Source organism: Pipistrellus kuhlii, unplaced genomic scaffold (assembly GCF_014108245.1).
Source record: "Pipistrellus kuhlii isolate mPipKuh1 unplaced genomic scaffold, mPipKuh1.p scaffold_m20_p_53, whole genome shotgun sequence".
NCBI classification, from domain to species: Eukaryota; Metazoa; Chordata; class Mammalia; order Chiroptera; family Vespertilionidae; genus Pipistrellus; species Pipistrellus kuhlii.
In genome coordinates, this window is record NW_023425555.1 from 138969 (window position 1) to 279296 (window position 140328).

The 140328-nt window shown below is 54.0% G+C and overlaps 4 protein-coding genes across 9 annotated transcripts in view; all 4 read right to left on the reverse strand.

Annotated features, from left to right (window-relative positions):
* The window catches only part of ABL1 (ABL proto-oncogene 1, non-receptor tyrosine kinase), an 85985-nt gene extending 81255 nt beyond the window's left edge, over positions 1-4730 (reverse strand). For both annotated transcript variants that reach the window (XM_036416068.2, XM_036416071.2), the window contains exon 1: positions 3195-4730. In XM_036416068.2, coding sequence (XP_036271961.1) covers positions 3195-3330 — 136 coding nt within the window. In that variant the 5' untranslated portion in view covers positions 3331-4730. The remainder of the gene's footprint in view (positions 1-3194) is intronic.
* A 1812-nt stretch (positions 4731-6542) lies between these two features.
* Positions 6543-15627, reverse strand: EXOSC2 (exosome component 2). Of its 4 annotated transcripts, none has more exons than XR_004984081.2 (9): positions 15473-15627; positions 14790-14891; positions 13813-13858; positions 13502-13591; positions 12270-12335; positions 11749-11817; positions 10497-10673; positions 7943-8069; positions 6543-7708 (listed from the first exon to the last, which is right to left on the reverse strand). XR_004984081.2 is itself a non-coding variant. In XM_036416073.2 (9 exons), the coding sequence occupies exons 1-9, from the start codon at positions 15592-15594 to the stop codon at positions 9062-9064; spliced, it is 882 nt and encodes a 293-aa protein (XP_036271966.1). In that variant the 5' UTR covers positions 15595-15627; the 3' UTR covers positions 8203-9061. The 4 variants fall into 4 exon arrangements, 2 of the variants coding, with proteins under 2 accessions (XP_036271966.1, XP_036271967.1); XR_004984080.2 differs by having other exon boundaries at positions 6543-7705; positions 7940-8069; XM_036416073.2 differs by lacking the exons at positions 6543-7708; positions 7943-8069 and adding exons at positions 8203-9142; positions 9805-9933.
* A 3722-nt stretch (positions 15628-19349) lies between these two features.
* PRDM12 (PR/SET domain 12) lies at positions 19350-32851 on the reverse strand. The gene is made up of 5 exons (XM_036416072.2): positions 32567-32851; positions 30647-30837; positions 29601-29756; positions 21798-21909; positions 19350-19820 (listed from the first exon to the last, which is right to left on the reverse strand). Exons 1-5 carry the CDS (start codon positions 32787-32789, stop codon positions 19405-19407), a joined length of 1098 nt encoding a protein of 365 aa, XP_036271965.1. The 5' UTR covers positions 32790-32851; the 3' UTR covers positions 19350-19404.
* Positions 32852-51691: 18840 nt separating this feature from the next.
* On the reverse strand, positions 51692-103114 carry FUBP3 (far upstream element binding protein 3). 2 transcript variants are annotated; one of them, XM_036416098.2, is made up of 19 exons: positions 102946-103114; positions 89084-89189; positions 79516-79549; positions 77274-77323; positions 76854-76925; positions 74199-74256; positions 72093-72255; positions 70808-70906; positions 67650-67754; positions 65945-66047; positions 64861-64961; positions 62489-62630; positions 59054-59214; positions 58275-58348; positions 57938-58018; positions 57674-57750; positions 55093-55164; positions 53836-53963; positions 51692-53007 (listed from the first exon to the last, which is right to left on the reverse strand). In XM_036416098.2, exons 1-19 carry the CDS (start codon positions 103027-103029, stop codon positions 52999-53001), a joined length of 1719 nt encoding a protein of 572 aa, XP_036271991.1. In that variant the 5' UTR covers positions 103030-103114; the 3' UTR covers positions 51692-52998. The 2 variants fall into 2 exon arrangements, with proteins under 2 accessions (XP_036271991.1, XP_036271992.1); XM_036416099.2 differs by lacking the exon at positions 55093-55164.
* Positions 103115-140328: the final 37214 nt, after the last annotated feature.

The following is a 140328-nucleotide window of genomic DNA, read 5'->3' on the forward strand; positions in this document are numbered from 1 at the left end:
TCTCATCATTATTTATCATTCTAGAAGTTTAAACTGAAAATTTTTAATTATTCATTTAAAAATAAATGTTCTTATTATAACTGAAAAATAAATGTTTCAACCTATTTTTAGATAACTATAGATATTCTTTGAAGCTACACCAAAACTTGGTAACTGGTAGTTTCCTAAGGTTAGCTGTAATGTAGAATCTAAAACTGTAACAATGAACTTTGGTATTGTTACATAAAAATTCATTGGTCCATCTTATATCTTGAATGAATCTTTTACCTGTATGTGATTTTATAATATCATGTGTAAATCATTTAGAAAAGAGTGATTCACTGAATTATGTAGATCTTCCAAATAATACATTTGATTATAAGACTAGAGGCCCAGTGCATGAATTTGTGCACCAGTGGGGTCCCGCAGCGTGGCCTGCAGGATTGGGTCGAAACTGGCTTTCCAACATGCCCCGAGGGGTTCCAGATTGCGAGAGGGTGCAGGCCAGGCCAAGGGACCCCACCAATGCACAATCAGGCCCGGGGAGGGATGCAGGAGGTTAGCCAGCCAGGGAGGGACCGAGGCAGGGCTCCAGGGTATGTCCAGCCCGGCTCACTCAGTCCTAATTGGCTGAACACCAGCAGTAAGCTAACCTACTGGTCAGAGCATCTGCCCCCTGGTGGTCAGTGCATGTCATAGCAACTGGTCAACCGGTCAACTGTCTGCCCCCCTGGTGGTTATTGCACATCATAGAGATTGACTGACCCGTCAACTGTCTGCCCCCTGGTGGTCATTGCACATCATAGTAAGCAGTTGAGCGGCCTTAGCATATAATTAGCATATTACTCTTTGGTTGAACAGCCAACAGGTTGACTGGACACTTAGAATATTAAGTTATTATACAGAAGGATATCAAAATACCACATTTATAAATAGTATCACCAATCTCTATAAGATATGATTATTTCCACAATCTATTTTTTGCTGGAAAGCTAAAATTTTTATCTTTGGCAACAGATACTACCAGTTGTTTTCTTTGAAAGACTCTTTTATATGTTAACTCTGAATAACCATCATTTGTCAGTCGTCGTTTTTCATCATAGTTTCAAGTAAAAATGATAGTCCATGATATAAGCACTAGTTCAGACTGCAACTCAAACAACTGCCCCAATGCTCTGCCTAGAGATAATCAATACACAACAGAAAAGCACTGTGAATTCCCATTTCATCCCACAGGATATTAAATACATATACACAAGGATCAAATTAACAGTTTTTGCTACTTCACCAAGGACATTCTTAAGTGAAAGTCTTTTTTTAAAAAACTATGGGTGCACAGCATGCATACATGCCTACCAGTAAACTAGCAGTTAGGTACCACAGCCTTGATTCACACATTACTTTTGCACCATTCATGCAGAGTACAGTAACATCTTGGTATTGCATTAATATGTAAACTGTTTTAACCCTGGGCCCCCAAAGGGGTATATTAGGAACATCTAGGGACTATACTGTTCTGTACTGGGATAGTTTCCCAAGAGTGAGATTTTACTGGCTCATTGCTATATACACTTTAAATCCTGAGTTTGGTCAAAGCTCTCCTGAAAGTCTGAACCAATTTTCCTATTTCACCAGCATTTTAAAATGCAAAGAATTCACTTTACAAATGCTGAATTGGGGAAGCACCAGAACATAACACATTACCATATTTGCCTGTCTAAAACCAATGCTAAAATATAACCAAATGTTTTAAGCAAAGTAAAACCCAAGTACCCGGAACAATTAGATAAGGTCAATATTTTTCTGTAAGAAAGTCAAAACCTCAACTGTCAAGTGCAAATTCAATGAACAGAGACCTTTGTTTATTGTAGTCATCCATGGTTAAGAGGTATTTATGGTTGAATTTTAAAGTATATGCCACTTGCACACACCTTTGCTTATAGAATCAGTGGACTCAACCAATATCTATAATAATAAAAGCATAATATGCTAATCAGACCGGACGTCCTTCCAGATGTCCTTCCGGATGAAGCCGGGGCTGTGAGGAAAGCCTGGGTCTCAGGTGCCTGCAGGTGGCCAGAGGGAAGCCCTGGTCCGGGGTACCAGAGAGAAGGCCTACTCTTGCACAAATGTCATGCAATGAGTCTCTAGTTTTAATATAAAGTACCAATCTGGAAAATGTCAGGCTGCAAGTGTATCTATAAAGAGGACCCTAATTAATCCCACCCATTACAGTCATCTTCTAAGCTGACCCTTACTTAAAACTTCACACAGAGCTGAAACCTGTTTGGCTCAGTGGATAGAGCGTCGGCCTGCGGACTGAAAGGTCCCGGGTTCAATTCCTGTCTGGGGCATGTGCCTTGGTTGAGGGCACATCCCCGCTCTCTATCCCTCTCCCTTCCTCTCTGTAAAAAATCAATAAAATATATTTTAAAAAAACAAAACACTTCACGGGGGGAGGGGGAGGGGAGGGGGAGGTAAGGTATGTACACAGATAATAATTTTAAAAAGGAAAAAATAAAAACAACTTCACACAGAATTACTAGAAGTGAAGAGTAACATGCACTGCCAGAACTCAAATGCCAACTATGTCCCAAAAAATGTCAGAGACACCTTTTTTGCCCCAAATGCCATCTGAAACAGGGTCAGTGGAGGAGGAACTTTCACTCCATCCCTGGGAAAGGACGACCCCTGCACAAGGTAAATAACTGGAGGCTGGACACCAGTCCCATGGAATGCTGCTCCCCGCTTGACTTTTCCCAGACCCCAAAGGGAGTGCTTATGACGGAGAAGGGCACGGCCGTCAGGGCCAACCAGGGCCCGCGATTCTTAAGCTTTTGGCCAAAGCTCCCTGCAGCTGAAGGGGAAAAGGACCTGTGCACCTGAGGGGAAGAGCCCGCGCCTCGGGCTGGAGCACAATGGTGGACTGTGGATCCTGGGAAAGCAGGAGCCCAGCCTCCTCAGGAAGCTGGCAGAGTAAAATGGCTTGTCCAAGGTCAACCGACAGCCGGCGAGAGCCAGACAAGAAACAAGTAACAAAAAAAATACTGAATGAGGACGTCCCCTCCCCACCCAAGCAACCTTTTCTCCTCCAAAGAAACCGAGAGAGCTACAGTAGCAGAGTCCTAAGGAGCCCAGGAAGGAGCCAGCGCGAGTGCCGCCGTTCACCGCCCCCTGCGCTCCCCGAGCTGGTCCCGCGGCGGCCGAGCACTCACCATGTTCCACGAACACATTGCAGGGCGGCCCGCCGTGCCGGGGTGACTCCTTCTTGCCTGCTACCTTGATGAAGTGCAGGGCAGGCAAGCTCGGCCTCCTCTGGTCCCCAAGGACTTTTCCAGGCTGCTGCCCCATAAAGTAAGGATAGGTGCCCCTTTCCAGAAGAGGGTCCGCGGTCTCAGAATGGCCCGTGAGCTCAGGACAACGGCCCACGTTCCACGTGGGGTTTCACACCCCCCGATGCCCGCGAGTCAGGGCGGAGGGCAGTCACTGAACACCTCCCAGCCCAGGCGGCCTGTGCAAACAGGGGTCCGCTATGCTCGCAGTCTGTCAATCCGCAGTCACTGCAACGCCCCCCAAAAGTTGCTTGGTTGTAAGTGTCCTTTTTACTGGCTGAACGACAGGTTTCTTTCCAGGAGGAACGCCTCACCGGAGAGATTCACAGGAGATGCTGCTGCACCAGGGCGACTGCCCAGGTCATCGCGCTGGTTCCCACACGCAAAGGAGCCGTGGGTCGTCCTCGGAGGCTGCTCCAGAACCTTCCCTGCGGAGGTCAGCCGCCCCCGGCCGCTTCTCCATCCGCGGACAGGCCTCCCGCCGCCCCGCGTCCGGAGGGCTCAGCGGGCGCGGGCCCCGGGCTCCGCCGAGGAGGAGTGCACGGCCGGCAACTCGTAGGGCCGCTTTTTAAAAGGCCTGTGAAACGAGTCCAGACTCTTCCTCCGCATGGAAGTTTTGGGCAGGGCTGAGGCGAGGGGCGCCGTCGGTGACATTGGGAGAAGTCAGGGCATGGAGGCTCCCGGAGCAGCCTGGGGAGAAGGGGTGGAGGGGCCTGGACAGCAGGGAGGGGGTTTGAATGGAAGGGGGGTGGGGAGTTCGAGGCCAAACGAGGGGCCGGGAGTCGGACGAAGGGGCGGCTGGAGGGGGAGGGGGAGGCGGCCGGGCGCGGCGCGGGCGGTGACTCCGGGGCGACGCTCCCCGTCGCCTCAGGAAGCCGGGCGCCCCGGGTCCGGGGGCGGGAGACCACCCCCAGGGTCCCAGAGCCGGCGCAGGGCTCTGAGGGCCCAGAGGCTCGCGGGGCTTCGCAGGGGGCAGGCGGCGAAGCGGGGAGGAGGCCCGGCCGCCTCAGCTGCCCCGAGCCCGGGGGTCTCTGCCCGAGACACCCCCTCCCCCGGCCCCGGACGTCGCCGCAGCCGCCAGGCAGTCACATCCCCCGGGCTCCGCCGCGGGGCCCGGCCGCGCCCCGCAGGTAGGGGCCGTGGACAGCGGCGCTGCTCCTCAGCTGCAGGACCCGGGACCGGCTCCGGCTCCGGCGCGGCTCAGGAACGGACACTGACCCCCGCGGCCGCCATGATGGATTACGAGCCGCTCCACAACGAGGCCAGGCCCCGCCTCCGGCCCCGCCCCCAGCGGCGTCCCGCGCGCGCCGCACGGGGACCGGGACCCTCCAGGCGCCGTTTTCGCGGCGCCGCCACACCTTCCCGCTCAGCCCCCGGTGCCCGCCAGAGCCCGCCCCGGCCCAACCACGGCAATGGGATTTTTCCGAGGGCACGGTGAATAGTAAGGAAGCGCCCGCCTCCCCTGCCTCACCATTGGTCCCCGAGAATCCGGGTCATGTCTCCCCCCTGCGTCCTATTGGCTGACAGGAGCAGTAAAGCTAGAGCTCCCAGCCAACCGTTTTCGGCGCAGCCCGCAGGGCATGTCGGGAACTGTGGTCCCATAGCCCTCCTTCCCCGCCTCTCCTCCCCGCCCCCCCCCCACCTGTCCTCGCGCACCCTCGACTTCTTGCCCTCTGCCCAGGCTCCTGAGTTCCGGTCCCACCCTCCTGGGAGCCGGTGGACTCTAGCCGGTCTCGCTCGGGCTGGCCAACTTTCTCCCCTGCGCGAGTTGAAAGACCCGCGAGGAACCAAAGCAAGGAGAAAACCATGGTTTGGATTTTCCCAGAACCGGAGTTGGATTACTTCCTTGAGGCTCTTTGAGAAAATTTGGCTCCCTCCTGGAAACCAAGGTTTTTGGTGCCCACTCCCCGACCCTAAATTTCCACCGTTTCCCCAAGAAGTATAAATATTAGAACTAGCGGGGAAAAAAATGACTGGAAAGCATCCGACATATTGCTAGAGAATTCATTGTTTCTTTGTAGTTTGGAGCATCAGGAGCCGCTCAGAGGCTAAGCCAGGCGCAATCACAGATGCTTAAGAGGAACCTTTACCATAAAACCTCATTTCACAGGTGTACATGTATTCACATGAAAACAGCCACCGTGTAAGCCCAGAAATTGCGCGGCCTGTTGGCACCAGGCCTGCAGAACTGCCCAATGACCCAGACACAAGCCCACACCTGTCAGAACCCATGTTCAGCAACTAAAAGGCACCCTGGTTCCCTACTCTTTACTCTCCATGTCTCCCATGGTGCACCTGACCAAGTCACTGTACACCCATTTCTAAGAGGATCCACTCACCACAGCGCCTACTGTACACCAGGCACTGCTATGCTTTTCATAAACTGTATTATCTCATTTAATCCTCACTAAAGCCCAATAAGGCATGAAATATTCCCATTATACAGCTGGGAAAAACTTCAGAAACGTGACTTACCCAAGGTCACTTGCTTAGCATGTGACAAAGTCACGATTTGAGTCCAGTTGATGTTGCTCCAAAACCCATGGTTTTCAGTATCAAACAAGTGTTGGCCTCATTAGACACTGATTTTTTAATAAGTTGCCACTGATATTAGGGGAAAACCACAGCCAAATTGTAGGTCTTGTATGTATCTTGGGAATATTTCTGCTGGATTGGGAAATTATGTTTTTACATAGACTTCAAGAAATAGCCACCTGGAGGGAATGAATGTGAAGCACATGAGAGAAAATTTGTGCACAGATTCAGAGCTAGAATTTATATTCACGTTATTTGGTTTAATCTTTGCTCTGTCACAAAACAATCTGGCTGACAAACTTGGTCCTGGCTTGCAGATCATTCTTAAAACTTGAAGACCCATATTCCTTTATATACCCATGCAGTGGTTCTCAACCTTTTTAATGTCTCAACCCTTTAATACAGTTCCTCATGTTGTGGTGACCCCCAACCATAAAATTATTGTATTTTCGTTGCTACTTTGTAACTGTAATTTTGCTACTATTAATGAATCATAATGTAAATATCTGTGTTTTCCGATGGTCTTAGGCTACCCTGGATTGCTCTGATACATCTCTAAAGCTTAAAGCTATTTCTCATTAGTTGTTAATGGGCTTAATCCAGTCATTTAACTCCATGAATCACTTTCTTCACTTTTAAATGGAGTCATTTCTGCCAACTTTACAAGGCTATCAGGAGGATCAAATGAGATCTTGATTTTCCACAAAAATTGAAATTGTTTTATGAAAGTCAGTATAGAGGCCAGCTGTACTTAATCTAAACACTTATCCCAAATCTCCATTCTCTACTTTAGCCATTTTCTAATTTTAGGTGAGCCCCAAGCCCAGTCTATATTTTTAGAGATTCAATATACTTTTTTACCCCGTGTAGAACACTGTAGAATATTTTGAGAACTTGAAACAGAGCCCAGGAAATCCTGACAATAGATCCACCAAATTGCTAAAGGGCTTCAGTACCGGTGTAATTCATCTATCCTATTCCGTTCAGTTTATTCCATTTCTTCCGCCCGCTAGAATATACTTAACAAGGGCGCCCTCTAGTGGGCCACAGAAAATAACCACTAAAAGGTGCTTTAGCCCTCTTATTTCTACTCTGAGGTACCACCCTTCAGCAGATACTGAACAGCATAGGTTGGCAGCTCGGGATGGTTCATTGAGAAGAATAACTTTCAATAAGCTCACATATGGCCTTGGTTAAAACCAAACCAAACCAGGGACTCGAGCTCCCATCTTTTATTCCCTTCTCTCAAGAGGCATATGGCCTGGCCTGTGTTCTCAAAAATGACAGGTAAGCAAACCTAAGTTGCAACAGCCTGTAGAATATTCAGTTGTCTGCAAACTCCTCAAAACAACTGATACACTTGGAACAGAAAAAGAATGAGATATTTAAAAATTGTCTATTGAGTATTATAAACAAGAAATATACCCTTTATGCCTGGCTGATGTGGCTCTGTGGTGTCTCGACCTATGAACCAGGAAATCACTTTTCAATTCCCTATCAGGGCACTTGCCTGGATTGTGGGCTCAATCCCCAGTAGGGGGTGTGCAGGAGGCAGCCTATTGTCTCATTATTGATATTTCTCTCTGCCATCCCTTCCTCTCTGAAAATCAATAAAAATATATTGAATATATATATATATCACTTAATGAAAAACAGCCAAACTTTATTCAAAATTGTCAAAAACAGTGTTCCATGTTACCACCATTGAAACTCTCCTAGGTTTAAATTTTTATTAGGTGACCTCAGTAGTTAGAGCCTCTGGCAGAATGTTTATCTGCTATGTCCTCCTTCAACTGTACTCAGTTCTCAAGTATTACAAAGGACACAAGAACAGAAACAGTGCCTTTAAACCATTTTTTAAAATTTTATTTTATTAAATACATTTTATTGATTTTACACAGAGGAATTGAGAGGGACAGAGTTAGAAATGTCGATGAGAAACATCGACCAGCTGCCTCTTGCACATCCCACACCGGAGATGTGCCCACAACCAAGGTACATGTCCTTGACCGGAATCGAACCCAGGACCTTTCAGTCCGCAGGCCGACACTCTATCCACTGAGCCAAACCGGTCCCAGCACCATTTTTTTATTTTACATCAGACAAACCAGTGCACAGGAATTCTGGCATTTCTTAATAACGTCAGCATCTTGCCCTGGCCAGTGCGGCTCAATTAGTGATCTCCAAAGCCGGGAGATCCTCTTGCTCAGTAAGGGAGACAGGCTGCTGGGGGATGCCATACACCAAAAGGGGCAGGTTCCATCCCGTCAGGACACACACCCAGGTAGAGGCAAATGTGGGAGGCAACAGATTAGTATTTCTCTCCCTCTTCCTCCCTAAAAATCAATTAAAAAAAAAAAGAAGTTAATGCATTGCTACTTCAATTATAGGAGGAACACCCAAAACATTCATTCTATCATCAATAATTCAACTTCTTACAAATCACCCTCAATGGCAGGACAGACGGCAGCCTGGTGTGGATGCCCTTGAATCTACCAGTAGGAGGAACATGCGAAGGGAAGATTCCAACCCAGCAAAAGGCTGCTTGGTTAAGTTTATTGACTGCTGGGCTAACTTACCAACTATATTCTTCAAGGTTGTACTTGTACAGCAGAGGAGGTGGGAATGGAAGCCAAAACAGACAATTTGGGGTCAAGTAGCCATTTTTATTGTTGTTGTTTTTGCTTTATTGATTTTAGAGAGAGAGATAGAAACATTGATGAGAGAGGGAGACTTCCATTGGCTGTCTCCTGCATGCCCCCTACTGGAGATCAAACCTGCAACCTGGACATATGCCCTGACCAGGAATCCAACCAGGGACTCCTTGGTTCATGGGTCAATGCCCAACCACTAAGCCATACCAGCCGAGCTATTCAGGCAATTTCTTGAGGCACTGTGCTTTATGGATTGATGGTTAAGTAGAAAAGGAAGGAGTCTTTGTATTATTCCAGGATGGGAGTCCACTTGGAACACTGTGTACTTTTAAAGACCACAAACCACCGAAGTGCTAGGATCTGCAGGCAGCCCAAGGGGCAGGCAGCACAGGTCACCTGTCCCAGGTTTGGCTTTCGAACAGAAGCAAGCAGGTCTGTCCGGAGGCAGCCCAACGTACGTCCAGGATGGGTTTCGGAGCCACACACGGAACTACAGCTCGGATCTTCACTTTCAAGAACTGCTCTGTCAGGTACACAGTCCTGGCCTTCAGATGCTTCTGCTTATCCCTCTTGTTCTAAAAGTCTCTGACGCGTTTCCATCACAATTTCTTCCATTATTTCTGGCTTTAAGATGTCTTTAATCTGAAAAAGAAAGGAAAAAGTATTTATTCAGAAAAGAAACCAACCACAAGCAGGCCATCAAATCAGGCCGAATGCAGAAAGCAGGCATGGTTAACACAAGCCTTCTATCGTTCTTTCTGTTTCATTTATCAGAGGCTAAGTATTACAGGATACGATCTGCTAGAAGGTTCTCTGGGATACAGCTGAGAAGAATAAGATAGGTTTCCAGCACTCACTAAACAGAGAGCTGAAAATGGAATGGGCAAGGTGAAGTCCAGAGGGTTGCTGTCATAACTTTCACGCTCCAAACCAGGCGTCTTCAAACTGCGGCCCGCGGGCCACATGCGGCCCGCAGAGGAGTCTGATCCGGCCCGCCAGGTTTTTTGGGCAGTGAGCGCAGCCGAGGTGTTACAGTAGGAATTAGTAGTTCATATAGTCTGGCCCTCCAGCTCTCTGAGGGACCGTGATCTGGCCCCCACTTTAAAAAGTTTGAGGACCCCTGCCCCAAACCCTTATTGTGACACTAGACACACTGAGACTATTACAGGTATCTTGGGGAGAGCTCCAGACACTCGTTAGGGCTGTCCATCCGATCGGTTCATCCTGATGGACACGGAGTAAATAGATAAATATGCAATACTGCTCCCAGACCAATGAGGAAAAGGGAAGCCTGGGAGGAGTACCTGATGTGGAAGGGATGCCTCGTAGCAATACAGGATGCTGGTATCATAGAGCATCATCCTCTGCGTTACCAGCGAGACGATACAGTTCCGAAGCCGGGAGATCACCTCTCGATCAGTGAGGGAGACCGGCTGCCAGGGGATGCAGAGGGAAAGGGGAGGGGAACAGAAACAGGACCAAAATAAGTGAACGGTCACAGCAAACCACAGAAATCACTTATAACTCCGTTATCCCTCTGGTACGCCAAACCAGTCAAAAGGCTAACTCCAGCAGGATTCACAAAAGTGGCTTCTTGCCTGCCCAGTGTGGCTCAGGGGGTTGGCACATCATCCCATACACCGAAAGGCCGCTGACTCTATTCCTGCTAAGGGTGAGTACAGGCAGAACCCATCGATGTTTCTCTCCTTCTCCCTCCTCCGCCCCCCTCCCCTCCCTAAAATCTTTGTTTTTTTTTTAAGCATATCCCCAGGCAAGGCTTTAAAAAAGGCAGGCTTCTTCAGTGGCTCTTCAGCTACTACCCTACAACTTTGCCATCTGTTGCTGACCTCATCTCTTCAGAGAGGGCAAAGCAATTTCACAAAACACTTCAAGCTAACACACTACAGCAATATAGTTAAAAACAGCAATAATATAGTTAAGAAGCAGAAGGAAGACTGAGTACACTGTCCCGACAGCTACAGAGGTGTTTACGCACCTCCAGGTTTGCAATGAAGCCCCCTGCGTCCTCTTCTTTGTGCTCAGGGGTAGGGTAGATCCAGATGAAGCCGTTGTTACCCAGAATCACTGAGGCACCACAAGGCAGGTCATGGAAGTGAGTCTTCTGCCGCTTCACCAGGGAGGGGGACACCTGGACCAGAACACCCTGACCTAGCTGGAGAGAGACGTCACACGTAAGTCACGTGGGACCAGTAGGTGGAGGAAAAGCAGATTGCAGAATGCATGTCCTAGTTATTGTGGAATCAGTCCTTCTCGTTAGTAACTGCGGGTCACCATCTGCACATGTACAGTAATTATTCAGAGAACACTTCTAGGTGGAACTGTTGACATATCCCAAGAAAGGTGACTTTCAGTATCCTTCTGTGCCATTTTCCTTTGCAATCACAACCAACACATTCTAAGCCAGGGCTGTGCGCTGACTGCTGGAGAAGCTGGGGCCAATGAGGACCTGGCTGGAGCCTCTTGCAGGCCAAGGAGCGCTGTCTGCTGCACCTTGACCCCAACCACCTAGCTTGCCAACAAGATGTGCAGCACTGGGCTGGGGACTGACAAGGGTGCACGCCCAGCCCTGGTTCTGACAGGACAGCCCAAACCCCACATCCGCCAAGGGAGGGTCCGCAGTACCCAGGCCCAAAAGGTCAGCGTGTGCAGGCTAACTTTCACCTCCTGCTTTAAGGACATGAACGTGGTTGGCTGTAGCCACTCCATTAAGAGAAGGAAATGAAAAGCTTCATTCAGATAAAGCCAAGATACTAACAAGTCATAATTTGTTTTGGGAAGCTGTCATTTAAAAAAAAATAGCATCAATAATGTAACCTGATAGAAGAAAAGCAGTAAAACTTCATTTAGAGGCTCACGTGAACAATCGTTCTAAGATAATATCCATTTTATTGATTAGACGTTTGTCTGAGTTACTCTCCTGCTTCATCAGTCCGAGACTTCCCTTTGTTCCAAACTGCCTCCCAGCCCCGGCCCCAGCTCAGCACCCACCGGAGGGAGCAGACAGCAGGGCCGCAGGGTCCTCGGTCCTGGGGCTCCTGCCAGGAAAGCTCATCAGTAAAGTAAGGGTAAAAGTTGTCCACCACAACGCTACGGCCATGACTGTGTGGCATGCCGGTCTGGGGCCCTAACTTCTGGGGTTCTTTGGGTCAGAACTCCAGGGCTCTGAGGATTCAGAAATGAATCTGAAGTCTTGTTCGACAAACAGGAACAGCAAGAGCCCAACTTACTTTTCCGTATTTCAGACTCCTCGTGTGCAGGGAAACAGCTCCGTCAGAGAACACTGCCTGCACCTCAGCCTGGCCAGGGTGATGAAGGAGCGAACGTTTTTCATGCCATCTGCATCCCCTCTGCCCTGGCCCCTCTCCCATCCTTTCCTCCCACCCAACGGTCCCGCTGGGCAGTCCTGGACCGGAAGGGCATGACCATGACCTAACCTCACCCTCTAGCCATGAATATCTTGCTATGAATAACACCTTTCCTACAACCTGGGGTAAAAGTTAATGTCATTAAGAAGATATGAGTCTGGCTTAAAGCACGGCCACATCAGTTACAAGACCCACAGAAGTGACGGAGCAGCCCAGCTGTGACCAGAGCTGGAGCGTCGCCCTGCGTTAAGGACCCGGAGAAGGGCTGCAGGAGAGCCCGACGCTCCATCTGGGACGCGGATGCTTCTCCTGTGGGAGACAGTTTAAGCCCCACTTCCCAGCGCCACACCAGCAGAGAGGCTGGAGCGCACGGTGCAGGATACACTGATGAGGTCTCCTTCCTGCAAGAAGCCTCTCATGGCCAGCTCGTCTTCTGCAGATCTTCTCCTCTGAAACCACAAAGGCACGCGTTACTGAAGTCAGCTCCGACAGAAAGGGCTCCTGCTTCCCTTTTCTCATTCACTGCAAGATCTCTAAATGCAGTCACAGTACCCAAACACTAGTGTAGGTAACCCAGTGGTCGGCAAACTGCGGCTCGCGAGTCACATGCTGTTTGCCGCTCTGTTGACTAATGAGTTTGCCAACCACTGACCTAGACTCTGGATTCCAATAATTACAAGCTGTTGGTGCTCCTTGTGATTAAGCCCCTATCCCAGTGGTCGGCAAACCCAATAGTCAACAGAGCGGCAAACAGCATGTGACTCTTGAGCCGCAGTTTGCCAACCACTGAGGTAACCTATGCCCCTCAAGGAGATGAGAGTGACAACCACTTACAACCTTCCCACAGCTCTTCTCCTTCTCCCTCCTCTGGGAAGTATTAAAGCTCTGGACATGGTGTTCAGAACCCTCCGAAGATAGCCCAGCCTACTTTCCCAGTGACCTTCCCGGGCAGCCCTGCCCACTCCAGCAGGACTGGACAGCCTCCAGCCTGACTGTCTTTGCTCACACATTCCCCTTCCTCTCTGATATCCCCAGTTCATCCTTGAAATTCTATCCATCCTTCAAGGACCAACTCTAGTGCCCACCTTTCCTATGAGTGTTTCACTGAAATTAATCCTCTCTGTACAATCCCACACTCTTCACTGCCGGTTATCTACATCCCTGGTAGTCTGTAAGCTTCAGGAACTCAGTCACGCCTCCTTTGTCCTGCTTCTCCACAGAACCTCGCCCAAGGGAAACCAGGACCTTTTACAAAAGGCCGCAGCTGCCTGGAGTAACCCAATGCCACTCAATTCCTGGAATCAAATCTAAATGCAAAACACACTTTTCAAAGCTGATGAAGCCAGAAGGAAAACTGTAAGCACCGAGCCTCTGAGAGCTTATTTCCAACTCCCTTTTGGGGTTCCTCCCCATGGACGCTCCAGATCTCACTACACCCCAATTGCTGCCTACTTGGGGAGGCGTGGGCCAAGGGAAAAGCCTATGTGACATCGGGCAGCAAACATCCCAGCAGAGAAGCAGGAGTAAGCGGGCAACCCCCATGAAAAACAGAGCTTTCTGGCGGAGCAGAGACCAGAGCTCTCGCAGCAAATCAGTCCCAGCCGCAGCCCCTCACCAGCTCTCCTCCTGGAAGGTTCATGGAAGAAAGCAGCAAGACGGAATCCAGCCTGGAGTTCGTCTCCACCTTCCACCTCTTCTGCTGAACCTAGAAACAAAGAAATTCCACAGCTGGACACATACTCCAGGGCCAAGACTGCGCAACACGAGTGACCAATAACCCCAAATAACAAGCCACTGTTTACACCCCAGGTCACATCGAGCCGAATGCAGTGACTCTTTGTTCACGTAACTGCACAGAATGCTATCCCATTCATTACGGCACCAGCTTGCTTTTACTACGTAAAGACCAAGATGACATGACTTTACCTCTGTGATCCTCCCCACCACGATGTCCCCTACTTCACCATTGTATCTGAAAGACAAAACAAATGGTGACCCATCAGTAAAAGACTAGAGTACAAAACCAAGCGCTATTGAGATTTCAGTTCAACAGGATGAGGGCCCTGATTAGGCACCACATTTGGTGACTTCAAACCACTATGCTGTTGGGACTTATCCTCAGGCACTGATCACTTCAAGCACTCCTGCGAGTACACAGTCTTCGTCAACTATTCCTCAGCGAACATTCCCTACAGCAGTTCATGAAGCCTGAACCTCTCTTTTGTTAACTACAGACAATGATAAACACGGAGTATTTCCTGGTGGCGACAGAGCACAGCCACGAGAGGAGAAAGGAGAGTGAGACCGCACGCCACCCAAACCAGTCTACCCACTGTCTCCCGCACCCACTGGCGGCTCCTGCCAGGCCCTTTGCCAGCTCTTCGCCCCGATCCCAATGACACGCTGAAGGCTCAGGCCTTGGGCCTCTTCTCTGTTCAGCCCACGCTCACCTCTTTGTGAGTTCATCCACCTAAAGGCACGAGGCTGCACCACTCCCCTGAATTCGACTCCAGGCAACTGCTGGCACCAACATCTCTAATAGGCGCGGTTAACAGGCATTTTCAAATGTAACACCCCTACAACAAAGCTCCAGCTCCCCCTCCTCCATCACAAACTGATCCTCTCCCAGAGGTCACCATCTCAGTAAAGGACAACTCCATCCTACAGTTAGTTGCTCAAACCAAAAACCTCAGAATCTTAGTTTTTGGGGTTTTTTTGTTTTTAAGTAATGTGAGGAAATCTTCGAAGCCCACACTTGCCTAGCCACCTATACATGTTCCAAATCGCAGACCCACAGAATGCCAGGGCAGGCAGGTGGGGGTGGGAGGCACGGCGTGGGAGAAAAGGCCTGGTTGTGCAAGGTGGACGCCACAGGAAAGAGAATACACACCTTCTGCTCTCACCTGGTTTTCAAAGCTTTCACACAGACCAACTTGTTTACTCTTTCCACAGAACCGGCCACGGATGCAATAAGTTTCTCTTCCCCCATGTAAGTCCCGTGGCCCCTGTTGCAAGAAGACACAAAGGATAGCAGGTAACACTTGTCAAGAACAATGTATTCCTCCAACTACCAGGGCCTCCTCCCTCGAGCCTGACTTTTGTGCCACTGCTCTCTCCTATTCTAAGAGCTACATGGACATCCCCTCGTCTCACTCAGGTCTGCACCAATGTCCCTTTTTCCATCGGGCCCACGCTGGCTGCCCCATTTAAAACAGTCACCTACCCCTCTGCTCCACCCACACCGTATTCCAAACCACATTCCACTTAGTCTGCCCAACTTTTCATTTCCCCCACTGGATTCATCACCGAACATCCTCAATAGCTTGTTTGTTGTGCTTATTGTTTAGCATCTGTCTCTCCCGGCCAGCGGAGAAGGGCTTCAAGGGTCTGAGACGAACGCACCCGGGGACACACGGATGCAGGGAGCAGACGCCCGAGGCCTTGTAAAGCGGGGACGCTCCGGAGATGTGCCCCGGGTCCCGCGGGCGCTGTATCCGGGGACAGAGGCCCAGGTTCCGGCCCGCGGGCCACGTGCAGAGCCCCGCGGCCGCCCTTCGCGGCCCCGAGTCCCCGGGTCCCCACGCACCGCATGAAGCCCGTGTCCGTGGTGATCGTGTCCCCTGGCACCACCAGGTGTTTCTTAGTCTCGCGGCCCAGACTCTCGCTAAGAGGCTTGCGAGCCACCGGCAGCCTCATCTCCATCGCCATCTTGGCGCCAATGAATTGCGCAGGCGCGGCCCGGCCGAGCGCCGCGAGATCCCGGCCCGCGATTCCCGGCCCACGCTCGGAGGGGCGGGGCCTCGGAGCAGCAGCCAATGGGAACGCGTGGCCTGGCGGCCATGGTCGCTGTGGGCAACAGTTTGGCTCAGATTAAGGGAAGGAGGGAGCAGCGTCGCCATTTTTACTACGGGAAGTCTGTACCTGGGGAACAAAATTTCATGTATGGTGTTGGTGTTTTTTTTTTTTACCAATACTGCCTCGCAGTCATCGTCCAATTGATGGTTTACCAGGGTCAGAGGTCGTTGAGAAATGGCCCCTGGGTTTCCATTGTGTGAATGAGCGCAGGAGGAAAACTCTCTTTTTCAGACTGAAAGAAGAGCCCCCTTTCTTGCTGCTCCTTAGTGCCGCCAGTATTCCGCTCAGCACCCACCGTCATCTGCACCCCCACACGGAGCTCTGGGTGCTGCTTCCGTTCTTTCATAGCGACTTTGGAAGGAGCTGGTTTACTCTAACACTTCTTTTGTGAAAACAAGAAACTGAGAAAACATTCAACCCTTGCAAGGCAGGTACATCTGGTAGGCAAGCGGGCCCAAGATACAAAGCTCTTGGCTTATCTTTCCTCAAACGTGAACGAAGTGCTCTCTGTGTTCTGAGGACTCTGGCGGAGGGACAGATGTGCTGTGACTCTGTCTTCACTTCCTGTTTGACAGGAGCACTTCCACCTCCCTTCTCCCCACCCTTCCCCTCGCCCTGGCCCTGCGTGGTTTATAGCGTTCACAATAAACCCCAGGGAACCGGAGAGGACCGTTCTTCATGCACATGGGCCCTCAAGAGGATTGAATGAAACGAGTTGCATCAGTCCTGTACACTGTGCTCACAAAATCCGGCTTGCTGCCTCCTGAAGACCCATAGACTGATGGTTTGCTAAATCTCCAAAAAGACAGCCTCTCTTTCACCTAAGCAAAGCTCGTGACTGCAAGTGTGAGAAAGGGCCATCTGTTAAGGCCAGTCTCGACCATAAGAGGGCGGTAGTGTCCTTTGAGCCCGCTAGGGAGGTGGGCCTGGGAGTTTCAGTTGACTAAGGAAGAGGTACAGTCTTCACATTATTCAGTTTCATCCTCGATGGGATAGACATAACCTTAATCCCTCCGTTCTCGCAGCACTCACATTTACAGAGCCTGTCACGATAGAATGATGGATTCTGTGTAGTCTGTTTTGGGGCTATTATCAAAATACCCTGGGCCCAGTGGCTTATAAACAACAGAAATTTACTTCTGACAGTTTGGGAGTTTGAGAAGTCCAAGATCAAGACATTGGCAGGTTTGGTGTCCGGTGAGGGTTCGCTTCCTGGTTCACAGAGCTGTCTTTTCACTGTGTCCTCATTGGCTTAAGGAGTGAGGGGTGCTCTGGGGTCTCTCATAGCCGCTGTTTGGATTCATGAACCTTTCCATAAGTTCTCCTCGCTCCTCCGCCTCCTGATTGACCCCACTGCCTCCAGATTCTAGGGAATTGTGAGTGAGTATCGCAAATTTTTCATGATCAGATCCCTGCCCGCTCACCCTTGTACCTCCAGCAGGGGGACATCTCTGCAGCTGACTTAGCAGATGCATTTAGTCTGCAATTACAGCCTCCTGCCACCAGGTGGGTTCTGGAGACTGGGAGGTAGCTCCCTGTGATCTTTAGAGGGACCAGGGGAGTACCGCAGGCTACCTCACCCATCTGCATCCAGGGAATGGGGTTTCGGGACAGAAAGCTTTGGTTAGATGCCTGGGTGGGGGCTGCAGTGGGAGGATGGTAATGCCAGGGGCCACCAGAGACATCAGAAACCTAGTGGTGAGGTATCAAAGCAAAGGCAAGGTTTGTGATGGGAGCTGGAGCAGAAGCACCAAGGGTGCCTTCCCCCACTGGCCCCCCTGGAAGGAAACCCCAGAGGGGATATGCAAATGAGCACCCTAAATGTACATTTCTGCCCATGCCTCCACCTGCTAGGGTGCAGTCCTCCAAAGTGTGGGGGGTTTGGGGAGTACACACCTGCAGCTCCAAAGTGGGGAGTGGCCTGTGTGAGCAAGTGTGCATTCAGCGTCTGCAGGTGTGTGTGTATATGTGCACACGCATATGGCTAAAGGAGGACGCCAGTAGCCTGAGAGGGTGACACCCTCATGGCTGGCAGGTACTGGAACACAGGTGTGAACGCACACTGCCCGGTCACACCTGCCCTGGAGGGAGGAGCCAGGGCCTGGCCCTGCACTGATGGCCCCTGCTCCTGGGTCCTCCTCAAGGAAGTCCGAAGTGGGTATCTGAGCGCTTGGGAACTCTATGCATCGGGAGGGCACATGGTGCCCATCTTACCCCCACCCCCTCTCCTGGCTGCTTGAATTCCTTCAAGTTATCCATGAAAATAGAAAAAAAAAGTAAGTAAAAATTTTGGGGAAGTGATTAAATGGGACCTATATTTGAGTCAACTGGAAAGTAGGAGTCAGCCCAGGTGTCGTGGAATCAATCTGGAGGCGGGTGGCTTTGCACTGTGCCATCTCTTTGCGAGCCGACACCCCATTTGCAGCAGATTTTTCCTTACAGGTGGCACAATGGACAGCTCCTTCCATCCCCTGGCCAGCTTTCAGGCACTTACCATATTCCCTCTTCATGTAGACAAAAGTGCCAGCCCGTTCAGGTGCTAAGTGATAAATGCTCCAAGTAATTTTTATTTTAGAATACAAGAGAGGTACAAATGTATTTACAGTTATACATATACAATCAAATAATATATACCACAGTTTTGTAAATAGCATTTCAGGTAAGTATTTACAACGTTAAAGTGACCATTTTCTGGAAGTAGAACACAGTTTCTTGAAAACTCTATACATTTTATACTTTTCATTAATATTATTATAGTTTCTGTATCTTACAAAACGCCCTACGGAAACACCGGGAAATGCCTGGAGGGTGGGAGAGATGACACCAGAGGGCGCTCAGGGCCGAGCTGGGGGGAAACGGGAAAGAGCAGGGAGTGTGTGGGCGGCAGGGTGGACCCCCCCATACACACACACCCCCATTCCGCATGGCCAGCCAGCCTGCCCTCCTCTCTCTGGAGTGTGGCGAGGACGGACAGGAAAGCTTCCCTTTCCCAACCATGATGCCAGGGCTGAAGGGGAGGGGTGGGGGCCCTCGGTCCAATTCTCTCATTTTATAAATAGAGGAAGGGGAAACTGAGGCCCAGGGGGGCCGAGTCTTTCCCGGGTCCCACAGTGGCTTTCCGCTTGCCTCACTCTCCTCCGGGAGCCGCGTGGGGGCTGGAGGAGGAAGGTGGCCTAAGAGTGACCCCATTCCCCCCCGCCGCTCCCCTCAAGGGCAGTGCGGGCCTCTGCGGGCCTCCTCGGGCGGCCATCCTCTCCGGTGCCTGCGGACCCTGCAGGACAGCAGTCCCCAGAGGCAGGGGGGAGAGGAGGGGCGGACGCCGGGCCAGGCCGGGCGGGGAGGCCGCCCTCCTCCCCTGCCAGCACGCAGCTCTGGGCGCGGAGGTCGGGGTCCCTTCCCCTCTGGGGGCCTCGGGGACTCGCAGTCCCTTCTCCCGCCGCCCACGAGGGGGGGATCAGGCTCGGACGCGCGGCTCGATCGGAGGAGGGAGGCTGGGGAGTTGGACCGGGCTTGGCGGCTGCAGCCCCTGGCTGGTCCCGGGGGAGAAAACCTCACCCCGGCGTCCCCATCCGCACAGCGGGCGACAGGCGAGCCCGGGGCTCCCGGCGGGAGCGCAGCGGCCCCGCGGGCCCGGCGGAGGGGCGGGCGGGGGGCGGGCGGCGCTCACAGCACCATGGCCGGCAGGTGGTGCGCGGCGGCGGCGGCGAGCGCGGGCGGGTGCGGGTGCGGGAGCGGGAGCGCGGGCGCGGGCGCGGGCGCGGGCAGGGCGGGCGCGGGCGCGGCGCCGGGCGGCCGGTGGCGCGCGCTCTTCTGGTGGGCGCGCAGGCCGGCCAGCTGCGAGTAGGCGCTCTGGCACACCTGGCACTTGTAGGGCCGCTCGCCCGTGTGCAGGCGCACGTGGTTGCGCAGCGTGGACGACTGGCTGAAGCGGCGGTTGCAGAAGCGGCACACGAACGGCTTGTCCAGCGTGTGGATGCGCATGTGCGAGCGCAGGTTGCTGCGCGAGTTGAAGCCGCGGTGGCAGATGACGCAGCGCATGCGGCCCGCGGGGCCCGCCGAGTCCGCGGGGTGGAAATCCTCTGGCCGCGGGGAGAGGGGGGAGAGACAGCGGCATAGAGAGAGGCCTCGTTAGAACCCGCGGCCAGCGCCCAGCACCCCCGCTCCCCACGCGCGCGGTGCTCCCGGGATCGCCCACCTCCAATGGGATGGTTCTCGGGCAGCTGATGGGGAGCCCGGGCAGGGGGGCTGGGAAGGGGAGCGAGGGGCCTGGCTTGGGGTCAGGCAGGAGCTGGGCTCCAGGCCACACTGTGAGACTCGGAGACTTAGTGACTCGGCCCCACCAAACCTCAACTTTCCCATCTGTAATCACCAAAAGCTGAAGGCTACTCTGTGCTGAGCACTTACCTGCCTGCCCCCAGGTGTGCAAAGTGCCTGCCCATGGTAGCCTTCCATAAGTGGAAGTAACTATTATAACCCCTAACCTCCCCTAAGAAAAACTCCGTTCATTTATTGTCCCCACAAACGTTTCCTGCCTCCTGTGGGCCAGGAACTGCGCTCACTTTCCCCCTCAGAGCAATACCAGCAGCGCCGCCCTGAGCGCTCTGAGGACTACAGGAGTGACTGTCAGCTGCAGGGGAAGGCTCAGTGAGCAGCGTTCAGGAGCCTCAAATAAGGGGCATCAGAGCTCACAAGGATTTCCTGAGGACCAAGGGGATAAACGTTTAGCCCAAAACAGAATAGCTCAGCGGCCCTCCAACACACGAGGCAACTGCTCACCGCCTTCCCACAGGTTCACCCTGAGCACCACGCAGTGCCAGGCTGGGCATCAGTGGCACAGCAGGGAAAGGCACAGAGCCTCAGGGCCCGGAGGGAGCTTAGCGATCACCTTACCCAACCCCCTTCCTCTAAAGATGGGGAAACTGAGTCACAGAGCCATTCCCAGGATGGCACAGAAGCCTGGCCCCTCGCTCCTCCTGCCAAGCCAGCTGCCTCTGGGGACCCCCCCCCCCCCGCTCTGTTCCGGCCAGAAAGCAGACGCCTCTCACCATGCCTGGGCCAAGGGGGCGGCTCCGGGGGCATCGGCCTCCTCCACCCAGTAGGTCCGCTGTGCTCAGTGGTGCTGGAGGCTGAGCCAGGTGCCTCCCCACCACACCACACACACACACACACACCACACACACACACACCACACACACACACACACCACACACACCACACACACACACACACCACACACATACGCGCGGGCACACACACGCACACACACCACACACACACCACACACACACACCACACACACACACACCACACACACACACCACACACACCACACACACACACACATCACACACACGCGCGGGCACACGCACGCACACACACGCACACACACCACACACACACACACCACACACACCACACACACGCACACACACCACACACACACACACACCACACACACACCACACACACACCACACACACACCACACACACACCACACACACCACACACACCACACACACCACACACACACCACACCACACACACACACACACACCACACACACACCACACACACACCACACACACACCACACACACACCACACACACACCACACACACCACACACACCACACACACCACACACACACACACACCACACACACACACACACACACACACCACACACCACACACACACCACACACACACCACACACCACACACACACACACCACACACACACACACACACACACACACACACCACACACACACCACACACACACCACACACACCACACACACACCACACACACACCACACACACCACACTCACACACACCACACGCACACACACCACACACACACACACACCACACACACACCACACACACACCACACACACCACACACACCACACACCACACACACACCACACACACACCACACACACACACCACACACCACACACACACACACACGCGCGCACACACGCACACACACACACCACACACACACGGCTCCGGGGTCCCGTCATGGCGGCCTGGTGGAGCAGACCTACCGTGCTTGTTCTTTTTCTGCTCCTCCTCCAGCCCGGGCACCCCGGGGATCCCGAGGAAGGTGTTGTGCGAGTTCCCGTACCACACCAGCAGCTCCTGGTCCGGAGGGATCATCTGTGAGGAGGAGGCCAGAGGCGGTCAGGGAGGCGGTGGCGTGTGCGTGTGCGTGTGCATGTGTGAGAGAGAGAGAGGGCTCTGCACACTGCCTCACAGCCAGGAGGCACCTGTCATGGGGATGCGCTCCAGTGGCCCCGCTCCACAAGCCATGCCCACCAGCAGCACCACACAGACCCTGGGTGCTCTGCTCCCTCTTCCTGCCCGGGCGCCCCGCCATCTGCTGGGAACGCGCTGCCTCCCAGACTCCCAGTGCCCCCAAGCGGATGGCAACAGAACAGCAGCAGACGTGACAGGCACCCCAAGTTAGAAGACTCCATTTCTTACGTGGGGGTGAGGGGAACAGTCAGCCAGCCCTCAAGTCTGAGGGCAGAGCTGGATGTTCCCAAGGAGCCTGTGTTGCGGGTACCCCTGCCCGATAACGCTATCCTCTGGAGACAGCTCTCAGCCAAACACCCCAAGGCAGCAGCACACCACAGGCTCCTCCCCCATCACAGGCTCCGTATGGCTCCGGGCACCAGGGCACCAAAGCACCTCCCGGTTCCTGCCTCCGGGGGAGGCACTGGGCCACGCAGCCTTACACGAACTCCCCTGGCCGTGTCCTGGCCTTGGCATTCAGCGCCAGAGAGAGCACAGGCTCTCTGCTCCCGGGGAGCACCTGCCCGGGGAGTGGCCGCCAGGAGGAGGACTCACAGTGCTCATCCAGGGAGCTGTGGGGCAGCCAGCTCCTGAGTGGAGCAGACCATACGCCATGCTCCGGCGCATCTCAAGGGGCCCCCAGCCCCCTGCCAAGCGGGAAGCCGTCGGGCGCAAATGAGAGAGGGGACGGTCCATCACCCTCCTGAGCCTGCACTCACCCCGGGATCCCTCTGATCTCTCCAGAGAAAGATGGACACCCCAGGCAACAGCTGGTTTGTTTTCCTGGTAGGTCATCTTTTTTTAAATTTTAAAAAAAAATGTTTTTATTGAAATTTTTTTATAGCGAAAGGAAAGGAGGAAGAGAAATGATATTGGTTGCCTCCCACATGCTCTCCAGCCAGGGATCAAGCCTGCAACCTGGGCATGTGTCCTGACCGGGAATCGAACCCTTGACCTTCTGGTCACAGTACAACACTCAGCCAACTGAGCCACACCAGCCAGGGCCCTGGCCTTTTAGATCTGATGGATTCCATTTAGGGGTGTCTGATGTCAGCCGTGCAGGCCCTTCCATGCGGTTCTGGTCCGCGGGTCCCCATCATACTGTGAGCCTGCTGTCCCGCACACCTTCCTCTGGTCGGAGGCCGGAAGACTCTCAGGCAGCACAGCCAGCCTGTTCCCGGAAGCAGAGGGACTCGGGGAGCAACAGGTGGGAGAAGGAAGTGCGGGTGCGAGCAGACCCCCCCCTCCAAAGACGCAGCCAGGGGTCATGTGCCCTTCTCAGCCAGCCCCGGGCCCAGAGCACATGGCCTCGGGCCTGGGGGAAAGTGAGCGCTGAGAACAGGCGGGAGGGGGGTGCGGAATATGGAAGAACCAAGTGCAGTCTGAACCCACCGACAAGTAGGTGGGGCCTCACAGAAAGCAGGAACCACAGCGAAAGTTCTGGAGGCCTCTCTGGCCATTCACAGCCGTGGCCACTGTCCAGGAGGCCAGCAGGCCAGACCTAGAGGCCCCGCTGGAAAAGGGGTGGCGAAGAGAGGGGCTTTGTAAGCCCTTGGAAAACCGGAGGAAGGAACTAAAATATTCCAAATAAACTCACTGTGAGGGAAGCCACTCCCCACGAGACTGCGCACATGGGACCTTTGTTTTGAGGGCCCTGGGTGACCTTGCAGAAGCCCCTTTGCCTCAAATGCAGGAACTGGGGTCTCTGAGGCCCCCCAACGTCTGGTCTCTGGTTGTACGTCAGCTGCAATATTGCCCCAACGCCTGGCTGCAACTCTCAGATGGACTGACCTGTATCCAGCGTGGATTTTGTACAGCGACCAGCCCCCGTCAGACAGCCTGGCCTGCCTCTTCCTTCAGGCTCCCAGCTCAGTCATGTTGGGGTCCCCTCGGGCTCCCCCGCTGCTGAGCATGTGACTTTGGGCAAGTCTCTGGGCCTCGGTTTCCTCCGCCATAACTGGGTGCTTGTCGGGGTGCGGAGGAGCCAGGCACACAAAGCTCTTTACGCGATCGATACCCAGGAGAGCTTGCTGTGACCCCCACCCCCACCCCGCACCCCGCACCCCCACTCCCGAGCTCGCCAGCCTCCAGAGAAGCTGGCAGGGATCTCAGGCGCGTGGGAGTCCCGCAGGCGCCGCCGCAGAGCTGGCAGCGGGGCACCGGGCGCCGGTAAAGCCCTGCGTGGCCGTGGCTTTGCCTTCACCGTCTGACAGGACCACAGGCTGGGCCCCCACTGCTTCCTGCAGAGAAGGGGTGAGAGGCTCAGCAACCCCCCCCCCTCCCTCCCCCGGGATGTCACCCTGCAGCTCCACCTCCAGGCTCACTCAGCCGGCCTTTTCCTCTTCATTCACAGTAAGGATTATTAATTAAACCTAACAGCGAAAAGGGGGTGATGACTGCGGAGCCAAGAGCTCTGAGACTGCACAAAACTTGAAAATTATTATTCCAGAGCTTCAATGTTAACTGTTTCAATACAACGGTGAGGCATTTATGTACTAACGTTTTTCACATGGATAAAAATGGGCCCTGCCCTGACCGGTATGGCTCCGTGGATAGAGTGTCGGCCTGAGTACTGAAGGGTCCCGGGTTCGATTCCGGTCAAGGGCATGTACCTTGGTTGCGGGCACATCCCCAGTGCGAGGTGTGCAGGAGGCAGCTGATCAATGTTTCTAACTCTCTTATCTCTCTCCCTTCCTCTCTGTAAAAAATGAATAAAATATATATTTTTTTATTTTTATATTTTTATTATTTTTTAATATATTTTATTGATTTTTTTTTACAGAGAGGGAGAGGGAAAGAGAGCTAGAAACATTGATCAGCCGCCTCCTGCACACCCCCTACTGGGGATGTGCTTGCAACCAAGGTACATGCCCCTGGCCGGAATCGAACCCGAGACCCCTCAGTCTGCAGGCTGACACTCCATCCACTGAGCAAAACCGGCCAGGGCACTATACATATATATTTTTTAAATGGGCCCTGGCTGGTGTGGCTCAGTTGGTTGCAGCTGGATGAGTCTTCCCGTGAGCCATACAGGATCGACGTTTCCCCCTTTCTCTAAAATCAATCTTTACAATGCACTCCAAGTAGTTTTACTGAAATTAATTATAAGGTTAAAACAGTGGTGCGGACCCATGGACAGAACTGTGCAAACACCTAACAGGGCGGAGAAGGAGCAGCCAGCCTCTCCTCCGGATGCCAGTCACTGCGGGTTTCTGGTAGCGAGGGGCCTGTCATTTTGAGACAATTAACAAACGCTGATTTCGGTTCCTGGGGAGCAGCGTGATGGGCAGAGTGATTTCCATTTTCCACATGACGCATCTGATCTTTTAAAAAATGAGCTGCTCTCATTCTATTTTTATACAAAAAAAAAAAATATATATATATATATATATATATATATATATATATATATATATATTTTTTTTTTTTTTAAGAAAGAGAATCTGTTAAGAAGAACCTACTGGAATTGAGAATGACGCACAGCCCCAGACAGCAAGCAGCCACCGGCCCTCTGCGCCCCACAGGGAGGTGAAGGCAGCCTGGCCAGCACAGACCCGGGAACTGAGCCCTGGAAGCCGGCAGCCGCCCTGGTCTGCACGTCTGGTCTCTGCCTGCTCCAGGCAGCCCTCTCCTGAGATCCTGGTCCCATTGTCTGGAGGCCCCGAGCTCCCGCCAGCTGCCGGCCTGAGAGCAAAGACCATCACCCGGACGGGAGGGGAGGGCGGGATATCAGTGCCTGAGACTTCTGTGGACAAATGGCACCATCTCTCAGCTCATGCTTCCTACCCTCCTCCACCAGCCCACAAGGTTTGTCCCGCCCTGTTTCCGTTCTGAATTTTTATAAACTGAAATGACGGGGCTTGGGGTTTGTTTTCCTAGTACAAATTCCTGCCGCACTATTGAACATGCTCCCTGGGGCTCCGCTGCCCTCCCTGCCCCAGGCGGCGCGGAAGCCCGGGTCTAGAAGGATCTCGGTGTCATCTGGGCGGATATCAATTTCCATTGTGCCACAGATGTCCTGACACGCCAATTAATAGAGCTCCAGCAAATAGATAGTGGCCAGGGAGGCCCCGTGGTGGCCGAAGCCTCGGCTCTGGGGTCCGACAGGCCTGGGCTCCAATCACAGCCCAGCAGCCTCCCGCAGTCTCCCGGAACCCCACTTACACCGGCATTAAAAGGGGGAGAGCACCTCACGGGTGGATTCTTTTTCTAAAAAAGCTGCTAAGCCTGAGCGAGGCGCCGGCACGCGGTAAAGGCTCACAGTGTCAATGATGCTGCTCATTAGTACTCAGAGCACCTTACCTGCACCCACCGGTGAACAAGGTCGGAGGGAAACCGAGCGTACCCCCCCCCCGGGGGCCAAAGGAAGGAGAGGGGGGCCATGCACTCCAGGGGGAAAGCTCAGCTGCCTGAGATGAGAAGGAAAGTAGCAAAAGACAAGCCCACGTTTCAGGGCCAGGAACTTGTCAGAAAACGGGCGGGGAAAGACTGGGAATTCTCTCCCTCATTTCCGAATCCAAAACACACACACACACCACCACCACCACCACCACCACCACCACCACCCCCACCCCCACCCCCCGCTGTCTCTTATTCCCACGTCCTCTCCTTGTGCTGTGTTTTGGAGTCAAAGGCCTTGCTTCCTGAGGATGAGGTGGGTGTTTTCCTGGGAAAACTGGGTCCATGTGTGTCCCCTTTCAGCTCAGCCCCCTTCACCTACAGAAAGAAGTATTCATTCAACACTGAGCTCCCACTTGCCATGGGCTGGGAACTTTCTAGAAGTGTCGCTGTAGGCCCTGAGGTTATAGGAAATTCTTCCTGGTTGCCATGTGCAAGGATGACATGCCAGGAGATAGGCCAGATGCCGAAAGGCCTGGGCACTCTCGCTCTCGGCTCTCCATGGGCCGGCTGGCCTGGACACGCCCACCCTGGTGTCCGTGCGGACGGCTGAAAACTGTGGAGCGGCAGCAGTATATCCCACTTATTGGATAAAGACCTTCCTTCTTATTTATTTGTCTTTGGCACGTAATGGGTTACGGTTAGGAAATATAAATAGTCCTGAGTGACAGGAAGATGGAGGAAGCCGATCACGCAGGGGCCTGTCTCCTGGGGTAACTTGCACGCGGGCCCAGAACAAAGAGCCGGCTCCCCCAGGGGCGTCTGGGAGAGGTCTGGGCACACTGTGTCCGGTGAGCTGAGGCCTCGGACCCGCAGCACGATGGCCACACACACCTACATGCTCACATGGTCTGGTGGGTGGAATCGGACATTACAACACAATCTGAGGAGACTGTCCCCACGGAAAAGTGTGCCCAGCTTCACGCAGTCAAGATAAGATGAGGAAGCCCTGGCTGGGGTGCTCCGTTGGAGCGTCTGTCCTGATACGCTAAGGTTTTGGGTTCGATCCCCAGTCAGGGCACACACAAGAATCAACCAATGAATTCATAAGTAAGTGGAACAATAAATTAAGCGCGCTCTCTCTCGCTCTCTCTCTCTCTCTCTCTCTCTCATAAAAAGTCAAACCTAATAAAAATAACATGGGTGATGTTCTCTGTTTCTTTGCCTCTCCTTTAACTAGGTCCGTCTTTGCAGAAGTTAGAGCGTTCCTGGCCAAGCATGCTATCCAGCTACTGATATCATAAATGATGGGACTTCTCCCTGATCTTCTCTTATCAGCTTACACTCCTGATCGAATGTGGGTGGCTTTTTCAAATGCTCATACACCCAGGCCCCTCCTTGCAGAGTTCTGACCCTGAATAAATGTCTATTAACATGTCCTGGCTCCGGGCAGCTTCCGGCCAGCAGGAGGAGATGGGGCACAGCGAGCTGAGACCAGCCCCCACTTCTGCCCTCTGCCAGAGCCACCCCAGGCGCCCCGTCGGCCTCCTGGGTGCCTGTGCGGGCCTATGCGGGGGGGGGGGGGGGGGGAGGATGGTGTGGGTGTGGGTCCCCAGGCGCATCTGAGTCTGGGTGGCTGGGTAGCCGGGTACACATGTGAGGGTGCGTGTGTGAGGGGGAGAGGGGAGAGGATCTGGAAGGGTGCTCTCTATCAGAAGTGGGGTTCGGCCACCCCTGAGGCTGATTCCAGGAGGTCTACTCTCTCAGGGTGTTAGCCCCCTGGATGGTCACAAGAACCTCCTCTGTCCTGGGCCTGGCCACCTGGGTCCTCCGTCACACTGCCTCCCCTGCCCCACCTCCCCGGGCCCGGGTAGGATTGCTCACCTTCCAGTCATCCACCTCCTGTCCTCCCAGGGCTCCCCACACCTCCCAGCTGGGGCCCACTCCCAGCCGCACCGGGCAAATCCATTCTGGTCATTCCCTGAGGCCTGGCTATTCAGGGACAACCAGACCTCAATTCCAGAAGCTTCTAGGCCCCAATGCCCCTTGGGCCTTGGAAGAACTTAGGGATCTGAGTCGTTGGGAGAGGGGGAGAGGAAAGGGAGCATAGGCTAATAAGAAGTCACTCCTGGACTCTGGGGGGCTCAGCCAAGCCCAGCCCCACCCAAGGGGCACTGTCCCTCTCCCCACCTGCAAGCAGAAGCAGGAGGGCCGGAAAAGTGGGGGGCAAACAACCTCATCACCCTTGAACAGCGCTCCCAACAACCTGCCACCTGCGCCGCTGGGAGGCCAGGCACCAGGCTGTCCTGGGCCAGATGCTGAGAGAATTTCCTGCCCAGGGACACAGCCCAGGAAGGTTCCGGCAGGGTGGCCGTCCTTGGCCACCACCACTCAGCTCTCCATCAGCTCCTCCCCGAACAGTCTGCAGCTGCCCAAGCATCTCTTTCTCCCATCTTCTTGAACTCTCATGCCCTGGGCCGGCTTAGCTCCCCACCCCCCCGCCCCCCACAGGACCATGGGAAGTGATAATTATCTGCCTGCTGCTCCCCCTTTCTCTCTCCTCTGAGAGAGAAGCTCCACCACCGCAGGCATGAAGCCCGATGCCCTGTGAGAGCTCCTGCGTCTGCCTGCCGCCCACTGCGATCCAGTCCCCGTGTCTGTAAACTGCAGCAGCCACAGCCTCCCTCGTGTGGGTTAAATCCGTGAGGATTAGGCGGGATAATGCGGCACTGCCACCAGGAGAAGGCTGACACCCGGAGAGACTGGTATGTGACGGCTGAGACTAGATGGTGACCCCCATGTCATCAGAGTCCCACGCACAGCGCAGAATGAGGGGCAACACACCGCTAAGCCGCTGCAGACACAGCCCCTCCTCCGCCCGCATGCACGCTCGCCCTGGCTCTCGGTGCTGTTATGGTTTCTGAACCCCAGGACACCCTCAGCAGCTGCCCGGGGACCTCCCTGCTGAGGTGCTCGTGACATTCCCACCGGCATCACATCCAAAGTCCCGTCCTTCCCGCTCTGTGGCAGAAAGCGTGCCTGGGGGTCATACTCCTGGAGACCGGGGTGCAGAAGCCTCAGCCCTACAGCCTGGGCGGGGCCGCTGGGCTGCTGTCAGCGCCCCTCCACGCCCGAGCAGACTTCAAGCACGGCTGCCCAAGCCCACACCTGCACCCAGCTGCTCCCCGGCTCCCTCCGCGGCAGCATGCGCTCACCTCGATGGCCTTGTAGAAGATGCTGGTGCCGATCTGGACCACCTCCAGGTTCTGCTCCTGCTCGTTCCGTGCGCACTTGATGTAGGTCATCCAGCTGCGGTGGTCCTCCTGGCTGGCGTCGATGAAGTAGCGCACCGTGCCATCCTCATTGAACACCTGGCACAGGGGCGTGGGGACCAGGTGAGGCAGCGCGCTGGCAGGTGTGCCACCTGTGTCCAGCCGGGGCGCCAGGCCAGGCGCTCTCTCTCCCCGCCCCACAGCGGCCCCAGGAAGTGGATGGCTCTTCCCATCTCAGTTTTCCGCTGAGAAAAGAGAGGCTCCGAGGGGCACCGTGACTTGCCTGAGGCCAGCTGGCCAGGAGTGGCCAGTGGGGAGTCCACCTCTAGGGGCCACAGGCGCCTTCTGGCTGCCACGTCCTCCCCATCCCCGTTAGAAAGGGGTCTCCCGGGTCGCGGGTGAAACAAAGAAGCACCCGCGGGGGATGGAGAGGGCTCCTCAAAGCAGCGGAAGGCGCTGGCCACACCCCAGAGGGCACGCGGGAGCCCAGAGCGGGGAGGCTGGCTCACCGGTGGCACCTGGCCTGGGGAGAGCTGCCAGGGACCTCAATCTGGACCCCAACTTCCTGACCCAGCAGCGAGGAGAGAAAGTAAGCCCGGCTTGTGCCTCCAGGGGAGCGAGGAGGGAGGTGAGGAGGGGTGGGGGGAAATGCAGGTGGCAGGAGAAGGCTCCCAGTCTGCATGGGCCCTGGGCAAGCCGGGTCTCAGTGCCTCTTCTGTGAAGTGAGCCCACAGCAGACATGCTCCATAGATGTGGCCAGAGGAAAGAGGGTCGGACTTGGAGGTGGGGGGAGATGGGGAAGCTTACTGGGCGCGTTGGGGGATCCAGCGGCATAGGGTCCTGCCTTGAGGAGCCGCAGGGCTACAGCTCCCAACCAGGGCAGAAGCAGCTGCTGGGCGGCTGAAGATTCCGCCCCCTCCCCTGCCTTCCCCTCCCCCTCACCCCCCACCCGCGCTTCTCCCTTCCCCCCTTACCCACTCCCCCCTTACCTCCCACATGAGGTTGTTGTTCTTGCAGATGTCGACGTGCTCGGGGGCGATGACGCGGCCGGTGAAGGGGCCCATCTCGGTGCCGGCCTTGATCCAGGTCTTGGAGAAGATGCCGAGGCCCTCGCCGGGGATGGAGCTCTGCGCGATGATCACCTCGGCCGGCAGCACCAGGCTGGACAGCTTCTGCACCTCTGTGGCCGCGGGGCGGACAGGGGACAGGGACAGGGTCTCAGCGCCCGGGGCCCTTCCCGCTCGCCCCTGCCCGCCCCGGCCGCCGGGCCACTCCCCGGGTGCGCGGACAGGGATGGGGAGGGAACAGAGCGGTGCGGGGAGGCTCCGCGCGCATGTTGCAAGCCTGGCACCCTCCGCGCCCTTGGAAGCGGTGCTTTGGGCCTTATTTCTAGTTTTGTCTTATTTTTGTGTGTGCGTGTGTTGTTGTTCTATTTAGTCTCTTCGCGAAGTCTCAGAGCACCCATCTTTCCCCCTGCCCGCACCCCAGGAAAGTGTGGTCCCACTCGTGGGCTAACGAAGGCCAGCTCCCCGGAGGAGCCAACCAAGCGGCACTGTTCGCCCAAGTCCGGGTTTGTGTTCTTCCGCCCCGGACACCCCCACCCCCGCCTCGTCACCCCGCGGAGCTCCCTGCGCTGCGAGCTCACTGCGCTTCGGCGCACCGGGGTGCGGTCAGGAGCTCCGACTCCTGCGGGTGCGGGAGGCCCTTCCCCGGGACGGGCTGGCAGCGCTGGGCACAGATCTCGGCCTGCGAGGGGGCCAAGGCGGCTCCAGAGAAACGCTCGGGGCGCATCGCTCCCCGTGTGACCCGGGCAGGGCGCACCCAGCATCCATCCAGAATCCGGGGCGCCGGGGAGGGCGGCTCCCGAACCCGGGCGAGCCCTGAAGTCGTCGCCTGTCCGGGCCTGGAAGAGCTGGGGCACCCCGCCGTCCCTGGGAGAGGAATTGGGGGGGTCCCCCTGCCGGGCCTGGCAGCCGCTGTGGGAATGGGAGGCGCACAGGGCGGCCTCCGTGTCTGACAAGACGCCCCCCTAAGCGACCTGGGAAAATGCCGGAGCCGGTGGCGGGGAGCGGGGAGCGGGGAGCCGGCGGGGAGCGGGGACCGGGCTGGGCGCGGCGGCGGCGATTTGTCACGCCGTTAACGCGGCCGCATTCACCGGGCCCCATCCGCCAGAAATGGCTAATTCCAAATTCATTAGCCCGGGAAGAATGCTGTAGCAGTAAATCGCGGCTCCGCGCGGAGCGGACTTGTTTAAAAGGGGCCGAGGAATCCCCCGGACAAAGCGGGGGGATTAGATGGTTGACGGGGCGTGAATGGAGGGGAATTAGGCTGCACGGCGAGTTAAGGAGGAACGGAGCCGGGGGAGCGGGCGCCAGCGCCGGGAGGGAGGTGGTGCCGGGTGATGAATGAGCCGGGGAACTTGAGACATCCTGAAGAAAAGAACTTTCCTCCTCTCTCTCTGCCCTCCTCCGAGGCGCCCGCCCCCGCCCCCGCCGCCTTTTAATGATAAAAAAAAAAAGCACCCGGTTTAAGTGGGAACTTTCGCGGGTCAAGCCCAAGTTAACCAAATGAATTTAAAACCCCTCTTCTCGAGTCAAGTGCTATTACACGCCTCGTAAGGCTTTCACCGCCGGGAGCCCGCCGGCTCCGAGGGGCGCGGGGTGGGCAGAGGCGCGGGGGGCCGCCGGCTCCGCAGCCCGGGCGCCGCGGTCCGCTCCCGGTCCCTCTCCGAGCGGCGCGGTGGGGAGCCGTCCTCCGCCCCGTCCCGCCCCGCCGGGGCCGGGCTCGGGGTTCGGCTTCTGGGAAACCGAGGCACCCGGACCCGCGCCGCTTCCCCGCCTCCGGGCCCCGCCGGGGAGGGTCCTTCCCCCGGAGGAGGGGCCCGGCCGCCGGCCCGACGGCGCACTCACCGCCCGAGAAGGACTGCGCCAGGACCTCGGCGGTGAAGGCCGTCCTGGGGCCGGCGTGGTGGCTCTTGTCCTCGAAGAGCTGCTCGCCCAGCACGTTGCGCCAGCGGCCGTACAGGAAGCTGTGCAGGATGTCGGAGGTGATGACCTCGGCCAGCGCCAGCCCCGGCGCCTTCAGCCCCGTCTTGAGCACCAGGGCCTCCGCCGGGAGCACGGAGCCCATCATGGGCGGCCCGGGGCGCGCCGGCGCCGGGCACGGACGGATGGGCAGACGGGAAGATGCGCGGGCGAGAGGGGCGCGGAGGGGCGAGGGGAGCTGCCGCGGGGCCGGAGGCGGCGGCAGGGGAGCGGGGAGGGAGGAGGTGCGGGAGGGCGGCGAGGGGACGGCGGGGAGGAAGGGGGACGCGGGGAGCCGGGCGGAGAGGCAGGGAGATGGAGGGAGAGCAGCGGAGATGGAGGGAGAGCAGCGGAGATGGAGGGGGAGCAGCGGAGATGGAGGGGCGGCGTGGAGGGCGGCGGGGACGGGGGTGCGGAGCGGGTGCGGGTGCGGGAGGCGGGCGGCGGCGGAGGACCAGGGCGGCCGGGGCTCTCGGACGTGCGCTCGCCTCCTGCACTCGGCCCGGTCGGTCTTGGTCTTGGCAAACCCTCGGCGCCTTTATAAGACGCCGGTGACCCTCCTAATTGGTTATTAATGACGCCCTGACGTCGGAGGACACTCGCCGTACCCGCCGGCTCAGGAGCCTTCGCCACCGCGGCTCCCCATTCGCTCCTCCCGCCCCTCCCGGCCCTTCCTCCCCCGCCTCCTCTTCCTCCTCCTCCTCTCCCCTCGGGAAGCCGGGCGGGGAGGGAGGCTGCGAGAGGACGGCGAGGAGCCGGGGAGGGGGCTCAGCCAAGTTCAGAGACTCGGACCCCAGAGGCTGCTGGGCAGGAGGGGAGCTGGCCTCGGCCGGCCGGGCTCACCATCGGCCGGGCCCGGACAGGTCCTCAGCTCCTCGGCGGACCTGGGGCTCCGGGCATCCCGTCCTGGGCTGTGCAGTTGCCCCAGAGCCTGCAGGCCCCGCGCTGATGGATCTTCGAGCGCTTCGCCTCAAACGGGCGCTCCGATCGCTCTGCCGCCGCTCACAGTCGGGGTGAACCATCCGGGGAAGAGGCGGCCTGAGCCGCTGTGGTCCTGTCCGGGCCGGGCCGTGATGACATGGATGTGGGGGGGGGGGGGGGGGAGACTCCTTGCCCGGCTGGGTGCGGACGGGCAGACGGACAAGGGGGTTGCTTGCAAAAGGCTTTCCAGCGGGCACAGGGCAGGCGGGTGGAAAGGGTGCCGTGGACCGCACTGGCGGGAGCAGCGGTGCCCCAGAGCCTGTCCTCCGAGCTCGCAGCCCTCCCTGGCCCGGCCCGGCCGTGCACTGGGCTCCATACTCAGGCCTCCTGGCTGCTTCGCTCAGTCCAGATCTTGGGAAACCCGATGCACCCCTGCACTCCTCCCTTCCTGCCTTCCCCCTCTCTTTCTCCTCCATCCTCCATCTTCTCCCCTTCCTCCCTGCTCCTCTGCCCCCGCCCGCCCCGCCACGAGGCTCTCTGCTCCGAGGCTCAAGGCACCTGAGCGCCGGCAGCAGCCTCTCTCTCTCGGCCTCTCCGTGTCGCAGTTGCTGAGCCCACAGCCAAGGCGAGCAGGCCACGGCTTCCCACAGGCGCTGCTGACTCCTGGGGTTCGCTTCTGGCCCCCAACTCAGTGCCAGACCAGGGGGAAGGCATGGAAACGCCTCCCCCAACCTGCAACGCTCCCCCCTTTCCCCGCGGCAGGATTTCAGATTCCGATAACGGGATCGGTTCGCTGGAGGAAGCCGGCTCGGAAGCCTCCTCCGCGGGGCGGAAACGGGTGGGGAGGACAGGCCTTCCCCCGGGAGCGAGCGGTTGTCCTCAGGCCCCTTAGCAAGGAGCCCCTCCACCACGGCCTGTACTGAGCCATCCTCACACCCCCCGCGGCCCGGACCCCCGGCCTCTGCACGCTGGGCTCTGGCCAGGGACCTCCGACACCCCGGGGCCATCGGGCGGAGGCTAGGACGTGGGCAGCCTCCGGCTTTTAGACCCGGGCCCAGAGCCACGGAGGCTGGTCCTGGGAGGGAGCACCGGGCGGAAGGCGCGGCCTCCGGGCCTGCCCAGCAGAGGGCAGCGCTGCGGAGAGAGCGCGGCCCGTTAGGGTCCCTTCGAGCCGCCTCCGGCGAGTCCCCGCGGCTCCGGCTCAGCCAAGGGGCTGGCACGGGAGTCTCCCCGGCGCCCAGGACTTGGCTTCTGCGGAGACGCGGCGGCGGAGGAGCTGCGCCCGCGGCAGAGGAGCCCGCTGCGGGGAGCGCTGCTGGGGCCGCGCCAGCCTCCGCCCCCGGAGGCCCAGACGGTGAGGCTGCGGGCCCCGGTGCGGGCCGCACTGTGTGGATGAGGCTCCTCTCGCCCGGGCTGCCTTGGGGTCAGGTGACCTCCTCCCGAAAGCCCTGAGGATGCGGCCAACCCAGACCGCACCCCACTGAGAAAAGCCCTCTGGGTCCTAACCCACGAGGGGTCAGAAAGGATTGAGGGCTCCGAGAGCCAGGGAGCCCTGTTCCTCCTCCGGAGACCCACAAGCCCAGGGGGACCCACAAGCCCAGGGGGACCCACAACCCCAGGGAAGCCCAGGGGGCGGTGTTGGGGGCCGGGTGGACGCAGAGCCCAGAATAGCCTCCGCCGGGAGCTCAGCTCTGCCCAGGCCGCCTGGATGCGCCCCGGAGGGAGCCTTACAGGGAGTGCCCCGTCTCAGGGCGCCTGGAAACTGGAAGCCAAGGACCTTGCGTTTTCCTCTCCCCTGGCCGAGACGGCGGCCTTCGGGGTTCTCCGCGCACGAGCCCGATCGCTCTCCCCGAGGCCGGTGTGCGGCCGGAGCTCCAGGCCGCCCGCCCCGCCCGCCGCCCCGGCTCCTCAATATTCATGGCGTTAATAGAGAGGCCCCAGTACATCGGCCTTTGTGGCCGCTCGTAGGGCTGAATAGGCCCCGGCCCCTTTCTTCGGGCCGTTTCCCGAGGGGCCGGGCCGAGTGAATGGCCGCCCCCCGCCCGGCCCCCTCGCCGCCGAGAACATCTTTATCCCGCGGCCCGTTCGCGGCCCGGGCTCCGGCAGAACCAATCGATCGGCCGCGGCCCTCGAGGTCACCCCGCGGCCTGTCCCTCCCGCCGCCGCGCCCCCGGAGCGGAGGGAGCCGAGGGAGGTGACCGGCCTGCGGATTGGGGGTGCGGGGTGGGGCGCAGGCAGCCTGGGGGGTGCGCCCCGGCAGGTGAGGAGGAGCTCAGGACCCGCAGCCGCCGGGGGATAGCTACCTGTTGCCCCGCGCGGGGCGGAGCGCGGGGAGGACGCGGGCCGCTGAGCCCCGGAGCCCTCCTGCTCCCCCAGGACGGAGGGCCGCACCCCGAGGCCGGGCGCGCAGCGTGAGGGGCTCCAGGCCGAGCGGCTGGACCCGAGGGCGCTGACCATCCCGCCTGTGCGCCCCGGTCTGGGGAGCGCCTCCGCGGGGGGTTGGGGGCACCCTGGCGGAGGGGGGTGTTGGGGGGCACCCTGGCGGAGGGGGTGTTGGGGGGCACTCCAGTGGAGGGGGGTGTTGGGGGGCACCCAGGCGGGAGGGGGGTTTTGGGGGGCACTTCAGTGGAGGGGGGTGTTGAGGGGCACCCTGGCGGGAGGGGGGTGTCTGGGGGGCACCCTGGTGGGAGGAGGGTGTTGGGGGGCACCCTGGCGGAGGGGGTGTTGGGGGGCACTCCAGTGGAGGGGGGTGTTGGGGGGCACCCTGGCGGGAGGGGGGTGTTGGGGGCATCCTGGCGGAGGGGGTGTTGGGGGGCACCCTGGCGGAGGGGGTGTTGGGGGGCACCCTGGCGGAGGGGGTGTTGGGGGGCACCCTGGCGGAGGGGGGGGTCTGGGGGGCATCCTGGCGGAGGGGGTGTTGGGGGGCACCCTGGCGGAGGGGGTGTTGGGGGGCACCCTGGCGGAGGGCGGTGTTGGGGGGCACCCTGGCGGAGGGGGTGTTGGGGGGCACCCTGGCGGAGGGCGGTGTTGGGGGGCACCCTGGCGGAGGGGGTGTTGGGGGGCACCCTGGCGGAGGGCGTGTTGGGGGGCACCCTGGCGGAGGGCGTGTTGGGGGGCACCCTGGCGGAGGGGGTTGGGGGGCTCTCCGGCGGAGGGGCGCGGGGCGGGCGGGGCCCAGGCTCGCACCTCCCCGCTCCCCGCCCGCCGGCCCGGGAGGCGCAGACAGGAGCCCATTGTCCGCGGGGAAATACATTTTTGGGGCCGTGAAAGCCCGTCTTTCTTTCACACGTTGGAGGATCCCTGCCCTCGCCCTGGAGGAGAGATTTGTCCCCCCCGCGCCGCCCGCCGCCCCAAACATCTGCCGGGAATCCGCCCCGGGGCGGCCCGCGCCCTAAGCCCCGCGAACTCATTAAAACCATATTAGCGGGGGGGGGGGGGGGGGGGGGGGGGGGGAGGAGAGACGGGGGGGGAGGAGGGACGGGGGGACCCGGAGAGGGGCGAGGGGGACCGGAGGGGGGGCGGCCCTCGGGGCATCGATCGGCGGTGAGCGGAGGGAGGAAGGGAAGAATGTGGATCCCCGGACCCCACCGCCCCGTGCGCCCGGCCTGGCGGCAGGAGGGGCCCTGCATCCCCGGTCCGTCTGCCTGGGGCTCCCCACCCCGGCCCCGGCCTCCCCGCCGCCTGCGGGACCCGCTCCCGCTCCCGCTCCTCCCGCCCGCGGGCCGCCCCGGCGCGCTCCCCACGCGGCATCGCACTTGTTTTTCCTCTCGCCGCCCGCACCGGCCCCCGCGCCCCCCGCACCGGCCCCCCGCACCCTCCTCCCCGCGCCCCCCGCACCGGCCCCCGCGCCCCCCGCTCCGGCCCCCGCGCCCCCCGCACCGGCCCCCGCGCACCCCGCACCGGCCCCCGCGCCCTCCTCCCCGGGGCCCCCCGCCCCCCGCACCGGCCCCCCGCGCCCCCGCGCCCTTCCTCCCTCGGGGCGGTCCCCGTCCTCCCGCCGGGCCCGGGGTGTCTCCCGCCCCGTCCTCGCAGGCCGGTCTGGGCTTCGGGCGCACAGGCTGGACGGCTGAGGAGGAGGCGGGGTGCGGCCGCCAGGGCGGCTTCAAGGATGCAACCGCGAGCCCGGGACAGCGCCCCCCGCCGGCCCTCCGCTCCGGGGACAGCGCCCCCCGCCGGCCCTCCGCTCCGGGGACAGCGCCCCCCGCCGGCCCTCCGCTCCGCCGCAGACAAAGGCCCGGGCGCCCGTCGGGCGGGTGGCGCGGGGTCTGCGCGGGGCGGCGGGCGGCGGGCGCGCCTCCCTCGGGGCTGAGCCTCCCGGAACCCCCTCCCCCGCCCCAGGCCCACGCGCGGCCGGGCTCCGGGATGCCCACGCCACGCCCGGCGGATCAATGCGGCGGGACGGAGGGGAGACGCCGCGGAGGCCCAGCGGCCGGGGAGAAGGGGCGCAGGCTGCTGGGGGCAGAGGGCCGGGGCGGGGGAGACTGAGGCAGAGAGAGGGGGAAGGGTCCAGGTGGAAGTCTTAGTCTGAGGCGAAGGAGTCAGAGATAGGGGTTATCCCATCATATCCACCGGTAAGGATTTAAAAATAAAACTAATAATAATAATAATAATAATAATAATAATAATAATAATGGCCAAAACCGGTTTGGCTCAGTGGTAGAGCGTCGGTCTGCGGACTGAAAGGTCCCGGGTTCGATTCCGGTTAAGGGCATGTACCTTGGTTGCGGGCACATCCCCAGTTGAGGGTGTGCAAGAGGCAGCTGATGGATGATTCTCTCATCGACGTTTCTAGCTCTCTCTCTCTCTCTCCCTTCTTCTCTGTAAAAAATCAATAAAATATATATTTTAAAAATAATACTAATAATGATGATGATGATAAATTTTAAGAAATGAGTCCAAACCTGGCTCCAGTAGGTACTGCTGGGAGGGAGCCAAGGTATGCGTGTCAGAGACAGGGGTTCCTAGAGAGACCCGAGGAGAATTCTGAGAGTTAGGAATTGGCCAAGAGGCAGGAGGGAGAGGGAGGATGGGGGCGCTTCAGGCACAGAGATTGGGGGGCAGAAGGAGAATGGAGAAAGCATGCAGGAGGGTGAAGAGGGAGAGAGTTTGGGGGAGGAGGGGAGTGATGGGAGGCCCTCCCTGCCCCCTATTCTTCGGACCCTCTGGCCTCGGCCCTTCCTGTCTCCTGCGAGTCTGGGCGGCCAGAAGGAAGCTCCAGCACTCAGCCCCCTCCTCCTCCAGAGGCCCTGCCCACCCCACTCAGCCCCCGCCTCCGCCACCATCTCCACTGCCCGCACTTCCTGCCGCCAGCCCTGTTCCTGCCCATCCTTCCACCTGCTTTGCCCCGCAGCAGAGAGGAGGTGGCACAGGAGTAACAGCCTCATTCTGGACTCACCTCCTGTTGCCACCCACGCGATCGCCGCTTCTCGGGGATCCTGGAGGCTCTGACTATATTCCTTTACTGAGCACCCACCGTGTGCCAGTGCCAGGCCCTGCCCCAGGCCCCGGGCACCGGGCCAGTCCCTGCCCCCAGACCAGCTCCCAGACGTGCAGGTCTGCAGCCTGGTGGGCGAGAGGGGACGGCAGCCCCTCCGAGGCCGGCTCTCTGAGGTTCTGTCCGGGTGGCTTTCCTTCCCCGCGAAGTGGAAGCAGGATCCTCGACTGCCTCATCCCGCCGCCGGCCGTGAGCGCTCCCACGGAGGGGACAACCGAGGCTCTCATTCCTGTGTCGCCTCCTCTGCAAAGAGCGCCTGGCCGCATGGAAAGTCCCTGGTCCCAGCAGGAGACACCCGGCCAGGAGGCCTTAAGATGAGGCCAAGCCTGCCCTAGCCAGTTTTGCTCAGTGGATAGAGGGTCGGCCTGCAGACCAAAGAGTCCCGGGTTCGATTCCCGTCATCATCATTGCAGTCCTGTTGCCAAAGTCGCCAACAGCACCAAGGATAAAGGGGGTGGGGGGTGGCTCCCACTCTCTGAGCCCCTTTTTGCTCCCACGCTGAGCACAGGGTCACACACATGTACATATGTCAATGCACAGCAAGTCTGGGAGATGTGTTCCAACCTTCACCCCGTCTTACAGCCAAGGACACGGAGGCCCAGGGAGAGCAATGGAAGCCGCTAAGCCCGTGCCTTCCCCTCTTGCCTTCCGTGGCTCCCTAAGCCGGAGAGAACCCTCGGACACTATCTTCACATCCACGTGCCCCTGCACAAGCCCAGCTCTGAGCAGGTGTCAGGCAATGGGTGAAACTGGGCTGGATAAAGACTTAATTTTAGACTCGTTTACCCCTCCCACCTTTACCTGTGCCTGCCCCTGCCCTCCGCTGTCCAGAGGCAGACTTTGGGCAATCAGGGAAGACAGACTCGCTGGAAGACCACTTACATGAGCTGTAGTTACAATGAAGGGGGCGTTTGCTGCTCTAAATGTCTAATAAGTCTCAAGTTGCATTTATTCTGGAGCCTTCTGGACACCCCAGACTCTCAGATCATCATGCATTTATTTTAATTATGCAAATATTGACTGCAAACCCGCAATGTGCCAGACTGGACCTGGAGCGCGGGGGCAAGGGGCAAAGGCAAGGCGTGCCTTGAAACCTCAGCCCAGCCCCGGCAGTTCCTGGTCCCTGGGAACAGCGGTTCAAGGTGTATTAGCTCAGGCGGCATCTACTGAGAGCTCACAGTGTGTCAGCCTTGTCTGAGCACTGGGGAGACGCCGAGGAGGTGGCCAGCAGGTCTCTCTGAGACACCGCTGTTCCCTGGGCATGTCCACCATACCCAGGCCACCCCGAAGGACGTTAGCCAGACTCACCGGTTTCTCCTCTGTGGGATTTCAAGGAGAAAAGGCTCGCATCCTTGTTCTATAGCTGGGCTGGAGGTTCTCTTGTTCCCCCCAGCTCTGGTGTGTGGACACAGAGAGGGCAGTTGGGAGGGACCAGGCCTGCAAGGGAGGGCAGTGGTGGGTGATCAGGCCAGGAGGGGAGGGCAGTTGAGAGTGACCAGGCCTACAAGGGAGGGCAGTTGGGGATGACCAAGACTGCAGGAGAGGGCAGTTTGGAGCAATCAGGCTGGCAGGGGAGCAGTTGGGCATCAATCAGACTGGCAGGGGAATAGTTAAGGGGTGATCAGGCTGGCAGGCAGAAGTGGTTAGGGGCAATCAGAAAGGCAAGCAGGTGAGCAGTTGGAAGCCAGCAATCCTGGATTGTGAGAGGGGTCCCAGATTGGAGAGGGTGCAGGCTGGGCTGAGGGACACACACACCCGTGCACGAATTTTGTGCCCTGGGCCTCTAGTTTTTAACATAAAAAAGGAGGTACATCATGTGATGATCTCTGTAAGATGCAGAAAAAGCACCCGAAAACTACAACAACCACTTATGATAAAACTTGTGGCAAACTAGAAACAGAGGGGAACTCCCTTATCTGATACTAGGTATGTACAACAATTGTAGAACAAACATCATTAATGGTGAATTATTGAAAATGTTCCCTCTGATAAGACCAGGATGCCCTCTCACTACTCTCAGTCAACAGCGTGGTGGTAGTCTAAGCCAGTGCAATAAAAGGAAACAAATGGCGTAAGGATTAGGAAGGGAAAAATTATATCGTCATTATTCATAAATTATATGATTCTTAATATTAGAAATCCACATGAATCTACAAGCTATTACAACTAAAAAGGAATTGAAGTAAGGCCATTGGAATCAGGTCACTAAACAAAAATAAGGTGTATTTCTACAACCAGTAACAAAAAAATGAGAAATAATATTTTCAATATAGCATTTTCAATAACATAAAAAACCCAAGAATGAATGCAAAGAAAGCTGTGCAACCTCTATACTGAAAACTACTAAAATGATAGAAAGAAGTCAAAGAACTCCGGTTTGGCTCAGTGGATAGAGCGTCGGCCTGCAGACTGAAAGGTCCCGGGTTCGATTCCGGTCAAGGGCATGTACATTGGTTGCGGGCACATACCCAGTAGGGGGTGTGCAAGAGGCAGCTGATCGATGATTCTCTCTCATCAATGTTTCTAACTCTCTATATATCTCTCTCTTCCTCTCTGTGAAAAACCAATAAAAATATATTAAAAAAAAGAAAAAAAAAGAAAAAAGAAAGAAAGAAGTCAAAGAACTAAACCAAAGAAGGGATTAGAAGATTCGTGTTGGGTTGTCAATTCTTACCAAAACCCAGCAGATTCCATGTAATCCTATTAAAAATCCCAAGTTGAAAACACTTTTGTGAGGAAATTGATAAACTGATTCTAAAATTTATATGGAAATGCAAAGGGCTGAGCAGAGCCAAGGTAATGCTGAAGAACAGAGTTGAAAGACTTACCGTGAATGTACAGTAATTAAGGTAGTGTCCTCTTTAAAAATAGATATTTTATTGATTTTTACAGAGAGGAAGGGAGAGGGAGAGAGAGAGTTAGAAACATCAATGAGAGAGAATCATCGATCAGCTGCCTTTTGCACACCCCCGACTGTTTTTGCACACCCCCGACTGGGGATGTGCCCGCAACCCAGGTACATGCCCTTGACCGGAATTGAACCTGGGACCTTTCAGTCCACAGGCTGATGCTCTATCCACTGAGCCAAACTGGTTTCAGCTGTATTTTTTTTTTTTTAAGTATATTTTTTTTTACAGAGAGGAAGGGAGAGGGATAGAGAATTAGAAACATCGATGAGAGAGAAACATCAACCAGCTCCTCCTGCACACCTCCCACTGGGGATGTGCCTGCAACCAAGGTACGTGCCCTTGACTGGAATCGAACCTGGGACCTTTCAGTCCACAAACCAACACTCTCCACTGAGCCAAACCAGTTAGGGCAGGTAGCATTGTATTGGCACAAAGACGAGCAGATTGAAAAACGGAAAGGTGCATACAGCCCCTTTGGTGTGGCTTATCAACTTGGGAGGTCACAGTTCAGTTCCTGGTCAGGGCACAGGCCAAGGTTGTGGGCTCAATCCCCAGGGGTGGGTGTGCAGGAGACAGCCTATCAATGATTGTCATCATTGACGTTTCTATCTCTCCCTCTCCCTTCCTCTCTGTAATCAATAAAAACAATTTTTTTAAAGGCAGCATTTGGAATCCTTGAGTGCATGGCATTTAAAAAAAAAAATTAAGACTGTCAGACAGGGGAATGGGTTCCTGCTCCATGTGTGGACTGTCTGTGTAAGGAGGTGTGAAAAGTCTGACGTCACAGAATTGAAAAAACGCATTTATGTTGCAATGTTGGCTGGTGGATGAGTGAGACAGGAGGCCTTTCTGGCAGGAACCTGGCGGCAAAGCCTGGCAGTGAGTTGGGCACGGAGCAGCCACCAAGCAAATGCTCTGGCCTGCAGGGTCCTGGAACACGGAGTCACGGAGGCAGAACACGGAGGCGCGGAGGCATGTTAGGGAGACACGGATGCAGCCGCCTCCCTTTCAGGGGCGAACAGATGGAAGACCTGCCTCATCGCCACCCGGCCAGCCTGGCAGCGACAGGCCCATCAGGGCTGGGAATTGCATTTACACTCACACCTGTGTGCGTGATGTCACAGAATTGAGTGCGGGTGTCACTGTTTTAAATGCGCCCCGAGAGCTCACCGCACCTCGCCCCCTCCCCCTCCCGATCCCCCCCTCCGTCCCCGCAGGGAGCCGCTGGTGGCTCATGGTCAGAGGTCTCATTCCTGGTCCGCCAGGGGCTGCAGGCTTGACTCCCCCATTGGGGTGGGGGCGCGGCAACCAATTGATCTCTCTCTCTCTCCACCCCCTCCCCTCGGTCTCTCTCCCTTCCACTCTTTCTAAAAATCAATGGGAAAAATATCCTCGGGTGAGGATTAAATTAAATAATAGTAACAGTGAGTTAGTAACAAAAACAAAAAACAAAAAAAAATTAAAAGGTTTTAAAAACATTTACTGTTTTCTATTGGGATTTGAATCAAACAGCTGTGGAACCCTGGACCCCAGCCTAGCACGACTGGGAAAGCACGGCTGCGGTCCAGTTCTCAGGGAGGGGAACTGACAGGGAGAGCCGTGACCTGTTCGTCACAGAGGGAGTTAGCCGTCCGAATAGGGAACAAAAGCCAGGCCTCTACTCCCCAGGTGCCTGTCCTCTCCCCGTGACTCAAGGAGAGACAGGTCCCTCCGATGACCTAGGGGTGGCATCGATCCGAAGAACAACACCATTACCCCAGTCCTGTCACCACCCAGTCTTTGTCATCATCTGAAACTCGGAGCTGCAGCAGAGAGCACCGGGACGGAAGGGATGTGGGTGTGTCACTGGCAGAGGGGCTGCAGGGAGGAGGGCAGGGGCCCTGCGCAGGGCAGGAAAGCACTTGAGAGAATCTGATGTAAGAAGGAGAGGTCACAGGACCAGAGACTCCTCGGCGATGTGCTTGAAACGGGATTTCCTTATGTGTTATCACGTGCCTGGAACTGAGCAGCCTTCACCCACCCAATGGCGGGCCAGTCATCGCCCGCACACCCGTGTGTGTGCTGGCTCTCCCATAGCTGCCTCACCTGCCCCTCAGGGCTGGGCTGTTCTTACTAATGGCCCAGCCGCCTTGGCCTTGGGGGACAAACGAGGTGGACCTGGGGCCAGTGTATGGGGGGGGGGGGAGGACGAAGAGCCAGGAGAAGCCAGAGGGTCAGTGGTGAGGCTGACATTTTTTGCAGACCACGCAGTCTGTCCTCATGCTCACAGTGACCCCAGAGCAGCCAGCAGCCCTGCGCTCAATCATTACTACTCGCTGTCATTTTCTTTTTCTTTTTAATGTATTTTATTGATTTTTTACAGAGAGGAAGAGAGAGGGATAGAGAGAAACATCGATGAGAGAGAATCATCAGCTGCCTCCTGCACACCCCCTACTGGGGATGTGCCCGCAAATAAGGTACATGCCCTTGACTGGAATCAAACCCAGGACCTTTCAGTCCACAGGCCGACGCTCTATCCACTGAGCCAAACCGGTTTCAGCTAGCTGCTATTTTCTAAGTGCTCATGGTGAGCCAGGCGTCAAGTCCGTTACATGCATGTCGCTGACCTATCTCAGACCTCTGGCCAGGAAGGCAGTTACTATGCCCATTCTGCAGATAAGGAAATGGAGGCCAGAACGGTAAACAACCTGCCTCAGGGCGCAGAGCTGCTGAGGAGTGAAGACAGGGCTCAAACCCAAGCCTGAGAGTCCAAACGTCCATTCCTCCCACTCTGCTGCCCAGGCGGGCTGGACCTGCGAGGTCCCTCTAGACGCAGGCGTCCTCAAACTTTTTAAAGTGGGGGCCAGGAGATCCAAGATGGCTGCGCCCAGGTGAACACCTAGCCGCAGCCGCACACAACAATTTCAATAAAATACAACTAAAATATAAAACGGACATTGCCCAGAACTACAGGAAGGTTGACTGACTGGAAATTCTACAGCGAGAAGCAAGGAGAAAACCAGAAGGAGGCGCGGAGGAGCTGGAAAAGCCAAGGTACGGAGACGCGGCGCGCGGAGAGGACGGAGCCGGAGAGGAGGGAGGCCGAGTGCCTGGCGGGCGTTCCCTAGCGGAAAGGAGATAAAACTCCGACTGTGCTGGGCCCCCGACTGCTCTGAACCCCAGTTTTAAGCCAGACCCCGGGGACTCAGGCTCTGCCATAGGGAGCCGGGCTGTAAGGCGGAACCCGGGGAGAGGAGAAAGGAGGTCCCGGAGGCGCGCACACTGCGCGCAGAGAAGGGACGGTCGGCTGTGCCGCGGGATTGCCCTGACGGGAAGGAGACTGGGGCTCCAGACTGCTCTGAACGCCACCTCCAACTCCACTTCCAACTGAACTGAACCCCAATACCGGGCTCATTGGGGGAGAGCATAGACTGTTTGGCAGCAGGCGAAAATCGAGGGCACCTTTCTCTCAGAGGCGCCGGCAGCAGCGAGCACTGAAGGACCCGCATAGGGCGGGGCTGACAGAAGCCAAGGCTGTAGGCTCCACCCTGAAACCCCGTCCCATCTGTAACTGCGAAATGCGACAACAAAATAGATCACAAACGAAAGAAATGGAGGACAAAAAGCGTCTGGATATAGAGTTCAAATCTACGCTTACAAGGTTTTTCAAGAATTTCCTAGAAAAGATGGATAAGGCCTACGAGGATATGAAAAGAGATCAACTAGAATTAATAAGGAGTCAACAAGAAATAAAGAATACATTGTCTGAAATAAAAAATATTTTACAGAGTCCTAAAAACAGAAGGGAAGATCGCAAGAATCAAGTCAAAGATTTGGAACATAAAGAGCCAGAAGACACTCCTCCACAGAAGCTAGAAGGCAAGAGAATCCAGAAAATTGAAGATAATGTAAGAAACCTCTGGGACAACTTCAAGCGAACCAACATCAGAATTATGGGGGTCCCAGATGATGAGAGAGAGCAAGATATCGAAAACATACTGAAAGAAATAGTGATAGAAAACTTCCCCCATCTGGTGAAAGAATTAGACTTACAAGTCCAGGAAGCACACAGAACTCCAAACAAAAGGAATCCAAAGAGGACCACACCGAGACACATCATTATTAAAATTCCAAGAGCAAAAGACAAAGAGAGAATATTAAAAGAAGCAAGAGCAAAGAAGGTAGTAACCTATAAAGGAGCACCTATACGATTGTCAGCTGACTTCTCAACAGAAACCATGCAGGCCAGAAGGGAATGGCAAGAAATATTCAAGGTGATGAATAGCGAGAACCTACAGCCAAAAATAATCTACCCAGCAAAGCTATCACTCAGAATCGAAGGCCAGATAAAGAGCTTCACTAATAAAAAAAAGCTAATGGAGTTCATCACCACCAAACCAGAATTATATGAATTGCTGAAGGGGGTTCTTTCAGAAGAGAAGGTAAACAAAGATAAAAATTATGAACAACAAATACGTAACTATCAACAAGTGAATCTAAAAACCAAGGAAATTAAAAAAAAATCTGATGAACAATATTAACTGTTGAATATAATAGAATCAGAGATATGGAAGGGGAGTGAACTGACGATTCTTGGGGAAAAGGGGAGAGGGGGGCGTGGGAAGAGACTGAACATAAACTGTGCACCTATGGATGAGGACAATGGGGAGAGGGGAAAGGGCAGAGGGTGGGGTGGGAACCTGGTGGAGGAGAGCAATGGTGGGGGGGGGGGGGGGAAAAGGAACATTTGTAATAATATGAACAATAAAAACTTATTAAAAAAAAAAATAAATAAAATAAAATAAAATAAAATAAAGTGGGGGCCAGATCACGGTCCCTCAGAGAGCTGGAGGGCCGGACTATATGAACTACTAATTCCTACTGTAACACCTCGGCTGCGCTCACTGCCCAAAAAACCTGGCGGGCTGGATCAGACTCCTCTGCGGGCCGCATGTGGCCTGCCGGCCGTAGTTTGAAGACGCCTGCCTAGAGTAAGGTGAACAGATCGTCCGGGTGTTGGTGGGACAGTCCTGATTTCTAACAATTTTTCCCGAGTCCCGCGGTGTTTTTAAAAAGTCCCGATTTTTGGAAAGATTGGAAAGATTGGAAAGATTCTTTCCAAAAATTGGGACTTTTTTAAAAATGCCACGGGACGCGGGAAAAATTGTTAGAAATCAGGACTGTCCCGCCAACACCTGGACGATCTGGTCACCTTGCTCTAGAACAAGCTAGGTGTCCCTCCCACGGGAGAAGTGGGCAGACTAAGGTCTGAGCCCTGGCTACAGAGGCCTGGTACGATGCTGGCAAACCTAAAATGGGGCTCAAGAGTCGTGGGCACTCAGAGGAATGCAGAACACGGCGGCTCCTCTTGATTGTGGTAGCTGTGTTCCACCAGGTCCGGTGAACCCCAGTCAGCACATGCTGGGCCATCACCGCTCCGAGGGACACACAGGGGCGCTCCTTCCAGCCACGGCCACGTTTCCATCAGCCAATCGGTACATATTGTACATCGCTCCTGTGCGCTCCTACTCAAAGACACCTTGTGTAATGCTTGTTGTCCATTCATCAACACTGAATTCCCGGCAAGGGCTTCCTTCGGGACAGCAGACGGCACTATGCTGGGCCATTTTCCACAGCAAAGTCAGCAGCAGGAAGCGGGAAAATGCCTAAGCCAGCCTCTGGACAACGAGGTCACCTGTGTACAGCGTGAGCGCTGAGACCAGGAGGCAGGCGTCCTGCTCACCTTTGAGGAACACGCACACGTGCTCTGAATGACTGTAAAGGTGTGGTGAGTATTGGCTGTTGGGTGATACATACCTTTCAGGGTGATTTGCATATGTGCGAGGTAATGACTGGCTGAGGCCTGATCAAGTCTTCACCTGCAGGTGATATCCTCTCACCATGCTCCCAGGAGACCTCCCATCTGCCCTCCAGAGGCTTCCATCTCCTCCACCTGCCCCACAGCCCCTCCACCTCCTCCACCTGCCCCCACAGCCCCCCCACCTCCTCCACCTGCCCCCACAGCCCCTCCACCTCCTCCACCTGCCCCCACAGCCCCTCCACCTGCCCCCACAGCCCCTCCACCTCCTCCACCTGCCCTCATAGCCTGTGGGCCTTCTTCCAGGAGGAAAACTCCGCCCAGAGAAGCGGTGCTGCTCCATCACACCCTCCCAGGCTCGCAGCTGCCACCAGAGCCAATATGGCGGCAGAACACGTGACCCGGGGCAGCCGGATTTCCGGTCCTGAGGGCCACGTGGTGGAAGCGAAGGGAGTCGGAAGCTTTGTTAGCGTTAGTCACTGCCTTCGCTGCTAATGGTTCCCCACAGAGGAAAACGTCAGAAGAGAATGGGTGTTAGCAGTGAGGAGACTTATGTGAATGCCAGGAGCTGGGAGCCTGCAGGAGAGGTGCTGAGCCCTTTAGGAAGAAGGTTTCGGTAGACATGCCGTCCATTAAACAGAAACCTGGGGTTGCACTTTCCTGATGCCCCATCTCACATCTGCTTATGAGCCACAGTTCACCGCGTACTCACTGTTACCACTGAGGACCCTTCACCGCACTGCTAGCATCCCCATGGTTTGCTCATCACTGGGAGCCCGTTTGAAATGTGTAAGCTGGTGCTTCAGCCTTTGTAACGTGTGACAGGAGTGTTTAGTCAGCAGGCACTCAGAAATATTTGTACAGTACTGAGGGTTAGTGAAGTGGGCTTGGCCTGAGGTGTTGGCATAACTCAAGGCTTATATTTAAAAACTGGAGGGAATAAAATAAAAATAAAAATTGGAGGAACTTAAGAGAGCTGAACGGAAGTTCCAAGTTGGCAGCCCTCCTCACGTTAGTCTAAGTCAGTGGTCAGCAAACTCATGAATCAACAGAGCCAAATAACAACAGTACAACGATTGAAATTTCTTTGGAGAGCCAAATTTTTAAACTTAAACTTCTTCTAACGCCACTTTAAAATAGACTCGCCCAGGCTGTGGTATTTTGTGGAAGAGTCACACTCAAGGGGCCAAAGAGCCGAATGTGGCTCTCGAGCCGCAGTTTGCCGATCACTGACCTAAGTCAGGAACGTGTGACACTAACCTTTTAGAGCCGCTTCTCCGTCCGGTCAACGACTTCCCTTGGTGGTGACCGTAGCAGCCGTATTTGGCCGTGAGCTCCTGTGGGCAGCCGTTCTGCTCTCCATGGAAGCCCCAACGTCCAGCACAGAACGTGGCACAAAACTGGCCCCCACCACTTAGCTTCTGACTCGGAACCCTCGTTCGTAAGACCAGAACAGTCCCGTCCACCTCCCGCGGTGTGGAGACCCCCACCGAAGGAGCTGCCTGTGGCGGGCAGATCCTCCTCAGAGGCCAGAGGATTCCCATCGCTTCCAGGGCTCATTTTCGCTTCCCTTTCCACCCACCCGAGTCGCAGACCCAGGCCGGCGCTCTCTGCGGAATTGAGTGTCACTTTCTGGCCATTAATCTCTCTGAGTCTATCAGGACCACTTGCATTAGCCCCTCTCACAAGACCCCAGCTGGGCCCTAGTGGGCCAGGAGTGGGGCTCAGGAAGCTGCCTGCTGGAGCCAGCTGGAAGCCGAGCCCACGGTGTCCCAAAGCCCTCTTGGACAGGCCCTGCCATGTGCCATCTGTGCCCCAGCCAACCCCACCGTGGGGCTGTAGGACGTCATGGACGGCCACCGCTGGAGAGGGACATTGGGAAGGCAGTGCCTCCTGGCTCAGGAGAGGCCAGGGGTATTGACGGAGGCACGCTGGCTGGAAAACTCCCTACCCCGGCCCACACTCGTACGTGGGTTTGAAACAACAGCTGGTCCTTGACCAGTGAACCTGGGCAGCTGGCGGAGACCGATGTGCATGCGCGGTGGAGAGCGGGGGGGTGGGGCAAGGACCGGCAGCTGCCCTCCCCCGCCCCCCAAACACACAGACTGTCCTTTCCGTGATGACCATGCAGCTTTCCTAATGGAACACAACCGCTGAACTTGGTACATTTCGAGCACTTTAGCCTTCCAGGACACCAGACTGCTGATGAGAACCATCTTCCGTGGGCGCCATGTTAATGAGAGGCCGAATTTCATACGCTTGCAAACTTTCCCCCCCTCCGCCTCCTGCTGTATTACACCCCGCCTTCCCCCTCAATAAAAGGTTGCATCAGAGAGAGAGAGATTTCCATAATTTATAGTATGGGCATTTCACTGGGGACAAGCGCTAATCTGTACTTACCGATACATTTAAAAAATGCATCCTCTCGCAAGCCTGCCCCATTTATGACTCTTGGCACAAACCGCAATGCTCAGTCTTCAATTAAGGGACACCTTAGGGTTCATTATCACACAATCGCTCCCTGTGAACCATGCCAAATGCTGTTTTGGCACAGAGCTTGGAAGATGAATTAGAAGGAAGTCTTCTCTGCAATGCCCTCTCCCCAATTCCCACCCCCATCATCAGCGTTTATGCCCTCCTTGGGCTCAGCCCCCTCCTCCTTCTCAAGTGGCTTTTACTATTCAATTTCTCAACGTCAAACTCGATTCTCTAGAGGTGCAGTTAAAGATGCCCGTCTCCTTTTTGTTTTCCGGCTCTCACGGGCCTCGGAGCGGCTGCAGATGGGCTGCCCTCCACACCCCTTTTTGGCCTAAAGGAGCCACAGATGCTTTCCCCCCTCCTCTCAGAGCTTGGGGCCGAGAAAAGAAAAAGGACCAGAATTAGAAACGCACACGAGGATGAGCCATAAGGAGGACCCGCACAAGCGCCTCTAAATGAAGGGATGACGCACGCACGCATGCAGCCGGCGGCAGAGGCAGGAGTGTTCAAATATTAAAGCGGAGCCGGGTCCAGAGCCAGTGGCTCCCATCACAAGGAAGGAGGGGAAAGAGCCGAAGGCTGATCTTGTTCCTCAACATCCTAGTCCAGGGCCCGCACTGTCCTAACGTGTCCTGACACCGCAGGACCCTCCCCAGTGTAACCCGTGGGTAAGGACACCGCTCTTGGTTTCCTTATTGACAAACAGAGTGATGGAGGAGCCCCTTTCCAGCTCTCCCAGCACCCAGTGGCCCATAGCGGGCCGGGGCCGAGAGAACCAACGCCACCAGGACACAGCCAGGGGCCGGCGGGTCTCGGGCAGCTGCAGCCGAAGCAGGTACCGGCCGCCGTGGAAGGCAGCAGCCGGCTCCCAGGCCAAGACCAGCCTGGTGCTACTTTACTTCCTGTTTAAACAGAAACGCTGCAGGGGTTTGCAGGACACCCTGGAGCGGGGCCATGCTGGTCTGTTTCTTGTTCCGGTTTAGTGTGAGCTGCCCGAGCAGCAGCCGTTTCTCAGGCGGGTGCTGGGGAAGGAAGCATGCTGAGGGGTGAGGGGCCGGTGCTGACTCAGGTACCAGGAAGTGTGCTCGCCCCGCGGCTGAGCTGATCATGGCCTTTTCATCCAGCCGCGCCTCTGGGAGGGGCGCTATTGATTTCCCGTGCCACCCCCACGAGGCTCCGACCGACCGACAGGTGAGAGGGAGGGGCTGCCGGTGACCAAGGGCTCAAGGCAACTGTCCAATTCCACCAAACCATTACCAGGAGCTTCACCGGGGAGCTAGGAATCCAGGGGTGCGCCGAGTGGGGCTGCCGCAGAGCAAGGGGGTTGGCCATGAACTCTGGCTTTGATTTCGGGGGCAGCGGGCAGAAGGTGGAGGGAGGGACAAGCGAATGGAAAGCAAACAGACTCAAAATATTTCAACCACAAGATGTCTTGTGGAAATTTTATTACATAGTGTGTAAAATGCGTTGTCAGTCAAATAAAAAGAACACTTTTCTTTTTAAAAACAACATGCATAACATTCTCCAAATATTTATTTTTAATAGTTAGACTTTCAAGCATTATAAAGAAAATAAGGAGAAAAAACCAGAAAAGTAATGTCAGCACATTTCAAACGGAATGTCCCCCAGGTCAATTAAAAATGCGAGAAAAAATAGCTTTAATTCCGTTTTTCTTTCCTTTAAAAATACATGTTATCTGTACAAGACACACTACAGTAAACACTGAAAATCATAGTATCCCTTTTATTAAATCAAAATCATTTAATTCATAGTGTGGTTAATACTAGATTTATTTATTCATCTAGTTAATTTGACAAATATTAAAAAATATTTAAAAGAAAAAAGCAAAAAATGCCTCAGAATTAAAAAATAGGTACTACATTTTTATGCGGTTTAAAGTTCCACAGTGTTTGTTAAAAGTTATATCAACTTCTTCTTAATATTAAAAATAACAGCATTTATATTTCTGAGAGAATAGAGAAAGGTTTTTTGTGTTGTTTTTAAAACAAGCTTGGAGGTCTTAGATACACAATTGCAACTGGTAATGAGACATGAAAAAAAAAAACGTATGTAGACACATGAACACATTTTTATATTACCCTTTAGAACTCTAGAAATTATACAAACCCTAAAAAATGCCCCTCCCGATCCCTTTGGACAGCAATACAATTCTCTGTCTCAATTCAAATTCACATAATTAATTACAATACAGAATAGTTCAGTTTTTTAAAAAATGCAATAAAACAATTGACAGCCAAGATACAAGAAATTAGAAGTAAAACATTTAATGAATTTACACATTTAAATACTGTTTAAAATTTTTAAAAAATAATTTGTTACACACCTCCTAAGACTTCCAAGCCACTTTCTGTTGCAACAGAAACAACTGTAAATAAAAAGACATGAAACAAAACAATACAGAACAAAACACACCAGTTGAAATGTCGCTGCAGTGAGGCACATTCTGGTGCCTGCATTGGCAGATATTGCTCCAAAAAGAATCCCAGAGCTTCCACGTTTGAAATAACAAAAATAATGAAACAAAAATGATCAGCAATCTTTAGTAACTAATTTCCCGATTTTTAGAAAAATTCTGTTAATCTAAATATAGTGTTTCACAGAACAAAGGTTCTTCATCAAAAGGTTTGCAAATCTAAAAACCTGTTACAAATAGGCTTTCGCTCACGATGATTTCAGGGAGGGGTCACAGGTCACTGTCCTACTGCTCCTGTGGAAGGAGGGGAGGGGTCAGCCTGGGGCAGGCTCCCGGGGGCTTGCTGATGGGGGGCAGGGCACCCGCCTCGGCTGCCCCCGGGCAGCAGCAGTGTCTCAGCCTCCCGCCTCCCGCAGGGTAGAAAGAGGTCGGCATCTCTTTCTGAGGGGATACTGGGAGGGGAGAGGGAGTGAGCCCGCGATACTTCCTGGCCACCACCAGCCTGGGACCCGTTCCCACCACGCGCAGGCACACAGGGCCAATGTGGCAGTGAGTGGGCCAGGCAGCTTAGGTCACTTGGCCTTTGCCCTCCGTTAACAAGAAATCCGTTTTGGCCTCTGACGGCAGAGCCCTCAGGCTTCTGCGCAGGACCAAGAGCTGGCACTCCGCCCTGCCCAGCCTTCTGAGGATGTGGGCCCGGGTCCTGGCCCTGCCTGACGGAGGCAAGGGCGACAGCCTGGCCCCAGCAGCCTCAGAACAGCACGGGCGTGAGCTCCAGTCCCTGCTTACCCAGAATCCTCCAAGCCTGGTGCTCTCATTTAGTGGGGGAAACTGAGGCCGCTCAGCGCTGCAGGCTGGGCTTGGTCTGGGAGGGACTGCCCAACCACCTCCTCTCCCACTTGGCCCACAACACTCTCTGGGCAAGGAGGGCCGGCGGCTGCCTTTGGGCTCTGGGCAGATGGCAGCCACGCTGAGCAGCACTGGGCCTGCGCTGCCCCCCCCCCCCCCGCCCCCCCAGCTGGTGTTTCTGCCCCGGGAGCAGGCGCAGGGCCTGGGAGGAAGGGCTGTAGGTAGGGCTGGGCTGGGCTGGGAGGTGTCAGCAGAGCTGGCACAGGTACACACCTGGCTGTGGGCCTGAGCTTGCCCTAACGTCTGCCCGTAGAAAGCCACCTGCTGTCGGTAATACTCGGCCCAGGCCATGGTGTAGTCCGGCGGGGAGCTGGCCTGAGGCGCGGCACCGGCAGCGTGGCCTGAGGGAAGAGGGAACAGCTCAGTCAGGCGGGGATGCGCTAGGGGGCGCTTCCTAAAGACGTGGCATCGGGAACCAGCGCCCCCTGGAGGCCGGTGAGGTGGGGCCCGAGTGCTGGCTGCAAAAAACACCTTTAGCTGCCCAAACCGGTTTGGCCTGCGGATTGAAGGTTCAATTCTGGTCAAAGGCATGTACCCTGGTGGCAGGCACATCCCCAGTGAGGGCTGTGCAGGAGGCAGCTGATCAATGTTTCTCTCTCATCGATGTTTCTAGCTCTCTATCCCTCTCTCTTCCTCTCTGTAAAAAATAAATATATTTAAAAACAAACAATCAAAAACACCGTTAGCTTTTCACTGCTGCTCCTGCTCCATCGCCGGCTGTCTCTTCAGAATCACATTCTCTGCATTGGTCACCTGACTCGTGAGCACCCAGTGAGGAGGGGAGGGGGTGCCTGGGAGTCTGGGTTTGGGAGGTGTGGGGAGACGGGCCCTGGGCTTGCACCAGGTGCCTCCGGTGATGACCTCCTGGCCCAGTGAGGACGCAAACCCCAGGGACTGTGTCTCCGATGGCCTTTGACCTGAGCTCCTCCAACCGGCCAGTAGCATCCTTCAGAGGCAAGTCCGCGACACAGCTCTCCCCCGCGCCCGCCCCCGGCCCCGGAACACCCACGGAGGACGAGTCCTCGTCTGAAGCATTCGCTGGGGTTTGGGTTGCTGTGGTCAGTTTTCCCTCCTTTTTAAAGACTGGTTTAATTTCCTAAGAAAATCAAACATCTCATCACCCACTCCAACTGCAGGCTCCCTTCCCTGAGTCCCAGCACTCTCTCCTCTCCCTTCACTCGCTCGGGAGTAGCCAGAGAGCCAGGTGACGGCAAGAGGGGAGCAAGAGACGGCTGGGCTGCGTCTGGCCTCGCGGCCTAACGGGCCAGGACCGTGGCCTGCTCCCCCGTGGAGGGCACGCCCGTGGAGTTCAGGAAGGGGAGGGAAGGGGGAGGAGGGAAAGCAATGGCTACACCACGTCTCCTCTGAGACACACAGAGGGCCAGACAGGGCCGGGGAGCCACGAGCAGTGACGGCCACAGGCCAGGGGCTGCGGCTGGGGCTGGTGGTTAGGGCGGCCATCGCACTCACTCTGCTTTTTGTAATAGTCCTCCCAGGCCTTGCTGTAGTCAGGCTGGCTGCTCTGCGGCTGGCTCTGCTGGCCTGTGAGAAGGACACAAAAGCAGTCAGGCCCAGCCCGGCGACCCCGCCCTGCCTGCGCGGGCTCAGCCTGTGGCCCGGGAAGAGGTGGCGGCAGAGGGCTGAGGAGGAGACATGGCGGCCCCACGAGGGCCTCTGCTCAGGCCCCCGGTGTGTGCAGCTCAGACCCCGTGAGGCCGGGCGGGCGGGCTGGTGCCCTCCAGGGTGGCATCGGGGACATTCACACCCTTCACACAGGGGCTGTGGGTGAGGGGGCCTGGGCCACACTGCCTGTCGTCTCCGCTTCCCGGAGGGGCTTCAATGGGACCAGAGGCCTGCACCTTTGTTCAGACTGCGGGCTGCCCCTCTGCACAGGCAGAGCCTCAGAGTGACACTGGGACGCTGTGCAGCCCTGAGCTCAGGGTGATGACAGGTGAGGCCCACAGAGCAGGGGCTGTGGCCTCTGCCTCTGGGGCAGGAGGGGGGACGTGGGGCTCGCTCTGCCCTCCTCAGGACCCAGCCGGTGCCTCCTCTGTGGAGCAGGGAGTGAGGACGGCTGGGGTAAGGAGACTGCCCGCCCAGTGCAGAGCGGGAAGTGAACTCAGCAAGCCCGCCCGGCGGCTCAGGTAGCGGGGGGCTCTGCGCCGAGGCCAGGCTGGCTGGTGTCTACCTGAGGCCTCTCGCCGTCTGCAGGGGGAGGAGCCTGCAGCAGCACGGGGGCCGCCCGCAGCCAACTCCCAGCATCCCTCCTGCGCGTGAGCCCACTGAGGACGGGGGCGTGGCGTCTGGGTGTGGGCTGGGGACAGAAAAGAGGGAGAGGGGAAGAGAGGGAGAGGCCTCCTCATCCTCCTCTCCTGCCGGCAGGAGGACAGACCAGGACACGAGGGGTAGAAGGACTGGGTTGGGGGGAAGGCCAGGCATGAGGAATGTGGGCAAGCAGGGTTTTTCTTTCAAACAAGATTTCACTGACCAAAACCAGTTCTCGATTCCTAACTGCCCTCTCCCCCGAGGAGAGCAACAGAGCTCCACACCAGGTGCAGGCTGGGCCCGGCGGCGGGGCTCAGGCTGAGCGTCACCCTGTGGACAGGAGGTCAAGTTCGATGCCCGGTCAGGGCACAGGCCCGGGTGTGGGCTCCATCCCCAGTGGGGGGCGTGCAGGAGGCAGCTGATCAATGACTCTCATCATTGATGTTTCTCTCTCTCCCTCTCCTTCCTCTCTGACATCAATAGAAACATATTTAATAAGAAAAAGATGCAGGCTAGTGAACAGCAGAAGAAACCAGGCATCTGCTGTCTTCCTTCCACGCCGATGCTGCTTCCAGCTCCCTGGGCTGGCCTGGGCGTGGGCAAGCAGCCGGCCGGGCTCTGCGAAGCCACAGCCCCGGGGCCGACATGCCCTCGGGCTTCAGTGTAGACCATCCCCGTCCTGCCCTGGACAACGGGGCTCATGTGAGCCCACCCCAGGCCACCTCACACCCTGGGCCGCCCTCGATGGCCAGAACAGGAGGGCACCAGACAGACAGCTCCCAGGCGGAGTGAGCCAGGGACGGGAGCGGTGGGTCAGGGCGGTGTCAGGTGTCCGTGGTGAAGCTCTAAAACACTCTGCATATTTAACGTTTCCTAAGAAAACCCTGCAGAGGAGGGAAAATACAGCCACGCCACTTCAGAGCTTGTTCCTTTAGAAATCAAATCCAAGCTCTTCCTTTCAGACCACGAAACTGGAGCTCAGAGAACAGCACAGGCCTCCGGACCCCGTGGGTGTCATCAGCTGTGACCTGCCTGGGGACTGGGCAGCGCTGTCAGGGAGGGAAGGGGGGCACACAGGCCCCAGGCTTGGTCCCCGTGAGCACAGCTGTGAAGGCTGGCCTGCAGCCGGTGTGCGGGGCGGACACGCGCAGGCACACCGAAGCCTGGAGACTGCTTCCGGGCACAGCCGGGCCCTTGAGAGGGTCAGAGGAGCCAGGCCCTGTGCTTTGTTTGCAGGCTGAGCAAGATGGGCTCCGCCAGCAATAAGACCAGAATACTCCTAACGAGAGTGGGCCGGGGAGTGGCGAGTCTCATTCCCACAGAACTCCTCTTACAGCAGCTTCTCCCCCCAGGCCGCCGAGCAGGCTCTCCCCGGAGACAGGGCCCCCTCGGCGGGGCTGGAGGAGGGAGAGGGAAGGCACCCAGCCAGCAGGGGCTGCTTAGAACACAGTGAGCAGCAGAGCCGCGGGCAGGAGGAACTGAGGCTCAGCACACCAGGCCCGTGGCCCCCAGGCTTTGTGACCCACGGCGCTGCGGACAGAGTGGGGGGAAGGAAAGGTCTGAGAAGGTGGCCAGACTCCCCTGGCCCTGCCCAGCTGGAAGCCAGTGCCACCTCAGAGAAGCCCCCTCCGCCGGCAGCTCCAGATGCCCCAGGAGGCTCGCTGCCATCCGGGAAGGGGCATCCTGGGCCTGTGGGCAGCGGTGGAACGAGAGCATTTCAGGCCCACCCCCCTCCAGCCTTCCCGGGGGCGGGGGTGCTCTGTGCCACCTCCTCCGAGACACTTACTTGGGACTTGCTGCGTGGGCTGCTGCCAGGCCTGGTAGGTGCTGCCCCAGCCCTGGGTCAGAAAGGCCGGCGGACCGCTGCCGAGAACAGGAGGAGTCACTTTCCAGTGCAGGTCACACCCCTCCGCCCCGGGGCCCGCCTCCCGCAATCCCGCTGGCTGGCTGTCACCCCCCACCCCAGGCAGGCACAATGGTCCCCGCCAGCGGCCAGGTCACCGGACCCCCGGCCTGACGGCACTCCAGGACGAGCGGGAGAGTCACCCACCTCACAGGGGCGCTGTGCGGGTTCCCGTTCACCTTAGCAGCAATGTTTGGGAAGCACCCTGAGCTCCGAGGAGGGAAGGCGCTAGAGAAAGCGAAGACTCGTTAAAGGGCGAACAGAGACTTTGGGGCAAACCTCCCCTCTGTCCCACGATGATGAGCCTCCTCAGGGATGCTGCCCTGGGGGGCCCTCACCCCACGCCAGTGAGCTCTGGATGGGCCGGAGGGACCCCTGGGAAGAGGTGGGAGGAGCCTGCCCAGCCCTGCCCACACGCAGAGCCCAGGCTGCGGCCCCACAGCAGCGGGAAGGAGGTCTCTCCGGGGGCGGGTGTGGGACTCACTTTTGATGAGGTGCAGCAGGTGGCTGGCTGAAGGGGCTCTGTCCAAAGGCTCCCGGTGCTCCCAGACTGGAACCCTGTCATGGCACAGAGGGAGCTCTCACTTCCTGCTGGGCGTTTCTGCCCTCTGCCCAGGCCCCCCAAGGCAGACCCCAGCTTCCGGGGAGACAGAGCCAAGTGAAGGGAAGACATCCTATGGCACTCACACTAGCCTTCCTTCCCCTGGAGGAACCAAGACCACCACACAGCCAATGCTGGCACCACCACATCTGCCCTGGCGTGTCACCCTGGGGGTAGGGACCAACCTGCTTGACTCTCCCGTCAATTTAGGCTGGCCCATGGCTCTTTCTGCCATTCTACGTCCCCTTTGAGGTGAGCAGTGGCCCATCTGTCCTCCATCAACACTCCCTTTCTTTATCTGCTTTGAGGCGCCTGAAACTAAAGCCAGAGTCAATGAGAGCTGCCTGCGGGGCTGGCGGCCAGGCAGTCCCGGGGCAGGACTGGGGGACGGCTGCTGCCCCAGCTGCTCCGCTAAGCCTGTGGGGGACACGGCCCTAGGGCCTGAGCTGGTGGCCGTGGTGAGATCTGCCAGAGGCTTCCTTCATCGCCTGGCCCTGGCTGGCATCCCTGGGCCCCGCGTTCCCCCTCGGCAGTGGGAGGAGGGCTCACGCAGTGTGAGGATGGAAGGTTCAGGAAGTACAAGGTGCTGGGAGGACAGGTACCTTGGACATCACCAGAAAGTCAGCTATTAGTAAGCCCAGGGGGAAAGGCCCTGTACGTACGCCAACTTTCTCATCTATGAGATGCCTGGCCACCTCGATCTGCTGGGGAACGCCCCGGATGGTGAATATCCGCAGGCTGGGGTCGGTGTTGGGCGGGGGGTTCCGCTGCAGCTCCACGTGCGCGCCGGACTGCTGGTTTATGCTTTTGATGTTCTCGCCGCCTGCGGGCAGGAGCACGGGACAGAGGCGTGAGTCGTAGCCCGAACACTGAGCAAGATCCGCTCCAGAAGAGAAGGGCTTTCTGCACCCGCTTCTCAGAAGCCAGGCCGGCACTGCAGACACCACGGCACCTGACCTGCTGCTTCTCCCTACAGAGGCCAGGAAGCGGAGGCCCAGGGATTGGCACACATGGCGCCCAGCTCCCACCGGCCAGAGGCCTCACCGGGAAAAGCACTCCATCCTTCTCAGCACAAGAGCGGCCACCTGATGGCCCCTCCACAGCACAATGGGGTCCTTCAGCCCGTGTGGCCGCGCACTGAGCTCTCCCCCCTCCGCAGGCCAGACAGACGGCCACAGGCCCGACAATGCCCGAAGCCCGCTCGGCCTTTACTATCCCATCTCCTCCTGTCACTCTGCAGTCCCTGCTCCTCCATGGGGGTGCGGGTGCGGGCGGGGGGCAGGTCTAGACAGAGGCCGCCGGAGGATGGGGTCACAGAGGCCTGGGTGGAGCCGGGCTAATGAAAATTTAGTTGGACTCTGAAAAACCGGTGACAGTCCCAGTCTCTTAATGAAATTTGTGTAACAAAAGCGCCACCAGGGCAACAATGGTCCGATTCTTCCTTTGAGATCTCACAGAACTAGACCAGCACGGCTCAGCTGGGGGGAGCAGGATACAAGGAAAACGCCTAGTAGAGCTTGGAAAATTGGAAAAAGACGATCCATGGATAATCTGGTGCATGGACCAGGGAGCCCCAAATGACCAAAAGCAACAACTGAAGGCCAGCCTGTGACTCTCCTCCCTGGCCGGAGTCAAACTAACCTCACAGGACATGTGTCCCTGCCGTGGAACAGGCCACACTCCCCCTGCCTCCCGGAGGGAGCGACAGCGGCAGCCGTCCCCCGGAGGGACCACAGGGGCCAGAAGCGGGGCGGGGGCCGGGGCCGGGCCCGGCGTCCTCGCTGGAGCGCTCACACGCGGAAAGAAACGGAGGCCTCGGATGAAGTTTGTTCACATCGGCCTGGGTAGTATGGGGAGGCTTTACATGTAAAAGCAAATTAAAAAAGGACTCGGCAGCCACCTGCTGTGCACAGGATCTTTGTGCAGTTGTGACAGTTTAGGAAAGTGTCCTTACACACCCTTGTCTGGGGACAGCAGCGCCGATGCGAAGTCCCAGGCCCGCCCGCAGAGGGTGACTCTGACCTGGCACCTGAGGAGCGAGCAGCTCTGCTCGGCAATGGCGTTCTGGGGCGCAACGAAGAGCCAGGCCGCGGCGGAGACTTCCCACGCAATCGCAGCGCCCTGGGCTGTGGGCAGGAGCACAAAGGGCTCACGTCTGTCCGAGACAGACCCTGCAGCCACTCCGTCCGGGCACTCGGCCGGCAGACCACAGCCCCTCTCCCGAGGCCTCAGGAGCATGCTAATAGGGTGAGGCCCCACAAAACGGCATGGGGCCGGAAGGAGTTAATTTAAGTTTATCTTCCTTCAAAATGAGGTCACCAGCCTGGCACATGGTGGCTGTCTATAGACTCATTCAGCAGCCCGCTCCATTCTTCCACCTGATGGGGGCAGAAGCCACCCCAGCGGCCCCCTGGCTGCTGTGAAATCGTAAAGCAATTAATCAAACGGCTAAAAGGCCTGCTGACAAGAGCAGGGCGGCCACGCTATCTGTCACCACTGCTGTGTTTATCATGGAAATCCAGCAGGGGCCGGGAGGCGCAGCGTCTGCCCAGGGGCTGGCGCAGGGGGAGCAGGCCCGACTGAGTGGGGCTCCCTCTGTTGCCCCTCCTCCCCGCATGTTCCCAAGGAGGAGGCGCACCTCACACCCAGCCCTTGTGGGTGCAGAAAGCCCCCCGACCCCCAACAAAACTCCCCGGGCTTGTCCAGCTGCAGCCGGAGCACGGCCACAGCACCCACGCCGGCGGCCTCTGCTCCCGCTTTCCTGTGGGGGCACTAGGGGGACTGGCGGGTGAGCGAGCAGAGGCTGTCCTGTGAGCACCGAGGCCCCGAGTGTGAGGACTGTCCCAGCGAAGGCCGCCGGCTCTAGAGGAGACGCTCACAGGAAAACCTGTTGATAAAAACGGATTTCACAAGGCACAGAGACCCAGAGCTGACTCTCAACCTGCGCATCCACAGAGTTACGCTCAGGCAGGCAGGTGTAGGGCTGGTGCTGGTGTGTGTGTGTGTGTGTGTCTGGTTATCACAGCATTTGGGCAGCTAACAGTATCTGTCAAACACTCCTCAGCATGGCACCCACCGAAGATGAAAACAAGCCCACATTGTTCCTACCACTCCCGAGAATCTCCGAATGACAGACACAGGCGATAAACGTGTGAAAAGAGCGTAAAGCGCAGGGCCAGGGCAGGGCCAGGGGAGGGCCAAAGCAGACTGGGAGGCGGGGGGCAGCACAGGAGGAATGCCACACCACGCCAGCTCGTGAGGACGTCCCACTTTGGTCCCAACTTCTGTTGGTGGAGACATTCCCAAATCACACTCCGTGGAGCACCAGCACCCCTCCTCCAGCGAGCACAGGCCTGCGGTCCCAGAAACGGGAGGAACTCTGGAGAAGCCTGCTATTTCCTCAGACACAACCCCCACTGAACCGAGTCTCCTGTTGGCATGGAGACTGTGGAGCGCAGAGAGCAGCTGAGCCGGTGGCGGAGGAAGGGCCCGGGAGCAGACCTGCTCTCAGCCGCCTTTCTGGGTTCCGGCAAGGCCAGCCCGTCACCAAGACATCGCCTGCTCCCTCTTCCCTCTCGCCTGCAGCCAGTGATGATGGCTTCACTTCCTGCCCCCTCAGTGCCCAGAAACAACTAACAAATCTATCTTCATTCTCCGCGGGGTGTGGCAGTAAAAGTGCTGGAAGGATTAAAAACACTTCCACATGTCGTGTAAATGAGGCCAATGCCCAAACCCAGAGTGACACTTCAGAAAGCATCTTCCCGAGAGGAGACCATCTTAACTGGTCCTAAGTTCCTTGGAGGCGCATTCAGTACTGACCAGTCAATCCACAAACATCCGAAGGCAAACATTCACCCTTTTCAGCAACTAAGCTGCCTCCCCGGACAGCAGGCCCTGTGGATCATCTGCTGCTCGCCCTGCCCCGTTCACGAGAAGGCCGTGCCCAGCAGGGCCCCGCAGAAGGCAGCTGATGCCGCAGACCGGTGCCGCAGGCAAGCGCAGCAACCAGCCTCCACGCATGCGCTGGAGGTATGTGACCCATGTGCTGGCCCGTTAGACAGCGGAGAGGGAACATACAACCCAGCAGTGCCCCTTACCTTTGCCGATGACGAGGCCGCACTTATCTGCGGGCACCGTGTACGTGATCTCCTGGATGCCGCCAGGGGCGCCCATGCTCCAGTCGCCACGGCCTCGGCCTCGTCCTCGGGCCACTGCGAGGCCTCCAAAGCCGTCCCTTTCCTGGGAAGGAGCAGAGCTCAGGTGAAGCTTCCTGCCACTGCCCCCAGCACCGCTTCCATCCCCAGGAGGAGCCGTGACAGGATGTAATCAGTGCCATGGATCGGACCAGAGCATCATTCCGCATTTCAAATGCTGAAGGCTCTTTAGAAGCAGAATTAGCGCAAATCACAGGTGTTCAAGGAGCACACGTGAGGATAAATGCACGTGTTACATAACCGCACAGACCCGACGAAACAGGGCAGATATGAACTCCTAGGTCCGAAGCCCAGTGCCCCTCTCCCTGGGGTTTGCATTACCGGGCCCTCATCTAGCTCAGAGGTGAGCTTCTTTTCAATGAAGCTGCCCTTTCCCAGGGGCTAACACACGGTGGGCCGACCAGAAACCAGATACTATATGCTGCAGAGCCCGGCCATTTGCAGTGACACATGCGTGACAATGAATGACTTCTGACCTCCCCTGGCTAGACTGCGGTAAGGAACCATCAGACACTGCTACATGAGTCAGAACACCGGGCAACCCAGCCAGCAAAAAGGATGAAAGGATTTTAAAGAAAAACTGGCCCTAGCTGGTCTGGCTCAGTGGATAGAGCATCAGCCTGTGGACTGGAGAGTCTGGGGTTCGATTCCAGTCAAGGGCACATGCCTGGGTTGTGGGCTTGATCCCCAGTAAGGGGCGTACAGGAGGCTGCTGATCAATTATTCTCTCTCATCATTGATGTTTCTATCTCTTTCTTCCTCTCCCTTTCTGAAATCAATAAAAAAAAAATACTTAAAAGAAAAAAAAGAAAAACCGGTTGTCCCACTCCCCAGAGGGAGGGACCAAGCCAGGCTGGTGCACGGCTGGGGCTGGAGAAGTATCTGCCTATTCTCAAATCCCCCTCCCCAGAGCCAAGCCCACACCGGGCCCCTAACAGAAAGCTTCCTTTCATCTGAGAGCGACAAGTCTCATCTGGGTCCCTCTGGAGCGGGAACATTTAAATCTTTTAAACTCAGAGGAAAAGCCCAGCTCCTTTCATGGCAGAGAGAAGCTGAACAGAGGTCCAACATGGTGAAGAAATGTTTTGGCAAAACCTGGCTATATCAATTACAAGAAAACTGAATGTTTAACGGAATCTAAACCGGCTGAAAGCAGGGGTCACTGGAGCGCTTTCTTCCTGCACTCTGCTTTTCTGAGGCCGAGGACACACACACAAGGTAACCTAGCGATGTATGTTCACACACACACACACACACACACACACACACACACACACCCATTTGCTGGGTGTGCCACAGGGCCCTCCTCCTCTCCAGCCTCTCAGTTCTGGGCCGGTGCCTCTGCTAGTAAAAAGGACGGAGGTCCTGCAGTGACGCCTTTCGAACATGTCAATCCTAACAATTGCCTGGGACCTGGCTACAGCGGAGACCCGAGCCCCTGACCCGCAGATTCTGACTCAGTGGATCTGGGCAGGGTTCTATGGATTGGCTCCATCGGCCTGCACTCTCAGGTGACTTAGGGGACCATCTGGTGCAAAACCGTTTGCTGCTGAAAACACTTGGCCTAGACAGGTTCAAAGGCTCACCCAAGGTCACGTGGCTAACAGCAGAGCTGACCACAATTTCTATTGCTTTCCTCAGCTCCAATCGTTCTCCAGGTTCCTCAGCCCTGCACCCCTGGGCACCGTCACTTACAGCCGTTCCCAGAGCTACAGCAGGGGGGGCAGTGGAGATGAGAGTACAGCACACAAGGCCACTCCCTCTCCAGAGGAGGACCCGGAATCCAGTGCATGAAAGCAGCATTAAGACTCTGTGGGTCCTGCCGAAACCGGTTTGGCTCAGTGGATAGAGCGTCGGCCTGCGGACTGAAGGGTCCCAGGTTCGATTCTGGTCAGGGGCATGTGCCTTGGTTGTGGGCATATCATCGATGTTTCTCTCTCATCGATGTTTCTAGCTCTCTATCCCTCTCTCTTCCTCTCTGTAAAAAATTGATTAAAAAAAAAAAAAAAGACTCTGGGTCCCGAGGTGCTTTCCAAAGCCAGGGTGATATTCCACTGATAGTCTTCAATTAAGTCCTCAGCTGTTTGAAACCTGGGGTCTGCACTGTATTTCCCCCATTAACTAGTCAGAAACCTAACTTCTGGGACAACGAAGGCAGCAGATGACAAACCAGAGGAAAGAGCAGCTGAGGACAGGCCAGAGCCCGTGCGGCACCTGCCCCCATGGCCGCTGAGGGGAGCCCCAGCCACACCCACCTGGGCTGTGAGAATGAGCTCGTTGATGACATGCGCAGCGTGCTGACATCGGTCGGGGGGCCCCATGACCTGTGCGGCTCTCTCTGGACTAACTCCATCATCTGTGGAGCACGGAGAGGTGGGTTAGCACAGCAGCTTCAGGGACGAAGCCAATCAACACCCCTCCCAGTGTCAGGGCTGGCCCTTCCCCAGGCTCAGGGCCTCTGTCGCTGGGGAAAGGTGTATGAATGCGCCTTTTTGCATGGCCAGTACTTATGCAATTCCAGACATTTAAAGGAGATATCATTAAAGAAAAGAACCAAAACAAAAACAAACATAAAAATTCCAAGGAAAATAGAGTTGGGCTATGGCAATATTTTCCCAAAATTAGCCCATCACCATGTTTTTCCATCTTTAGAGAAATAAAGACACTGCAGATAAGTTTGCTTATAAAGATACTTACAAAATTTAAAGAACTGTCCTTTATTCCAAAAGGTTTGTCCCCCTCCCCTTTTTTTGTATGATTTTAAGTTATCTTTAATTTTATAAAATTACAATAATAGATTTTTAAAAAGTTTTTAATTAGCAAAATTGAAACTGGAAATGCTATGTTGATTTTCCCCAATTTCATTAGTTGGTGTGTGTGTGTGTGTGTGTGTGTGTGCAGTGAAGCCCAGGAAAACCGGGGCCAGGTGTTCAGGCACAAGGGTAGCCACACCAACACACGCAAAGGAAGAAACGAGCCTGGAGGAGAACCTAGGATCGGGCATTTGGTAACAGGATGTTGCAAAAGACAGAGAACAAGAAACGGAGAGAAAAGACCACAAAGGGGGTGGTACAAAGTGCTGTTTTGTGAGGTGTTTTCTAATTAAAGGGTTTCTTAAACGTTTATCTTTATTGTTGAAAGTATTACAGATGTCCCCTTTGATCCCCCATTGGCCACCCCCCGCCCTTCCCCTCACTATTGCCTGTGTCCATGGGTTATGCACCTATCATGTAAGTTCTTTGGTTAATTTCTTCTTGCAACCCCCCCACCCCCCACCCCCACTCCCCTGTGCCCCACCCCCGGCTAATTAAAGGATTTTTGAGAACTATCAAAACCAACCTGGTTTGAACTGAATCCTCACACCAGCATCATTCTGGATCTTTTTGATCATTTCCCCATTTCTTCCTATTACAATCCCAACAGCAAACCGAGGCACAGACACCTGGGCAATGAGAAACAGCCTCATCAGCGCTTCTGGCAAACCTGTCTTCTCAATGGGTGGGTGTGTGTGTGTGTGTGTGTGTGTGTGTGTGTGTAACTTGACTTGTATTACAGTGCATTCCTGGAAATGATATAATAAAGCATATTTTTCCTCTTTTAAGAACAATTTTGTGGTTAATGATTGCATTTCTGTCTGCTAAATGCATCTAGTAAGTCTAAGATTTGATCAAAATAATAGTTATAAAAATGAAAAGCAAGAATAAACTGTATACATAGATAAAAGATTAAAAATGACAAATTTATCTTCTAAACTCTATGAAATAAGCATAAGTATGTCATAAACATTTATAGTGGTCCTTCAAAATACGTTTTTCAGCCCTAGCCTCTTTGGCTCAGTGGATAGTGTTGGCCTCTGCAGACTGAAGGGTCCCCGAGTTCAATTCCAGTCAAGGGCACATACCTTGGTTGCAAGATTGTTCGGGGCATGTGCAGGAGGCAACCAATTGATGTGCCACTCTCACATAGATGTTTCCCTCTGTGTCCCCCCCCAACCCCAGCTCTCCCCTCTCTTAAAAACCAATGGAAAAATATCCTCGGGTAAGGATTAACAAAAAAGATATCTATCTATCTATCTATATATTATCATCTTTGCCATTCATAATTACATAATTAAGTGGTATTAAATACACTGAGTGGCCAGATTATTATGATCTCTCAACGCATAATAATCTGGCCACTCAGTGCATATATTCATGCACCAGTGCATATATATATTAGAGGCCCAGTGCATGAATTCGTACATGGGTGGGTTTTGGCCAGCCTGGCCCGGGGGGGGGGGGGGGGGGGAGGGGGGAGAGACATGGGTGGTTGGCTGGCCTGTCTGCTGGTCAAACTCCTGGCAGAGGGGACAATTTGCATATTAGCCTTTTATTCTATAGGATATACACAGAGTAGCCAGATTATTATGTATTCAGAGATAATAATCTGGCTACTCAGTGTATATTCAAAATATTGTGAAACCATCCCAGATATCTATAGCCTAGACCTTTTCATCATCCCCAATAAAAATTCTACATTACTAGCTCCTGCTTTCCCCAGCCTCTGGTAACCTCCATTCTATTTGGTGGACTCTACAGATATGCATACTCTAGGTATAAGTGGAATCACATAATATTGTATTTATCCTTCTGAATCTGGCTTATTTTATAAGCATAATGATGGCCAGGTCCATCCATATTGTAGCATATTATCAAAATTTCATTCTGAAGGGTAGATTCTGATCCCATTCCATCTCGCCAATAAATATGGTTCCCTTGTTTGATACAATCAACACAGATCACTGAGAAAACATGGGCAGTGGGATAAGCTTTGAAGCAAAACTTTAAAACCAGGGGATGACCCTAAGCCCCAAGAGCATGCAGTTGCTCCCTCACTACGCCTGACTGTCTGTCTCACACCCACCCTGAGAAGTCAGCTTCTGGGTAGGATTTCACAGATGAGACAAAAATGAAATAACTTGCTCAAGGTTAAAGAGCCAACAGACATGTGACCTACGACCTTAATCCTAACCTCATTTGCCTACTAACCTGTGATTCAAGCATACCTCTAAACTGCCTCCTCCCATTCGGGAGGTGAAGTCACCGCGTACACCTCGAAAGTCAGCTTGATCTTTTTCTCGGATGATCTCTAATACCATTTCTCTTGCTTGCTGTGTAAACACAGATAAAAGATGTTATGGAACACAAAATCCTAAAAAAAAAACATGACACCAGGTAAAACTTCAAGATCAGACCCTTGGGCTTAAAGACTCAGAAGGTGCTCAGCAATGGGAGAACTCTCTTATTCTATTATTATTATTATTATACTAGAGGCCCAGTGCACGAAATTCATGCAAGGGGTGGTGGTGTCCCCTCAGCCCAGCCTGCACCTTTTCCAATCTGGGACCCCTCAGACATCCCTCTCACAATCCAGGACCACTGGCTCCTAACTGCTCACCTGCCTGCCTGCCTGATCGCCCCTAACTGCTCCCCCTGCTGGCCTGGTCGCCCCCAACTGTCCCCTGTAGACTGGTACCCACACAGCCTGCTGCTCAGTCGTTTGGTCGCCCCTCACTAACCCTTCCCGTCTGGTTGCCCACTCAGCCTGTTCGGTGTCCATTTGATTGAGATGGTCGCTTGGGCTTTTATGTATATAGATGGGGCGTGGGCAGGCTGCTTAGGGATGCGTAAATCAAATCCTCAATGACATGGATTTTTTTATGCTGCCCAAAATGCTCAGATAAGGGTCCATTGTCTTGAAAGCCATAGTAGGACCAGCATTTCTGTGCTGGGTTTGAACTTGCTTCCTGTCCCCCGAGGTGTTTCCAGCAGCCGTTTCTTAGTGAGGGGAGGGTTTTCTGTGGGCAGGCTCCAGGAGAAAGACATTACCAAGGCATCTATCACAATGGAGCTCCAGGAAGGTCAAGGGAAAAGGCCAGTCCTGGAGCCCCAGAGTACCTCCCAGCATTCAGAGATCCGATATCCGATTTCTGCCTGACAAGACGCCCCCCAGACCTGACTGTCTCCAAGGCACACTCCATGTCCTCTCCCCAAAGGACGCCTTGTTAGTCTATCCTGTCCACGCCAGCCTCAGCCCCACAGGAATCTGCACTAAGGATCAACTGTAACCAGCAACTCAAAGTAATGTGGGAAATCAGACTGAGTCTTGGTTCTGGAAAAACCAAACCGAACCAAAACAACCGTCTCCCCTGCCCAACCTCCAAACAGCAATTAGTCTCAGGATACTTAAGAGAACTTTGAATATGGACTGGCTTAAGAGACATTATGGGGTTACTGTTATTTTCTCTGGCTTGGTTATATAGCAAAAAGTTCTCATTCTTAGCAGACACGTGCTGTAGGATTTAGTGGTGGAGAGTCACAATACCTGCCACTCACATATAAATGGTAAAAAAATAAACAAAAAAAAATGCATGCATATGAACGGCAAAACGACAGGTAGGATGAGGTTATACGAGTATTTGCTATACTAGCTTTTTGAATTTTCTAGAAGTTTGAAGTTTCTCATAATAAAAAGTTGGAGAAAGAAAAAGCACCCCAAACAACAATCTACCTAACTACAATAGCTGCCCCCCCCCCCCCCCATGCAGAGTGAATTATAAAAACACCAGCACTAAAACCGTGTTACAACGATTTTCCTGCAAATTCACGAAGCATCAATGAGATGAGCTCCTTGCTCGGGCATTTGTTCTATCGCAGATAAAGCCGAAGGTTCCAGAAGAGAGGGCAGTAGAGCTGCTGGGAGACGACAGGCTCTGCTGCCCGCATTCCAGGGAATGCCCGCCCCCCAGTCCCTCCCACACTTCCCAGCATGCATGGAGCCCGCCAGCGGGACTAAATAAGCCAACTGAAGAAAGGTTAGGTGCCATCTGACTTTTTTTTTTTTTTTTTTTTTTTTTTTTAAATATATTTTATTGATTTTGTACAGAGAGGAAGGGAGAGAGATAGAGAGTTAGAAACATCGATGAGAGAGAGTCATCGATCAGTTGCCTCTTGCACACCCCCTACTGGGGATATGCCCGCAACCAAGGTACATGCCCTTGACCGGAATCGAACCCGGGTCCCTTCAGTCCCCAAGCCGACGCTCTATCCATTGAGCTAAACCGGTCCCGGCCCATCTGACTTTTTAAAAGCCCACCTGTTCCCATTCAAAGAGGTCAGGGACCCTGGGGGAGGAAGGCCAGGGGGTCGGGCCTGCAGGAGGGGGTGAAGGCCTGAGCCTAAGGGAAGAAGCCATTGCAATCACTGCCTTCACCCTGTTTTGAAACCACTGTTTTATATAGTACCTTGAAAAGGCAACAATGGTATCAACTGCAGTTTGACTGACAGTGTTAAGAAGCATGTTCCTGCTCTGGTAACCTCCACGTCCTCCAAGCCCCCGAGCTCCTGCAGAGGAGCAGCTGCTGACAGACGGCTCACCCGGGAGCGTCACCCTGGAGCTACGCTAACGCTACGTGCAGCAAAAACAAGGAAGGTCGCAGAGGCAGAAAAAGTGTTTCTATTTCACAGGCACAACACACTACACCACACTCGTTCCTGCTAACAGCAAGGGTGAAACCACCCAGGTGATGTAAAACCAGGCCCCTCACTGCTTTTAGCAACTGGGACTGTCCTCTGTGCCAGGAGCTCAGACACAGGATGCTTGCTAGGAGGGCACAATGCTGGGGGGGCGGGGTGCTGGCACCTTTGCTTACTTCCCACACCAGCTGGAGCTCTTGTGAAAATGGGCTGAGCATGAACCCATGAACTAAGGTGGTTCCATTCCGTCAGGGCACACGCCGGGGATGTGGGCTCGATCCCTGGGCGGGGCGTGCAGGAGGCAGCCCATCGATGTTTCTCTCTTAGAGATGCTCTATCTTTCTATACCACTCCCTTCTTCTCTAAAATCAATTAAAAATTTTTTCTAAGAGTCGAGAGAACAAGCAAGTAAAAGCCAAATGGAGCCTGCATCTGAGCTGATAGGGAACAAGACAAAAATTGCATCTGAGCAGTGCTACGCCATCCAATAAAACTGCCTTTATGGAAATGCTCCGAATATACACGGCCCATGACAGTAGCCACCGAGGACTTGAAATACAGCCAGTGTAAACGAAGAACTCAATCGCTACTTATTTTAATTGTAGCCACACATGGCTGGCGCTGGCATTGAGCAACCAACCCCGGGTCCTTCCATCACAGCAGGACCCGCCGCTCGCTTCCCTCCTACCTGCACTTTAAACGGGTCTCCAGTGATGCGAAGAGGCTTGTCTGCTCCCGTGGGCAGCGGGCCATCCTGGATCATGACCATTTTCACACCCGTCCGCTCCTGTGGACACACAGGCACACCCGCACTCCATGGGTGAACATGCAGGAGGGCCGGATCACGTCCACAGAGACATGTCCCTCCCACCACAGGGCACTGCCCTCTGACCCGGCCATGAGGCTGGCCTGAGACTGCGGACACAGACCGTGCAAAGCTTCCAGCGTGACACAGAAACCCTTCCCACCCTCCTGTCCAGCCTCTGGAACATCTAGACACAAACGAGCCCTTTCTATGAAGGCCAGGCCCTCAGCTGGGCACTCGATCGAAGAGCTTGTCACAGCGCGTGAGGCCAGGGCTGCCATCCCGGATGAGGAGCCTCAGATGGGAAGCTGCCCATGAGCTGTCCGGAGCTGATGAGTAGAAGCCACACTGGATTCTGGGAGTCTGACCCTGAACTCTTTGAGCACACACAAGAGTGTCTTCGCAGTCCGAGGACCGGGCGAGGAGGGAGCACACAGGCGGCCACAACCCCTGCTTTGCAACTTCAAAAGCCCAAGAGCTTGGAAATAAAGTTTGTTCATAACTGATTTGGCAGCAAAACTGACCTGAACTCATGGAAGCGTATTTCTAGTCACTCTCCCCGAGTGTGGCTATTATTCTGTTTGGCTACGGAAATAAGCATTTGGCTACGGGGTGCAGCGCGGAGCTGGCTGGGGTGTTCAATTCTGAGCCGTGTTGGGTCCACGTGACTCAGATGAGGGATTCTACAGCCAACAGCAGCTAATGTTCATGAGCATTTGCTCAGCGAGAGGCCCAGTGCTACGGGTCTCATTTAAATGTAAAATAACAGGTGTTACTTCAGCTTCATTACAAGTGAGGCTGGCACTTCCCTGCGCTCACAGGCGAGGACAGGGCCTCGGGCATGAACACGGTAAAGCTCCCAGGCCTGGCGCAGGCAGTGCTGCTGGCTCTGGCTGCCGCCTCTCCATCTGAGATGCTGTCACGTGACGGTACCAGAGCCTCACCGCCATGAAGCCCAGCACCGACATCATCCCGGCACCAGGCCCAGCGACAGTGAGTGTCCAGAACACAGCAGTCGAATGGAGGAAACGCGGGACCACTCAGCAGGGGTGGAGGGAGCTCTGGCCCACGGCAGGCACAGCCAGGGCGACCGGGAAGTGAGCGCGATGACAAGCCCTCCCAAACCAGGAAGCGGGGGAGACGAAGGCCCTGCTCAGGGCTCACGTACCTGCAACTGCTTTATGGTCTCCCCGCCTTTGCCGATGACCAGCCCCACCTTGGACGCGGGGATGAGGAGCTCCTGGATCGTGCTGTTGCCGTCTATGTCGTTATGGAAGCCAGGCCCGTTCCGACAGCGGTCCACAATCTGCCCCAGGAGCCGCTTGGCTTGTCTTTGGGGGAGAGAACCACAAGGACAGCGGCGTTAAGTGAATGCTGCGGGCACCCACCAAGGGGAACACACGAAGGAGCAAGGCAGCCCCTGTCCAGCTCCAGCTCCTGCCCTCACAACCCAGGAGGCCTCTGCCATCCGCCACGCTACTGGGCTGGAACCTAAAGACAAGGCCCACGATACCAAGGCTCCGCACGGCCCTTTCAGTGTGCCCTCTGCTTGTGCTGGCTCTGTCTCCCTCCACAAACACGGCTCTTCTCCTGTGAGCATGGCAGCTGCTCTGGGGGCAGAGACCACCTCTGAACGCTCTGCATCTCGCTGGGCCCCAATCCAGAGCGTATACACTCAACAGACATTTGGTAAGTAAGGGCGGGAGAGAAAGAAATGAGAAAGACGGGAAGAAAGAAAGCAAGGGTTAGTAGTCATTGGAATCCCCAAGTGCCAAATTTCTCCATCACCAGCCAGACTGCCCTGATTTCTGAGCCGATTTTAAGGCTGCGCATCGCCAGGCGGGTTTCGCGGTGGAAAAGGAGGGCAGTGCCTGGCGGGTTCACAGCCACACACGCCTGCTTTGCGCGTTTCCTGCCGGAGGCGCAGGCCCGCACTGCACATGCACTGCTGTGTGGGGTTTCTCAGGAGGCGGGGAGAGCTACGATGTTGAGACAGCACATCGCAGCCTGGAGGCCATCTGCCAGGCCCAGTTCCTTTTCTGCACCAGAATCTCCCCTGCCTGCTCCTTGCATTATTTACTCTTCAATCACCAGGCTCAATCTATTTTTTGGTTCCTCTATTAGGAAACAATTCTGCTACTAAACAGGCTGGCTGTACCGCGCACCGGAGAAAGCAAAATTGTTTCTTCCCTAGGTTACAATCCGTGGCCTCCGCCGCCGGGCGGGACAGGAAGCAGGAGTGGAGGAGCGGGAAGAAGAAAAAGGCAGGAGATAGATGGTGCCCTCTGTGGTCCTGAGCCTTTGTGTGCAGAATCAGCCTCGTGTCTTCTCAGTCCCAGCGGCTTCTTAGTATTTCGCTGGTGTACTAGATTAGCCTGCACTGGGAGAGAAGGGCCCGGACACGAAACCACCTCGCCTGCCCTGGAACGCACACCTGCCGGACTTATTTATTCTGGTCCGCTGCTTCAATGTCACAGCAAAACACGGGAGTTTAAACTCATCTAGACTCGCTGAGAAAGGGAAACAATAAGAGCGCCCTACCTACTGAAACAGACAGAACCTCAGCGCTCCCACCCCAAGTGCAGCACTGCTCAGCAGACTGAAAGAGGAAGGGGAGCAGAAGCCAAGTTAGTACATCCTCTCCCCGGAGGCTCTTGGGTTTATGAGGCCTCCGCCTGGCACGAGGCTCCACCACGCAGGAATGCAACGCGAGATTTCAGGCGCTCACGAGGGCCCCAAAGCCCAAACACCCCCTGGCCGGTCCGTGTGGCCCTCCGAGTGGAGCAATGCCAGGAATCAATTCATCGGCTCACAAGCATCAGAAGAGCAATGCAAGGAGATCACACTCAGGCAGAGGACCTGGCACCAGGACTCCCAAAGGTTTGCCAAGTGCGAGGTCACTACTCCACACCTGTTCAGGTAAAGGAGGGATTAATGAGGAAGAAGGGGGCTGATTAGAGCATTCGGGAGGGTGGACGCACACTCTTTAGAACCCGGCGTATGAAGTAGGTGTTATGACAGCCGTGAGGATTCTGCGGGTTTTTAAAAAGGTGATACCGTATGTGTGTGTTGTGTGTGTGTGTGTGTGTGTAACAGAAAAACGCCCCTGGTGTGACAGCCTCCTAGATCCTTCTCTACAGGAGCACCTGCTCTTGTGGCTAGGCTGTATGTAGCACAGATCGAAAGTGTTCAGTAACAGTTTGCCCTTCCATGTCTCCCCGTTTGGGGAAGGAGGAAGAAGAGTGAAAGGAGAAAGTAAATAAAATAAACTTACTCAATACTTTCTGGGGTTCCGGTAAGTACACAGGGCCTCTCTGGAATCCCAGAACTCTCTATAAGAAGAATCGAGAAGACGAGGTGTGTTGGCGGGCATCAGGCAACCATGCCCCTTGCCTCTGTGTAAGGCGGCCTCTGGGCTGGTGCCTACACCGGCCCCACAGAAGCCCAGGCTCCCAGAAAGACAGTTTGCTTCCGCTTGTGGACAGAATGGTAAGTTGGTGGCTGTACCCTAAGATTCTCAAAGTAGGAGCGAGTCCCTGGGGAAGGTGGGAGAATGCAGCAGGTTTGTGAATTGGTCTTAATTCCCAGTTTCAGCTTCACTTCCGACCCACTGTGTGCTAGTAAATGCCTGAGTCACTTGACCAGCTATTTCCCAGTTTCTCTATTTGCAGAGTAGTTTGCTGGTCATTATCTGCAAACCGCTCTGAGGCACACTAGTAAGAAATGTCATGGGTTCGTATCCCACCGATGCCATCAAAGGGGGGGGGGGGGTGTCATGGTATGCACATCGGGACTACTGCCAGTTACTGTGTGAATATCCTGACCAGTGATATCAATGTAGAGTTGGTTTTGGCCCCTTTGACAAGAAAGGGAAGTCTTACTTTCCAACACCACACATGACACTTTACTTTGCTCCTAAAAATACTGCCTCTTAACATTTTTACTCAAAAAAGAAAGAGAAACAGCAGTTACTGCCTTCAAGACATTATACTATTAGGTCTAGTAATAATTAATGTCGTTTTCTAATACTTTTTTAAATTGAATTTATTTAAACAATACAACAAAATTTAATCAACAATATAGTTGCAGTTGTTTTCTACTACTTGTGCCCAATGCTCAGGAAGCATTTTAATCCCTCTGTTGTAGAATTCTTGGGATTTTGATGCAAAAAATTCGGTCAATGCATTTTTGAGGCATTCTTCATTATTAATTTTTTTTCCAAGAAGAAAGTTTTGCAAAGAACGAAACAAATGGTAATCGGAAGGGGCAATATCAGGAGAACATGCAGGTTGAGGGAGAACTTCCCATTCCAACTGGCGCTGTTTTTCAGCAGTGATTCTTGCAGTATGCGGTCGTGCGTTATCGTGGTGAAGAATTACGCCCTTCCGATTATTCAGCGCGGGTTCTTTTTCTCTTAAAGCTTGGGCTAACCTTTCCAATTGGGCACTATACACTGCACTTGTAATGGTTTGGTTAGATGGTAAAAGTTCATAATGAAGAATTCCTTTAAAATTCCACCAAACACACAACATCACTTTTTTTGCATGCAAGTCAGGTTTTGGCGTGGGCTGCGGAGCCTCATTTTTGTCCAACCATTGAGGCCGCCTTTTCAAATTAACATACAGCACCCATTGTTCATTTCCGGTAACAATTTGCTCTAAAAACGGCAAACGGTTTTGACGAGAGAGGAGCGAACTGCAAATTGTGACTCTTTGATTACGGTTGTTGTCGGTCAACTCATGAGGAACCCATTTTCCAAACTTTTGGACTTTGCCAAGTGCACGCAATTGATTGGAAATTGTTTTTTGTGAACAATTTAAAGTTGTCGCAAGCTCTTGTTGGGTAATTTGAGGATTTTGCACCAAAAGAGCTTGAAGAGCTTCTTGATCAAAATTGGACACACGGCCTCGACCACTCTTGTCATCTAACGAAAAATTTCCCTCGCGAAATTTCTCAAACCAACGCTGGCATTTTCTGGCACTAACTGCATCTTGACCAAGAGCACTACAGATGTTTTTTGCAGCCTCACTTGCTTTTCTTCCTAATTGGAACTCGTAAAGCATGCAGTGCCGAATATGCTCTTCATCCGCCATCTTCTTAGCCCTAGTTTTGCAACAAAAACCAAACCAAACACAAACTTTTTCAAGCAAAACTTGTTAATTGCACTTCACACGTTCTGTAGATACCACGTGTTTGAAGGTTATGTCAATACAAGTCAACGCCAAGCAAGATTTTAAACGAATGTTAAAAAACGACATTAATTATTACTAGACCCGATAGTAAGTATTCTTTAAAATGACAAACGTTTCTCTAGTCAAATGTCCTTAAAACGTCCTCCTCCACTATGGAAAGAGATAGAACTCAAATGAGGTAAAACGATAAAATGTAAACTCTTCTTCTCATCTGTCTCTCTCCATATTGCAGCCAAAATGGACCCCCTGGGAAAGGCCTCACTGTGCTCACCATGTGCTAATTCAGCCAGAGCCGCGTGGCCTCTTTCCACAAAGGCAGGGATGGTGCGAGCCCGGGGAGCCGGGAAGCAATCCCCAGGAGTGACCCCAAAACCACAGGCCCCTGCAGGCCCCACTGTGTCTGGCATAACATTCTGGTGCAGAAAACAGGTGCTAGAGTGGTGCGTGTTTGGGGGGCGGGGGGAGGGGCAGGCCAGGCCGCAGAACAGTGGAGGGTCTCCAGCAAGGTCAGAGGGCAGCCTTGCCTCTGAGCCCGCTTCTGCACCATTTCCTCCTGGGAGGCCAGCTCCAGAAGTGCAAGGAAAGCAGCACACACACACACACACACACCCATGTTCCTACACTTCTAGCAACACACAAAGTACTGAATCTGGAAAACTTGGCATAATACTCATTTCTACCAAACTGAGAACTATAAAAACAAAAAACAAACAAACAAACAAAAAAAGCAGCCTTACCTGAAGCAATCTGAATTTTGCAACCAGATTCTGTCTGAATCCGTGAAATCTGCTCACCTCCCCTGCCAATAACTGAAACAAATGGAACAGGGTCAGAATATGCCCCACCCCTATTTAACCACGCATGGGCGACTGAACTCAACCAGCATTCACACATGGCTCACAGCGACACAGATCAGCCTGGCTTCAGCAAGCCCGCAGCAACCACGTGGGAAACACAGCAGACAGGGTGCTCGACTGAGGAAGGGAGCGGGGCGGCGGAGAGTGTGGGGACCTCGGCCGGACAGAGGCCCGCAGCTCGGGAGCTCCGGGAGACGGGAGGAGCGTGTGCCAAGCATTCGCTAAAGGTGGGGCTCGCGCCCAGAGGAAAAGGAAAGGAACAGACAGGAATGAGGGGGAGAGCAGCACGTGGATACTTACTGAATCCAACCATTTTATCAGGCACTTTGAATTCTTCCGTTATTACCGTCCTGCAACAAAGAACGTTTGGGAAAACTATAGAGCAGAATTCCGAAGCCACGGTAGGTTCCCCGAATGTCCCATGCTGACCATGTTGGAAGATAAGGCTAAAGCAATCGTGCCAACTTGGCCAACAGGTCCATAACCACCTACTGGGGCACCCTCTGATGCCCCTCTTGGTCAGTCACTCTTGGGAAAGATCAAGCCTCGCCCTGGCCAGGCAGCTCAGTTGTTAGAGCATTGTCCCGAAATGCCAAGGTTGTGGGTTCGATCCCCAGTCAGGGCGCAGGCAAGTACCAATGAATGCATGAACAAGTAGGACAATAAAACAATAAATCCGTTCTCCTCTCTCTCTCTCTCTCTCTCTCTCTCTCTCTCTCTCTCTCTCTCTCTCTCTCTCTCTCTCTAAAAGGATCCAGGAGTGTGGCTCAGTACTGAAAGATCCGCAGGCCAGAACACTGAAGATCCTTTGGGAAGCAGGGAAAGCTAGACTTCCTCCTGGTGTCCTTTCAGATGGAGAAATACCCAACTTCTCTCCAGCGCCCGTTTCCCTGTCTTTGTGTTGCTTTCTGGCCTCCCTCTAATTTTTCTGTCTTTTAGGGTGAAACGCCCCAAATGGAGCCAGTCTCCAGCGGAGGCCTAATCAGTGTTGACCAGGACAGAATAATGACCTGTTACTCTGCAAGGTACTTCTGTTAAATGCTATCCCATCCATTATGTGCTTGCTTTCTTTTTTTAAAAAAACAACTATCGCGCTGGCTCTTTCAAACAAACCGTCAGATTTGCCATATAGAGTCTTGTGGACAATATCCAATTTGCCCAACACCCCGGGAAGCAATTAAATCTAAACATTTATCTTAGGAGGAAGCTAAATGCAAGTAGTTCAAAAAAAAAAAAAAAAAAAAAAAGGTAGCATTTTTAAACATCTCGCACACAGCTGGGTTTTACCCATCACAGGAAGAATTGGATAAAGTGCATGTTTTTAGGGAAAGTGCAGCACTTAGAAGAAATGCAATAGCATAAATAGCACTTGTCACCGTGTCATTCTGATGAGAGCGAACTGTCCTCTCCGCGGAGTCTACACCCTCAGGTTTCTATGGGCCCAGGATTCTCTCTGCCGCTGGGATCTTCAGTGCGTCCCCAATCAGCCAAGCCTGGGCTTCCTAACGGTCACACTGGATGCTGGGGCTCACATCCTGCAGGCCAGGGTCCCTGCAGCTAAGAGACTGCTGCTCACGTGTGGGCCACACACTATCTAAATCCTCAAAGAACGAGACTGGGGAATTCACTAGGAGAGCTCCAACGCTATCACAGCACAAATGGGACAAACTCAGCCTCGGGAACGTGTTTCGCAGACTCTCGTTGCGGAGGAAACATGAAGACCAACTGCCTCCAGCAAAACAAAGCTCTACTTTAAATGCAAGGCTGGGACTTGTCTAAAGCACGAAGTATTATCACTTTGGAAAGTAAAATCCTGGTTAATTAAAGTCTTATAGGAGGAAAGTTATATTTGATACTAACAACCTTATTTAAATTCCTTTAATTCATTAAAAAACAAAACAAACGAGCATCGTTTCCAGTACATTTTCTCCTCTTTAAAGGGTAACTATGTGACCACTATATCCTATCTTACAGACTGGTCTTTTTAAAGCCCAGATGTCTTTTCATTTTTCTAATCCTCCATGTTTAAGGGAAGGCCGTGAGGGGAAAGTGAGGCAGGGAATCAACTGGGTACTTATCCAAGGTTCTCTGGCAAGTCCCTACCACTATGGGGGGGAGGGGGGTCCAGGTTCCTGGCCTCCCAGGCTCCCGATTCCTTGAGGACCAAAAGCTGTGTCTTCACTTGGGAAAAAGACCCATTTTCTGAAGTGAAGAGGTTAAGGATTCATAAAACACCAGGGAAAATGTGAAAACAAGAGGAACATTTCGTTGTCTCATTTTAAATTAAATGTGTGTGAGCAGAAAGAACAGCTCCAACATTCTAGAAGTCTTTTAAGTTTACAAACACTAACGGCTGATCTTTACTACGTTGTGTTAGTTTATCCTTTGAGCTTAAAAAGGGCTACAAAAACTTAAGTCTTAAAGATTAGCCTATGGTTTTCCACACTCTCAACCTCTGACTTTCAAACTCTCTAGTACAGATGGTGGATCAATAAACAATTAGAAATGATCAATAAATAATAAAACATAACCCACTGCTTACCTTTGATGTACCAAGGCCCCTAACTGGTTACCTACTGTGGCAAAGAGAAAGAGAAAAGAAAAATCAAAGCATTAGCACGGATAAACTAACTTCATCCTTACACAAGTTCTTACCATTTCAAGGGGAAAGAAAGAAAGGCAGAAAGAAAGCAAATAGTAATTTAGGCTCAGTGGCTGAAATGAATGCGTTATGTGATATGAAACAGGAGGGGACGTCTTGATCAGCACAGTCTCTAACTCCGTGTCCAGCTGAACGCAGGATAAGACATTGATCTGTGTGTCCACATGCTGAGCAGCCTGGGAGAAAATCCTGCCTGCCTAAATCCCTCTCACTTCCCACCGCCCTCCTGCTCGGGATCCAAACTCAATGTAAGGATGCCGAGGGTCCTTCTTTCTCTTTCTAAAACAAATGAGAAGATGTGACCCCCTGGCTCAGAGGCATTGTCAGGGACGGCCCCTTGGCAGCTGCAGTCGCTAAGACCATGCACATATGCTCCTGCCTGCCACGGGCGCCCATTCTCCCCTCCCTCCCAGGAGCAGAGACTCGGGGAGAGGATCTGGCTTCCTCCCTCCGAGGGCCTCTGCGCGGACCCATCTACAATCTCTGAGGCGCTCAGAAGGAACAGCTCCTGCCTTTCAAGCCCATTTCACAAGAGACAGCGGTGCCGAACACCTCTGATTGTGCACACCAGCTCTGATCACATTCCCGCAGCCCCCTCAGCTCCACTTTTTCCAGTTCCTCCTCTCCCTGCCACTGTTAGCAAAAGGATCTGTGGTGTTTCTCCTGGCCAATGCAGCCCGGGACACGCAGCCAGCAGACAGCGCAGTAAAAATCCTACACATGTGGCACGAAACTGAATGAGCCTTATGATGTGCTCATGAGAGCATGCAAAAACACGACCGGGGCCGTCCTAAGCAGGACAGATAGGAGATAAGTGCGAAGGATGCATGACAGGAACCTCAGAACAAAGAGTGACATGGCTTAGCATCTGAAATACAGGACTCCAATTGCTCTTCCTTCCGCTTAAACTTGACCGTCTTTCTCTGACTGGCAGGAACTGGCCATAAAAAGAAGCCAGATGCTGCTATTTTAAAAGAAAAACACCTAGAAATGACCCCAGCAAAAATAAGTGGCTACTGAGTCAATCCCATATTTCTTCTGGATCAATAGCAAGATAATGGTCTGCAGCCAAAATATTGATATGATATACCATTAACCTGCTTATCTCGGGGAGAAGAGTTGCTTTCCATTGACTCTTAAGTTTTTCTTTTTGCATTTCCAGTTTCATATGACAAATGTTCTGGCTTGGGGACTCTCACGCCACATGAAAACAGGACAACCAGCAGCTGAGGGAAGAAACCCTGACCACACACTCAACCCCAGGATGTGAGAGAGGAAGGCCATCGCCTAAGGCAGTGGCAATGAAAGAAAGCCCATGCCCTGCAGCTGGGCTAGCGGTCCTGGTGGGGGTCACGCTCAGCTTCCCGGCTTCCCCCCGAATTGTTCTGTTAGGGGCAGAGTCCACTGCAGACTGAGGAACTAAAACGCCTGGAAATGACGAGAACAGAGAGGCGTCTGTTCCCCAAACAGAGCACCTCGCCAGACCGTGGCTCCTGGCCTGCGTGCTGTGCGTTAAGACTTGTCAAAAGGCCCTAACTGGTTTGGCTCAGTGAATAGAGCGTCGGCCTGCAGAATGAAGGGTCCCAGGTTCGATTCCAATCAAGGCCATGTACCTTGGTTGTGGGCACATCCCCAGTAGGGGGTGTGCAGGAGGCAGCTGATCGATGTTTCTCTCTCATCGATGTTTCTAACTCTCTATGCCGCTCCCTTCCTCTCTGTAAAAAACCAAAAGACTTGTCAAAGGCTAATGATGTTCGGCGATTTCAGAAATACACAAAGTAAAGGGCAAGGCTACCGTAAAGGACTCCATGACACCTGGGGAGCATCCGAAGGCTCCTGATCAAATAGCCGTTTGAAATTCTGTGCTCATCACAGAAAAGGGAATTCCTTTTTGGTGACAAAGTATGTGTCACAGGTTCCGCACACGGTGTCATTTCTGATGGCCAACTGCTCTGCTGACAAGTGCAGGTGGTTACAAACCAAACACAAGAGCGCACACACATCAGCACACAGACAGACGGACTGCTGAGAGCCATACCACCCAGGAAGGAAATCCATTCAAATCCAGACCCAACTCTCCCTTAGCGGACTCTTAAGGATAAATGGTCTCCATCCTCCAGGCCGCAGCCGCAGCCAAGGCTGAAACGCCGGATTTAAAGTTGCACTCCCTTCAAGAACATTCCCTTTTGGTGCTTAAAAACGAAAAGCAGCAGCTAGGCAAGGGGCCCTGGGCACTCACTCAGCACACTGATAATGTCCAACGCCGTGAGAGGGGGTGAGGGCCTGGGGGGCTCCTCTCGGTCTTCATGATGAAGGGGGTCAAATGAGGGAGGCATATGGGAACACCTATAAAGCTCCATTTATGGTAACTGCCATCATTTTACTGCCAAAAAGAAAAGTGCTGAAATATCAGTCCTATTTCCCCTAATGGTGCATGCTGGCTGACAACAGCTCTTGCCTCGAAAATTCACCTGCGCGCTCCATCCTAGCGCGCGTGCGTACGCACACAGGTGTCGTTCTCATTCATCTTGCCCGCTATGTAATGGCAGCCCCCTGGGCTATGGGAAAATGAGCTCCCCACGGCAAATATTCACACCACAATATGAGACGTTCTTTCTGAAGAGCAACTCTCTGCCAATTTCAATAATGATTTTTTTTTTGGGGGGGGGAACAGCAGCTGGACACTTATTTACCCATCAGTAAGGAGAAAGTCTTCTTTTCCTTCCCCCCCAAAAAATGCTAACCAGTGTCGCTGGGAACACACCCAATTTTAGAACAGGTATCAGATGTAATCGTTACCCCCCCACCCTCCCGCACAAAAGCCCAAGGAACAAAAGCACCCTCACTCCTCTGCCAGCGCGGACAGCACGCCGGCCTCGCGCACAGCAGGGACCAAAGGCAGGTGAGTGGCGGTCAGCAGAGAAATGTCAGCTGTTTTTGCAGAACTGACAAAAATAATAAATAAGCAGACCTTCCTCCTCAGGTTTTGAAAACAATCCTCCTGTGCTTGGCTTGGATTCCAGAGTCCTCTGTCTCTGAAGCGAGCTGCAGCCATTTCTGCAGTTTTCCAAGCGATTTCAAAAAGCTTTCTCCCGAGGACAATACAAAGGCTTCCTGTGTTCTAAGCAGCAACTCTCGCCCCAGGGCCTCAAAACACTGACATGCTGAGTTCAGCTGCAAGTCCCAAGACAAGTAATCTGTTACTAATTCTGCAAATTGTTATTTTTAAAAGTGAGAATAAATTCAAGTTGATCTCAAGAATGCCCCTCGCTTGCAGTCTAATGTGCTCCTGTGAGTGGCTAAGAGCACCAGCTCTGCTTCCCAAGGTGCTTCCCCAGGTGCCGCAGCGGCACGCACCCCCTCAGTCCTACAGAGCCTGAGAGCAGGCGCTGGTATTAGCAGCACCAGGTACCGTGCCCTCAGCACAGTGCCCACGAGCGCCTATGCCCATCACGCCTTCCAGTGCGGGGAGCTGGGCACTGCGCCAGGTCCCGGGGGAAAATGGTGAGCCAGACCCTCTCTGCCCTCAGGAAGCTTCAGAGTCCAGGCGGGAAAGCAGAACACTCCCTGACGTGGCCTCCAGGGATGGGGAGGAGCTGGGAACCCCACTTCAAGTGCCTACTGAGGGCCTGAGCCAACGGTCTCTGTAGGCAAATTAAGAGGAAAAGTCCGTCTGCACTACTGATTCACAGCATTATGCCTATTTCCATTTAATCCAGGGGTTATGACATTCATTTGGGTCATGACCAACTTTATAATAAAATGAAATAGAAAACAAAGTGTTTATATAGTAATATAAACATATTATATATAGTAACACGGCTTTTACTTCCGTTGTACATGTTTCAACATATGTCTACTAACTAGTTCTGGTGGAAATATGAACACTTGTTACATGGTAAGTAGTAGTTAGAAAGTTTGAAAATAACCTGTTATAATCCGATGATAATCTCATTAAGTAGATATCATCTTAATTTGAGGTAAGAAAACAAAGGCTCAGAGAGGTTAAGCAATGCCCGGAGTCACACAGTTAACTGCAGAGCTAGGACTCACGCCCTCACCCACCAGACGTTGGAGCCCACATTTCAAGCAGACACTCTCATGGCCTTTGAGATAGAGACCCAGGATTTGAAGTCTTCCTTCTGGTTCTTACCAGGAATCAGCGTGGTCCGATCATTTCTCAGCATGTTTCCTTAGCTACACAGTAAGGAATTTAAGCCCCAGCGTCCCTTCCAGTAGCGAAGGAACCTAGTGATGAACCTACTCTTAGTCTACACAGGAGCCCCCAGCAGCCATCTTTAAACCTGGCCATCACTGGGGATCGAGCCCACAACCCAGGCATGTGCTCTTGATGGGAACTGAACCTGGGACCCTTCAGTCCACAGGCTGACACTCTATCCACTGAGCCATACTAGCTAGGGGAAAATGAAATTTTTTAAAAGAAAAAAAGAGGAACCTTTGTAATAATATGAACAATAAAGATTGATTAAGAAAAAAAAAGAAAAAAAATTCTATTCCGATTTTCCTGTCAGTACTTCATTTGATAGTCACCCCACAGAAACACCATGGGGAAAAGGTACCGCACCAGTATGAGAGAGAAGCCTTTGGTGGAGAAGGCAGGCTCGTTCCAAAGCCCCAGCAATGGCAGACATCGCGCTGCACCCACAAAGCTCTGACGGGTGCTGCATTCTAAGAGAGGGCAGGGGGAGCGAGGCTCATTAGATCCACGTAAAAAGCTCCGGAGGCAGTAACTGCCTGGGCCTCTCCCGGGGCAGAAACCTGGAGAAGATGCTCCGGCTGCCCGGGAAGACGGAGGGGAGGATGAGAAGAGCAGCTTTGCCATCTGTCAGCCCGCTCTGGGCTGAGCTCTGGGCAAAACGTAAGAAATCACTCGTTTTCTCGGCGAGGCAGCAGACAGTGGACCCCGAGACCGGGAGACTTGTTTAAGGAAATTGGGGTGGGGGGTAGAAGTGGGGGGAGCTCTGTACGCCTCTGACTGCAGATTGAGAAAGTGTTGGAGTTAATCATTTGACAAGGCTGGTTGGAGATCAGAGGTTGGCAAGCCGAGCCCGAGGGCCAGCTGCCTATTTCTGTAAACAAGGAGGGCCTGGAGCGCAGCCACCGCGTGTTTACGTGCGTCCACGGCTGCTTCCAAGCTTACGGCAGAGCTGAGCAGGTGGGGCAGAGACCAGGACCGGAAAGCCTAAAATATTCGCTATCTGCTCCTTTAAGAAAAAGCTTGCCAAGTCCTGGTTTAGATTAAACTGAAATTCACGGTTTTAAAACACGTGGAGCTTACTTTCCAGACAGTTTTCTAAATGCCAATCACAGGGTACAAAGGAGAACTTAGCATTGAGCATCTATTCCCTCCCGCTGTAAGGCAGGCTGGGAACAGAGAACGCCTCTAGGCTGAGTGAGAGCACGTAGGATTGGCCAGAGAGGGACACCGAGGATCCGCAGAATAAAGCGGAAGTGACGTGTACCTTAAGGGACAAACGAACCTCAGAAGTTCAGAGCAGAATGAGAGCACTGTAGGAAAGGGGGAGGAAGAGAGGGAGAGGAGGAGGGAGGAAGGGGAACAGGAGACAAGAGAAGACAGAGAGGCTGGTGGCACCTGAGCGGGCACGGAAGAAGTCAAAATGAGCATGAGGACAGGCTGCAGGGAGGAAGTCTGACTATCAATTTCGAGACCTACGGGCTGAGGAGGAATCAGCCAGGTGAGAGCTGGGGTGGGGGACATGCTTCCGGGAGAGCAAAGAAAACAGACGATCAGGCTGCTGAAGGGGGGAGACCAGGAGGGCAGGTGGGTGACAGCCAGGTCAGGCTGGACCTCCCTGGTTCCTGGAACCTGCCCCAGGCCTTCCACAAGAGGCAGAAACTGGTCTGACTGGCTCCAGCAGTGGCAAGAAAAGCACTGGGTGGAAAGGGTGCCACACCAGCAGGGAGCTTCCCGAACTGAAGACCCGCACCTCAAAGGCTGTTAGAAAGCGTGGGTGCCAAGACCGAAGAGGCTAACAAAATTAGGGGATCCAGAGCTGGCGGGCAGGCTCAGGAGGCTCAAACTGCAGGATCACTCACGCCCAGCCATCTGCACCAGGACTAAACTGTCCCTGGCTTTCTGGCCCAGCACTGGTTCTAACCCTCCTATGCACACACCTGTCTGTCTATCCCAGTGTTCCGAACAAACCCTGGGTTAAGTTCTTTGTGGTCAACATCAGAGTTGAAATACTTTTAAACAGACCTAAGTAACTCCTCCAAAAACGTCTAGCGGACTGAACTTTAACCTCCTGAAGGTTAAAGAACTCCACTCCACTGGCAAGTTAGAAAGTTCACATTGCTAAACGTGATCTGGCGCCCTTGTGTCAAAAAACCCTACGCCGAACCAAACCAAACCAAACACTGCGAGCCTTTGGAAACCTTTATTGCAAAGAAAAAGCGATGGAATTCCTGTTTGTTGTTTTTCTCTGCTTTTCTAACCTCTCATCTCTCAAACAGCAAGACCGTGCCCCCTAGAAAGCTGTGTGGCACAACAAACACTCTCCGTGGCAGATCTGTTTATTCACGTATCTCTCCAGGAGAACGGAGCTGGCCCAGTGACCCATCCCCACAGAATATGCTGACAGCTGACAGCAGAGGCTGAGGCAGGTCCCACTGACAGGGTTTTCTCTAAGATCAGCAGCAAATCTCAGGCTCTCCATGTGGGACCCCCGCGGAGAAAAACAGTTCCTGTGATTCTGTTATGTAAGTGGTGCTCACAGAAGAGGACTGACTTCATCAAACTCTAATGCAGAATGCCAAAAGCCTGAGCGACACTTCTTGTTCTCCGAATCTATCTGTTGTGTAAGACACGGGCATCCAGCAACGCCAGAGGCCGAACATGGTGCCTGAAGGTTCTCTCTCAGTTCCTTCCTACTACACTGTAAGATGGCTTACTATTGAGAAGAAGGAAAGAGAGAAATTGTGTTCACTTTCTGGTTACCAGGACTTGGTCCCCAAAAGGCAGGCACACAAAAAATCATGGTTCTCATCAGTGAGGTGAGGGAGCTGGGTGGAGGAGGGCTAAGGGGGAAAATGAAGGTAATCTGGAAAAGGTTCAACAACAAAAAATGTGGAAGTAAACAATATGATAATCACTGAACTTCCAAGTGAGATCCTGGACTTCCTGGTGACTTACTAACTACGGCTGCTTGCTTCCTGGGTCTCTTTACCATTAGGTTCAGAACCTTCTGCTAATTTCTTTCAAGTGGGTATCAAAGGATTAACGGAAAAATGCCCGCAAATGCCAACGGTCACATTTGCAAACATGTGGGCGTTCCCAGGCAAAGGACACAGTGAATACGAGACACTGGGCGCAGCGTCCACTGCAACTGACTCCACACGTGGGTGAAGACAAGGCCGGGAGTTGTGAAACGTATTGATCTCAATTTCTGGAAACGGCGGGCCAGAGCGACTCTGTCCATTAACAAGATACGTGTTCAGTGCCAGACAACTTAGTTCTACTTTCCTATCGATGTCTCACAGGAGAGGCAGAAGCATAATTGCCCTAAAAAGGTAAAAAGCTTTTTGCTAAGGCAAAACGCAGAGAATGCCATTAGTCATATTTGGTCTAAGAAATCACTAGCACCAGTCAAATAAAAGCAGCTCATGGCGTATTATCTGCAAGCAGCAGTTTAAATGGCCACCGTAGATCCAATGGCCTGGAGTAGACTTTCTATGTGCGTGATCATAAACATTAACTGTTGTTTTACTAGACAGGCGCTTTGACCAGCTAAGCCACAGGGCCCCCTTAAACTGTTGTTTTAAACAGAGAACTTGTACACCCAAATGTCATCCCCTTAAAATCTCAGTGTGAATCTACACAATTATTCCAAAAAGGTTCCCACATCCTATATAATAAAAGCCCAGTGACCATAACGGCTTAACGACCAGAACCACCACTCGACCAGTCACTATGAGGTGCACTGAACACCTCTCGGTCCCTCCCTCCCCCCAGCCCCGCAGGCTCTAATCACGAGGGTGAATGGGGCACGGGGTGGGAGGGATGGGGACTGGCGGCGAGCGGGTGGAACAGCCAACCTCTTGGTCCCTCCCCTCAGCCCACAGGCTCCGATCACAGGATGGTGAACGGGGAACCAGCGGAAACTAGGATGGATGGCGGCAGGGGCAGAAGATGGCCCTGAAAGCAAGCTAGACTTGGGGACTCTACCCGCAGGAATTCATGTGCTGGGCCTCTATTCTCAAAATGATGGCGATCTCCTCTTTTAGAATCCCAAGGAGACCAGAGAAAAATCAATCAAGCCAAATTACATTTTTCCTATGTATTATAAAAACATGTATTTTTTTAGAAAAAGGGATTACATATATAATACATCTTGTTGCACACCTTGATTTTTTCCCCTTAACCGTTAAGGCTTAACGTATCACAGAAATATGTACACATACACATGGTTGGATATATAGGCAGACTGACAGGACAGAACGAGACACTGGCCCACCACTGTGTGAACGTTCATGTATCATTTAGCATACTGCACAATCCCTGTTATAGTCACACTTAGTGGAAGACCAAATCAGATAAAGAAAGGCCAAGTTCTCTACAGAAGCATGTTTGGCAGATTCTCTGCCAGAGGGCTGGTGATAGGCACTGCTAATTGGTTTCAAATTTTGGGGGGGTGGAATAAAGGTGAATATATATATAAACAAACCAACAAAATAACAAATGAATGAATGAAAGGAAAAGGAATGTTCTAGAAAGAACTTGTCATACAGGGAATGATGAAAAACCAGCAGATAGACCAGAGAAAGGTCATCTCCCTCCCCCTTTCCTTTCTTTAAGGTTAAGATATAGCCACAGCCGAGGCCGGTTTGGCTCAGTGGATAGAGCGTCGGCCTGCAGACTGAAAGGTCCCAGGTTCAATTCCGGTCAAGGGCATGTACCTTGGTTGCGGGCACATCCCCAATAGGGGGTGTGCAAGAGGCAGCTGATCAATGATTCTCATCGATGTTTCTAACTCTCTATCCCTCTCTCTTCCTCTCTGTAAAAAAAATCAATAAAATATATTAATAATAATAATTAAAAAAAAGGTATAGCCACGGCTTCCTCAGAGCTAGGCACCAAAACTTAGCTTTTCTTCTGAGAAAAGTGGAAACTCCAGTTCTTACATGTGTACTGGAAGAACGGAGGGCTAAACCCAGCAAAACTAGCAAATCCACCAAATTATTTCCAAGCTGATGCTCAAAGGCCGAGTCTTTCCCTGAGAGCCCGGCTAAAAAGATTCCTGTATTATCAAGGCAAATAAGAACTCAAACGCTGGGGAATTGCTGAGAAAAATCATCCTGAACACTCCCCGCAGCCGTTCCTCCTCAAGGTGCCGAGGCTGGTGAGGAAATGGCTGGCACGGGCACTGACAGGCTCATGCCGGCTGAGGGGCAGGCACCGCCAGCTTACCTCCGTCATCCAGGGGCCGCTTCTGCACTCCATAGCCGTACACGGAGGGGTCCACTAGGGGAGCGGAGTTATTCAAGTGAGGAATTGAATCAATTTTAGCAGCAATCTGCAGAAGAAGAGATTTAAACATTCAGGAACAAATCACGGCTCTATCAGAGTCCTCTTTGGAGGGCTGTTCCCCACCCCCCAACCCCCCCAACCCGCCCCAACCAGCATTAACGTAAGGCAACGCTGTGGTAGGATAAACACTCTTCACTGTCCACGGAGTCTTTTGGTCTTAATAATAATGTGTCTTTAGAAATAAAAAAGTGGCAAAAATGTGCCTTTTAAAGCAATTAGTGTTTCTAAGCCATCGCTTAAAATACAGGCATACTGCATTTGAAGAAAAACAAAGCAGGCCAACAGTAAGAAAAACTTTGCTCAAAAGGTTTTATCACAGGATTCCTTTAAGAAACAAATTCCCCAACAATATTTAAAAGGCCATGTTTGCTCAACTGACAACCCTTTAGGAATACACCCGTCCCGTTAACGGGAACATCTACAAAGGTGGGGAGGCAATCTACAGCTGTAAGGCGATCCACTGCTCTCCGCTGGAAGTGTCTGAACAGCGGGGCGTGACTGCCTGTCCAGACGACTGTAAGATTCCTGCATTTGAGGAAGTAAGATAATCTGAGGCCTAATTCAACTTTTAATATATTTATTACCAGTTAAAGAACAAAACATAGTTATTAAAAATTTCCCCCAGAAACAAATGCTATATAGACTTATCTACTTGGTTCTCATTAGGAAATTATTGTGATCTTCACAATAAATCAACTCTTTGATTTAATCAATGTCTATAGCAGTTGCTCTTTTTTTTTTTTTTACTTATTAAAAAAATATATTTTATTGATTTTTCACAGAGAGGAAGAGAGAGGGATAGAGAGTTAGAAACATCAATGAGAGAAAAACATTGGATCAACTGCCTCTTGAATACCCCCCACTGGGGATGTGCGTGCAGCCAACGCACATGTCCTTGATTGGAATCGAACCTGGGACCCTTCAGTTCGCAGGCAGACACTCTATCCACTGAGCCAAACCAGTTTTGGCTATAGCAGTTGCTCTGGATATTACTCCCTGAATTAAGCCTAGCACACCTGTCTCAGAGCAAAATCTTCAGTGGAAATTCTGAACATGTCCCAAAGCGCCCAGAAGTCTGAGACCTTCCAGGACCTACGTAAAGATAAATGACCTTGAACAAATAAACAAAGACAATCATGAAAACCCCAGGCAAGACTTAAACGGCCTGGGGTCAGGGCTTGTCCCTTCCATTACTGGGTCTGTGATGTTGGCAAGTCCGTTTCTTCTGTGCTTAAGGCCCTCTGGATATACCATCTGCTTCATCGTTTTTTGAAAAGGTAACAGCATATTCTGAACACAAAAGAGCTTTGTACACTCAAGAGCACTTCACAAATACCAGGGCTGTAAAAGAAGGCAAATCACCCCACAAATGGTGATTGCCTCTGGGTGCTAGGCTGTCCTAGGCACCAGGCTCCTGTGGCGAACAAGAATAACCAAGCCCCAGTTCCCTGGAGTCCGCAGTCGGCGGGGAGTCACGGTACACCACGAACTGAGCGTTTCAGGTGGCATCAGCATGATGCCAGGAAAATACAAAGACTGTTAGAGTGCGTGGGAGAGCTGCTTTATATAGGGCGATCAGGGCAGGACACCGGGAGGGGACATGTAACCTGAGACCTCAATGATGAGCAGCAGCTGGCTGCACGAAGATCTGAAGAGCTGTCCAGGCAGGAGAAACGGCCTGTACGAAGGCCCTGAGGCCGGAGCGAGTTGGTGGGCAGAAGCCGGAGACAGCCGTTAATGTCAGCAGAGCGGAAGGATTAGATGTGCGCTCAGAAGCGGGCAGGAGCCAGCTCACACAGGGCTTTACTGATCACGGGAAGGGGCTGGGTTGTATAGGAAGGGTGATCAGAAGCAACGACAAGGCTTTCTAAGGGAGGCAGCGTGCTAATGCGTTTTTAAAAGACGCTCTCAGACAAGACAATAGACTCTGAGTGGTCAGGAATAGGAACACCTCTAGGTGTTCCAACAGCAGGTATTCTAAGCCAAGGGTGAGCAAACTAAGGTGGTGAACCACCTGCCTTTGTAAGGAACGCTTTATTAGAACAGAGCCACACCCATTTGTTATCGGTAGGGAGTTGCAGAGACCATACAGTGTGCAAAGCCATACCATTTGGACCTTTAAAGAAAAAGCTTGACAATCTCAATACTAAAGATAGCTGGCTGATAGAAACCCCACCTCCTATAGCCAATTAAGTCTAAGGGCAAATGGCCATTTGCTCTTAAACAAAAGGCGTATATATCCTGCCTAACAGCATTCTACCATCTACGTGCAAGCTTGCTCCCTTATTTGTTTTGGATAAGTTTGTAGAGGTTGGCTACTTATTTAAGATGCAAAAGTTACCTGTAAGGACTCAGCTGGTAAAGCAGGTGGGTTAAAAAGGTGAGAACATTGCAAGAGCGTGTCCATAGAGACGCTCTCGTCTGCCATAACAAACTGGCTAATGTAAGGATCTTCAGAATTGGCCTAATTGCCCTACCTGGTTTGGCTCAATGGGCAGAGCGTCGGCCTGCAGACTGCAGAGTCCCAGGTTTGATTCCAGTCAAGGGCACATGTCTGGGTTGCCGGCTCAGTCTCCAGTAGGGGGCATACAGGAGGCAGCCAATCAATGATTCTCTCTCATCATTGATGTTTCTATCTCTCCCACTCCTTTCCTCTCTAAAATCAACTAAAATATATTAAAAAAAAAAAAAAGTTTGACCTAGTTGTTTTCTTTTTTTGTTTTGTTTTTTATTGATTTTTTTACAGAGAGGAACAGAGAAGGATAGAGAATTAGAAACATCGATGAGAGAGAATCACCGATCAGCTGCCTCTTGCACACCCCAACTGGGGATGTGCCCGCAACCAATGTACATGCCCTTGACTGGAATCGAACCTGGGACCTTTCAGTCCGCAGACCGACGTTCTATCCACTGAGCAAACAGGTTTCGGCTGTCTAGTTGTTTTTTTTAAAGACAGACCAAAGCATTCTCAGAAGACATGATTACCCCAAATCACAAAAGAAAAGAGTATGACTATCAGTGGAGTCAGTCCCCCAACAGTGTACATGTGACATCACTCTCAAAGACAGGGCCTCAAAATGTGCCCTCTCCCTGCTCCTTTCTGATACCCCATCTTCCAAATCTTCTTCCTTCCTGCCAACCAATCTAGCTAAATGTTAGTCCTGAGTCCTCGGCCTTCCTATTTTCCTACCAAAGCTAATATGGTAAACATGTTATAATAGTTTCCTGTTCCTAATATTGATTATATCAACAAGTGTCCTTTCAAATTTGGGACTGAGACTTTCAAATGGTTTTTTAATTCACCATTTTATTTTTAATTTTTTAAAATTTAGAGAAGGGGGGAGGAGGAGGAGGAGGAGGAGGGACGGAGGGACAGTGGGACGGAGAGAGGGAGAGACAGACATTGATTTGTTGTTCCTCTTATTTGTGCATTCACTGGTTGATTCTTGCATGTGCCCTGACCAGGGATTGAACCTGCAACCTTCACTTGTTGGTACAACGCTCTAATCTACTGCCTTATCTGGCCAGGGCCAGATTTGTTCTTAAGTCATGTTTGCTTCAGGCATCCATAGCTAGGGAACTTTGTAATAATGGTTCAGAGGTGTAGCCCTGAAGTCAATAGACTACATTTGAACATTGGCTAAACAAATGTGAGATACCAAGTTTAACATTAAACATACAATTGCATCACAATTTACATTGATATTTCATTGTACATTACAATATACCGTAAAATTCAATGTGTTCATTTCTTCATATAAATTTAACTTTATTCTAGGAAATGATATGAAATATCTACTAAAATAACCAGTTGAAATTTAATGAGTGCTCACTATGTGTTGGTACTCTAGGAGCATTTTAAACATGCTATCTCATTTATTCCTTACAATGATTCTCTAGGAAGCTGGTGTTGTTATTTCCATTTTAAAAAATATATATTTTATTGATTTTTTTACAGAGGAAGAGAGAGGGAGAGTTAGAAACATCAATGAGAGAGAATCATTGATCAGCTGCCTCTTGCACATCGTGGGGGATGTGCCCGCAACCAAGGTACATGCCCTTGACCAGAATCGAACCTGGGACCCTTCAGTCCACAAGCTGACGCTCTATCCACTGAGCCAAACCGGTTTCGGCTATTTCCATTTTTAAAAAAATATTTATTGATTGATTGCAGAGAGGAAGAGAGAGAAACATCAATGATAAGAGGGAATCATTGACTGGCTGCCTCCTGCACGTTGGACTGAACCCACAACCCAGGCATGTGCCCCTGACCGGAATCAAACCTGGGACCCTTTGGTCTACAGGCGGACACTAGCCACTGAGCCAAACGATGTAGGGCATCATTTCCATTTTTAAGATAAGGAAAAGTGAGGCTCAGAGAAGCTGAGTAACCTGTCAGTCACACATCTTATAAGTAGCAGAAATAGTATTTAAGCCCAGGCATGCCAGACTCAAGTCTGTAACCACAGCACTAAGCCACCTCTCTTCCCTCCACCTAAGTCTTTCTTAAACACATTTCACTTCTCAAGGACTTAAACCTAGTGGTTCACAGCACACAGACCTCAAGCAAATTCCTCACATTGCAAGGGATCGTTCTGAACAGCAGCTGCTAAGGAAAGTGGGGTCTGTTCTCAGTTAATGGCACAGGCCAGAAAGTAAGAGCCACCGAAGCCAGAATATTCCTACAAAACCAAGGCCACTCCAGTCCTTATCTGAAAGCATGACCTCGGACTTTCTACCACGTCAATCACTTCTGCTTTGGAGGGAAGATGGGGAAGAGAATGGGTTAGCTCACTACATGTGCTATTTTAAGCACAGTCAATAATGAAATATAAATATGATAGACTAAATTTAACCTCCACTGCCAGGAGTCGGCGGAAATACCAAGGAAGGAAGCACCGGACCAGGAGTCAGTCAAGAATTTGGTTTTCCAGCCAGATCTCCCAGTGTATGACCCTGGCAAGACCCTCCATGGCCTTGCTCCTCGGTGCACACACCTGTGACATGCAGGGTGAAAGAAGCCAGTGTTTTCACAGAAGAGTACAGGTGATTTTGAAAGGTGCATGGATGAATATACATACATTACAGTTACCAAAGTTTTTCATTTATGACAGTGATTTCGTTTCCCTTTGAAAAATATTTCGAACAAATCCAAATTTTAAGATGATTTTAAATTAACAGAATATTGAGGGCTCACTGCTATGGCAAACATCACAAAGGTCGGACACAGATCACTGAAGTGCATAAGCATGGCAATTCATTAGTCCCGGCGCACACCTGAGCAACTGAATTTCTGTGTGGACAGGTTTTATAACCAAAGTAGCTCATCCTATCAGTCCAAACAGGAAGCTGTGACTGTGTCCACAGCTTCCCACTGATGAGAACTTCCTACGAATGGACATGGGCAAAGCCACGGAGCACCACCACGTCATTCACCACGACGTCCACGCTGTCAATACAGCTACTGATGCTTTTCACGGACCCTGCAAGCAGAAGTGGAAGCTCACACCACCCTGGACCCCCTGCTCTGAGTTCCCCGGAGCGGCCTGCGGGGCCTGGAGAATACCGGCTGGACTGAGCCGCTGCCCACGGCAGGAATACGGTGGCCAGAGCGGCAGAGGCGGGGCTCAGAGACGTTCCAGAGGGCAGGGGCTGGAGTCGGGGCACAGGGGCAGGTCCCAGTTCTGCACCCCACTACCTTGTGGGTCGCAGTGAAGGCAGCACTGTATCACATTTACAGCACAACCGCTAAAAGCCTGCTGCTGCCCTCGTTTCATCTTCGCGGTGACCTCCTCTTCTCACTGCTGTGGGGCTGGAGCCTGCCTGGAACTGTATCCATGGGGATGACAGGTAACAATGTAGAACAATGCCAGGCACATGGTAAGGAACGAGAGAACCGTTTGCTATTCTAACCTTTAATTGGAGAATAATGCTCCAGAAAAGTACACGGATACGTTTACAGCTCACTGAGTTCTCACTAACGAAAATGCCTGCGCAACTAGCATCCAGGCCAAGAAACAGACCATCCCTGGACCCAGAAGCCTGCCTCAGGACCCTTCAGCCACTACACACCCACCTCCCCCAACTTCCAACATTAGCCTCTAGTTGCCTCCTAACTCCTAATATTAGCTGTTTTTAAAAATGATTATTACCATCAGAGATCTCCATTTTACACATGGAAACGGTGGCTTACAGGAGATAGGTAACTTGCCCAGTGACTAAGCTAGTAAGTGGCATAACCATATCGTGAGCTCACACAGTCTGAAGTCAGGCTCTTAAGAACCACATACTACACTGGGAATTCTATGACTATCAAAGGAGAGGTCATCTATGAAGGTTGTGCCTGGCACCGAGCATAACACAAGCTCAACAAATGGTAGCGTAAGTGTTGGCAGAGACGGGGCCCCGGCTGGCCCTGCCCTATTTACTGGCACTGCCAAAACAAGGAATTCTATGTACCAGTCAAGTAAGATAGCAGCTCTTCTTAGTACCTTTTCCTTACAACTTCGTGCCGCCCACAGTGGGAAGAATCACATACTCCCTTATCTGTGATTGCAAGGCACCTGACCCAGCTCTAACCAGCAGCATCTCACCGGACAGTTATTGGTTCCACTGTCTCCTCCAAGGAGCGCTTCGAAGAGTGGCTCTTCCCAATCGCCTTGGTAACCGTGGGACAAAGATTCCTTAACTGGGAGCTCCAGGGCTCAGCCTGAGAAACTCCAATTTATATACAAAACCAATAAATAGCGAAACCGGTTTGGCTCAGCGGTAGAGCGTCAGTCTGCGGACTGAAAGGGCATGTACGTTGGTTGCGGGCACACCCCCAGTAGGGGGTGTGCAAGAGGCAGCTGGTTGATGTTTCTCTCTCATTGACGTTTCTAGCTCTCTATCTCTCTCCCTTCCTCTCTGTAAAAAAATCAATAAAATATATTTTTTAAAAAACAAACAAAAAAACACACAATAAATATTCTGAGTTCAAAGTTTTCAAGGGTCTTTAAAAGGTGTATGTTCTGCCCAGCCGGTGTGGCTCAGTAGTTGCAACCCATGAACCAAAAGGCCGCTGGTTCGATACCAGGTCAGGGCACATGCCTGGGTTTTGGCCTGGATTCCCAATGAGGGGAGTGCAGGAGGCAGTTGACCAATGTGTCTCTCTCATCAATGTTTCTACCTCTCTCACCCTCTCCTTCTAAAAAAAAAAAAAAGTCAATAAAAATAAATTGCTTGGCACATGGAAGCATTTGCTGTTTGCCCTCACTGGTTTGGCTCAGTGGATAGAGCCTTGGCTTGCGGACCAAAGGGTCCCCGGTTTGATTCCAGTCCAGGGCATACTGTACCTTGGCTGCAGGCTCCTCCTCAGCCTAGGCCCTGGTCAGGGCTCACACAGGAGACAACCAATCAATATGTTTCTCTCACATCGATATTTCTGTCTTTCCCTCTCTCTTCCACTCTCCCTAAAAATCAATGGAAAAATATCCTTGAGTGAGGATTAACAAAAAACAAACAAAACATCTGCTAAATGTAAAGTGCACACGGAGAAACCCGTCTGTAGGCAAACGCTAAGATGACCACCTGAGGCTGTAAGCTGAAATGCTGTTCCAGCTGGGATTCCCCCATCAAAGGCTCTGAAGATGGCATGTCCATTAGCTTCCTCCCCTCCATGCTCTCTAACTCACCAGCATCCTTTCAATGCTTTGTTCAAAGACTCTGCTGATGTCGCAGCGAGAAGAAAACTATGCAACTACCTCTGCAAAGGAACCAAATCCTTCTTAGAACACACACATCCTTCTTAGAACACATGCAAGAACAATGTATATATTATTTGTGTGCCTCTGAGAAAACTGCTTTGTTTCCCTTTGGCTTATTTTCAAATACAAAGTGAGAAATATAACCCTGGCCCTGAATATTGCACCTGGCTGTTGTGAGAATTTAATCCAGTTAAGATAAAACCAGCTGCAAAACTGTCTTATTTATCTCTGCACTGTCCCAGCATCCAGCAAGAAGCCTTGGACTCAGCAGACACTCAAATAATGGCAGGTAGGTAATCTGAATCACATCACTCCTTCCATTAACACGCTCAGTCCTGCCGGTGACTTGTCTTCTGGTTTTAGGGAAAAGTGCCTCCAACAGAAGCAGCGGCTACTCTTTCCCAAGCGTCTTCATACCGAAACTCAAAACGCAATACATTTTCAAGAGAGACAGCTATTAAGAGTAAAAGGATTGCACAGACAAGCAAGGTAAAGTCTGAGCAGACACCCAATACAGTAAGTCCTCACTTAACGTCATCAAAAGGTTGTTGGAACTGCAGGGAAACAACATATAAAGAAACGAATTTTACTATGCTAATCAGCGTAAAGGTAAAATTCCTATGGCCTCTCATCAACATTATAACAAAACAATATTGAATGAAAAAATGTTATTTGAGGACCTACTGTATAATCTCTCTATAAAAGCCTAAGCAACCATTGCAACCAAAACACCCGGACGACTGGAAAGGCTGCGTGGGGCGACCGGCAGGGAGTTAGTGAGGACAACCAAACGACTGGGCGGCAGACAGCCTGTGTGGGGCGACCAGGCCGGCGGGGGGGCCAGTGAGAGGCAACCAAACGACTGAACAGCAGGCTGCGTGGGGTGACCAGGTCGGCGGGGGGAGGGAGAGGCAGTAAGGGGTGACTAGGCCAGAGGGGTGGGGGGCAGTTAGGGGCAACCAGGCTAGTGGGGGAAGGGGGGGCAGTTGGGCGCAATCAGGCCTGCAGGCAGAGGCAGTTAGGGGCGATCAGGCAGGTGAGTGATTAGGAGCCAGAAGTTCAGGATTGTTGGACATCCCCCAGGGGGTCCTGGATTGGAGAAGGTGCAGGCCCTCTCACGCACAAATTTCATGCACCGGGCCTCTAGTGTATTACAAAGCAAAAGAGTGAAAAAAAATATGACCAATTTTCTTTTTCAAATCCAGCTCATGGCCTTGAAGGGACCACTGGAATTATTTAGTTCAACATTTCCTAAGTTTGATCCACAGAATGGAATTTGGTTTTATGAAAAGAGGGTATGAAGTGATGTAACTTCAGGACATTTAGGCCTTAATGCACACAAGCATATTAAAGGCTCCAAGAAGTCTTGTAGTAAAGAAGCCAATTCACCTTATTTAACCCTGTATTCCCCATGGAAGACATAGTAACAGCCTGTAGATCAAATGTTGGGAAAGACCTAGTCCAAGGTCACACTGCTGCTTGCAGGAGCCTTAGATTGCCCAATTCTCCTCCCAGTTTTTTCCATTATAAATTTTAAATAAAGCCTAGAAATGATGGGCTCACAATTGGAAAAGGATAAGAAAAAAAGGCTGTGGACTAGGCATCCCAATGGGCAGTGTAAAACATGAGCAGAGTGGCGGGAAGGAAGGCACTGAGAGCCAACGCCTGTGCAAAGGGACAGACGCCACCAGCTCCTGCCGAATGCTGCCACTGCCAAATGTGGAAGCTAGACATCTCCATTTTATGTGAAATCATTCTGGTTTCTAAGTGCTGGCACTGTGTGAGTCAAACAAAGCATGCCTGCAGGCCCACTGTGAGCCTTCCCCAGCCCGGGGGCCACGGGTTTAAGAACTCTGGTCTAGCCAAACCCGTTTGGCTCAGTGGATAGAACATCGGTTTGTGGACTGAAGGTCCCAGGTTCGATTCCAGTCAAGGGCATGTACATTGGTTGCGGGCACATCCCTGGCAGGGGGCGTGCAGGAGGCGACTGGTCAATGTTTCTGGCTCTCTATCCCTCTCACTTCCTCTCTGTGAAAAATCAATAAAATATATTAAAAAAAAAAGAAAAAAGAAAAAGAACTCTGATCTAGGTAAACTTGTATCTACAAATAATTGGGACTTCAAAGAACCATCCCTTCCCTTCTGAAGTCAATAAAAAATATATTTAAAAAAATTTTTTTAAAGAAAGATAGTCTCAGATGAAAATGAGAAAAGCCTTAGAGGCTCACATACTATTCACCCTAGAGTCTACCTTCAATAGGTTCAGTGCTTGCATAGTGTGGTGACTCAAATGGACTCAATCCAATTGCCAATTCTTTCACAAGGGCTGGCTCTTCGCAGGGTACTCTGCTGGATCCTATCAAAGATACAGAAGCAAAGCAGCCCAAAGATCTCCTGTAGGCACTGGCTTTCTTCAAGTGTCTGAGTAAGCTAAAATGGACATACATGCAGGACTAAGTGAAATGACTTGAGACTGAGCCACTGACCATCTAAGAGATGATCTCAGTGGAGTATAACTTAAATGGACTGAACATTCAGCACCCTGACTTTATGAGTCAGAAGCATCATATATTAAATGAAGGCAGTATCTCTCAGGGAGTACCCAACAGCCAATAAGCAGAGGCTTTTTCTTGTAAGGGCGGATGCACATTCCTTTGAAGGAGATCAGGTGCTTGTGTACAGCACTCCCGCCACATCACCTGCTGCCCAGGCTCCAAGTGTGAAACTGCAGCCTGGGAGGCCGTCTCTGGAGGCCCCTCACTAATCAATATGTGTATTTTTAAAGTGCTGGTAAAGGACGGGTTCTAATGTTACTCTCTATTGATTCTACAATGGCTTGATCAAAACCATTTGGGTGCAGAATGAACATAATGCTCAACCAACTCCCTGAAGCACGGATTACACTGTATTCGTGTGGCTAGAATACTCTAGTTACGCAATGCAGAGGCACTGACTGGGTCTAGATCAAAATAGAGCCTCCACCCGAGAAAACAGTAGCCGTTTGGCCAGATCCTTCCTTCTATTTACTAGTAGTTGATGACCGGCAGACCGTAGGCAGAGCCGATGGAAGGCTACTGGAGTCTAACACACTGTGGATTCGCACTGTGTTAACCTGCAAATGTGCGGACACTTGATGACAGATGCTACTAAACCAGCGGTGGGCTTTCTGGAGATTTTATATGCTTAGAAAACAAGATAAAACAGATTCTTATCTACTCATCCATAATCTCTACGAGGTCCCCTTATAACCTAGACTCGTGGTCGGCAAACTGCGGCTCACGAGCCTTGGTGTGCCGCTCTGTTGACTGAGTTTGCCGACCACTGGGATAGAGGCTTAATCACAAGTAACAACAACTGCCTGTAACTATTGGAACTGAGAGTCTAGGGCAGTGGTGGGCAAACTCATTAGTCAACAGTGAGCCGCAGTTTGCCGACCACTGACCTAGACAGACAGGGTAGAGATGCAGTGTAGCAATAGAACAGGATAATCTATTTTGACTTTGAGTCCATATCCCACCCTTATTAGGATCCTGCCCTCTAAACAAGTTGAAAAAATAGTACTTTATTTCGATAACCTGCCAATGACAGGAGAACTGAACATGATGTTTTTTTTAATACCCAGCAGTTTTCAATATTCATCTTTGGGACTGAATCAGATCACATTTCCACACCTGTGCACTTCCCTACAGAATGGCTGGATTATCCATTTGGGCCAAACACTGAGGAATAACTGACTGAGCATTCAGCACACTGGTCTTGGAGGCAGAAACATCATATATTAAGTAAATAAAGGCACGAGGAGGCTTCTAGATGCTCGCAGGGAAGTTGAATAGATTGTGTGTACTGAACCCTAAATACCCAGACTTAATAGAAACTGCAAGTTCAAATCCCGGCAGGATCAACTCAGATGTTATTATAATTCTCTAGTCTAGATAAACTGAGCGCCATAGACCTTCCTGCTCTGACAAACCTATGAGGCCCTTACAGACTGTTGCTGCTGTTTAGGAGAGGCACATAAGAGAGGGAAAGCTTTGCAATCACTTTAAATAAATACAGTTTTTACTTCCAGTTGCTGCTGGGGGGAAATCACGTCTCTGCAACATGCTGTGTATACGACGGAGTAAAACCACCACCATCCAGACGACCAAATAATAGGAGATCCTTTCAGGCAAGTATCACTGTAAGCATGCAATAGTTTGACTTCCAACATGCCATTCTCGCCCAACGTAAATCTACAAATAAATCTAAAACTACCCACAAACATGTTTTTTTTTTTCTTTAGCTTTTAAAGGCCATCAAATCCTTGGAGACAGTACCAACCTCCAGCAGTTAATATTCAGCCGTAATACACTTACAGCAGGGTCTTCATTGGGCTTAATACCGCTCCAGTCAATGGTGCATCTCAGAGCTGGGAACAGCCCAATGCAGTTCCTCTGCTAGGACCACCACTGCTCCAACAATCCTCATCAACATTAACCGCGGGTCTCCCTCCCTCCTGAGGAGGTTGTCCAAGCATCTGAGTTCAACCACTGGCTCAAGAGAAGCGGCAAGTCTTCTCAATGATCCAACATTCATTGTACGCTCAACCACTCAGGCCTTCTGCAAACTGAGGCCCGGAGCTCTTGAGGGCAGTGACTAACTCTTCCCGGACACAGGAGGCCACCGAGGTGACTGACTGTCACACATCGGCACAGAGGACAGCCATGACCTAAACACACACATCGGCACAGAGGACAGCCATGACCTATCAGCAGCCAGTGAGAAACAAGGCGCAGGATCTTGTGCTGGAGAGGAGAGCGTGTAACACGCGGGCATGCGGAGTGGTGGAGGGGAAACGGGGTGGCACGTTCATCCATGACAGCCCCTGGTTGGCTCTGAGGTCTAAGATGGACACTCACTATCGTACTGGCTGGCGCCCAGGCAGTAAGTGACAGGCCATCGGATAAAATTTTAGGTGGAACCAGAGGTTTGGAAAGTTCTGGGATCCAACACATTGTCTACAGAAGCATCGGTATTAAAACGGAAAGTCAGTATCTGGGGCACAGGGAGGGCTCCCTCCCCTGGAATACCGGAAAGAGATGTAAAGACCACATCTTCGAGCGACTGAGTGGATCTTCGGACACAATGAGTCCTGTGGTTTTCTGTTAGGAATCAAGCAGTCATTAGTGACAGCCCAGCTTTTAAAATGTCACAAAGTATGCCTACAGTTAAAGAGGAAGAGACGATGAACACAGGAGAAGTCGAAGTGGTAAGCTTTACCCACAATACAAGGATGTGTTCCATCCAAGTCCCCTGCCCCAAGCGCCAGGCGGCAGGCCCAATGTCCACTCTCCAGGGAAGCATATAACCTCTTAAAATCAGTTTATTTAACTCTGACAAAATGCGCTACGCTGTCAGGTGGTCAAGTTTCACTGCTGGAATGAGTCCCTATCACATTCTCCCGGAGAGTGGAGAAACGATGGCCCATACGGAATTTCCACCTCTTACGGACCACCCACATCCACTTAACATTCTCCTTCCTTCCCTCTCCGATCAACGTGCTTTGATTCAGTCCCAAAGATGACTTGGAAACTGCTGGGTATTAAAAATAAAAGCCTCCTGAATTACAGAAAGTCCCAAGACGATGTTCCCCAAGTCTTAAGAAGCTGCTGGGGCTGAGACAGCCTCCTTCTGTCTATACCGGGTCCTCACCGCGAGCTCCCCAACTGCGAACCTCAGAACCCCGAGCTGGCTGCCCTGAAGGTCCCGCTCCGGCCCCACGCGATGGGGGAGCCCCCTCCCCGGCGGCGGCCGGCACCTGGGAGAGCCGCCCGGCAGGCTGGGCCTGGGCCTCGCGGAGGCGCCTCCTGCCTGGGCTCCTCGGGCCACAGGGAACCGCCAGCCCCGACGGAGGCGTCAGCCGGGCTGCCTCCCGCCCCAGGCGCCCCCTCCTCCCACCGGACTCGGGCCGGCCGCGCCTCGGGCTCCCCCGCTCCCGCCAGCCGGCCGCGCCCGTACCTGCCGGACCCGGTGCAGCGCGTCCACGAAGCCCTCGGCCTTCATCCCCACCGGAGCGCTCTGCCCCTGCACCAGCTCCGCCATTACCGCCCCCGCCGCCGCTCGGCTCCCGGTCCGGCCTCCCCCTCCGCTCGGGGACCCGTAGCCGGAAAGGGAAAGTCGCCCCACTTCCGGCGGAAGGGAAGACGGGACACTCGACGCGAGAGAAGCCGCGTCGCGTCGGAGGGACCGGTCGGGCCACGTGACCTTGGTCCGGCCGGAAGTAGGGGGCGGGCCCGAGGGGCGGGGGCGGGGCCAACGCGCTGGCCGCCGTCGGGTCTGCAGGGACCGGCCGGGCCCCGCCCCCCGGGCGTGCTGGTCCAGGTTGCCCGGGATGCTAACGGGCTCCGGGGATGGGCCCGCGGCGTCCGGCTGTCCCGCTGGAAAACTGAGAGAGGATGACGTGGCTCTCCCGACAGCGCCCGCAGAGCTGGCTCCCGAAGGGCCTGGCCCTGGCAGCCCTCCCAGGCATGGCCACTGGTTTGGGAATATTGGGAACTGAGCTTTTTGAAATGGCACCGTGAGGACCCAATGGGAGGCTGGAGGACAAAGGACCACAAGTGTCAGTGCCCCATGTTTGCAGGGAGGCCCAGGTCTGAGTTCCTGCACCGTCATCTGTTTGCTCGAGGGTGGGCTAACAGCACACCTGGAGTTGCCTAGCGACACAGCTGGAGTTGCCTAGCGACACAGCTGGAGTTGCCTAGCAACACAGCTGGGCGAGGGGCTGGGGCAGGGTGGGGGGAGAGGGGGACTCTCACAGTGGAAAACCAGCAGGCGTCCTCTTACACATTACTTACTGTGGGACTCTGAGGAAGCTGGAGCTACCACCGCAGGACCATCTTCACTTGCGTGCCTGTCGAGTCAAGACTGACGTTATTGCAAGAGGGCTTCTTGGAATGCTTAGCCTTTTCCCCATGGCAGGAGCTGGGTATGGATTATTCAAGGCAAGGGAAGGAGTCCTACTGCAGGAACACGCGGAGCCTGTGAGGTGGGTCTTAGAAACGAGCAAACAAAACCCCAGAGAAGAAACAAGGCTTAGGGGTTCCTAAACACATCTCGTTGGAGGCGTGTAGGATACCCAGGAGCTGGGTTTTAATGGAGAGTCACGTCAAGCATTTTATGCCGAACTTGGAGTTACGAAGGCAGATAGCCACTGAGAAAGGGAAATAAAGAAGTAAAGTCCGCCTGGCCGGTGTGACTCAGTGGTTGAGCGTCCACCTATGACCCAGGTCACGATTGGATTCCCAGTTAGGGTATATGCCCTGATTGTGGGCTCCATCCTCAATATGGGGTGTGCAGCCGATCAATGATTCTCTCTCATCATTGATGTTTCTATCTCTCTCCACCTCTCCCTTCCTCTCTGAAATCAATATATATATATATATATATATATATATATATATATATATATATTTTTTTTTTTTAAGAAGTGAAATCCATTGTGACTTCTCTTGATCCATTGTGTCAGCATGCTAGACCAATAACTGGCTGATAATAAAGAGCAATTCTTCATTTGTTAATGACTTCATTACCAGACTGTGAATTCCTTAGGAACAGAGTCTGAGTTTTATTTGTTCCTGTATCTCTAGAGTTTGGCACATAGTAGGTTCTTTAGAACGGAGTAACGCCAAGTTAGAATAGTTCCTAGATTGTGGGGAAATAAAAGAATTTGGGGAAATTGCAACGTGGAAGATGATCATTTTCAGACAAAATGTTTCAGTCCGTGTAGGAAAGCAGGCAGTGGGTTCGTTGCTGTCACTGTGCTCTCCTGGGGCAGACCAACACCTGCCAGCACATCTGTCTGTGGCCCAGCCCTGGTGGGTTGATGGTTTTAACTTCGCTCTGCTTGTGGACGTCAAGGATACATTATCAGCCTTCAGCAGCAGGGATGGTTTCACTGACCCAATTCTAGTGACACTTGTGTTTTGAATATTTAAAAACAAAAAACAAAACAAAACTTGTATGTTTATTCATCCAAATTCCAGCTGGTGCTCTCCCTGAGTATAAATAGTGAAATCAGGGTTATTGGCCCACATATAAGGTACATTAAAGTTTGCTCCAAAGACCACAGAATGTCTAGGTGGGAAGACAAAGTTCTGTTTCTCCCTCTTATTGGTTGACCAACTTTGGGCAATTCACTTATTTCTCGGGGCACGGAAGAGGCAGATCAGCCAAACCCCTTTAAGTCTGTGTTATATGTCCTACTGTCACCCTGGACTTCATCATCTTCCTGTTTATCACCACTGCTTTTACGTCACCATGTAATTTTTTGTTGATTAGCTGCCTTTTCCATTATAATAAAACCTCTACTGAGACACCTGTGCTTGCCTTTATCATTGCTCTTCCTACCACCTAGCACAATGCCTAGCATTTTGTTGGCACTAATCCATTTCGTGTTCACTTTCTTTTTTAAAAAGAAAGTATTTTCTTTTTTAATATATTTTATTGATTTTTTACAGAGAGGAAGAGAGAGGGATAGAGAGTTAGAAACATTGATTGATTAGCTGCCTCCTACATCCCCCCTCACCCCCCACTGGGGATGTGCCCGCAACCAAGGTACATGCCCTTGACCGGAATCGAACCTGGGACCTTTCAGTCTACAGGCCGATGCTCTATCCACTGAGCCAAACAGGCTTCGACATTGTGTTCACTTTTGCATAAGGTGTGTAGTATGGGTCAAATGAATTTCCTTTTCATGAGAATATCCTGTTGTCTCTGCACTAATTATAAACGGGATGAGCCTTTCTGTATGGAATTGCCTTTGTAATTTCGTCAAAAATATCAATCTTCTGTGTGCAGGTCTATTTCTGTTCTCTCCATTGACATATATGACTATCTTTTCACTAACACCATACTGTCTTGATTACTGTAGATTTATAGTAAATCTTAAAATTAGGTAGGTTAAGTCCCCCAACTTTATTCTTTACCAAAATTGTTTGGATATTAAAGCTCCCTCATCTTAGCAAAACATTAGCTTGATGATATCTACAAAAATCTTATTGAGATTTTGATTGGAATTGTGTTGAATCTATAGGTCAGTTTGGGGGAAACAAACTTATAGATCAGTTTGCAAGTCATCCAATCAATTGACATTATGTATCTCTATTTTCATTTTCTTTTATTTCATTCACCATTGTTTTGTAGTTGACAGCATAAAGATCCAGAATATATTTTGTTAGCTATAGACCTAAATTTTTATGTTTTTTCTACTATTGTAAATGGAACTCTTAAAGTTTTGATTTTCAATTGTTCATTGCTGATATATAAATATTGATCATTTATATTAAACTTTTATCCTTAAACTTTGTTAAAACTAAAAACAAAAACAAAACTTTGTTAAACTCATTTATTACTACTACTGGCTTTTGGGGGTAGATTTCTTGAGATTTTGCTATGTTGACAATTATGTCACCTACTAATAGAGATAGTTTTAGTTCTTCCTTTCCAATTTGCATGTCTTTTACTACTTATTTCTTGTCTGTTGTGAGAGTGGACATCCTTGAAATGCTCCTGATCTCAAGGGGATGGCATTCATTCTTCAACCATTATGCAAGACATTCCTCGCACATTTTTGTAAACATCCTTTATCAAGTTAAGGAATACCCTTTCTATTCCTAATCAGTTGAGAATTTTTATCAAAATGCTTTTTCCATATTTATTAAGATGATGATAAGCATTTTGATTTTTTTAGTCTGTTCATGTGGTGAATTACATTGATTGATTTTCAAGGGTCGAATCAGTCTTTCTTTCCCATAATAAACCCTACTGAATCATGATGACTATCCCTTTCATTACATTTTATCCTTTTAGCTGGGTTCGATTTGCTAATATTTTGTTGAGCGCTTTGGCATTTATGAGGGATATTGGTCTACAGTTTACTTGTAATTTATTTGTCTGGCTTGGTATCAGGGTAATGCCGGCCTCATAAAACGAGTTAAGAGGTATTGCCTTCTCTTCCATTTACTGGAAGATGCAGCTGATCTTACTCCTTCCCTAAATGTTTTGTAGAATTTGCTAGTGAAGACATATGGGCCTAGAAGACTTTGTTTGTTTGTGTTTTTGTTGTTATTGTTTTAAAGTTTTAACTATGGATTTTTAAAAAAAACAATCTGACAATCTCTGCCTTTTCATTGGTGTGCTAAGATCCATTGCATTTAATGTAATTATTGATTTGGTTTGACTTAGGACTACCCATTTACTGTTTGTTTTCCGTTTGTCCCCATCTGTATTGTCACCTGTTTCCCTTTTATATCTTATTGTAGATGATTTGAAAAAAATATTGGTATTCCAGTTTCATTTACCAATGAGCCTTTTGGATATATTCTCTTGTGCGTTTTTAGTGATTGCTCTTATGTGTATAAAAATCAGGCACTTTTAAACAGTATATAAATGGGACCGAGCTCTTTGCATCCTTCTGTAGTTTGAGACCTTCTTGTTTTGTTTGGAGGTTTATCTAAGTTCACATATGGAGCCATATGTCATTGCTTTTGCTCCATTATTCCACTACCCGAATAAACCAGAAATGATGTATCCTTTCTCCTGTGTATAGCCATTTAGATTGTTTCCATTTTTTCTCCGTTATAAATGTTGTTGCAAACAAGCTATCTTGAACTTGTCGCCTGCGTCCTTGGGGGAGAGATTCTCTAGGATGTGTGCCGGGGGGTGAAGTTGCTGGGAGTGAGAGTGAGTAGGGAATATGTCCTCCCTCTGCTAGAGAAGCTGACTGCTCTCCAGCACAGACAGTATCTCCGAAGGGAGGCACGCATCCCACCAGCTGGAGTGAGCTCTTGCTAAGCCTCCTCCTTGCTGACTGAATTTTTATTTCTTGAGATCTCATGAGTTAAAATATTAAAAATACATTTTGAAATTAAAATGTTATGCTGTGATGAAATATAGACAACATAACAACTACCATTTTAACCACGTTTAAGTGTACAGATCAATGGTGTTAAGTGCATTCATATTGCGGTGCAATCATCACCACCATCCATCTCCAGAACTTCATCTTTCTAGAATGAAACTGTCCCCGTTAAGACTGAACTCTCTGCTTCCCGCACTCTGAGGCCCGGCGACCACCATTCTCCTTTCTGTTTCTGTGAATTTGACTGCTCTCAGGACCTCATATCAATGGGTTCACGCTAGTTATCCTCTCGTAACCAGCTAATTTCACTCAGCAAGGGTCCTCAGGTTCTATCTATATTGCAGCCTGTGTCAGAACTTTCTTTTTCAGAGTGAATAATATTCCATTGGATGAATAGACCATATTTTGTCAATGCATTTGTGTGTTGATGGGCATTTGGGTTGTGAATAATGTTGCTATAAACATGGCTGTGCAAATAGCTCTCTGATATTTCAATAAAAATGAATTTTAATTGGTGCTCTTTTCATAGGATGAGCACGGAGAAGGTAGGTCCCTTGAGATGTACTCAGAAAAGAATGACTGGCACCTGGATAGAAAGGTCCTATTTCACCCTCACCCAGGCATGGTTAGGTGGCTGATGGGCAGGCTTCCCTATAATTATTCACAGGGAGCGTCTGAGATAGATCTCACTGAATGCCATGTCCTCTTAGCAACAGGAATTGTCTTAGTGACCATGCTCCCCAAGCCAGACCTGTCCATTTGGGGTTTTGTTCTTATTCACTGCTAGCAAAATAGTTGCCACTTGAGATAGAAAGAGCTTTGTTCATCAAAGGAAGGTGGTCAAAGTCAACTACTGACCTTGACTTTGGCTGCTCAAGATTTGCAGGTGCTTAGCTGAGAGCCAGGAAGAGTGGAGGGAGTGGATTTCCAAGGAATAGGTGCAGAATGGGGTACTGGTCTCCTCTCTCTATATGTAAGTCTAAGCAACTGTTGCAATCCCAAGACCAGAATGACCAAAACGACTGGCCGACAGGCTCATAGCTTGACGTGCACTGACCCAGACTTGCTGCTGGGACCCTGACAGCCCTGAATCTGGTTCACCTGCACCTCGGACCCACAAAGGAGGGATGAGGGAGCCCAATTACTCATGGAATCGGCCATTGGTTAGCTTGCTGCAGGGCCAACTTCCTGTGGTCCCTCCCCTTGGCTGGCCAGCCCCCCACATCAGCCCGATTGCTAGCCAGGCATGAGGACAACTTGACTGGGATAAAATAAATTGAAAAGGATGTGAGCAGGTGGGAAGGCTATCAGAGGGGAACATCGCATTGGTTACATCCTGCGGAAATCTGGGAGTGGAATTAGAGCTACTCAATGCACTCAGTGGTTCACTCAGCCAATGAGTTTGAAAGTCTTTTTATATGTACATTTCCGAATACAAAAGCAACACCTGGCTTTTATAAATCGTCCCAGGAATGCCTCATGCAGAAAACTAAGGTTCCCTGTGCTCCCACCTCTGGAGATCTCTCCCAGTACATGTTCTCAGAGGCCATGCTGTGAGAAGAAAGCCAAGATCAGACCCAGGTCCAAGCACAAATGAGCCGACAGCTTTGTTTTAAAATAATGCATCATAGGAATAGCACTGGTTATAAGTAACGCTAAGAGGCATCCATCATATTCAGCACCCAGAAGAGGAGGAAGTCACTTCAGCACGGACACACACACACACACACACACACACACGAGAGAGAGAGAGAGAGAGAGAGAGAGAGAGAGAGAGAGAGAGAGAGAGAGAGGGAGAGAGATGAGGAAATTTGCTGAAAAGGGTGGCATCAGATGGGACACATGGACATTCGCAGACGTGGCATCCAGGCATTCCTGGTGAAGGGACCAGCGTGAGCACAGGTGCAAGCAAAGGTGGCATCCCTGTAGTCAGTCGCTTAACTGACCTGGAGCCTGATGCGGGGACTCTGACTGTGTCGCTGAGACCTGCCTTTTCTGTCTCTGGGCTCTGCTCCCTGGCATGATCCATTCTCAGGCAGCTGTGGCGACACTCAGGTGGGCATGCCACACGTAGCGGTGCCCGCACCTTTCTGGCTTTCCCTGCTGATGATCACAGCTGCGGAAGATTCGGGGCTCAAGGCAAGAGTCCTTGACAACAGGCCTTGCAGTCCCTGAGCTGCCCGCCCGCCCATTATCTGTAGAGAAAAAATAAATGCAGCTCCAGGGCCCCCTCCCATTGGCCAGAGCTGATGGATAGCTGGGCTGAGCGGAGAGAGGGATGTTGTTTTAGAATCGGAGGCTGGAGGGTGACTGGGGCAGGGAAGGGCTGTGGTTTGTTTGCAAAGATAACATAGATAAGCCACGGGGTGAGCAGAGGTGAGTGCTCCAAAGTCAAGTGCCCCCGGGGACTAACCAGTAGTGTGTGTTACCGGCTCTCGTCAAGGTCACCTTGGCTGCCCAGCCCCCAGGCGTGGGATCCCGTCCCCCTCCTTCCTTTTGTGTAAAAATAAACCCAGCGCACCACCCAGCCAAACCCCTCAGCCTATTTCAGAGGATTGGTGCACATACGTGTACAGGCATGGAGACAGTGGGCGTGGCGGGGGGGGGCATGGCAGGGAATACTCATTGCCTAGGAGCAGCCACTGTCAAAAGCCCTTTCTCACTGTTATCTAAGTGAAGCCCTCGACCAGACGTCCCGATTTTTAACAATTTGTCCCATGGTGCTTTAAAAAAGTCCCGATTTTTTAAAAAATCGGGACTTTTTTTAAAATGCCTCGGGACTCGAGACAAATTGTTAAAAATCGGGACAGTCTCGCCAAAAGCGGGATGTCTGGTCACCTTACCATAACCTTATGAACCGGGTACCGTTAGTGATTCCCATCTTACATGTTGTGGAGTCGAACCCTGGGTTCAAAATAAGACCACCGGAGGCTGAAGATTGATTAAAAAAAAGCAGGCAAGGATTTATTGAAAAACTGGCCAGGACGGCCGCAAGAGCACCACACAGGTGGACTCCACACTACCGACTGCACGGTTCCTGGTGTAAGCCCTCTTTTTATTAAACTGATAAGAACAGATACTACACTTGATCTTAGCCCTCTTTTTAAAGGTTCAAACCACAGGAATTTCCCTTTGTTCTAAATTCTAAAGGCTCGGAACATTGGAATGTGGCCCTATCTTGCCAATAATACAGAAGCAGAACTCAGAGGTTAATCTCTAAAGGTTATCTATAGTTTCTACCCCTGAAGCTACTGAGTCAGTGAGAATCAATCTCCTGTAACTACCCTATTGTTTAAGCAAATAAGTGAAGGTCAAAGTCAGAATAGTAGGGTTAAAATTCAAATAGCAGTTTTTTACCAAAGTATGGTTGCTACCATATTTCATTACAGACGAGGGACCCGAGATTCAGAGAGTGGAAGGGACTTGCTCATGGTTGGTACGTTGCAGAGCTGGGTTTCAGGCTGGAAGCGCCTATTATTATATTAGGATTGGCATCCCAGCAAGGCTGAGGGCCCCTGGCGACTGAGCCACCAAACTGCGAGTCCTTCCACTCTGGGGCAGGGGGCGAGGAGGGGCTCTCAGTCCCAGTGCCAGGTCCCAGCCAGGCCTGCCTCTCCCCCGAGGGCGCTTGGTGGGCGGAGGTGCCCTGAGGGCAGATCAGCCCTGGCCAGGGCCCAGACCCGGAACACCATCCTTCAACACTGACAGCAGCTTCTGCCAACGCCCGGCCCCACAGCGGGTCCCCATCAATCACCGGAGGGCCGAGGGGCCGAGGGATTCCTTTTGGAAGGCCTGGGTGGAGGCAGTCCAGGTTGCTAAGCCCTTAACAATTTCTTGGCTCTTCCTGAGAAGTCGAGGGGGGTGTCGGATGACCTGGCACGATTTAACCCTTTGGGGGCATAGAGCCAGGCACCGTTGTGGCCGTGCAGCGTGGAGGTGCCCGGCTGGGTGAGCTGGGCCCGGGAAGGTAAGCCTCTGTCGCTTCCGGTAGGCAGCCTGCCTCAGAGAGCAGCGAGCTGAGGGGTGTTACGAAGCGAGTCCCCAAGAGATGGACCACCGGAGCCAATTTGATTAAGCATGCTAGAATTTATTACAGATTCGAATCCGGGCTCAAACCATGGCTGACGCAGCAGCAGGCAAACACCCAGGTGAGAGCCCCGATGGAGGGGCAGTCCCTCCAGAGCGCTCACACAAAAACACAGACAAACACACACCTACCGCGGCCAGTCAGGCTCTCCGGAATGGGGGTCCCTCATGGTCCTGGCTGGGGATTCCAGACGAATTCATGATCCCCAAGGACCACCAGGGAGCCGAGTCCGATGCAATAAACAAAAGAGCCATCTCCATGCTAGCATGGGCTGTCCCACTCACGCAGGCAGCATGGCAGAAGAGAGCGAATTTCGCCCAGTCCAGGGGTTTTACTCAGGTCGGTGATGTCACTGCCTCGGCTAACCCTGATTGGCCCCTCAGGACTAAATTCTAAAGACTGGGGACAGCCCGCAGGGTGGGTTCCTAGTCACACCCTGCTTGACATTGGAATGTGGCCCCATCTTGCCCATAATACAAAAGCAGAACTAAAGGTTATCTACAGTTTCCACCCCCGAAGCCACTGAGTCAGTGGGAGTCCATCTCCTGCAACTACCCTATTGTTCAAGCAAGTAATCGAAGGTCGAAGTCAGATAGCAAGGTTAAAATTCAAACAGCAGTTTTTACCCAAGTATGAGTGCTACCATATTTCAAGGGGAGAGGGTTTTGTTGACCCATGTCCCTGCGGCAGAATGGCGCCCCCATCTCTGTTCTGGTTGCTCTCCCTAAGAAACAAAGGGCCCCAAGTGTCCCCACTTTAAAACAGCCATTTTGCCGAAACTGGTTTGACTCAGTGGATAGAGCGTTGGCCTGGGGACTGAAAGGTCCTGGGTTCAATTCCGGTCAAGGGCATGTACCTTGGTTGCGGGCACATCCCCAGTAGGGGGTGTGCAGGAGGCAGCTGATGGATGATTCTCATTGTTGTTTCTAACTCTCTACCCCTCTCTCTTCCTCTCTGTAAAAAAATCAATAAAATATATAAAATAAGTAAATAAAATAAAACAGCCGTTTTGTTTTGCTCAGTTTGCAGGCCAGGGATCTAGGAGAGGCGCGGCTGATGTTTCTGGTGGGCGTGGGGGTGGGAGAGGGGGAGAGGGGCTTGGGCAGGCAGTGTAGTCAGAGCTGGGACTGCAGGGGCGGGGCAGGAGCCACTGCTGGGGGCGGTGGTTTTGGGGGGGCGGGGGCTCCTGAGCACCCTCCTCTCATCATGAAGTCTTGTCTCCCCCATACGCCCCTCCCCAGGGGCTCGATGGGCCTCCGCACACTGTGGCAGCCTCAGGGCAGCTGGACTGGGCACAGCGGGCTGAGGCTTGGAGAACAGAGAGCCCACGAGGGCAGGCTCTGTTCACTGCTCCGGTCTCACCGGGAAACTCAGCTCTGCCCTCCTCTAGGAGCTGTGCCAGGAACAAAGCCCCACTCAGACCCAAGGCGGGGGACGCACTTCTGGATGAGCGTCCAAGCCACCTTGTCAGGACGCACCGGGGGAGAGACATGGCTGGAAGGAGCAATGGCTGCCATCCCTTACCCCCTCTGGGTTGGCCACCCGCTGTCCTTCTCAAGGGAGTGGCCAGCTAGAGGCAGGTGAGATGGGGGACCCCGAACCCCGTGGAGCATCGGTGATTTCTTTAGAGTGGGGTCGGGGCTGAAAGGCTGGCCCTGGCCAAGCTCATAAAACCATCACCCCCACAGGGGACTGTCTCCACACCGGGCACGCAGCTCCACTCACCTCACACTCACGGTAGCGTCCCAGCCTCATCCGGACTCTAGGAGGAGGGGGGCATGTGTGCCCATTTTACAGATGAGGAAGCTGAGGCTGGGAGAGGTTAATCTCTCAGAGCCCAGTAGCTGAGTTGCCCCAGAAAGCGACCCTGGAACAAGGATCTGGGTTCCAGGGTCGATCTGTTGCCCCAACCCAATGAGAGCCTGGGGGTGGGGGGGTGGGACGGAGCCTTCAGTCCCTGCGGCCCTGGAGCCCGGCACCTGCGGCAGAGCCCAGCGCACAGCAGGTGCTGAGTCGTGGTTTTCAGTGAAGGAAGATGAGTGGGTGCTCAATTATGTTCTCCTGTGAAGCCATAAACACTGAGGAAATAAATGGAGCCTGCTCTGCGCCAGCCCAGTCCGCACCCCCCCTCCCCGCCAGTTCTCAGCATTTCCGCTGACAACAAGGCCAGTCTGTAAGTCTAGTTCTGGTTTATCTCGGTGGCCTTGGCCTTATCTCTGAGCAGCCAGGGGCCTCTAGGGCAGCGCCTGCTTCTGCACGAGATGGACCGTCCTAGAAACTGACAGTTCGCATTTTTAAAAATTGATTTGAGAGAGAGGGAGGGAGGAACACCCCACCCCCACCTCCTGCCTGCCCTCCACTGCAAAGGGAGCCTGCAACCCAGGCATGTGCCCTGACTGGGACTTGAACCAGCAACCTTTTGGTACACAGGACGTCTCCCAACCAACTGAGCCATCTCAGCCAGAGCTTCCTTCCTCTTTAAGGTTGAAGAATACCCCATTGTGCGGCTGGACCCCACTCTATCCATCACCCCTCAGCAGGCCTCTGGGCCGTTTCCCGCCTTCGCCACTGAGAATAACGCTCCTGTGAACACGGAGTGCAGATGTAGCAGCTGCCTGCAAACCCACAACTCCGGCCCCTGGCCCCTGCCGGGGGAATGGGGGTCAGGGGACCCCTGGCTGGCACAGACCTTATCCCGCACCTGGGGAAATGCTCAGAGAGGGGGAGCAGCCTGAGGTCACAGGCCAGGAAGTGGAGGAGGCGAGGTTCGAGCCTGAAGGGCGGCGTGAGGCCCTGCCTCCCAGCCATGGCCTGGGTCCCCCCTCCCCAAACCCTCGGAACCAAGCGACGGGCCTGCCAGGCGGCTCCAGCCGGGAGCAGGCGGGGGGAGGCGGGGCCCGTGCGGCTCATCCAAATGGAAAGCAGATGTGGTTCTAAACGCGGACTCCGCTGCCCGGCCGGCGGACGGGCCCTGAGCAGCCACGGCGAGGAAACCCTGTCATTTCCAAGCGATTGCGAGGCAGACAAGCTGAAAACATTGTGCACGGAAGGCGGCCCTCTCTGCTCTGAGCGTCAAAGCCACTTTCCGCGGCTCCTCCGTGGCTTCACATTCAGGGCCCTTTCCCTCCCAGCAGCGGGGCTCGCGTGTGGGCTGGGCTGGCAGATGCCCCTTCCTGGCCACTGCACTGCCAGCCCTGGCACGGAGCGAACTGCCCCGGGCTGCCCTCGGCTCAGAAGCAGCTCCCGGGCGCTCTCCCCCCTCCTCCCAGTGTCTGCGGCCGCGACAGAGGCGGGCTGAGCCCTCACGTTGTGCACCGTAACCAGCAGGCTGGGCCTCGGAGCTCAGACAGATGATGGCCCAGAGTCTCCCCATTTCCCCGAGGGGCTCCTAAATGCTAGCCAGCCAGGGCAGGCTGGCAGTGCAGCCCCGTGGGCCCTGGCGGCCTTTGCAGAGACATGTACGGGGAGGGGGCAGCTAGCACGGCCCAGGCTATGGCCCAGGACTTGGGGGGCATGGGGGCCCCTGGAGACAAGTCCTAAGAGAGCCCTGTCCCTGCATAAGACCCCGAGCCAGGGCTGCGGCATGGCCGCGCTGGGGGCCCTGAAGCGGGTGCTGGGGGGCCCTGAAGCGGGTGCTGGCCCTTCTGCCTTAGCTGGGGGTGGGCAGGGCTAGGCCTACAGCTCTGGGGAGGAGGGAGGCGGCGGAGGCCATGGCCACCAGCTGGGCGTCCCTCACACACAGAGCCCAGCTCTGAGAGACTGAGTGGGAGGGGAGCATGACCCAGCACCAGACACAGGCTCAGGGGCGTCCGGCGTGGATTCCTGGGCACCAGCCTGTGCGGGGCTCACCCTGCAGCAGGAGGGAGCCTGGTGAGCACTTGAAGAGATTCACTCTTCCCTCCCCACAAGAGCCCGATAGGGAGTGTGTTCAGAGAGCAGCGGCTGTCTTAAGGGATCACCCACAACCAGAGTGCGTTTCCTGCTCACATCACAGCCCCGTGCAGGGGGTCTCCACCACACAGTCACTCCTGGGCCCTGGGCAGCCATGGGGAAAAGGGCGCAGGAAGCCTTGGGAGCCAGGCCTAGGAGTTGTGACATCACTTCCTCCAACATGACAGTGGCCAGAACTCGGTACATGGTACCTGCAGGGGAGCCTGGGAAATGTAGTCTAGCTGGGAGTATCTGGGAGGATGAGGGTAAGGGTTAGGGTGAGGGTTAGGGTTAGTGTTGGGTTAGGGTTAGGTCAATGGTCGGCAAACTCATTAGTCAACAGAGCCAAATATCAACAGTACAACAATTGAAATTTCTTTTGAGAGCCAAATTTTTAAAACGTAAACTTCTCCTAACTCCACTTCTTCAGAATAGACTCACTCAGGCTGTGGTATTTTGTGGAAGGGCCACACTCTAGGGGCCAAAGAGCTGCATGTGGCTTGTGAGCCGCAGTTTACCGACCACGAGGTTAGGGTTAGGATGAGAGAGAGAGAGAGAGAGAGAGAGAGAGAGAGAGAGAGAGAGAGAGAGAGAGAGAGAGAGAGAGAAAGAGGATTTCCTGTTGTGTCTAGCACATGTCCGGGTTGTGGGCTCCATCCCCAGTGCAGGGCATGTAGGAGGCAGCTAATCAATGAGTTTCTCACCACTGATGTTTCTATGTCAGCATCAGGGTCAGCATTAGGGTCAGGGTTAGGGTCAGCGTTAGGGTCAGCGTTAGGCCACACTGTCCTGGCACAGTCACCAGCCAGCACTTCAGATGCTTAGCACCGATCTGTCTGCCTGTGTCTCCATCAGCTCATCATCTCCTCCAAGGCAGTGGCTGTGCCTTCCTGAACTCTGTGTGCTCAGCTCCTGGCAGGACCCGCATAGGAGGGACTCTGGGTCAACACCCATAGAATGAAGGTGTGAACTGAGAAGGAAAGAAAGACGGAGACCCAGGAGTGGGTGGCACACCAATGATGCTTGCCCCATCAGGCCTTTTCCTCTACTGAGGAGACTTACATGGTTCCCCTGGTTCTGATGGAACTGCAAGAATCAGTGCTGCATAGGAAGGAAGGAAGGAAGGAAGGAAGGAAGGAAGGAAGGAAGGAAGGAAGGAAGGAAGGAAGGATTCTCTGTTGTGTCTGGCCAGTGTAGCTCAGTGGTTGAGTGTTGACCTATGAACCAGGAGGTCACAGTTCAATTCCCAGTCAGGGCACATGTCTGGGTTGAGGGCTCCATCCCCAGTGTGGGGCGTGCAGGAGGCAGCTAATCAATGGGTCTCTCGCCATTGATGTTTCCATCTCTCCCTCTCCCTTCCTCTCTGAAATCAATAAAAAATATATATTTTTTTAAAAAGAATTGGTGTTGTGTCTGAGGCCTGGACTTTCCTGGTGAATGGTGGGAGGTGGCAGAGGGGGGGACATGGGTGAGGGGGTGGGGATTGCCGTGGGGGGAGGGACGCCGGACACCCCACTGGGCCAGGCCCCGCCTCCCACAGGAGCAGACCTCAGCCCTTAACCACTCCGCAAACAAATGCATGATATAAATCTGTTTCTGAAATAACAATGATAAATAAAAAGAGCGAGTGGATGCGAGAGCCGAGAGCAGAGGAAGGGGGACGCGGAGGGGAGAGGCACGTGGAAGACTGAAATTAGTTGTGACAGCTGAAATTCTCTGCTCCGCAGACGACGTCTGACAGGGCCTGGAAAATAATGAGAGAAGGGAGAGAGGTGCGGGTCGCCCTCGGGAGGGGGGGCCGGGGGATTTCAAGTGACACAAGACGCATAATTCCAGCTTCTTAGATTGCAAAAGCTCCTCTTACCTAAGGGGCCCGCTGCCTTTATTTTTACCCAAATGGCTCAATTACCGCAAAGCCCCACAGAGAAAATTACGGATGTTTGCCTCTATTTTTCGCCTCTTGTCTCGACAACTGTAGATATTTTGTTTTCCTTCTTTCTCCTGCTCTCTCTCTCTCTCTTGCTCTTTTTTTTTTTTTTCCCCTTGGCTGTTGGGGGTGAGGAGAGAAGGGGGTATTCAGATGGGCTAAGGGCTGGAGGCTTTTGAATTGCTCCTGGAGTCCACATCTCACACACACACACACACACACACACACACACACACACACACACACACCATCTCCGGCCACACCACAGCTCATCCTGTGAGGGCCCACGGTGATGTGTGTCCTTTTGGTCTTGAACTTGCCTCTGCTGCCCCTTGACCTGACTCCCCGCCCGCTCCTGAGACTCCTGCTCGCTGCCTGCCGAAGGCAGCTTCTCTGGGCCTTTTGCCTGTCTGCCCGGCGGCACCCGCTCCGGTGGCTCCCGGTCATCTCAGCCGTTTCCAGCCCCGCAGCGTACCGGGCAGGCACAGGTGCCCACGCCCAGCCTTCTTCGTGGGCCTCCGCCAGTCACTTCCTGCCCTGGTGCTCTGGGAGCGCGGCCTGGAGACAGCTCTGTCCACGCCAGCCTGCCCTGCCAGGCACAGGTCTGAGCCTCAGAACCTGCTGTAGGTTCCAGAAAGTTCTATTTGGGGGGCTCTGAGGCTCCAAGGAAGTGTCTGAGCTTCCAGGCCTAGGACCAGGACAGGTGGGGACAAAAGGAAGGGCCACTTTTCTTTTTTCTTTTTTTTTTTTTAAAGAGAGGAAGGGAGAGGGATAGAGAGCTAGAAACATCGATGAGAGAGAAACATCGACCAGCTGCCTTCTGCACCTCCTGCACCTCCTCCACCCTCCCACCTGGGATGTGCCCCCAACCAAAGTACATGCCCTTGACCAGATTTGAACCCGGGACCCTTTAGTCCACAGGCTGACCTCTATCCACTGAGCCAAACCGGTTTTGGCGGGAGGGGCACTTTTCAATCCATTTTACCCCAACCCACCTGTGGGCTGTGCTTCTCTGCACCCCACTTCCCTGACCTGTGCCCTGGACAAGGCCACAGCCCCCTCTGGCCCCTCCCACCAAGCCAGGCCCCTCCCTTGCCTAGAACCCCTCTGCCTCTGGGATATAAACCTGTTGGGAGCCAGCAGAGTTGAGGCAAGCAACTTAGTCTTAAGGAAATAGAATTAAGTTCCTTCTAGCAGAAGTTATGCGGTGCCCTGAGGGCTTGGCCAGAAGATAAGATTAACCTGGGGCTTAGCATCTCCTGTCTTCCCGCCTCTTCCCCTTCCTGATCCTCCCCCCTAGATAGCCCAGCCTTGGAATGTTGCACCTTGGAATGCTAACATCTTTGCAACTTCCCCTTCCTGATCCTCCCCCATGGACACTGCCAGGGACCCCTCTGCAAGGGGGGCCCTGCCCCCCTTTGTCTCTGCTGTATAAATACAGCCATTTCAGAGAATAAAATTGAGGCTTGATCAGAACCTTGTCTTGCCTCCATTCTTTCACGTTCCTTGTTTGTTTCATTCTCTTAGGTGGTTCCTGCGTGCCCCCGTTGTTGTCCCGCGGGCCGGGATATAAACCAACTCCTGGCCCACGAGGTGTTGCAGGCCCAGTGCCAGCCTCCCCTCCAGCATCCACATCCTTTCTCTCCCTCCTCCCCGCTCCTCCTGCCTGGGCTCTGCAGCTGTGTGCACCCCGCCTGCCTTGCTCTTTGCCGCTCTCTTCACCCACCTACCTCCCACTCAGCCCAGATGGCACTGAAATCAAGGTCCCGCCTCCCTACCCACCAGGCCAGGGGCGCCCCCTTCAGAGCTCTCCGAGCCCCTGCATGGGGGTAGCATGCACAGTATCGAGCCGTCAGACGGGCTGCTGGCGGCGGGCTTTACCCACGTGTTGGTGGGCACAGTGGTGGCAGTGAGGCCTGTGTGGTGGCCCTCGGAGAGGGAAATGGACAAATATTCCAACTATTTAAGATCGTTGCTGCCAAGGACAGTCTGCTCGCCTCTCCCACTATTGTCGATGTAAGGAATGTCTAAACATGTAGAGAATGTGTATGAGTTCACTCAAGCCGAACGCCAGAGAGCAAGACTCCAAAGGCACCAGAGAAAAGCAGATGCGGAGGCGGGGCCTGCCTACCTCTTGCTGGTTAGAAGGCGGGTCTGGAAAGGTGGTTCAGGGTGAGGGAGGGGGTGTGAAGGGAGGCATCTCAATGGTGCATAAACCTAGAGACAGACAGGAGGGCAGAGGTTTCTGAGGCACAGCTAAGTCTCCTACAAAAGAAGTCACGTGCCCAGCTGGGACTCCCGCCTGGACCGCCCAGGACACAGCATCCACAGCCGGGAGGACACACCCGAACATACCACACCCTCCCGGCGGCTGCCTACCGTGGGGCAGGAGCATGGAGGGCGGGGCTCAGCCGAGGCTCCTGGAGAACAAAGCGTCCCGAATAGGTCCTGCCACTCAGGCTGAATCTGCCTCCCTGCAGGGGCAGCTCCGAACACGTTCGCTGCAGAGTCTTCCAGCGAGTCAGACACGAACACCCAACCGTACCAGCAGTGGAGCCCGGCGCCCGGCGCCCGCCCAGGGCCGGGCCAGGGCGGGTGGGGAGCTGGGTGCCGGGCTGTGCTGGGGCCACTCCCCTTGGGGTGAGCTTCCTCCAGGTGCCGGTATGTCTCTGAGGAAGACCCAGCATTCCAGGAGCTCACTTTGTCGTTGTTGTTGTTTTTAAAGATATTTTATTGATTTTTAACAGAGAGGATGAGAGAGGGATAGAGGGTTAGAAACATTGATAAGAAAGAATCATGGATCAGCTGCCTCTTGCACACACACACACACACACACACACACACACACACCCCACTGGGGATGTGCCCGCAACCAAGGCTCATGCCCTTGACTGGAATCGAACCCAGGACCCTTCAGTCTGCAGGCAGACGCTCTATCCACTGAGCCAAACCGGTTTTGGCTGTTTTGTTTTGTTTTTGTTTTTGTTTTAATATATTTTATTGTTTGTTTTTTACAGAGAGGAAGGGAGAGGGATAGAGTTAGAAACATCGATGAGAGAAAAACATTGATCAGCTGCCTCCTGCACACTCCCTACTGGGGATGTGCCCGCAGGTACATGCCCTTGACCAGAATCGAACCCGGGACCCTTCAAACTGGCTCTGGCTCCAGGAGCTCACTTTGAATGGCTGGCCTCAAGCGCAGGTTCAAATGCCTGAAGTTCCAGGTGAGCCCTGCCTGGTGCACCAGCTGCCACCCGGGTCCCCTCACCTCCCAGCTTTCCCCCACTGCACCCAGGTCACTCACAACCGGCTTCTGCTCTCCAGCTCCACTGACTCACACCTCGGGGTCGTTTTACATACGGTTCCTTCCTTTTCCAATGCTTCCCACTAGCTAACGAGCTCCTATGCATCCTTCAGAACTCACAGCTAATGAGCTCCTATGCATCCTTCAGAACTCACCTCCCTCAGGGAGCCTTCCCAGGGCCCCATGCACGGTTTTTAACGGCCCCACCTGCCCTGGGCACGCCTTGCCAAGAGCATTTATCACATGCCTTGTATGACCACTGAGCTGTACAAACAGGCAGACCCTTGTAGGAATTCAGAACTGCAGCCTCCGTCTCAGAGAACTGGGTTCAAACCCTGGGTCTCCGCTCACCGCTGAGGTCCCCTGGGCGAGCTGCCTGGACTCGGTTTCCCCCTCGGGGGCCATCACAATGCCCACCCGCCCATAGTCGACGTGAGACTCAGAGGAGACGGTGTGCAGAGCGTGGCCTGGTACCCAGCATGCGGGGTCCATGCAGTGGCCTCTCCCGCAGGTGCCTGGGAAGGTCCCATTTGGGGACAACAGGTGCTGAGGATGGGGCTTCAGAGGGACAGAAGCCATGGCTCTGCCTGCAAGGGGCTGGCCATCCAGGCCGGGGAGCAGAAGTCTAGACGCAGGGCAATGAAATCTTGCGACACAATTTAAACGTGGGCAGAAGGGGGCAAGTCCATCAGGCTGGACCGTGTGTCTTTGGTCCCAGACAGACAGATGCTCAATAGCTGTTTATTGAGATGAAAAGAATTGGTTGAGCTCCGTGGAAGGCAGGAACAAGGGGTGTGGAGGTCTAGGGAGCATTTGTGGGGAGCAAGAGGCAGAGTTGGGTTTTAGGGGTGGGCAAGAAGTGGGTGGGTGAGGGGAGGCACGGCTGGGGCCGGGGGCAGCCAGAGCCAGAGCCGGGGCGGTGCTGTGGTGGGGGACAGGTGGTTTTACAGGCTCTTTATTCCAACCGGCTGCAAACCACCCCAGCCTGCTTCAGAATCCTCTCATTCTCTCTCTCCCTGCGACCTTTCCGCATTGTCTGCGTGTTTTTCATAACGAGCTTGTGTTCCTTTGAAAATCTGAAAAAGCAATTAAGTCATTTTCATTTGCAAGGTTTCTCCCCCTTTACATCACCTCCACAAAAGACAGTTACAGTGAAGTTTCCAAAGGAAAAACAGGAGGCCCTCGAAGCAACCACGGAGGGGGCGGTAATTGTACCGGGAGCCGGGCAGGCGTGATTATTTTGACCAACGGCTCCCTTTGACTTTGAACGAACTTCCCAAGACGAGGCTGAAGGGAAGCGGGCAGAGGCAGCGGAGGAGGAGGGGATGATAAAAATAGCCCCAGTCTCACAGCAGGGAGGGGCAGAGCTCAGGAGGCAGCGATCACAGGAGCGGCTCCTGCTGCCACTCTCCATGCCCCTCCGGGAGGTGCCACCCCCGGCCTCACTGTGCAGGTGAGCGCACTGAGGCCCCGAGGGTTTGGGCATCGCATCCGAGGTCCAGGAGCAGGGAGCCGCGGACGGGGGCTTCACACCCAGCCGCTCAGACCCCTGACCACGCATGCCAGCTGCACCGTGGCTCCCCAGCTTCCCTTCCCGGTGAGGGGCAGGGGCAGCCTGCATGGTGCCCAGCGGGCAGAGCTGCCCTCACGCCGGAGGGAGGCCCAGGCCTGACAGCTGTGAGCCGCTGCCTGGGCCTCCCTAATGGAGTCCGGACAGTGCTCTGCGCTGACAGCTGAGCCTAGAGATAGCAGGGTGCGTGGCCCGCCGTGTGGCAAACCTGTAATCCTCTGATTTCCGAGTCTCCTCTGTGCTTAACCCCCGCCTTGCCAGGCTGGCAGCGGCCACACCAGCGAGGCCGGCCAGTGAGTGAGGGGTCCGAGAACCAGAGCATCAGAGCAGCCTCTCAGCAGAGGGAGGGCTGGTCACCTCTGCCCCAGGCCAGTGCCTGCGGGGGTGGCGGAGCAGTGGAAGGAGAGCCCCTGCCCTTGACCTCTGCCCCCTGACCCCTTCTCCACCTGGGAGAAGCAAGGGGTCTTTGAAGAAGAGAGAAAAGTGAGAACACCATGCTGCTCCCGTCCTTCCCGACTGCCCTCCGGGGAAAGCCCCATCTGCCGTGTCCCGGAGACGCTCCGGCCCGGCTCCCGCCATTCCTGCCCCCTCTGCCCATGCCCTGCGCTGGCTCGCGCTGAGCCTGGGTCTCAGCTGAGCTCACCCTGATTCCCGAAACCGGGTCAGGTTGCCCCATGATGGGTCCATCCATCCCAGGTTCTGTGTGTGTTTTCTTTTCTTTCACTTTTAGTGTTACCATCTATAAATATGTCTTTATTGATATCAGAGAAACATCAATGATGAGAGAATCATGGATCAGCTGCCTCCTGCATGACCCCACTGGGGATCAAGCCCGGAACCTGGGCATGTGCCTTGACCAGGAATCGAACTGAGACCTCCTGGTTCATAACGTCGATACTCAACCACTGAGCCACACCGGCCAGGCCCATCGAGGTTCTGGATCACTAACTACACCAGGCAGCCTTTGGGAGCTGGAAGAGACCTTACAAGCCACAGTCCGAACAGCTTTTGGGGTGAATGGGGGAACTGAGGACTAGAGATGGGCAGTGAGTGACAACCACCCCCTCCCCACACCCCCCAGCTCCCGTCCCATAGCAAGTTGGTGGAAGGATGGGCCCCCCACCCCCGGTGACGGCTGCCTCTTTTCTCCTGGGGGAGCCCCCTGGTGCAGAGGCAGGGAGGAGGGTGCTCAGCACCCTTCCCCAGGAGCTGGGCTCCGGCTGGGCCCTGAGGGGGTCTCTCGCTGAGGCCCGAGAGCCAGGCTTGAGGCCCCCTCCCCAGGCCTCCCCGGCCCCGCTGGCAGCTGCTTAGCACCATTAGCCAACAAGTGGCTGTTCTGTGGAGTTACTGCTGATGTGTTTGAAGTGGCTTTCCGAGAGGAACACGTTGGGGAGGAGAGTCGGGCAGACAAAGGAGTGAGTGCATTAGGCTTTAACGGTCTGTGTGCCCACATCTGACATCACTCCGCAGCGGGGCCACGAGGCTGGGCGGAGGATAAAGAGATGAGAGGGAGAGTGCCCCCGGCCAGACAGGCGTAATGGCCAGGGACGCGGAGCAGCCGGGCCGCAGATGGGGCCTGCCCCCGCCTGGGGGAGCCTCAGGTGAAACAGAACAAGGGACTCAGCCGAGCATTGTACGGTGAGAGGGTGACGGGTCCGCCTCCGCTAATGGCCTCTCCTGACCCCCAGACAACCCAAGGACACAGCGGACAGCACCAGCGGGAGCGGCTACAGGGAGCTGAGGCCTGGGAAAGGGCCGGCTCCTCGCCATCCTCACCCTCACCCAGGGCTTCTGCTCCAGCGTTGGGACAAGGAGCTGCCCTGGAGGGAGTGCTGGGCGGGGGAGGGTCCTGGGGCAGGAGGGCGTGGCCGGCAGGCACCGTGACATGACACCACCGGGCAGCCCGTGGGACAGGCTCGCTCGCACATCCCACCCCCGTGAGAGGAGAAGTCATGGCCAGAGACGCTGAGCACCTGGGCCGCGGACCGGCCTGCCCTGGCCTGGGCGAGGGTTCCGGGGAACAGAATAACCGGCTCAGCACAGCGTTATAAAGGCCGCCGTCAGAGCAGCTGGCCAGAGCCTCTGTGCGACACGGCCCCAGTGAGCCCCCCGTCCTCGCCAGGCCTGTTTCCGCTTCCGTGAAAGGAGGAGGTTTGATTGAACCCATGGTTCAGCCACCCATTTGTCTGTTCACCCCACATCCCATTACCCACCCGTCCTGACGAACGGCCACCGTTTAAAGGGCTTTTTGAGAAGAGGGTTACGATGGCTTATTCCCTGTACAGCTCTGCGTCCCTGCAGCCCACAGACACTTCCTGCCTCCAGTATTCCCGGCAGCGAGCTCTCCGCTCAGATACCTCCCTCCCATCTCGGCTGCGGGCACTTCCCCTCCTTCCTCACCTGTGGCTGGGCCCGGGCGTGCGTTAGGCTTTCCCAGAGCCCGAGGGCTCGCTCAGGGCATGGCCTTAGTCCCCAGGGGAGACTCTTCGACACCAAAGCTGAGTGCTCCCCATGGGCGAGAGGCCTCTCCTCTCTGGCTGGGCCGGAGCACCAACATCCCCAACCCCATCCCCCCGCCCGCCCCCCCCCCCCCCCCCCCCGGACTCACCGGATCTCGGTTCCCACCGAGACCAAGTACTCTGTCCTGAGCCCAGAGCTGCACAGACACTTGCTTAGAAGCCGGCCCGGTGCAGCGCCCTCTCCCCCAGCCCAGTCCCTGCTCGGCCTCCCGGCTCGGCGGGAGGGAGGACTGCATTCCTCTGGGACTCCAGAGCCCTCACCTGTGGAGGGGAGGTGGCTCAGGCAGAGTGCGGGTGGCTGTGGGCTCACCCCACGGTTTCCCGTTTCTCGGGGAGCACAGTCTTGTGCTGCCTGAAAGCCGCTGCCTCATAGATCTCGTTCCTTTTGACGGACGGTCGTGTGGGTGGGCCAGCGGCGCCCCCTACGCCGCCCTGGCCGGTGGCAGATGTTTGCCCGCAGCTGTAGGGCGTTGCTTCCTCAAGTCAGTTTTCGTTTCGGAACCACTTTATTTATTTATTTGGAATCAGCGTAGGCGACGGGACAGACACAGAGACAGTGCGGAGAGCTCCCCTGTGCCCGCAGCCAGCTTCCCGCAGTCACGTCCGGCAGCCCGCCACGCACCTGCGCACACCAGGACAGGGACTGGCTGGAGCAGCAGCTACAGATTTCATCTGATTTCACCAGTTTCCCCACTCATTTCTCTTTGCTGTTCTAGAATCCAATCCAGAATCCCACATGCTAGCAGCCCTCTCTCCCTCTCCCTCTCTCTCTCCCTCTCTCTCTCTCTCTCTCTTCCTCTCTCTCTCTTTTTAAATACATTTTATTGATTTTTTTACAGAGAGGAAAGGAGATAGAGTTAGAAACATCGATGAGAGAGTCATCAATCAGCTGCCCCTTGCACGCCGCCTACTTGGGATGTGCCCAACCAAGGTACATGCCCTTGACCAGAATCAAACCCGGGACCCTTCAGTCTGCAGGCCGACACTCTATCCACTGAGCAAAACCGGTTTCGGCTAGCAGTTCTCTCTCTCTCTCTTTTTTTTTTTTTAAAGCAGTTTACTCATTTTTAGAGAGAGGAAGGGAGGAGAGAGAAACATCAAGGCAAGAGCAGAACAACGGTCGGCTGCCTCCTGCACACCCCCTATCGGGGATCAGGCCTGCAACCTGGGCATGTACCCTGACCAGGAATCGAACCAGCAACCTTTCTGTGCAAGGGACGACGCCTAACCCACTGAGTCACCCCCTCCAGGGCCAGTAGCTCTATGTGAATAGCCAGAAACTGGGAACCACGCAAATATCCATCAACAGAGGATCTGGAAATAAACCGCGGTGTATTCATGTAACGAAATACACACAGCCATGAAAAGAAACGGATGACCGATGCAGGCAACACCACAGGTACATGGCACAGACACAGTGAGCGAGAGGAGTCTGATGCAAAGAGACACTATACTCCGTTTGTGAGAAGGTGGAATCAATGAGGACGGAGGTCAGAAGAGTCACTCCCATGTGGCAGGCAGACCTGGGATAACCGTGGGCGCTCCCAGCTGCATGATCTCCTCCCGGGACTGGGGGCGGGACCAGTGAGCTGCTTTTCGCCGTCAGAACATGACAAAGGAAGGAGTTTCACACAGACAAATTAAGGTCCCAAGTCAGTTGGATTTTGAGTAGGCCAGACTTAAATCAGATGGAAGCCTTAAAAAGAGACCTCATATATATTTAACCCATTATAAAGAATGGGAGATATATAAAAATAAAATTTTAAACATATTTTATTGATGTTTTACAGAGAGGAAGGGATAGAGAGTCAGAAACATCGATGAGAGAGAAACATCGATTCAGCTGCCTCCTGCACACTCCCTACTGGGGATGTTCTCGCAACCAAGCTTCATGCCCTTGACTGGCATTGAATCTGGGACCCCTCAGTCCACAAGCAGATGCTCTATCCACTGAGCTACACCGGTTAGAGCCATATTCCTATCTTTTTTTTTTTTTTTAATTATTTCAGGAGAGGAAGATAGATACATCAATAATGAGAATCATTGACCGGCTGCCTCCTGCACACCCCACACTGGGAGTCAAACTCACAACCTGGGCACATGCCCTGCTCGGGAATCGAACCATGACCTTCTGGTTCATAGGTTGACACTCAACCGCTGAGCCACGGCGGCTGGGTGAAAAGAGAGGCTTTCCTCCTGGTTCGAAGAAGCAGGTTTCTGTGGCAGAAGCTGAGAGGCCACGTGGCGAAAGCAGCCTGGAGCTGACAGGCAGCGAGGACATGGGGACTTGAGTCCCACAACGCTGCAGGGGCTGAATCTGCCAACCACCATGAGATCTTGGAAGACCACCCTGAGCGCCAGCTAGCAACGCAGCCCAGCTGACACCCTGCCTACGGCCAAGGGGACCCTGCGTGCAGGACCTGGGAAGCTTGAGCTCATCTCATGACCCTCGGACACTGGGAGGTGGTGAATGGATGCTGGTTCAAGCTGCTAAGTGTGTGCTCATTTGTTATGCAGCTCAGGTAACTGGTACACCATTGCAGGGAGAGGGACTCCGAGCGCCATTTGGGATGCTGGGAATGCTCTGCACCTGATTCGGGGGGTGGTTACTAAGGAGTAAAATGTCATCAAGCTGTACAGTTAAGATTGGTGCAGCCCTGGCCCGTGTGGCTCAGTGGATAGAGCATCAGCCTGCGGTCTCAGGTTCGATTCCTGGTCAGGGCACATGCCCAGGTTCGGGCTTGATCCCCAGTGTGGGGCGTGCAGGAGGCAGCCAATCCATGATTCTCTCTCATCACTGATGTTTCTCTCTCCCTCTTCCTCTCCCTTCCTCTCTGAAAGCAATAAAAATATATTTTAAAAATATAAAGATTTGCCGAAGCCGGTTTGGCTCAGTGGTAGAGCATCGGTCCGCGGACTGAAGGGTCCCAGGTTCGATTCCGGTCAAGGGCATGTACATTGGTTGCGGGCACATCCCCAGTAGGGGGTGTGCAAGAGGCAGCTGATTGATGTTTCTCTCATTGACGTTTCTAGCTCTCTCTCTCTCTCCCTTCCTCTCTAAAAAAAAATCAATAAAATATATTTTAAAAAAAGAACAAAAAATAAAGATTTGTGCAATTTACCCTATGTAACCGGTCCCAGTTTTCCATCCCAGCCTCCCCACCCCCCCTCTTTCCTAGCCAGGCACCTGGGACCACCAAGGCCTCCGTCTGAGGGCCAGGCACCCTCCCCTTCCTGCTACTCAGACAGCATTTAGACTAGAGGCGGCCACTCTTCTCCAATGACCATCTTTCCAAACTATAAATCAGAGCATGTCACCCGCGTCCAAAGGCCTCCAGCGGAGCAAGAGCTGCATGATTGGGGGCCTGCCTAGCCCACCGCCCCCCAGGGCCCTCCCTGTCCCAGCCCCCGCCTACCTCCGCCTCCGCCAGGCGGGATCTGTTCCGTTCGCTCCTGTTTCCGTGAGTGGCCACGTGCTGCTCTGACGTTCCCCCAGACACTTTTTGGGCCCACGTGAGCACCCCTTCCTTCCTCCCCCTCCTCCCTTCCCGGTTCATTTCCAGGCTCTTTAGGGCGAAGATCTCAAAGTGGGCTCATGTGTGTGCTCACGTGTGTGCTCACGTGCGCGCCTGCGTGCACACGCGCACACCCGCCTCGTTTCGCTCCAGGAGGGCACGTCTCACGCCCTCAGGTGAGCCAGCGGGGGCTTGTTAAAAGGCAGACTCTGCCGTGGGCCTGGGGAATGGGCCCATCTCGGCCTCTCTAGCCAGCTCCCGGCCCCCTGCTGGCCCACGTGAGGCTGGAGAAAGCTTTGGACCCTCCGGCTCTTGCAAACTTTCCTCCCTGAATAAAGGCCGCTCAGCACTCTTCCCCCTCCCCACGCGGGAGTCTGTGCTTGTTTCTCAATAAATCTCCCCCTTTGCTAAACAAAAAAAAAAAAAAAAAAGTTGCTTTTCTCTCTGGGGAATGCGTGGTCTGAGCACAGGGTGGCTCCGTGCCTCTGGCCTCTGGGCAGGGAGAGGGCCCGAGGGGAAACGTTGACCTCCTTGTATTTGCTCTGTGACATGAGGGGCTCCCAGCCTCAGTTTCCCCATCTGAACCAGGGTGGCGGCACTCCGCAATCCCACCTCTTGCAGGCGTGTCCTTGAGATGTGTCGGTGGAGGCTGGAGCACCCCAAGATGCCCCGGCCCGGTGCAGGCAGACAGCTCGGTGGCCGTCACGGTGGGTGTCTGGGGGCGGGGGTGGGCCCTGCTACCCTAACCGGCCCGCACGGGGCTGTTTTCACGGCACCATTGATCCAGCTGCACCAGGGAGATGCATTACGTCTTCTGCCGAGGTCAGGGGTCGGGCAGCCCAGCTGGCAAACCGCCGGGAGCCTGTCTTAAAGCCCGGCCCCTGTGTTTGGGCGCCTCGGGGCCCGGCTCGGAGCAGGCAGGCCGTATCAGACTTCAGCGGAGGCCACTGAAGTCTGATACGGCTCCCAGGGCCGGCGAGGGCAAAGGGCCCCGGCCGAGGGAGGGGCACACAGACCCGGGGCAAACTGCCGTGACCCGTGACCTCAGAGATGGCTTCGAACCATGTTCTTAACAACAGGCCCTAGTAAATCTGGGGCGGACCTGCTTCTCAGGGGACAGGGGGCGAGGGGGAGGGGGCGGCCAGGCAGGGATTGCCTGGGACGGGAGGCCGTGGCCCGACAGGCTGGACTCCTAGCACCCCCTGGCCAGCCTCGCGTGTCTGCGCCCCTTTGTCATCATGTCACCATGGGGGGCAGCCCTTCACAGCCTGCTTCCCGCGCCCCGTTCCTGCGGGATCAGCCTCTGGCCCACCTGATGGCGGGGGGCCAGGGCTCAGACTTTCAAAAATAAAGCTTCCTGGCCCAACTTTTGAGGCGCGCCTTTGAGGCAATGCAAATGGGTCAGTCTGGCTGGGGGATGTGATCAAGGGGGTCCGTTCAGGTGGGGGCGGAGCCCCAGAGGCGGCCGGGGGCCAGCTCAGTTCCCTAAGGAGCCCCAGGCGGGTTCCTGATGCAATCTGTGCTCAGAACGCTCCCACCAGGAGCCGGGACGGGAGCTGCTCCCACCGGGAGCGGGACGAGGAGCGGGACGGGGAGCGGGTGCGGCATGGCCGGAGCGGGCTGGAGTGAGGGAGCTGAGCCCTGAGCTTCGGTGCCAGCACCGATCTCCACCCCCACCGTCTTCCCAGCTACTCGCCTCACAGTTCCCAGGGTCGGCCTTGTCAGACCTGAGTTCAAATCCCACCCCTGCCCCTGCCGGCCTGTGGACGTGGGCCAGTGCCTTCGCCTCTGTGAGCCGCAGCGCCCGTCCTCACCTGTGTGTGTGCGAGCCCAGCAGCCCCTGGGCACAGCGGTGGCCGCAGTGACGTCCGCTCCCCCTGCAGGTGGCCTGGGTCTCCCTCTGCCGGACCCTCCGCTCCCCGCTGAGGGGAGGGGTACACCTGCCCGGTGCGGGCACCGATGGGCCAAGCACAGGTGCGACACAAGGTGTGGGCGCCCACCCTGCCTCCTGGCTGCATTCACTGTCCCCGCTGGACCCCGAGAGGCCCAGGGCCAGGAGGGAGGCGCAGCCGGAGGCCGGCGGCCCAGGCGCGGGCCTGGCTCTGGGGTGACGGGCCCCGAACCCGGGAGCCCCCCTTCTTCCCTCTGGGCCTCAGTCTCCCCATTGGTGCAATGATTGGTGTTTCCTTAAAGCAACAGGCGCGGCAGGGGGCCCATCGAGGACGCTGGCTCTCCTGTAATAAGCAGCCGGGCCCCCCCGCGAGCAGAGCGCCCCCTTTCGTGCCCTCCATCCGCCTCCTGGTGCAGGAGCCGGGTCGTGTCCACTTGTCTCCCGGGCCTCTTGGATGTTCCCTCCACTCGCTTTTCTCTTTGTTGTTCGAACATGAACTTCTTTAACAATCGTGGCAAAAGACACGTAACAAGAAATGTGGTCTTACCGAAACCGGTTTGGCTCAATGGATAGAGTGTCGGCGTGGGGACTGAAAGGTCCCGGGTTCAATTCCAGTCAAGGGCATGTACCTTGGTTGCGGGCATATCCCCAGTAGGGGGCGTGCAAGAGGCAGCTGGTCAATGACTCATCAATGTTTCTAACTATCTCTCTCCCTTCCTTTGTATAAAATCAATAAAACATATTAAAAAAGCCAAACCGGTTTGGCTCAGTGGATAGAGCATCGGTCTGCGGACTGAAAGGTCCCAGGTTCGATTCCGGTCAAGGGCATGTACCTTGGTTGCGGGCACATCCCCAGTAGGGGGTGTGCAGGAGGCAGCTGGTTGATGTTACTCTCTCATCGACGTTTCTAGCTCTCCATCCCTCTCCCTTCCTCTCTGTAAAAAATCAATAAAAATTTTTAAAAAAAACATTAAAAAAAAGAGAAAAAAAAAGAAATGTAGGTACTCTTGCCCTGACCGGTGTGGCTCAGTGGCTAGAGCATCGGCCTGCAGACTGAAGGGTCCCGGTTCAATTCTGGTCAAGGGCATGTGCCTCGGGTGCAGGCACATCCCCAGTAGGAGGATGTTCCTAACTCTCTCTCCCTCTCCCTTCCTACTGTGAAAAATCTGTGTGTGTGTGTGTATATATATATATATATATATATATATATATATATAATTTTTTTTTTTAAAAGACATGTAATCTATCCACTTTTAAAGGGACAGCTCTGCAGTGTTCGTAAACTCACCTTTTAGCAGAGAGGGCACGCAGAGTCCCTTAAGGGAGAAAGTGTAGGTAGGTGACGACAGGAAGCCTGCTCCCTGCAGTGGCAGGTGGCGTGGCCGAGGCCCTTCCATGTCGTACGTCTGGGACGGAGCCGGTGTGTCCTCTGCACACACCTGTCGGGAGGCACGGCTTCAGGGCCTGGGCTCTGGCCTCAGGGGTCCTGGGTTCCAATCCTGCCTCTGCAGCTCACCAGCTGGGCGGCTTTAGGCAGGGTTCGGAGCCTCTCTGGGCCTCTCCGGCCCTGGCCACAAAGGGTCAGTGTGGACACAGAGGGTCAGTGTGGACACAGAGCGTCAGTGTGGACCCAGAGGGTCAGTGTGGACACAGAGCGTCAGTGTGGACACAGAGCGTCAGTGTGGACACAGAGCGTCAGTGTGGACACAGAGGGTCAGTGTGGACACGAAGGGTCAGTGTGGCCACAGAGCGTCAGTGTGGACACAGAGCGTCAGTGTGGACACAGAGGGTCAGTATGGACACAGAGCGTCAGTGTGGACACAGAGGGTCAGTGTGGACATGAAGGGTCAGTGTGGACACAGAGGGTCAGTGTGGCCACAGAGGGTCAGTGTGGACACAGAGGGTCAGTGTGGACACAGAGCGTCAGTGTGGACACAGAGGGTCAGTATGGACACAGAGCGTCAGTGTGGACACAGAGGGTCAGTGTGGACATGAAGGGTCAGTGTGGACACAGAGGGTCAGTGTGGCCACAGAGGGTCAGTGTGGACACAGAGCGTCAGTGTGGACACAGAGGGTCAGTATGGACACAGAGCGTCAGTGTGGACACAGAGGGTCAGTGTGGACACAGAGCGTCAGTGTGGCCACAGAGGGTCAGTGTGGACACAGAGGGTCAGTGTGGACACAGGGTCAGTGTGGACACAGAGCGTCAGTGTGGACATGAAGGGTCAGTGTGGACATGAAGGGTCAGTGTGGACACAGAGGGTCAGTGTGGCCACAGAGGGTCAGTGTGGCCACAGAGGGTCAGTGTGGCCACAGAGGGTCAGTGTGGACATGAAGGGTCAGTGTGGACACAGAGGGTCAGTGTGGACACAGAGGGTCAGTGTGGACACAGAGTGTCAGTGTGGACACAGGGTCAGTGTGGACACAGAGCGTCAGTGTGGACACAGAGGGTCAGTGTGGACACAGAGGGTCAGTGTGGACACAGAGCGTCAGTGTGGACACAGAGGGTCAGTGTGGACACGAAGGGTCAGTGTGGACATGAAGGGTCAGTGTGGACACAGAGGGTCAGTGTGGACACAGAGGGTCAGTGTGGACACAGAGGGTCAGTGTGGACACGAAGGGTCAGTGTGGACACAGAGGGTCAGTGTAGACATGAAGGGTCAGTGTGGACACAGAGGGTCAGTGTGGACACGAAGGGTCAGTGTGGACACAGAGGGTCAGTGTAGACATGAAGGGTCAGTGTGGACACAGAGGGTCAGTGTGGACACAGAGGGTCAGTGTGGACACAGAGGGTCAGTGTGGACACAAAGGATCAGTGTGGACACAGAGCGTCAGTGTGGACACAGAGGGCCAGTGTGGACACAGAGGGTCAGTGTGGACACAGGGTCAGTGTGGACACAGAGCGTCAGTGTGGACGTGGGGTAGTCCCCACTGAGCCACCTCATGGGTGTCGGGTTGCTGTCAGTCAGCGAGGTTCCCGAGGGCCACGCAGGCGATGGAGACGGGCTGGGAGGCACCACCCACCATCCCAACATCACCTCTTTCTGATCCTCCCCTCCAGCCTGCCCCACCCACGGCGGGGGCACAGATCTTTCTGGAAGGTCCTCTCCTGGGGAAAGCTTAAGGTGACCAGACGTCCCGCTTTTGGTGGGACAAAAAACCGGGACTGTCCCGCGCGGGGCGCCTGGTCACCTTGGCAAAGCTGCCCCCCTTATGGTTGGGTCTCCCTCGGATGCTTCCCAGGACCAGATGGAGGGCTGGGGAGCAGGCCCAGGAGTCCGGTTACAGCTGGCCGGGCCTTACCTGTCCCTCCCTCCCCGGGGCAGGGGCTGCACAGGGGCCTGTCCCTGACCCTGCGCTCAGTGACCGGATGGCAGGGTGGCGAGGGGAGGGCCCGTGGTCCCTCGTCCCCCTCTGGGCGGGGCTTTGATCTGCGGCTCCCCCAGGGCAGCCTTTGTCCCGCTTTCTCTTTGTAGCCCGGGAGACAGGGTTGCTTGCGGCCGCTGCGCCCGCCGGATCCCAGCCTCGGCCGCCCCTTCCCAGCGGTCTGGCCGGGGACCAGATAAAGCCGCCTTTCAGAGCCAGCACGGGCTGCAGGGGGCCGGGGAGGAGCCGGGCCCGGGGGGCGCCAGACAAAGCAGCCTTGTTGGGAGGGCCAGGGAACAGGGACCCGTCCCCGTGGGACTCCCCTCCGGGGCTCTCAGGGTGCAGGGGGCCAGCTGCTCCCAGAAGCCGGGCCATCGCCTTCCCAAACCCCAGGCACAGGAGGCAGAGGGTGGGGCTGAGGGCCTGGATCCCCGATAGCAGGACTCCTGGGACTGGCGACCCCTCCACCTGACTCTTCTCAACCACAGCGTCACCCATGGCTTCCCAATGCTGTCAGAATAAAACCAAGGCTCGGCCGAAACCGGTTTGGCTCAGTGGATAGAGCATCGGCCTGCGGACTGAAAGGTCCCGGGTTCGATTCCGGTCAAGGGCACGTACCTCGGTTGCAGGCACATCCCCAGTGGGATGTGCAAGAGGCAGCTGGTCGATGTTTCTCTGTCATCGATGTTTCTGACTCTGTATCCCTCTCTCTTCCTCTCTGTAAAAAATAAATAAAATATATTAAAAAAATAAAAATAAAAAATAAAACCAAGGCTCGGACACCCTGATAACATGGCTGCTCGCCTTCCTGACCATCTCCCCCCACCAGCCCATTCACGCCCATTGGGTTCCTCTGACCTCAGGTCTTGGTCATGCTGCTCCCTCTGCCTGGACGCCCTTCCCTGAAGCTGTCACACGGCTGCGCCCCTGCTCAGGCTCTCGGAGGTGTCCTCACTCCCTCATCCAGGGGCCCCCTCCTGCCCCCTCACCCCCCTCAGCCTGCCCTCTAGTGCAGGGGCAGGGACTTGCATGCTTCCCTTACCCTGTCCCCAGCACAGAGCAGTGCTGAGTGCCCTTGACCCCCCATGCAAGCGGTGTCCCTGCTCCCCCCGTGTTTAATGCCACAGCTTTTCTGGGGCCTCACGATCTCCCTCCCACAGCTGTCTTCCCCCTTGGGCCACTCCCACCCTGAGAAAGTCGGGGGGAGGCGTACGTACCCCTACCTCTGTCTCATCACCCCACACACTGTCCTCTGAGGGGTGGAAGGGCTGGGGGCTGCCTCTGTGGGATCCAGGCCCAGGCGTCTGTCTTCATGAACCGGGCTACAGGGCGAGGCCCCGGGGAAGACCCGGGAGGACAAATGGGCGCCGGGGCGGGCCGCGGGGTGTAACAGGGACCCGAGTCAATGACCGCAGCGGGCGTGCAGGCAGCCGGAGGGGGCTCCCGGTCCACAGGGCAGCTTCTCACCCCTCAGGCGGGAGGCGGGTCACAGGGCCCCGGAGTGCAGGCCTCAAGTTCACGGCCTCCTCATTGCCGTCTACTGAGCGCCGCTGGGCCCCGGAGCCCGGTGGGCGTGGCTCAGGCCATGATGAGCCTCGATTGGTGCCTGTAGAATCGTACACCTGCAACCTGTGTGATTTTATTAACCAGTGTCCCCCAATACATCCGATCAACCAACCAAACAAATGAAAAACAGCCGGTGCCTGCCCCTGCCCGGGGTCCGGTGCAGGGGAGGGGCCAGGCAGGAAGTGGGGTGCTGGTGGGATCCCGACAACCAGGGAGAAGACGGCCCCGAGACCAGGTGCCGGCCCGCTGGGGGCTCTCTGTGCCCATTCCCTCTCCAGGCCAGCCCGCAGGCGGAGGCAGGTCGCCTGCCGGAGGCCACACAGCCAGGGGGAGGCAGAGGCGTGTGGGGAGCTGCTCCGGGAACAGGGGTCCGGGGTTCTGGAACGCTGGAGGCTCAGTGCTGACAGCCCACCTCCCAGGGGCTCATGTGAAACGTTCACTACAATAAAAGCTTTGCTGCCACAGCCCAGTGGTCGGCAAACTCATGAGCCAACAGAACCAAATATCAACAGGACAACCATCGACATTTCTTCGGAGAGCCACATTTTTTTTAACTTAAACTTCTTCTAACGCCACTTCTTCAACACAGACTCGCCCAGGCCGTGGTATTTTGTGGAAGAGCCACATGCAAGGGGCCAAAGAGCCGCATGTGGCTTTCGAGCGGCAATTTGCCGATGAAGGCCATAGCCGGTTTGGCTCAGTGGGTAGAGCGTCGAAGTGTGGACTGAAAGGTCCCAGGTTCAATTCCGGTCAAGGGCATGTACCTTGGTTGCGGGCACATCCCCAGTAGGGGGTGTGTGTGTGTGTGTGTGTGCAAGAGGCAGCTGATCAATGATTCTCTCTCCTCGATGTTTCTAACTCTCTATCCCTCTCCCTTCCTCTCTGTAAAAAAATCAATAAAATATATTTTAAAAAATAAAAATAATAAGACTATATATACACATTTATTTATTTCAGAGAAGAGGTGAGAGGGAGAGGGAGACAGAAACATCAGTGATGAGAGAGAATCATGGATCCGCTGCCTCCTGCACACCCCACACTGGGATGGAGCCTGCGACCTGGGCCTGTGCCCGGATGAGAATGGAACCGTGGCCTCCTGGTGCATAGGCTGATGCTCCGCCCCGAGCCCGCAGGCTGGGCTGGCTGTCTTCAGGCTGAGGGTGTGGCCTTGGGCCAGTCACTGGCCGGTCTCCCCCGTGTGCTCAGAGGGCTGGGTGGGGTCACCTCGGAGGCTCTGTGCCAGGACGGTGCTGGGACCGACGCCGGCAGGCAGTGAGGCCACTGCGGCTTTAAAAGTTCCTGGACAGCCGGGGGGCGGTGGCGAGCGGCACAGGCCACCTGCGGAGCCCTCCTCGGCTGGGAAGATTAGTCTCTTCCACTAGACAACACCCATTACCGTGCTCCTATAGCCATCACTTCCGCTAGGAGAGCTGCAGATGAGATATCGATTGTGCTGACCCCAGGCGAGCCCTTTCCGCAGCCTGAGAGGCGTGCAGATCAGCTCTGGGCCGGGCCAGGCCCGCTGCTGGGCTGCGGCTCCTCCCACGCCACCAGGCACTCCAGATCCTGGGGAAGCGGAGGGAGGAGGGGGCCGGTCTGGGCCAGAGGCTGGCAAACTCATTCATTAGTCAACAGAGCCAAATATCAACAGCACAACGATTAAAATTCCTTGAAAAATGATTTTATTGATTTTTTTACAGAGAGGAAGGGAGAGAGATAGACAGCAACACCGATGAGAGAGAAACATCGACCAGCTGCCTCCTGCACACCCCCCACTGGGGATGTGCCCGCAACCCAGGTACATGCCCTTGACTGGAATCAAACCCGGGACCTTTCAGTCCCCAGACTGATGCTCTATCCACTGAGCCAAACTGGTTTCGGCCGACATTTCTTTTGAGAGCCAAAATTTTTAAACTTAAACCATATAGGTAGGTACATTGTTAACTGAATCAGAGTCCTCCTAAGCGGGCCTTTGCTAACAACGCAAGGGGCCAAAGAGCCGCATGGGGCTCGAGAGCCGCAGTTTGCCAACCACTGGCCTAGCCCCTGAGTCTTTATTCCACGCTCTTTCCTCCCAAGAGGGGCGGGTGGGGGAGGGCCCGTGAGAGGGGTTTCACGTGAGCCGAGGTGTGACGCCGAGAAGGGCGGCCATCGGCCGGGCCGGGCAGTGGGAGTGAGAGGCGAGGCTGCTGTTGGGGCAGGACGGCCCGATGTCAGCCTTCGGGCGGACAGGAGGGGCTTTGGGGCCAGGAGGTGGCAGATCTCAACGCCACCCCTGTCCCCTTGAGACCTTAGCCTCCTCCCCAGCAGCCCGGCTCCTGGCTGCTCCCTCTCCCTCTCCCTCTCCCTCTCCCTCCATTCGTGCCCCGGAGAACTGGAAACGGAAACCGGAAGGCCTGGGCCTCGGGGCAGGTCTGTGAGGGCAGAGGTTGTGTGTGCCCCTCCCTGCCCACGCTGCCACCCCTCCCCCAGCCCGGGGCAGGGCACACTGCCCACCTGTGAGCTGCAGACCTCCATGGCAATGAGCTGAGGGTGAGGGAGCAGCCCAGGTGCAGCCTCCTTCCTCAGTCCCCTCCCTCCTCTGTCCCCTCCTTCCTCCATCCCCTCCCTCCTCCATCCCCTCCCTCCTCCATCCCCTCCCTCCTCCATCCCCTCCCTCCTCCCTCCCCTCCTTCCTCCCTCCTCCGTCCCCTCCTTCCTCCATCCCCTCCCTCCTCCTCCAGAGAACCTGTAGGGCAGGAGCGGGCCCAGCCCAGAGCTCCCAGCAGACAAGCGAGCTGCCCTGTTGGCCCGGCCCTCAGTGCTGGGATGGGGGCCGCCCAGGCGGCCTGAGCTTCCTCCTGGACCCCACATGCCTTCAAAGGTGTTTAAAAAAAAAAGGCGTGATTCTCCTTTTCCTGTTTGACCCCATGATTTCCAAGCGCCTCACCCTGGCGCCAGGCAGCCCCAGGCCCTGGGAACCTCCGCCCTCCTCTGAGCGGGTGACACGGGAAGACCCCCCCCCCCCGCCCCCCCAGCCTGTATTTTTCCCTGAGAAATGGGGTTCTCCCTTCCTCACCTGACAGCCGAGAGGCTCATGGCTTCCGGGGGGCAGGAGGCCTCTGAGCGGTCGCCCGGGGCACCTGTGAGGGCGGCTGCTGCAGGGACAGGCGGTGCCTCTCAGGGGAGAAGCCCTGATGCCCACCCCGGCCTCAGCGGCTCTCCAGCGTGCCCTGGAGGAAGAACTCATTGTGACCCCCTCCTACGAGTGGAGAACTCAGGCTCGGGCGTGGGGTCCTCACAGGGAAGAGATGTCTGGTCCCTGAGCTGCTCCCGCTGCCCCCTCCCACCCGCCTGCACCGGAGAATCCTTTCTCCACTCGGACCAGCGCCTCCTCCACCGCAGCCTTGCTCTGCTCCAGCCCGGTGCTCCCTGCATGCTCTTCTCAAGTCTTTGACACTGGCCATCTCCCCCTCCCCAAACCCCTCCCCCCAATTACATTAGAACACAATACTTATTTTAACAGCTTTACTAAGATATAACTTAGCACAGCCAGGGTGGCTCAGTGGTTGAACATTGACCTATGAACCAGGAGGTCAGGGTTCAGTTCCTGGTCAGGGCACAGGCCTGGGTTGTGAGCTCCATCCCCAGTGGGGGGAGAGGGGGCTTGCAGGAGGCAGCCGGTCACTGATTCCCTCTCATCATTGATGTTTCTCTCTCTGCCCCTCTCTGAAATCAATAAAAATATTAAAAAAAAATACTTTCACCTAATAACTCGGCAAAAATATTTGTAAGCATAGAAATACGTGACTGAAAAGAAATCCACCAAGTGTGAGCAGTGTTTGTAGCTGGGTGGTAGTTATTTTTATAGGATGATTCTTTTCTTAAGGACGATGAGCATATCACAATGGTTAAAGACATGAGCACCTGGGACTGGGGTCAGCGAGGCCAGGACTTGGTTCGTGGCTGTCACGTGCTGAGTGAATGCTGATAAGTCCCCTTCTCTGGATTCGGAAAATGGAGATAGAAGTGCCTCCAAGGCATTGCTTTGAAGATTCCATGAAATAGCAGGAATAAAGTGTGTACTTTGTGCCTGACACAAAGCTAATAGTAAGTAATCTATAACTTATGTCATCAGAGAGAAAGTTTTTTTGTTTTTTTAATATATTTTTATTGATTTCAGAGAGGAAGTGAGAGGAAGAGAGAGCTAGAAACACCAATGACAAGAATCATTGATTGGCTGCCTCCTGCATACCCCACACTGGGAATCAAGCCTGCAACCTGGGCAGGTGCCCTTGACCAGAATGGAATCCGGGATCCTCCGGCTGATGCTCTGTCCACTGAACCAAACTGGCTAGGGCCAGAGGAAAGGTTTTAAAGGGGAAGCTTCTTTGGAAAGAAGCCCTTGTTGACAAAGGCTGGGGAGTGGGGGTCAGAGCCAGGGCAGGGCCCAGAGCAACCAGTGCTCAAGTCCTCCCAGGAAAGATGCTTTTGGTTGTAAGTAGCAGCAACTCTCTCACCGAGCTTGAGTCCCAAGTCAGGGGTGGGGAACGTCGGCCCGCGGGCCGTGTAAGGCCTGTGCAATCGTTGGGACTGGCCTTGCCAGGCATTAAGGGCGAGTTAATGAAATGTTTGGCCAAATAGAGCCTTGCTTTCAGTCGTTTCTTCCAGGTGCAATTCCTCGGAGGGAGATTCTGATTGGCCCAGCTCTGGGTAGGTGTCCATCGTGCTCCAATCAGACACGACCAAGGGGGCAGGGTCACAGCACACAGTGGCCAGTGGGGCCCAGTGTTGGGAAAGAGATGGAAGGAAGCATGGAGGCCAGGTGG

Excerpts from the sequence above, each read along its gene's own strand:
- EXOSC2 (XM_036416073.2), bottom strand. The coding sequence starts at position 15,594 with ATGGCGATGGAGATGAGGCTGCCGGTGGCTCGCAAGCCTCTTAGCGAG. Across the intron at positions 13,859-14,789 it reads GTGAAAGCTTTGAAAACCAG|ATACAATGGTGAAGTAGGGG; the intron begins GTGAGAGCAGAA and ends TTTGTCTTTCAG. Across the intron at positions 11,818-12,269 it reads AGGAAGGAGACCTCATCAGT|GCTGAGGTGCAGGCAGTGTT; the intron begins GTATCCTGCACC and ends CACCCTGGCCAG.
- FUBP3 (XM_036416098.2), bottom strand. The coding sequence starts at position 103,029 with ATGGCGGAGCTGGTGCAGGGGCAGAGCGCTCCGGTGGGGATGAAGGCC. Across the intron at positions 76,926-77,273 it reads TGATAAAATGGTTGGATTCA|TTATTGGCAGGGGAGGTGAG; the intron begins GTAAGTATCCAC and ends CATTTGTTTCAG. Across the intron at positions 72,256-74,198 it reads GGAACCCCAGAAAGTATTGA|ACAAGCCAAGCGGCTCCTGG; the intron begins GTAAGTTTATTT and ends TCTCCCCCAAAG.
- PRDM12 (XM_036416072.2), bottom strand. The coding sequence starts at position 32,789 with ATGATGGGCTCCGTGCTCCCGGCGGAGGCCCTGGTGCTCAAGACGGGG. Across the intron at positions 30,838-32,566 it reads GGCGCAGTCCTTCTCGGGCG|AGGTGCAGAAGCTGTCCAGC; the intron begins GTGAGTGCGCCG and ends CCGCGGCCACAG. Across the intron at positions 29,757-30,646 it reads ACAACAACCTCATGTGGGAG|GTGTTCAATGAGGATGGCAC; the intron begins GTAAGGGGGGAG and ends CCCCTGTGCCAG.